The sequence below is a fragment of the Pelobates fuscus genome, chromosome 5, assembly GCF_036172605.1.
Source record: "Pelobates fuscus isolate aPelFus1 chromosome 5, aPelFus1.pri, whole genome shotgun sequence".
Taxonomy (NCBI): domain Eukaryota; kingdom Metazoa; phylum Chordata; class Amphibia; order Anura; family Pelobatidae; genus Pelobates; species Pelobates fuscus.
Genome location: NC_086321.1, coordinates 154,099,409 through 154,221,304, shown reverse-complemented (window position 1 = coordinate 154,221,304; position 121,896 = coordinate 154,099,409). Strand labels below are relative to the sequence as shown.

The following is a 121,896-nucleotide window of genomic DNA, read 5'->3' as shown; positions in this document are numbered from 1 at the left end:
AAAAAAGTCAATTGCAGCAAAAAACAAAAACAAAAAAAAAAAACTCTGCACACCACGGTCGACAAACATTCTACTGGGCATGTGCGGCGCTATGAAATGACGCACAAAGATCTCACGAGATAATGGAGAAGGGACAGGACAGAGAGCGAGTATTTAAGTGAAAAAGCAAGTGGATGTTACGCAAGCTCCATCCTTTTCTCACATTTGTCAAGCGTAGAAAAAATACATATGACAAAACCCTTACTTTGTCTTATAATAGAAATAGATCAGAAATTAAAAAGATCATCTACAAATGAACACACATGAGCAATTGGCATTTATTATAACTTCATAAATTAAAAACAAACAAATTATCTCAAATTAACAGAAAGCGCATGATCCAGAATACACATGGCACACCACTCTTATCACTCTACCACACACAGATCACTTAAGGCTTCACTACGTCAGCGGGAGCAGAGCAAGGAGGAATGTCACTGTACACCAGACAGGAGAAACTTTAGAATGTAGAAGGAGAGAAGCTATCTGCACCTCAGCTGTTTTTTCCCCACCACTGTTAATGCTCCAGTCACCGTATGTACAGTAACACTGGAATCATACAGCAAGGAAGCGAGCAATAAACAAACATTCTATTAGATACACTGCATGAGGAGCTTAATGGGACACTCCAGGCAGCAAAACTGATAGAGTCATGCAAATAATCATGCAGACTTGTTTGCATCATGACAGATTCAGTCAAAGACAAAAACCAACAACCTTCTACCACCCTCAAACAACTATGTAACTCTTCCCTCATAGTTCTCCATTTTTTCCAACAATATACGCTGAGGTTATTGTGAGATTGTTGGAAGAGTGCAGCAGTAATGTTTTAAAATGCACAATTTATTTTTTTCGTAAAACATAAATAGAAACAAAATCTTGCCTGCAGGGAACTGCAACAAGAATATAAGCCCTGTTGGCTGTACTGATCCTGTGCAAACAACTCAGTGCTTCGAAAAGTTTCAATGATGCAATCGGGTTTTTGGGTCCCTTTGTAACCTATGTGGGCTTCAGAATAAGCTGCAGGTGAGCTTTTTAGGGGATTTTAAAATCCGCGTTTGGTTAACATACTAAAAGGTGGTAAAATCCACCCCTGGAGTGTTCCTTTAACTGTACTTAAATCCATAGAGAGAATACAGTACATTTCACCCCTTATAAGATAAACCTTTCAAAAAATGTAATTTAGCTTTTTACTGCAACAAAAATCCATGATCAACCTAGGGTGCCAAAATCCGGAAACCATGGCCTCCTCTGCTCGTACCAAGGCCTACCACGGTATCTCTGAAATGTGAATATGGTGAGAAGCCAGTTATTGGTTAATATTCAACTGGCAGTATTATATGCATAATTTCTCCATGGCATGGAAGTATTAGGGTATTATTAAATAGAGTAGACGTGGCCTGGTGTGATAATACCAACTACTCTCATAACAAAATCATAAAACTCTTAACAGGGCCTGGGACCCACAACTTTGTGTACATTAAGCCAAAGGAGTGAAGGCCTACTTTTATTTGCATACAAAAACTATTATTTACTTGATTACAATAACTAACAGGGTTATGAAAAAAGTGAACTTTACCATTTAAAACTACGTATAGACATATTTAAAGAAGTGCCTTAATGCTCTTCATCAATTCCCAGTGCAGGAGGTTAAAATGTGAAATAGTAGATCATCCAAAAAGTGTGGAACCAGAGCAAAGATGGAAATTGCAGAGAGCTCTACAGTGAAAGTAAAAGTCCAAAAACAATGGTGCTCCAGTTTCATAATGCGATTCTCAATGCCTAGGACATTGTAATTAATGATAAGGACATATTAGAGGACATGTGGTGTCTCCAATGTCCAGAACATTAGGCTAGTAGATTGCTCAAACATGGATATTTTACTTTGAGCATACTTTAATGGCAGAACAAAACTATCCTCGATAACTGCACTTTGGATTCCCATTTAGCTGTATGGGGCAATTCATGATACCCGTAAAACCATAGAAGGCAAGATAATGACCAACAAAGCACTCATCCCTTCACAAACTAAACTTCTCTTCAATAAAACCATATTAAATTGGAGGGTTGGAAAGGTTTTGGTTTATCAATTTCAACTCTGTATCTCAGCAGCCTTTGAGGTTCTTTCTACAGCTTCTTCCTCCAACAGGAAGTTCTCCAGATCCATCAATTTTTTGACTAGTAGTGCATCTAGTTGCTGAACCTCCTCCATTGCAGCTTTCCGCCCACGCTTGAAGCCTGTAACAATTTTCGTTTTACCCCTTGCACGCTTTAGCTTGGGCACTGTGCAATCACGAAATTCCAAGATGCGCTTTCTCTTCTGCTGAGAGATGGAGACTAAAATCCCATTCTTCTCTTTGGGCTCTTCAAATATAGTTTCCAGACTACTGCAAAACAAGACAAAGCGACTCAATAAATCCATGATAAATATAGATAAATGAAACACATACATAAAGATAGAGATTATATACACACACATACATATTGCCACTAGGTAATTCACTATTGTGTTTGGAAAAGCATATATTTCCCATATGTATCTAGAGAATCACATATCCACACACTGGGTAACAACCATTTTCTAAGAGGACTCAACAACTAAAGAGTATTTAATGCTTACAATATCCAACATATTACTTTGCCTGTATTTTGGTTTATAAAAGCCATCCCAATCTATATTGTTCCATATATCAAATTGCACTTACATCATGCATTTTTCTTCTCACTGCAAACAAGTTAACATCTTAATAACATGACAAGAGATGAAATGGCTTTTTGGTAGTGTGTAAAAGTGTAATCTATGCAACCGATCAGAAAAGGGTAGCAGCTCTGTTAAGATGCAGTGCTAAGGCAGAACAAGGCATGTAAAAGCGGCACTGTCATGGCCGAATCACGTTTTTTTTTTTACCCCCCTCCCGACTCCACTACATGTAACTGACCCCTTAGTCACCCCATAATGCCCCTAAGCCCCCCAATAGTACCTATTTTTGTAACTTTATTTTCTGCCCCGATCTATATTCAGGGCACCACCATCTTTGTGTGGGTAGAGGAACTCCATGGGGGACACGTCATCTGCCCACACTAGATAGACTGAGATTCCCGCACATGCCCAGTTAATAAAGATAATGAGGGGACGGACGGACCTACTGTCCTTCCCCCCCCCCCGCACGGTGGGTGGGGCCAAAAAGGACAATGAGGGGGACAGACGGACGGACCGACCTACTGTCCACCCCCCTGGCCCCCACTCCAATGAGGGGGGCTACTGTCCCCCCCTCAGCCCCCACCCCTGGGCGGTGGGTGGAGGCCATAAAGATAATGAGAGGGTCCTACTGTCCTCCCCCCCGGCCTCAACCCCTGCGTGGTGGGTGGGGGCCATAAATCACAATTGGGGGGGGCCTACTGTCCTCCCTCCCGGCCCCCATCCATGGGCGGCGGGTGGGGGCCCTAAGACAAATTCCCCCCCCCCCTTTTAAAAGGTGACTAGGGGTCTCCAAGCCCCTGGTCACCCCCCCCCCCCCACCCAAATAAAAACTATCCCCTACCTACCCCCCTCACCCTAAAAATAGTGAGGGGGGAATAAAATAACTAACCTGTAAATAAAAATAAAAACTTGCCATTTGAGGTCTTCTAAAATCTTGATATTTCAGCCCAAAAAAAAAAAAGAAAAAAAAAAAAAATTATTTCCCGAACTTAAAATAAATTAAAAAACCTGAGCGCAAAAAAAAAAAAAAAAAAAAAAAAAAAAACCCCGACTATAAAGAAAAAAACCTGACGCTAAATAAATTAATCCATCTTCACCCATGGAGGGCTCTGTGCAGACTGAGCTCTGCAGGGCAGGGGAAGGCTTATAAAGCCTTGCCCTACCCTGCAATTAGGCTAAGAACACTCTGATTGGTTGGTTTAAGCCAGAGTGCTCTTTGTCATTTTACACAGCGTGGGAAAGTTCTCTGGAATTTTCCCACGCTGTGTAATTTGACTCATAACACTGATTGGTGGGCTTGGAATCTAGCCAATCACAGTGCTCTGTGTCATTTTACCCAGCGTGGGAAAGCTCTTTGGAACTTTCTCACGCTGTGTAAAATGACAGAGCACTCTGATTGGATGGTTCTTAGCCTAATTGCAGTGCGGGGCAAGGCTTTATAAGCCTTCCCGCACCCTGCAGAGCTCAGTCTGCGCGGAGCCCTCCATGGGTGAAGATTTTTTTTTTTTTCGCTCTGATTTTTTTTTTTTTTTAAAGATTCTTTATTTTTCATTTTCAAGGTACAAGAAAACAGTTGTACAGAAGGAAGAAAAAACAATTGGGTTAGTGGGAGGGTAATAACATGGTGGTAATGTAACAGTTTGGTTAGGTTGGGTTGTGGCATCATGGCGAATGGGGTTGTTTCTTTTGGTAATGCCTTCTGTTTGCGGGCCGTATTTGGTGGAGGTCTTGTGGCTCTGTTAGGTGTTGTGAGCGTGGTAGGTTGGGCCTTCCTCCAGGTGGATGGGTCAGGTTGGGGTGTTGTGCCCCATGTCAGGTATGCGGACGGCTTGGCTAGTTTGTTAGTTTATGGTTGTGGCATAGTTGGCGGGTTTTGTGTGCCAGTGGGGGGGTATGAGGTGGTTTGGTGCTGTTAATTGTTTATAGTGGGTGTGGTGGATTGGGGGGATGAGGTTTTCGGGGGGGTTCTTGCTGTCCTCCCGGGGTCTCCTCCGGGTCCCGGTTGGGTGATTTGGGTGGGTGGTGGGGTTCGTGTTGGTTATCTTAACGGTGTTTGCTGATCAGTGGAGAGAGTGTGAATTGTAATGGTTTTTACCATGGTGGGGCGGTGGGGTTCTCGAGCCATGGGTCCCAGATTTTGTGGAAGGATTTCGGGGTATCATGTATTTGTGCTGTTAGTTTGTCCATGTCTATGTTGTCCGTTTTTATGGAAATTCAAATACATTTTATGGAGTATTTGGTTGTGGGTAGGTATGTGTGGGGTGGACCATGTTTCCGCTATTGCTCTGCGGGTGGCTAAGGCTATTCTAGCTATTAATTTGTTTTCGTTGCGGGTGAAAGCGTCGATGGGTTTAGAGAGCAAGAGCGCCCATGGGTACAGGTCTGCAGAGGAGTTTGGTTAGGAGGTTTGTGATGGATGTCCATAGGGGGATGAGCTTGGGGCAGGTCCACCAGCAGTGGAGGAAGGTGCCTGTATCCCCGCATAGTTTCCAGCAGAGGTTTGAGGGGGATCATTTCATGGCCCTCAGGCGGTGGGGTGTGAGGTACCACCTGAAGAGCATTTTATAAGCCTGTTCCTTGTGGGTGACGCAAATTGAAATGGATTTGGTGGTCGCCCATATGTCAGCCCAATCTGTGGGTTCCTCTGGGGGTCCTAAGTCTTTTTCCCATGCAGAGATGTATGGGAGTGTGACCTGGGTGTGGTGAGTTGTTAGTGTTAGGTATAGTTCGGATATTTGGCTTTTACGAGATGGTGCGCGGAGGCTTGTTTTTTCGAATTGCGTGAGGGTCGATGTGGCTGCCAGTTGATGCAAAGCTGCGGAGCTGTAGGTAGCGAAAGTAGTCGAATGTCGTCAGAGAGTCGGGGTTGGGTATGTTACATAGTTACATAGTTACATACTTAGATAGCTGAAAAGAGACTTGCGTCCATCAAGTTCAGCCTTCCTCACACCTGTTTTTTGCTGTTGATCCAAAAGGCAAAAAAAAACAAAAAACAAAAAAAAAACCCCAGTTTGAAGCACAATTTTGCAACAAGCTAGGACAAAAAATTCCTTCTTGACCCCAGAATGGCAGTCAGATTTATCCTTGAATCAAGCAGTTATTACCCTAGATTATATCCTTGAATATTCTGTCTTTGCAAGTATGCATCTAGTAGCTGTTTGAACATCTGTATGGACTCTGACAAAACCACTTCTCCAGGCAGAGAATTCCACATCCTGATTGTTCTTACAGTAAAAAAAAAACCTTTCCTTTGCCTTAGACGAAATCTTCTTTCTTCCAGTCTAAACGCATGGCCTCGTGTCCTATGTAAAGTCCGGTTTGTGAATAGATTTCCACACAATGGTTTGTATTGGCCCCGAATATATTTGTATAATGTTATCATATCCCCTCTCAGGCGACGTTTTTCTAAACTAAATAGGTTTAAATTTGTTAACCTTTCTTCATAGCTGATATGTTCCATTCCTTTTATTAATTTTGTAGCCCGCCTCTGCACTTTTTCTAGTGCCATGATATCCTTCTTTAGAAGAGGTGCCCAAAATTGCACAGCATATTCAATATGTGGTCTTACCAGTGATTTATAGAGAGGCAAAATGATATTCTCGTCCCGAGAATGAATGCCCTTTTTCATGCATGACAATACCTTACTGGCCTTGGCCACTGCTGATTGACATTGCACATTGTTGCATAGTTTGTTGTCTATAACAATTCCCAAGTCCTTTTCGTGTGTTGTTATCCCTAATTCACTTCCATTAAGGGTATACGTTGCTTGTGTATTCTTTACGCCGAAGTGCATAACTTTGCATTTTTCAACATTAAATTTCATGTCTGTGAATTGTAGGAGTTTGCCGTCTGGGTAGAGGTGTTTTAGTCTGCTGATGGTCCTCTCTTCAAAATGGGCATAGTGTTGTGGTGTTAGGCCAGGTGGGAACATTTTGTTACGTAATATAGGGGTGAGGGGGGATATGCCAGTGGATAGATCGAATTTGTCGCTGAGGTGGTCCCAGAGGTCTAATGAGTGGGTGATTGTTGGGGATGTGGGGGGTGTTATTTGTCTATGTTGTCTCGGTAGCCACATGTATTGGGATGGGTGGTCGTGTCCGAAGATGAGGTGTCCGAGGTCTACCCATCGCTTGTGAATTGGGGGGAGGTGCTAGTGTTGGATTTGCGTTAGATGCGCTGCATGAAGGTAATGTGTGAAGTTGGGGAGACCTAGTCCACCTGATGGTGTAGGGACATATAGGGTGGATCGGCGGATCCGAGGTTTCTTTCCGTTCCATATAAAGTGATCTATTGCAGTTTGTAGTTGTTTGAGGTCTGTCTTTTTACATGGGATGGGTAGTGCTTGGAAGGCGTAGAGAAACTTGGGTAGTAGGTTCATCTTTATAGATGTTATTCTACCTAGCCATGAGATGTTCATGGGTTTCCAGCGTTGGAGGTCCGCGTGTGCTTTGCGGAAGAGTGGATGGTAGTTAGTATCGTACAGGGTGGTGGCGTCGTTGGTGATTTGTATGCCTAGGTAGGTTATCGCCGTTGGGCGGATGCGGAAGGGAAATGTATGTTTTAAAGTGTGGAGAGTGTCTGTTGAGAGGTTGAGTGGAAGGAGTTACGATTTGGCGGCGTTAAGTTGGTATCCAGAGATTGGATTAAGTTTGTAGTGTTGACAGGAGTGCAGTGAGGGACGGGGTGGGGTTGGACAATGTCAGGAGAATGTCATCTGCATATGCTGCTATGGCGAATGTCTCGTCTCTTATGCGTATTCCCTCGATTTGCTGGTGGTTTCTTATGGCTTCTAGGAGGGGTTTAAGGGATAGGGCAAAAAGGAGGGGGGATAGTGGGCAGCCTTGGCGCGTGCCTTTGAAGATGGGGAAGGAGGGGGGGGCTATGTTCGGGATCAGGAGTTTTGTCGTTGGGTTGTGGTACATGGCTTGCAGGAATCGAGCAAGCTCGGGTGGGAATCCGAACTTGCTCAAGACCTTGTATAGATAGGGCCATAAAAGGCGGTCGAAAGCTTTTTCCGCATCCAGTGAGAGTATTGCTGTTGGGATGTGTCTGTGGTTGGCTACCCATATTAGGTCGATGACTCGCCTTGTGTTGTCTTGTGCTTGTCTCTGTGGGATGAAGCCGACCTGGTCTGGGTTGATCAGTTTGTTTAAGAGGGGGTTTATCCTGTTTGTCATTACTTTGGTCAGCAGTTTTAGGTCCTGGTTCAGGAGGGAGATGGGGCGGTAGTGACCTGGTTCCTCATGTGGCTTTCCTGGCTTTGGTATGAGGGTGATATTTGCTTGTGTCATGTCTTGAGGTAAGTGTTCACCTGAAAGCATTGCATTGTAGACTTTGCATAGTCTGGGGGTGAGGATGTCTCCGTAGGTCTTATAGTATAGGGCGGTTAGGCCGTCTGGGCCTGGGCTTTTGTTAGGTTTTAATGTTTTTATTGCTGCCGTGAGTTCCTCGGGTGTGATTTCCGCTGCTATGGAGGTTCTGGCTTCGTTGGTGAGGGATGGGAGGGAGAGTTTTTGAAGAAATGTGTCAGTCTGGGCAAGGATTAAGTCGGTGGGGGGGTCCGGGGAGTGGTTGTATAGGGTTGCGAAGTATTTTTGAAAGGTTTCGCCTATCTTGTGTGGGATGTCGGTGGGTGTTCCGTCTGGGGTGCGTATTTTGGTGATTCGCTTTGTTTCTGTGAGGGTTCTGAGTCTTTTGGCTAGCATAGAGTCGGCCTTGTTTCCCTTCTCATAGAATTTTTGCTTCGTCCAGGCCAGTGCTTTAGTGGTGGCTATTAGGGAGAGGCTTCTGAGTAGGGCTCTGGCTGCTGTAAGTTGCTCAAGGGTGGAGGGGTTCGGGTCTTGTTTGTGTTGCGTTTCTAGGTGGCCGATCTCTGCCAGGGTATCGACTAATTGTCTATTGTGTTGTTTTTTGCGTGCCGTTGCTATAGCTATCAATTTGCCTCTTATGACAGGTTTGTGGGCTGCCCAGAGTGTGATCGGGGATGCAACTGATTGGTCGTTTAGTGTGAAGTATTCTGTTATTTCTTTGGCTAGGGTGGAAGTGACCACTTTGTCGTGGAGAAGTTGTGGGTTTAGTTTCCATGTCCATGGTCTGGTCATGTTGGGGATTGTGAATGTGAGTGAGATGTCTGCATGATCAGACCATGTGATGTTGCCAATGGAGGTTTGTGTGATTCGTGGTGTGAGGCCTGGGGAGGTAAGGAAGTAGTCTATACGGGAGTAGGTGTCATGGGGGTGGGAGTAAAATGTGTAGTCACGGGCCGAGGGGTGTTGGGCTCTCCATATGTCCAGGAGGTTGCTTTTGGTCAGGAAATATGAGAAGAGTGCGTCGTTGGGTGATGGGCGCGTTCCACTGGCGTGTTTGGTAGTCCGGTCTAAGATCGGTGTGTGGGCTGCATTACAGTCTCCTCCTATTATTGTGAAGGTGGCATTGTGCGTTGCTAGGTGTGCTGAGAACGTAGGCCAGAACGTCGGGTCAGGAGATGTGGGGGCATATAGGGATGAGATGGCGTAGGTTGTAGGGCCGATTTTGCCTGTTATCGTTACGTATCTGCCTTGCTTGTCTGGGAAGGCTTGTATGTCAGAGAGGGGGCAGGAGGTTTTGAGAACAATTGCTGTGCCCTTGGATTTTGCATCCGGCAAGTTGGCTGTGAAGGATCGGTTGAAGTGTTTGTTTTTGAGGGGGAAGTTTTTTTGAGGGGTGAAATGGGTTTCTTGGATTAGCAGGATAGCAGGGGTGGGGGCCGGGGGGAGGACAGTAGGGCCCCCACCCGCCGCCCAGGGGTGGGGGCCGGGAGGGGAAGAACAGTATGTCCCCCCCACCTTTATTACCATTATGGACCCCACCCGCCGCCCAGGGGTGGGGGCCGGGGGGGGAGGACAGTAGGTCTCCCTCCCTTATTATCCCCTCATTATCTTTATGGCCCCCACCCACCGCTCAGGGGTGGGGGCTGGGGGGGACAATAGGTCTCCCTCCCTTATTTTACTTTAGGGCCCCCACCCGTCGTTAAGGGGTGGGGGGCAATAGTTTTTTTTTTTTTTTTTTTTTTACAGTGAGCAGCCACAGGCTGCTTACTAGACATGCCCCTACTCGCGGTATAGCGAGTAGGGGCATATTATTTACTAATACCAAGTCATTTTTACTTAGTGTTAGTAAATGTGGCTGAAAGACCAATTTAGGTCTTTCAGCCTTTTAGTAGATAGCTCCCTGATACCGTGGGAATTAGGGAGTTATCTACTAAGCGGCTGCAAGATGCAGCCGCGGCAATGAATAGGATCGGAGTTTCATTCATTAGAATGAAATTCCGATCCAAACAAAGTACCGAATTGCATCCTAACACCAATGGAGAAACTGTTCTCATTCTGTTAGGATGCAATTCGGCAGTTTTGCCGGCGTTCTGTCTAAGTGACAGGACGTTCGGCAATACTGACAGGAAGCATTGTGGGAACTGGGAGGAAAGCTAGGGATCATGGGAAAATTGCTCTGACCAGCGGAAATGAAGCACACTTTGCTCCTCCGCTGGTCAGGCGGAGGAATCCTCCATAAGACAAAGAGTCCCTACTTTGTCTTATGATTTTAAAGAAAACTAAAGAAGACAGGAAGAAAAGAATAACAGATCCCGAGAGAGGGGGAGAAGAGGAAGAGATTGAGGAAAGGTAAGTTTGGCATGACAGTGCCGCTTTAATGTCAGCATATAAGGAGAATTGCAGAACATCGTACTTAACGGCATAATAATGAAAGGCAGGTAAATAATAATAGCTGCATTGGTGTGTACATCAGAAAGGCATATACGTGCGACAAAGATAATGTAGCAAGAGAACATCATAGTAAAACATCGTGCTGAAGGGCATAATAATGAAAAGCAGCTCTACGGTTGCACGATAAGTTGGCTGAGCAAAACATGTTCCTGTTTAAACAGGTCAATATAACTCCGAATCCTGTAGTGTCAAACACCAACAGCCTAATTCGGCCTCGGCAAGCACAGCCTCCAAGTTTAGTGATACAATATTAAAATTAAAATTTTAAAATTAAAGTTATCAATTAAATGAAAAGATAGATGTCCAGACTCTCCATGGAGTCAGGAATAGGGTGAAGGGATTACGTGGAGGCCCTCGTGTGAGCTGCGGAGTATATTTGTCTCCGGGCTCCCTTGGGTCTGGTTTGATGCACGTATCTCCGGGCGTTTTATCACGCCAAAGTAAAAGTGGTGTAGGTTGAACAAGGCTAATGTTTGATCGTTATGTATAGTCGACTTACTCCTTAGTGTGCACGTCAATTGCTGGTAGCTAGGTAAGAGAGCAGGAATCTATATGTACCAATAAGAAGGTAATCTACATTGGACATAAACTTTACTTTACTGTGCAATCAAGCCATGTCTATCTAAGCCTATGATTGTGCCGTCGGTACAGTGAAACTTATATGCATTAGAAAGCCTGCAGGTATAGCGCTTTATCCCCTGTGGGCTGCACCTGAACAATTAAAGTGATGCTATCGGTCTGTGGCGTATGATGTGAATATGCTTGCTACATGCAATATAGGTGAAGGTGTGTATACATTATTAAGCCGTAGCTTACGTTGTGCATTCGTTTGTGAACTGAAAGCTGAATTAATGCGCTTTTATGTTAAATAATAAAATAGGTGAAAGGAAAAAAGCAAAAGTTTTCATAATGCTTGCTGCCGTTCTGAGAAAGGTTATGTGTGCAGTGTAGACTGTAGCTCTAGGTACTGCAGCATAAACAGCGTTTCCACGCCTAGTACAGTATAGTAAGTAGGCATCATAAGGCTAGGTCATGGCCGTTTGTCTCTCAATTGCGTCTAATGAATTATGGCACAAGCCAGCAACAACAATGAATGCATAGGAAATAAAAGTCAGTTACATGGGTTATAACATTATGAGAGCTAAGCTAGAAGTTAGATGCAATGTAAGTGAAGGAATGCATTAACAGGCGATTGCAATTTCAAAGGAGATATTCATGACATAGCGTGCAATCTGATGTAGACAGTGGTTAGTTAAATAATGCAGGTAATTAAGGCAAATAAGGTATTTATAACCCGAACCGAGGGTGCAAACATGTTACAATGCATGTGCTGCTAACTGTGATGAGAGAACGTGAGTCACTTCGTGGGGAGTAGGAACATGCTGCGCTGTGTCGTTGCATAAAATAAGTTGAGGAGAGCAGTGATTGCATTGTAAGAGAGTTGCCTCCATGATCGCTCCCATAAGCCTCCGAGCATGCCTGTCCTCCATCAGTCCTCCCTGGGTCCGACCCATCCCACTGGTTTAGCGTTCTGTGGTGCCGTGGGCACTCAAAGTCCAGATCTGTCCCCCGGACCTCCCCCCCCCCCCCCCCCCCCCACCACCACCACCACCACCAAGAGTCCAGGTTCCGGTCGTCTCCTGCACCTCCCCAGCATCACTTCAGCCTCTGTGAAGCACTTAGGCCCTCATGTCTTACCTGGTGCCGGCCACATACTTAGGACAGGGGCACCTCCCTCACGGCCACCGGTACACCGGAAAGGTCTGTGCATTGCTGTCCCACAGGGCTCACAGCGGCAGGGACAATCTCCCCTGGGTCCCCCTCAAAACCCAAAGGCAGGGACTGGTACTTCTCCAGGAGGCAGGCCGCCAAGGGTGTCCCTCTGCAGGGCAGCAGCTGTTGGGGCCACCGGAGCAATGCGAGGAAGCCGCTCTATGTAGCTGTTCCATTTACAGGGTGGGAGGCACTCCCGACCCCTTCTGAACCCCTTGGGTGTTGTCGAAGCAGGGACTAATGGGCCGGGATAAGGGGGGAGGGAAAAGCCCCACCGGCCCGGGGGGGGGGGAAGCCCCCCTCAACATGTGCACCCGGCAGTGCCGTCTCCAGTGCGTCTGCTTCGCGGTTAGTATTTGCCTGTGTCTCGTCGGACCTCCGTCCTGCGGGCCTCCACAGCTAGGCCCGGGTGCATGTCTCACCGCGGTGTCTGCAACGGGCCGCAATCCGCCAGATACCGGCTGTGCCCGACGTCCGGCGGGTTCCCCCTCGCACCCATCTTGTCTTATCAGGCTCTGTCGGGCACTGGAGGTATGAAAAATGCCTTTAGCGGCACGATGCCGGAGCTAGCGAAGATGGCTTTCGCTCTGCTCAGCGGCCCGGCCCCGCCCCCCGGGAGAAAGTATTTGATCCCCTGCTGATTTTGAACATTTGCCCACTGACAAAGAAATGATCAGTCTATAATTTTAATGGTAAGTGTATTTTAACCCCTTAAAGGGACACTCCAGGCACCCAGACCACTTCTGCCCATTGGAGTGGTCTGGGTGCCAACTCCCACTACTCTTAACCCTGCAAGTGTAATTATTGCAGTTTTTTTTATGACTAAATGGTACAAAATCCCTCCTGAGATGTGTGCAAACCTGGTGGCCAACTACAAGAAACGTCTGACCTCTGTGACTGCCAACAAGGGTTTTGCCACCAAGTAAGTCGAATGGGTCAAATACTTATTTCACTTATTGACATGCAATTTTATTTACAACTTTTTTGCCTTGCGTTTTTCTGGTTTTTTTTTTTTTGTTTTGTTATTCTGTCTCTCACTGTTAAAATACTCCTAGCATTAAAATTATAGACTGATCATTTCTTTGTCAGTGGGCAAACGTTCAAAATCAGCAGGGGATCAAATACTTTTTTCCTTCACTGTATAGCTTATAACATCTGGAGTGTCAAAGGTTGCCCACTCCTGATCTAGGATATATTGTTATTTCTTTTAGAACATAAATGGATAGTCTACAACAACTGACAACAAGTTTGGGATCATATAGTTTAGTAGTTATATTAGGAGCACCAATAAGAGAAAAGCTCAGTCAGATAAAAAGGCTCAGCAGAACAATCATATTAGGCAAATAATAATGGCCTTACATTGATAACCTAGGACAAAAAAAACAAACAAAAAAAAACACTGTAGTGTCAGAAATGCAAACCTGTATTCTTCGCACTAGTGTTTAACTGTTTAATTGACCGGTCCCCCTCTGATCACATGGAAAAGGTGAGTTTACTTACCTTTTTCCTGACCTTTTTCCTGTGCCGGTCTCGTCATGGATGAGTCCGCCTTCATGGCAGGGATCAATCTTGAAGACCTCTGCCAATCCAATGCTAGGAACCTATTGCGCATGCAAATCAACGCATCTCTAAGGGGAACACTAGGTGCCTCCATGCAGAGTGTGGGGACACTGAACGTCAGTGCTGCACACTGTGCAGTACTGACACAGGAAGCACCTCTAATGGCCACCTAAGTGTCCACTAGAGTTCTAACTAGCCAGCAGTGTAAACATTGTCTTTTCTCTGAAAAGGCAGTGTTTACAGTGCTAAAGCTGGAGGGACAGGCTATAGACAAAAGTACAACATTAAGCTGCAGTGGTTCCAAAAAGGGAACAGTTTGAGCATTGTCCACTGGGAAATTAATCCCTTAGAACAGTGATGGCGAACCTGTTGCACGCCAAGCCCTCTTTGTGGGAACGCGGCCATAGGTCGCCGGGAGGGGTGTGCGGGCGCCGGACTGTGTGAGAGTATTCCGCGGACTCTGTGTGTGAATGTGTTTAGCAGTCTGTGTGTATTGTTTTTGTTGGAGATACTAATAAATATAGGCTTAATTTTATCTATTATTTATATCATTTAAAATTTGTATCATTGAACTCTGTTTTTTTTTTTTTTTTTATTCTTTATTTTTCACGTGCATAGAATAACAGATATGCTTGTAACGCCACGACAGCAGTGACAAGTAGCATAACAGTGAACATAGTCATGGCAGGTAAAACGGCACATTTTATATATTTATGAGAGGTAACAGGCTAGTAATACAGGAGTAAACTACAGTAGTGTAGCCGGTCTACATAAGTATGCTTAAGTAGTAGTTGTGTGTTCATAGAGTATACAAGCTATGCAGACTAACAAACGTAAATTTGTGTAACCATGAGAAATCCTACTGTACGAAAGATTATCCTGTCGGAAGGAGATTAAAACTAGTGAGAAATAAAAGTATAACAGACAGGGTTATATCAGGCGCGTAGGGTGAGTGACAGAAAGCAAAGGCTAAGAGGACAAGGGAAATCATGAGTTAAAGTACTTAACAGTTTGCACAATCAGGTAAGGTGGCAGCTATTGGTGTATAGCGGTCTGGTAACTTAGGCACGGAAGGGCATGTTAAGTCCACGTTCAACCGATTCCGGATATTGGGAAGCGCAGAAAATCTGCTTGGCAGTCCCTCAGGGCCTTGAGCACATGTGGAGGCCAGTGAAGTCGAGTGGTCAAAGGGAGTCCAGGTTTGGTCCATTTCGGTACCTTTCTGTGTCAGTTTGCATGTTGCTGCACCTTGCCACCTGCATGAGCGCCCCTGCAGGAGTCTCCCCTCCTTCAACGCTGTACGCTCTATATGGCGGCTTGTAGATGTGGGTAGTGTGCTCCGCTTGCGTGGTCGCTGCCGGCGGGCCGCTCTCTTGGTGACTCTCGGCCCGGGGGGGTGGTTGCCGCTTGAGATGGGTGCTGGACGCCTCCGGGTGCCGTTGTTCGATCTGCGGCCATTTTGTGCATTCCGCCTCTGGTCTTGTGCCTGGGGGGCCCCGTTGGGGCTTGCCACCAGCTTCGCCCAGAAGGCCTCCAGAATAGCATCCAGTTTTGCCCTTAGGCTCTCCTGGGACTCCGGTCTGCTTTGGGTGGTTTGTCGCTTTGCTTGGCTGTGGTAGGTGAGTGGGTCCGCCATCTTGTGCGTTGGGTTACATTCGGTGATTCCGATGCGCTGTCTGTTAGGGGCTATCCACACCTTAGGCAGTGGAGTGTGGACCGGGATTTCCCCTGGCCCAGAGGGGGGGGAACGGGTCTCTATGTGGATCTCTATGAGATCGGCAGTCTCTCCCGCCTGTAGCCCTCGCTAGGCCGCAACCGCTCTCCAAAGCTTTTGGCGGTCGGCATCCCGGTTTGCCGGACCGGGGCACTCCAGCCACCAACTGTGACCGTTATGTCCCATTTTGGGTCGGGTCGCGAGCCGCAAGAGTCTCTATGCATCGTTTGGGCCTTCAGCCTGCTGGGGAGCTCTAGCAAGTCGCGACCGTCCGCCATGCTGGTCAGGCCCCGCCCCCCTGAACTCTCTGTTCTTTTAAAACAAAATATGTTAGTTTGGGCAACTGTACGAGTTTTTTCTAAACGTAAACCTCAGTATTCAGGTTTAATTGCCGTGTTGGCACTTTGAGGGGAAAAAAAAGTTGCCATTACTGCCTTAGAACATGTGCATTCAGACATTTAGTTTTTTAGGTAGTGTGAGAAACTCATTTTTTACATTTGTCAACATATTCAACAGGAAAAAATTAATCCTAGCTGCACTATTCATTTACATTGTGAATGCTGCTGAAGTTAGAGTCTCTTTGAGGAGTTACCTAAAACTGAATGATAAGAAATTCAAAGGAGCCATAATAGGACTTAAATGCATATGCACACCATAATGGATACAGAATATAATTCCACATAGGAATGACTGGATAAGAATAGGAGGCCAGTGTAAATGGTGATTACAAAACATTTGTGCACAAAACACATACACACAAAAGGAAAAAAATGCATACACATACAGTTTAATGATAGTAGGAAATTGCCCAATTTCTTGCCATACTTACCGGGCTGCAGGGGGAGACTTGTAGTTCTTATTTGTGTAAATATCTTCCAAACTGAATTCTTTTTTATTTATTCTAAAACAAAAAAAAAAGCACAGATCATAGAAACCATATGCCTTTAATTTTACTAAAACTTTGCTACAACTTGATTAGAAGAGGACATCTGATATACAACTCCAATATGAACAATGTGATTAGAAATTTTAAAAATCACCCACACCCTTACTGACAAAGTTTTGTAGTGTAAAGTCAAAGGAAAGCATTATAACCAGACTGTGAATGTACCAAGCCAGGTCTGTATTGTAATGTAGACATATCCTGTGCCCAAGTGGCCATTCCATCCTTGAGTGAAACCAAGCCCAGGTCAGGGGATGATGAATGGTGTAAGGGGATACATTACTATAGCTTTACAAAAGCCATCTAGAGCAGTGGTAGACTAGAGCTCTCATAATGCTGACAAAGCAGAAGGGGAAATGTGGTACACAACATCTGGAGTGCCAAAGATTGCCTACTGCTGCTTTAGAGAATTTACAGGATTAATTGACAGTCTTGAATATTACATTTGGATTTTAATTTTGAAGGCCTAGAATAGGAACTAAGATGGGTGCAGGGTTCGGAAAATGTACTCTGTGTGATGATAACTTTACATGAACACATCAGAAAATGAGGGACTGACCACACTGGACAGATATGACACATTAAGGAAATAGGAGTTTGTTTATTATTTTCCAAATTAAGAGCAAACATATTTCTCACCTTTTGGCTTTGGGTAGCCCCATTGGGGTAAGATTTGGGTCTGGTCTGGGCACTGTTTTACGGATTCGTATTTGAGAGACTCGCTGAGGTTTCCTTTCCAATCCATCCTTCTTTTAAACATAGAAAAACAATTCATTATAGAGATAAGAAGGAGAGCTTTAACCATTAAAAAGGATTGGTTTGCAAACCACTGTTTTTATTTAAATCAAGAACAGAATAAAATCATAGACTAAATTGCCAAAATTAGTATTTTATGCATTAAGAAACTCACCACAACTTCCTGGCTAGTGCTTTGGACTCTCACACATGAACTAGGTAAAAGCTCTCTTTGCTCAAATGGACGAACAGGAGAATTTGTTGTAGAAGATAATCCCAGCTGAGGCTCTATGTTATCTTGATGTTCAGAAGTCTTTGGTACCACTGCATGAAGTGACCTCTCCTCTGCTAGACTGTAATTAATATGAGGTTACATTTTTTTTATAAAAAACACACACACACACACACACCAATACTTATTCTCTATTATTATCACTTTACAACTTGGAAGCTCCAAACAATATTTAGGGTGTTACACTTGTACATTGCAAACACTTGAAATTCAAACATCACTCTATCATGATGAGGACTTTAAGTTTAGGAGATATTTTCATTGCTTACCTGTATATGTCCAATTTTGATGGCCCAGTGTTCAAAAGAAGTTTAGGAATGCCAACTGATGGATGTGGATGCCTTCAGAATTATGCCCAGAGTAAAAAAAAAAAAAAAGAAAAAAAAAGAGAAAAGAAAAACAAAAAACAATTCAGACAAAATTGAAAGAGTTCTGAAAGCATTTTTAAGTGTCATTCCATAAATAATAGACACTGTCTATGACACTGTCTGAATAACACTACTGTTTAACAAGGAACCTACGCGCAGATGATTCAGATACGAATTCCACTAAAATGTACCTATAGGAAATATGCATTCAGGAAGGCCACACACAGAATTGGTCTAGAATAGACAAAATGAAGAAGCCGGAAGTTCTCTTTCTTGGCATGAATAGTTTCTAAATATAAAAAGAATAGACTATATGGATGGGAAGACTACACTTGAAATAGGAGCAACATTATATTTCGATTTAAGCAGAACCATGTGTAAGTTAGGCAAGGTCTTCTTTTCATAAAATGTAACATTTAAGTATGCAGTGTACTTGGAATAACGATGTCTACGTAGCAGAATTAAATACCACCACCTGTCTCCATATATAGTTTTATTAAATAAGATTAAGAGACAAATCAAGCAATTCATCATCTTGTTACATAGACCTATTAGAGGCCCAGTGTAGTGACGATTTCATAAGCAAGATGGGAGATGTTCTATAGTCAATGCTATATATAATTGTATCTTAACACAATTATTTAGAATTTAAAAATAAAGTCTAAAAAGGTAATACAGGTGTGGACCCATTTTTTCCACTGCCTGAAGGACTATCAACTTAACCTCAGAGATGAGGACTAGGATTCTACATTAGCATAGAGGGGACCTGCCTTGCATTTTGGTTCTGCAGTGCCCATGTGGGTGTGATCATATACAAAGGGTGCTACTAGTCACTGGGCAAATTAGCACCTATTCTCTGTTTGTCTTCACACCAGCAATAACCAACACAAAAGATAAGTTGGTCTGGAGACTGAAACAAAGGAGTTACTTCAAAATATTTATATCCATGGAATATTACTGTATATATTCCAGAATATTATTATCTTAGACTCTGGTCTGTCTCTATGGATGGATTTACATGAATTTATGAGAACTCAATTATATTACTGACTAATCAGGCAAAAATTGACACATGCTGAGTATTTATGGTGTTATTTATAGATATATTTTAAATTAAAGGTGAAGCATAATGCTTTTTATGCTGCTAATTTTAAAAAATGCAACATTACATATACCTAGAGCACAGCACATGAAAAAAATTACGTTATCAAGTTTGCAAAGGACAGATTCTAACCTAGAGTATTATTTGAGGGATACGACGTCTTAACTTAGTATTAGATCTATACCTAAAACAGGAAGAGGTCTAAATTGTTCATGATGCAATCTTAGAAGAGGATTCACACATCTTGATATTAAAAAGAAATACAGATTTGTTTTTTTTCCAACCTTGCAACAGACGAGACATTGCATAAAGGAATATTTGTAATTCAGTTGTGGTTACCTGATGTTGGAGAGGAGACCTGGATGCCATACACTGCAGTTGAGATGAGGGGTGGTGAAATCAGTGGGAGATGAAGAAGATGATGGGCCATGTTGACTCCATGTAGATAAGACACGGCCAAGAGAATAGGGCAAAGATAAAGGTTTCCTTGTTGGTAAAACTTGTGATTTTAAATCCTGTATACCCTGGGCAAACTGTGACATGGAAAGTCGTTGGATGGTGGGGATTCTGCTTCCCAGATTCCGTCTTCTGGTCCATAACCTATAACACCCGGGAGATGAAAGTGCTAGAATAGTGTGAAGGCCACGAATTGAGCAACCAGAGCCTCTTTTTACGGAAGATATTCTGTGGCAAGAACCTGAGTCATGGGCTTCAAATGGTCTAAAGTGTGGGTTACACTGAGTAAAGAGATGCATATTCTCAGAAGTAACAGGAAAATGTGGTGAAAGAGAGAGAGAAAATGTCCATTCATTTAATGGGGGTGACAAAGTGGTGCTTGTTGGACGTTTAGATGTACAAAATGGAACCCTAACAAAGTCTGGTAAATCATTTGAATTCAACTTAATATGAAAGGAAATTGGAAAGCTTGTATGGTCAATGGGTTTCAGGGCAAAACTGTTACTTATACTATTAATGGTTGGGTGAGGAGGACATGCGGCAAAGAGATCCGGTGGCTGAGAGAGAAGATGGCCTCTGCCTCCTGTAAGAGATAGAGTCTCTGACCACACTTCTCCAGCAGGAGAGCTCAGCTTCATATTAACACATGAAAACACCTCTAGCAATTTCCTAGCTTGAAATTGCACACCACCAAATGGAGCTCCACTTAAACAAGGATATTTCTGCTGGCGGGAACTCTTAAATGGGGTCATTAATTTTGAGGCAATTGAAGACAACTGGTGCAGTAAGGTTTGATCTTTGGTGCATTTTTGAAAGAATGTGTTTCTCATATAGGCACTGACAACCCCTCTCTGTACCCTTTGAAGACTGGATGGCTGTGTGGTACATTGTGAACCGAACAGTTTTGATGTAGTGTCCATAACAAGTTGGATTCTGCAATCATCTTTACTGACAGTTAACGCTGGGGCCTTCATAATTGCAGCACTCTTACAGATCTTTGATGGACGTGGCACTCTCACATATTCTAGCACAGGAGCACTCTTGCACTTCCGGCTTGGCTGTCTTTTCATGGGAAGGATCTTGCTTAAAGGACAGCCGCTATTGAAGGCACTTAATCCTTTGTCACTGCACTCCCTTAGTGGGTGAGGGTAGAGGCTCGTAGTATCTTGGGCTGAGCATGGAGTGTCTTTTAACATGTCATTATTTGCTTGCAGGATCCCTTTGTGCTCAACAAACAATGCATCTTGACTACTGCAAATATGCTGCACTCTAACTTCCTGTGGTGCATTGTTACCAAGGCATTGGATTACAGTTCTGTGCTCAAATGAGCGTTTACATTTATTTTTCATTTGCCTAGTTGTAAATGAAATGTTCTTCTCATCACATGATGTAGACTGGCTAATGCTTGGCTTTGACAATTTGGCTTGTGATATATTTTCTTGCAGAAGATTTTTTTCCAAGTGCTCCGGAACCTTATGGACAGAAACCCTTTCTCGTGTCTTAGCACATATCCATTTCTGCTTAATTTGCTTCTGTACAGTTTCAGCAGGTACTACTTGATTAGTTCTTCCAAATGTCTGTTTATCTACACTAGAGACTAGAGGAAAATTATCACTGGTGACTGATAGGATACTGCTCATTGAAACTTGATCTCCTTCATAAGAAAAGTCTTTGAAAGATTTCTTGCATTCAGACACCAATTCGTTGGTACTGCTAGATTCAGTGTACGGTTTTAAATCAATAGACTGTGTACCTATCTGATTCAGTTGTTTATCTAAAGAAAGTTCAACTACATTAGAAATAGGGGTAAGTAAGTTGACAACCGTACTATTATAATGTTGCTTCTTATTAAAGTTTTTGTTTTGTTTCACAGAGCAGAATGGCATAGAATTGGAAAACGTGCCAGCTGGTAAAACATCTGCACAGTGGTCAACATCCTTATAGCTCTGAAATAAAAGCAAATCATTCTCCGTTTGAACACAGAATTTCTTATCCTGTTCAACAGATAATGCATCAGTGTCTCTCTCATCTACAAGATCTGTTGGTGATAACGCGGGCTGATAAATCACCTCTGCAGATGCAGGAACTTCCATTTGGGAATTTTCTTGTTTTTCTTTCTTCACATTAGTTTGGACATGTGGACAATTAGACTTCTCAGTCAATGAATTAGTAGCATTTCCAACAGGCAAATTGGGATAGTCAGCCATCGGGTATTCAGGGAGACAAGGTTCGTTTTGTTCCCGTTCTTCAATACACTCTACTTCCATACTCTGATCACTCGTTTTTCCAGTTAAAGCCAATGAAGATTGCTCTAAAAAGTACTGCCCTTTGTCAGTTCTGAGTACTATGTCATCCAATATCTCCTGTTCCAAACTTAGAATGTTTGATGTGAAAGAAAGAAGAGGTTCAGAAGTCTCCATTGACTGTACAGTTGGTACTTTCGGCACAACTAATGATCCCAAAATATCTACGTAAGGTACAAGTGCATTCAGTGGAGTAGCTTCAACACAACTGGTCAGAGCAAACTTTTTGCTGCCTGTGCTCTGATAAGGCCCTTCCTTCATGGAATTTGATTTCAAGTGTGCTTCTGTAAGTGTGTCCTGCCTTTGACTAGACAGCATGCAGCAGCTATCCCTAGAAAGTTCATGAATATTTATTTCAGGAGGTCCAATTTGTTGGAGCAGCTCATCAACTTTGCCAGATTCTGTGTTTATTCCTGTTGAAGCTAAACTCTCACTTGAGGCTATGTCTTCGCATTTCAGAGAATGGGCATCCACTGTAAGTAGAGCTGGATTGATTGGGTTACGGAGTTCAAATATAGAAGAGCTCTGTAGCTGTGCTTGGGAACAAGTAACTAGTCTCTCGATTCCCTTACTATTGAATGACGTTTCCTCATTTTCTTGCACGGTGTGGACTACAAAAGTAACTGGAGACGCTTCATTGCTAGTCTTGTGTTTATGTAGATGGGTGTCTTGTACTTGGCACAGTTCTTCTGTCATTTTCAAGTGATTAGGATTCCCATGCAAACTTTCACAAACACCTTGAGCTGCAGTTGCTAGTGTCTTGCAAATCGTTTGGTAACAACCACTTCGACTATCTTCACAATGTTTTGTTGATGGTAATGAAGGACTGTGGTCCATATCCATAGAACAGTCTTTTATATCCTTACATGATGCTAAACATTCGGCGTCTCTGACTAAGCTAGACTGCTTCTTACAATCAATGGAGCCTTCCAAGTTGTTAATACGGCATTCAACAGTGGACAGTGAACAAGGGCATTCTTCTCTGTCTGCTTTGGCACTTAACACATGTTCAAAAGTCAATGCCTGGCTTGGGTTGTTAGATGAAGCCTCTAAAGCATCACCTGCTTCACTAATCTCTTCTACAAGTAATTGATGGCTTGTTACAATATCAGAGGACTTTGAGGAGTCCTGTGGAATAACATGTTCTGTGCATGCATCAGCAGTCTTGGTGTGTATTGGTGAAAAATGACATGCTTCACTGCATTGGTGATTTTGGCTGTTTGTAGAAGATACATTCTCAGTCATCTGATGGTCAGACATCCCTGAGCTCCAGCTGCTGTCTACAAGCACAGCATGTTCCAAAACATTTCCAGAATTAGTTTCTACTTCATTGTCAGGCACACATGCTCTCAAACTCTCTGATAAAAAGGAAGAAGTTTTAGCTTCCTCTGTAATACACATTATTTCAGACTCTACAGGCTTGCTGGAAGGATCAGTAGGTTTAGAGCAAACATTATTTAATGTGTTAAGTGCACTACAGTGAAGTGGCAAGTGTGGATCTTCAAGGCACAAAGCACTGCTTGCTGCGTCTATGTCACTTTTGCTGTCTAATGGGAAGAATTTGTCACTGTACGATGTTGATACAGAGCTTTCCTGGTTAACATGTTCCTCAGAGGAATTGCCTGACAAAGTCTGGGGCTGTGTGGTGATTAAGTTGGACATTTGTGACAAAATGTCTGTGGAATCAGATTCTGGGCATTCATTGCTGTGAGTATCAGCTTGATGAATACAGACTCTCTCACTCTGCTCTGAATGTACAACTGCCCCAGCTCCCATGGCTACCATACCTGCAGCTTTAGCACTCATCTGGAGCACAGAATCATCCAATATTTCCTCATCTGGAGACAAAACAAAACAAGTTTGTTATTATGACTGCTTTATTAATTTTTCCCAAAAGTAACAGTTTCTAATTCCTATTCTGCCATTTCATATATGCAGCCGTGTAAGTGAGGTTAAAGAATCATAGGCAAAGCAAAACTAGTGGCATTTCCTATATGAAGTAAGAGTTTAAACTTAAAAAAAGTCAACTTTTACAACTTTGTAGTTTGCAAACCCACAAAACAATTCTTTAAGGGAATCTTTAGAGGGGCAGAGAGTACTTTGCACCCACTCTCCCTGCCGTAAGGCTTGTAACTGCAGCGACTTATAAAAACCACTGCAGCTGTAAGCCAGTCCCTAGGCACTGACACAGAGAAGTTGGTTTCACACACACACACACACACACACACACTTTCTTGAATTTCATTCATATTATATGTGCAGGTTAGGAAAAAGCCTCTGATCAGGTAGAGGTCTTCAAAAGTTTTCTAAACAAAATTTCCCAGAAAAGAAAAAAGGAAAATTACAGAAAGATCCATTTCCCTGGTGGTCTTAGCTCCCCCCACCATAGCCGCCTGAAGTAAGTCCAAAAGGTAGATTTGATGTGGTGTCTGAATCTACCTTTGGACACACATAAGATGCAAGAAGAATGGCAGAAGAACAAAAAATTTGCAGACATTTCGAATGGCCTTTGATGGATGCCATAGGAAAAAAGTGTTATGCATTATTGTGGTGATACTGGGGAAAGACACTGGGTGAATAATATGGACTCTTTAAAAGGTTTTGGGGACTTCCTATTACTATGGAATACTATCACAGTCAGACAAGGGGACACTATGGATCTGTTGTGGGAGAAAAACCTTAAGCCACTGTCCCATATACTACGACAATATAATTTTAAAGTTTGTGTAGTTTAATTCTTGAAATTGGATTTCTGCTTCTGATTGCACTCTTGTTTTTCTATTGAGTTTCTTGCAAAAATAGTTGTAACAGTACATGTGTCTACCCATCTTGCTTCCTGTTGATATGTTGCACACTGACGCAATGCACCATTCTGCTGTCATGTCAGATGTAAGACTCTGCTCATATGCGTCCTATGATGGAATTCAGAACTTATGTCAATTTTCAGATGAACGCTTGTACAACTATGTACAGGATTGTTTTGGTGTCACAATTATGAGGACAACCAAAGAGGATCCCATGACGCCTATTTAAACGCACACTATAGACAGATCATTAACTTGTTATGGTTTCCTCTTGATAAGCAATAGCGCACTACTGGCGTGCTTTTTGTATTTATCAGACTACTCCTCAATTAATCTGACTTCTATACTCTTGACTTCTCACTTGTGACTTCTATCATCCCTAGAATCCAGTGTGTTCCTCAATATGCCTACCTTGATCACTGGGGTGCTATTTTGTTTCCATGTAGGCAAAGAGTTAATCCCAGCTAATGCCAGCTATTTTAAGGTTAGTATTCACATCTATTTTTCTATAATTTTAGGCAGTATGAATTCCAATGAGAAGACTTTTTTTTTTATTATGAAACCATGCATTTTTAACTGACAAAAAAAAAACCAAAAAACTACCTAAACTATGCTTTCTGTAGAGTCTTAATTTATATATAAAAAAAAAAGTTAAAAGATCAATGGGAAACATGCAAAAAGGCAGCACAGATTTTAAAAATAAAATTGTGGAAAATGCAAGACACAAGAACACAGATAATAGAAAAGTTCACAAATACCTTTTCTAGGCAGCAGATCTGGATGCTCTGAATGGATAGAGATGTCAAGAAAACCTGTAGCAACATGAAGGGCAGAAGGCTCCACCTGAAACAAACAGACCTGGTTACACACTGGAGGAAGCCTATAGTACGCACCATTAGGATTCCCAAATGCACGTTTCCCCTGAACATTTAAAGGGACACTATAGTAACCAGAACAACTTGAGCTTAATGAACCAGTTTTTATGTATAGATCATGCCCTCTAAAGTAAATCACGTTTGATTCTGTTTATGCAGTTTTAGCCACACCTCTCTTGGCTGTGACTGACACAACCTGCATGAAAAAAAACTAATTGTTTCATTTTCAGACGTAACTTAATTTAAAAGTATTTATCTCCTCTCTAAATTAAGCTTTAAATTAAATACAGAAAGCTCCTGCAGGGTCTCGCAAACTATTAACATAGCAGGAGATACATTTTAAATTAAACAACATTTGTAATAAAAGTGCAAACATTAGTGGATTATTTACAGGAAGTGTTTTAGAAGGCTGTGTAAGTCACATGCAGGGAGGTGTCTACTAAATGGCAGAGAATTGAGCAGTGAGACTGCAGGCCCTTGATATATGCACCCAAAATGCTTCATTAAGCTAAAGTGGTTTTAGGGGCTATAGTGTCCTTTTAAATGTCAATTCAACAAAGTTTAAAATTCACTAACTCCCATTGCTTTGTGAAAATGTACAGATATAACGGTTAATGGGATCTCTGCACATGGAATTGTGTCACCTTGTTCGTGTTCCAATTAGAACCTTGCAAGCAAGACGTGTGAGAAAACGAGGGAAATGAATGCATGGATTGCAAATAAACAGCAAGCTTCCATAAAACCTATTCTTTAGTGCCTTACCCTCTCCATATAAGTGCAATCTCATACTATTCCACTTACAGAATTGTTGCTTTATATAAATCAATGTGATTTAAATCATTATTTCAAATCATTCATTTTAATCAATTCCATTATAAGGTAAAGAATGTAAAATGCATACCTCCCATGCATTCCTATTTAGGAGGGACAATCCCTATTTTGCTCAAATCCATCTGTCTCTTTTCAATCCTAATGTCCCTCTTTTCTAGTAGCTCCATATTGTTAGTAGGAGTATATATGGGAGTCCCACAGCAATAATACAGTAAATGTGCCTCTAAACGTTAATACATGTGTTTAGAAATCAGTACGTGTTAATAAAAACACATTGCTCTTGTTCTAAGTTATATTTTAGTTCCAGAATTTATTATTAAAGCGGCAGTGTGATGGCCGAATCCCATTTTTTTTTTAACCCCCTCCCAACTCCATTACATCTAACCGACCCCTTAGTCACCCCTAAATGCCCCTAAGCCCCCCATATTACCTATTTTTAATCTTTATTTTCTGCCCCTATCTATATTCAGGTCGCCGCCATCTTTGTGTGGGTAGATTAATCTGCCCACACTAGATAGCGCTGTGAGATTCCCGCACATGCCCAGTGAAACACTTGGATATGCAAATGGGAATTTCATCCATTCATTCTCAGAAAGACGAATGAATGACTAGGAATTTCAGACGAAGAAACTAACATTGAATATCAGTGTTTGTTCGTTCGTTTAGTTTATTACAAGGAGAGAGCTACCGGCATGCAGCTCCCTCCTTGTGATATGTGAAGATAGAAGCACCACTTCCTAAGCCTCCCCAGGTCCCCCCCTCACTCTATGGGGGTCAATATGAATAGAAGGAGATTAAGAATTTTGGAGCGGGGGGGACACACGACCTACGCGCAGAGGTGGGGGCAGGACAGTAGGGCCACCACCCAATGCGCAGAGGTGGTGGCCGGGGGAGGACAGTAGGTCCCCCCCCCCATTATCCTTTATGGCCCCCACCCACCGCTCAGGGGTGGGGGCCGGGGTGGAGGGGGAGGACAGTATGTTCCCCCCCCTCATTGTCCTTTATGGCCTCCATCCACCGTGCAGGGGTGGGGAGGACAGTCGGTCCCCCCCACCCACCACACAGGGTGGGCGCTGGGGGGGGGGGGGCAGTAGGTCCCCCCCGACGCTCAGGGGTGGGGGCCGAGTACAGTAGGTCCCCCCCTTATTGTTATTTAGGGCCCCCACCCGTCGCTCAGGGGTAGGGAGGACAGTAAGTCCCCCCCTCCACATTCTTATTTAGGGTCCCCACCCGCCACTCAGGGGTGGGGGCCGGGGGGGGGAGGACAGCAAGTCCCCCTCCACATTCTTATTTAGGGTCCCCACCCGCCACTCAGGGGTGGGGGCCGGGGGGGAGGACAGTAAGTCCCCCCATCACATTCTTATTTAGGGTCCCCACCCGCCACTCAGGGGTGGGGGCCGGGGGGGAGGACAGTAAGTCCCCCCTCCACATTCTTATTTAGGGTCCCCACCCGCCACTCAGGGGTGGGGGCAATATGGTTTGTTTTTTTGTTTTTTTACAGTGAGCAGCCACACTGCTTAGTAGACATGCCCCTACTCGCGGTATAGCGAGTAGGAGCTGAATTTACTAATACTAAATAATCTTTACTTGGTATTCGTAAATGTGACTGAAAGACTAATTTAGGTCTTTCAGCCTTTTGGTAGATCGCTCCCTAATACCGTGGGATCTACTGCAAGATGCAGCCGCAGCAATGAACAGGATCGGAGTTTGATTCATTCGAATGAAATTGTGATCCGAACAAACTCCCGAATTGCGTCCTAACACGAATTAACAAACTGTTCTCAATGTGTTAGGATGCAATTCGGCTGTTTTGCTGGCGTTCTGTCTAAGTGACAGGACGTTCGGCAAAACTGACAGGAAGCATCGCGGGAACAGGGAGGAAAGCGAAGGATTGTGGGAACATTGCTCTGACCACCGGAAACGAAGCACACTTTGCTCCTCCGCTGGTCATGGCAATGGAAGCCTCCATAAGAGAAATAGTCCCCACTTTGTCCTTAATTTTTAAAGAAAACTAAAGCAGACAGGAAGAAATGAAGAACAGATCCTGAGAGAGGGAGAGAAGAGGAATCGATTGGGGGAAAGGTAAGTTCGGCATGACAATGCCGCTTTAAGTCACCCAAAATTTATCCGAGAAGCCCTGCCCCTGGTCAACCACCAAATGCACACACCTAAAATTAAACTGGCCCTCTTTATCCATTTGAAGGGAGAGAGGGTTGTGCCCTTAATTCTGGTAGGATATGTTGAGCAAACGTCTCTCGGTATGAATGGTACTACGTTTTTAGATTCAGGTCATTTGTATGATATTGCAGAGCGACAAGCAGGGCCAAATAAAAATAGGAGCACAGCTTGGTAATTGTGAATGCTCATGTCCTCCAGATTTATATTGCTAAACATATGCTTGCAAACGCATTTTCTAGTATAGGGGTGGGATGGCGTTAGCAGTAGTTGAGAGTCTGTAAATGCTGCCACGTGAAGTGTTCAAGACAACACCATAGTGGCATTTTATCTGTATTCAAGATTGCTACCATAGAGCTAGGATAAATGCCATGTAGTAACTCAATGTCTGGGACTCCCAGGCCCCCATGCATAGGCAGTTACAGAAAGTATTCATTGCCATCTGTGGAGGTTGTTTTGTTTCCAGATATGGGAGTTCAGGATGCATTGGAAATGCTGGTGAATAAACTTAGAAAGCTTGACTGGAAGGGTGCAAAACATAGATATCAGTGGGAGAGCACTTAATTGAGTGAATGCGACCATCCCAGGATATTTTGTGTGCTGTCCACTCTAAGTATAGCCTGAACCTTAACCAGCAGACTTTTGCAGTTTCCTGAATAATGAAGTGCGAGTGTAGTGTTAATTTGAAGCCAAGGTAGGATAGATATTTTGTTTAGCAGTCAAAGAGATACAATCAAGTGACTAGAGTAGTCAGGGAGATGTTAAAATGGGAGGACATGGGTTTTAGTTATATTGTCCTTGTAGTAGGATACCTTACCATAGTTGTGTAGAATTGAGAGGACTGTTGGATTGGGGAGTGTTATAAGCATGTTGTCCACAAAAACAGATCTTAGCTGTTTGCCAATACGGGAGTGGTATTTCTGATGCTTGGATCGGTTTTGACTTTTTCCCCCACCAACGGTTCGAAGGCCATAATAAAAATGAATGGTGAGAGAGGCAGCCCTGTCTGGTCCCATTCATTATGTGAAAGGACATAAATCCTGAGTTCAATATTTTCACTATTTGGTTTATATAGAGGGCATTAACTGTATAAAAGAAGCAGGTAAGATGAATTTAAGGAGAACCTTTTTGATATTGCTAATTTAGCCTGTCAAATGCCTTGCCGGCGTCAAGGGCAACGAGAAGACACTTTCTTCTGACGAGATAATGCCAGTATCTTTAATTCTGTTTAATAGAGTTGTCAAATGCGGAGCAAGTAGGTCATAAGACCATCAGCACTTCCTCTATCATTATAAGGGTTATTGCTGGGCTAGGGCTGTAGTGAGAGCAGGGATACTGACATCAAGAATATAAGACTGGGATGGGCTAGTCAATTCCTTATCTTCGACTAGGTTATAAACAGATTTTAGTTAATTAGCAAATTCACTATGGTAGTTGGGTTGGTTGCCTACACCCCAGCAGATGTTAAGATATAGGGGATTTTGCTTTACGGATTTTTTTTTTCAAATTTATGTTTTATTGTTTTAGTCAAAATGGTTCAGGGTACAGAAGAGAAGGTGGGAGGGTTAGTCAGGCATAAGTTACATCCAACGTAACATTAATGGTTATGCAACAGCATAATATAAATACATGTTGAGCATTTGTTCCATCTTGACATGAATGGTTACGACACCGCATAGTACAAGTATGCGTTGAACATATGTATCAACGTTACCCTTAACAGTAAATTGCCAATAGCTAGATAGAGCTTTAGGTGTCACCTTGCTCCTCCCTTCTTCTCAAAAGTCTGGATGGTATGAACCTGTTTTGGGGGTCAAGAATCTGGGAGGGGGGCCGAAATAGGAAAGGAGGGAATTGTGGGCAGGGGGTGGGAGGGATGGGAGGAGGTGCGTGAGTAATACCTATGGACATTTGGTTGGTATCTTAATCCAGGGTCAATGTTATGGTGGGGGGGGCAGGGGTAATTCAGGATTTGCTCCTAGTTATCGCTTCTGGCGGGGTTTGCCCTTGGCTGTGCCCCTTCTTTTATCCCTCCAAACTCTTTCACCCATTTTCCCCAGGTTGCATCGAATTGTTGTATTTTTACCGAGGATGTAATTGCCATTCTCTCATATGTGTGGAATTGCTCCACTTTATCCTTCAACTGGTGTAAAGAAGGGCAGTCTTGGGATTTCCAATTAAGTGCTAGGAGATTTCTTGATGCTAGTAAGACCAGCGCCATGATTTGTTTTTGACCGGGGTTTAGTCCCCTCGGGAGCAGTAGCAATAGGCAGATTGATGCCGTCAGTTCAAATTTTGGGATATCTAGTGTGTCCAAGATTGACCTTGCTGTGGTCCAGAGAGGTTGAATGCCCCTACAGTACCACCACAGGTGAAGTAATGTGCCCGGATCTGAATTACATCTCCAGCACATCGAGTTTGTCGTGGGGTATAGCTGGTGAAGTCTGTGTGGGGTCATGTACCACCGGTACAAGAGTTTCCTGTGGGCCTCTATGTGTGAGAAGCACTTTGTCCATTTGGACAGTTTAATGCCTGGAGCCACTCTGCGTCTGACAGGGTCATGCCACAGTCCTTTTCCCATTGGACTTTGTGTAAATGTGGTTTTGATGGCATGAGTTCTTGCCAGGTTTTATAGCACAATGAGAGTGCTTTAGGTTTAGTAGGTGAGGACCAACATATGTCAATGAGTAGATGTGGGGTAACCTGTGGTGGGTCTGTTGGGTTGTGTGGAGTTATCGCGTGTGCTTGTAGAACACTTTTCACCTGCAGGTGAAAAAGGTGGCTCGGCTAGGGAGTTGCCACTGTGATTGTAATTTTGGGAAGGGTGTTACTTTCCCCTCAGTCATCAGTTGGGATATGTTTTTGATCCCTGCGTTGTGCCAGTCTTGTAGTGGTATGTCTGGTACTATTGCCCTAAGGGTCAAGATGGGCGATTTAGGGTGGAAGGAGGTGTTGTAGCCCATTGCTCCCATAAATTCGTCCCACATTGCTATAGTAAGTTGGGTGGTGGGGAGGAGATCATTTCGTTTCAATCTTAACTGTTTGGGCGTCCATAGATATTCAATGAGGGATTGATTACAGAATTGTGCCCTTGCCATGTCTACCCATTGGATTGTGTTAGGTGGTGCATGCAATAGAACACCTGATGCCAGAATTGTTGCCCTGTAATATTGTCCAATGTTTGGTAGGCCTACACCTCCAGAACGGGTGGCTGTCTGTAGGAGTGCCATAGACACTCTAGGTTTCTTGCCCCCCCAGATAAACGCACTACATAATTGTTGCAGTGTTTTGCAGTATTGGTTGGGAACTTTGAGGGGAAGCATCCTAAAGACATAGAGGATGCGGGGCAGGATCATCATCTTGTAGGCATTAATTTTCCCTAACCAGGAAATCATGGTATGTTTTCATTTGTTCATTTCTGTTTTGCAGAGCGTCAGCAGTGGTGTATAATTTAATGCTATTGTGGCTGAGGTGGAGGGTGCGACTTTTGTCCCTAGATATGTAATGGAGGTAGTTCTCCAGTCAAATTTGTATGTGGTGCGGAGGGAGTCTGTTTGGGTTTTTGTTAGGTTGATGTGTAGGGTCTGGGTTTTGTCTTGATTTAGTTTATAGTATGAAACTTTTCCAAACTGTTGTATGAGATTCAGCATGTGGGGTAATAAATGGGTGGGGTCCGTCAGTGCTACGAAGATGTCATCGGCAAATAGGGCTAGGCTGTACATCCTGCCTTGTATGGGAATGTATGTCGGGGTGTAGTCTGATTTTACATGCTAGGGGTTCTAGAGCCAGTATGTACAGAAGGGGGGAGAGGGGGCAACCTTGCCGGGTGCCATTCGTGATGGAGAAGGGGTTGGACAGGAAGCCTCTATGGGAAATTCTGGCTGCTGGATTGTGGTACAATGCCATAAAACTTTTAATGGTAGGCTCAGGGAAGTTATATTTGCGTAGAGTCTTGGTCATGTACGCCCAGTTTAAGTGGTCGAAGGCCTTCTCCGCATCCAGTGCGAGGAAGAGACCCTTCGAACCACCTGTGTCAAGTGTTGCCAACATGTTCAGAATTTTCCTGGTGTTGTCAGAGCCTTAACGGCCTTTTATAAACCCTGACTGGTCATTGTGTACTAGTTTGTGGAGGAGAGGGGCCAGTCGGTTGCTGATAAGTTTAGCATAAATTTTGGCGTCTCCATTAAGTAGGTAGATAGGCCTGAAATTTTTGCACAGGTTGGGGGGTTTGCCAGGCTTGGGGAGGGTGGATATATGGGCCAACAGCATCTCATCTGGCAGTGCACCCGTAGTAGCACAGTGGTTTAGAAGACTTAGAAGGTGTGGCATGAGGATAGTGGAGAATTTCTGGTAATAGGTATTCGTGAAGCCATCGGGACCTGGGGATTTGTGAGCTGTGAGCTTGTCTAGGGAGAATGGTTGTTGTAGCAGGTCTAGGTCTCCGTATTTTAGTTTCGGTAAGTCGAGGCCTGTCAAGAAGTTGTCAATGTCACCATGAGTTGGTAAAAACATGTTGGGGTCATTTTTGAGATTATACAATTCACTGTAATATTGTGCAAACAGATCTACAACACTTTGCTGGTTCAATGTCTTCTTTCCCTTATCTATTAGGAAGGGAATCCTGGAGGCGACACTTCTCTCCTTTAATTGGGAGGCCAGTTTGGCACCTGCTCTATTTCCATTGGCAAAAAAGTTGTGTTTAGCTTTGCGTAAGAGATACGTTGTTTTGGCTAATTCTATGTTTTTCAATTGGCTTTGAAGGGCTAGTAGTATTTTGTAGGTGGTCTTGCTTGGTTCTCGTTTGTTGGAGTGTGTCAGTGTAGCGATTTCCGTTACCAGCGCGTTATAGTTTGCCAACCTTAGTTTTTTGGCTCGACTGGCGTGTTTTAGGAGACTACCCCGTATGACCGCCTTATGTGCTAGTCAGATCTGTTCAACAGAGGAGTTATGTGTCGTATTTTCAGTAAAATAGTTCTGGAGGTCTGTAGTGATCTGTGCAACTATGGAGGGATCTGCTAGAAGTGACTCGTTTAGTCTCCACGTGCCTGTCGATTTATTGGGGAATGTTTCCTTAATGCTAAGGGTAATAGTCGCATGGTCAGACCATGACATTGTTCCGATAGTAGCTTCTGCTATATTTGGCATCAAGGTGGCGGAAATAAGAAAGCGGTCTATTCGGGAGTAGCTATTATGTGCCGTTCTATGGCATGTATAGTCCACTTCTGTGGGGTGGAGGATGCGCCATGGATCCACCAAGTGGTGGGAGGCTAGCGTTGTGCAGACTCTGGCTGCTATAGCCGTTCTTTGTCGCATGGTACCTCGTGAAAGCCCTGTAGCAGTGGACGAGTCGGACTTGCCATCTAGTAAGAAATTAGTGTCGCCTCCAATAACTACCTCCCCATATTTATACATGTCAAGCAATGCCAAAGTTGAGGTTAAAAATTCATGTTGGTTCTCATTAGGACCGTAGATATTGACTAATGTGTATGGAGTATTATTAAGGAGACATTGTAATATTAAGTATCGCCCATTTTTATCAGTTATCTTGTGGACCAAAGAAAATACTGCATCTTTGCTTATTAAAATGGAAACACCCCGTTTTTTGGCTGTATAACATGCTTTACAGATTTTTAACTTTCAGTGTGGCTGCTAAACGTTTACACACCAGATTGCCTTGAGAGTAATAAGTTTGATTCAAACGACACAAGTTGAAACAAACTTATAGTTGCAAGGCTTGAAGTTGTGATCTTGCTTGTGGGATATAAGAAGCTTCTTGTTCGCTTGCAGTTTCGAGTTCTGAAAGTGTAGCCAAGAGCTGTTCTTTCTACGCTAAGAATTTTCTTTTTAATAGACTCCTGTTGTATATAGTGAACCCTAGTATTGGCTTTGTGGGCTAACCATGATGTGTCGATTTCTTTAGGGACTGCTGAATTAGAACTAAAAAAAAAAAATGTAGATATGGTATCTGCGATGCAGGCTTTTATAGCTTACTCTGTAAGTAAAGCTTCACACAGTATCCAAGAACCCCTACCTGTTACTGAAAATGCAGCAGAGAATGACAACCATGAGTTTATACGTGCATGGTCCAACTAGATTACCATTATTTTTTAATGGAAGCTCTGGTAAGGGATTGTAGGTATACGTGTTAACTAGGCATAAGTCAATACGCAAGTATCTGTGGTGGGCTGCTGGATAGTACAAGTAGACCCTATCTCTAGGCAAATGCTCGCTCCATGCATCATTTAGTTGATATTTGTTCCAAAGGGCCTGTAGTTTAGTGCTTAGTTGCAATGCTCTTTTGGTCAGTGGTCTGCCTTTGACTTAGTAGTGAAGATATACCACTACGTCTCTGGGAACATCACCTGCGATGTTCTACGGCTTGGGGAGGCTGTGAGCTCTGCCCATTAGACAATCACCGTCAGAAAGCACTAGAAGGATGGCCTTGAACAATTAATGCTGTAACTTGGCGAGGAGACTGACTCTGGGATGCCTTTGACATTACTACACTGGGATCGGTCTTCGCCAGTTTGGACAGCTCTCATTTGTGCTCGGATACCAGGTAAATGAGCTTTTCGACGACTTCATTGTAGGCTATGCAGAGTCCATCTAGCATGTATTCCACACAATCCATTTTCTCTCCCAGAAACTGGATGTCCTAATGGATATCAGCCATTATTGCATGGAAGTTTGCTTGTAAATCCTATCCTAAAGCATGGCATTCATGTTGCTCTTAGAGGCCGACAAGGTCTTAGACAGTTGAATCATGATTTCTGACAGAGGCTCCATATCTAACCCCCGGCCCCCTGTCACTCCTGAGGCCCTCTGAACCTCTGATAGTTTTTGTTGCTTGAAGGGTTACATCCAGATTATGGTAGTTGAGGAAGAAGGTAGGTTAGGACAACGTAATCTGAATAAATGTAGATGTGGCCTAGTAGATATCGGGAGCACTTCTATCACAAGTCTGCTCGTTTAGTTTTTTTTTTTTTTTTCCCCCAACGACAGCGAGCAAAGAAAAATAAAAAGTATTGAAAATACAGTATTTGTTGTCTCAGTTGTGAGCAATATTTCCAACATGACTTCTGTTTTGTGGGTGTTCATTTCACAAGCAAATGAAACTTATGACTTCTATCATCAGTTGAAAAAGCTCCCAGTGGGAGGAGCGAAACGTTATGCCGAGCAGCTGATGTGAAACTGATATAAAGTAAAGACAGTGAGGAGACACCATGGATTACTCTATTTTTATGTTTTTACCTGACTGGTATTTAAAATTTTCACCTTTTGAACAATAAAATCTGCTAAAAGATTTACAGTCCATATCTTTGATCTGGTACATATCCCAGAAGATCCACCGATCACAAGGAGCTTGATCCCTCCAGGGCAGTCAATGTCAGAGTGACATATAATCCACTCTGATATAGTGAGTATAATACCAATATTTTTTTTTATGGATGCTCTGCACTTTATACGTGTATTTTTTATATATAAAAATGTGCAGCATAAGAAACTATATTTACTAAGTATTTTAAGAAAAATAATTTTTGGCGTACCAATTGTTTCAAATTAAATTTGTTGGAGAAAACAAACATCTGATTAAAGTGTTGCGGTCACTTCAAACTTGCTTTTCTCCTATAGTTTCCTTGTTCAGAGTCGGTACTTGTTTTCTTCATTTCTGTTCTCTTTATCACATAAGACAAAGTAGACCTTATGCCCTGCCCCTTGTCAATATTGTCAAATATACATGAAATACATAAGATAAAGTGGTCCCTCTGTTATCTTATATTTTAAAGATTACTAGATAAGAAATTAAGAAAAGATTCTGAAAGAGGAAGAGAAAAGAAAACAATAGGAGAAAGGTAAGTTTGCATGACAGAGCCACTTTAATTAAAACATATTATAGATGTGTGTGCAAATACGTATGCCCAGCTCTCCAGCATCCCAATCTTCTCAGCACCTTGGTGCAAAACTGCAGCCACAAGTATGAAAGTTCCTAGATGAGCGCACTCATAAGATTTACAATTCAAATTGATGCAAATTCATGAAAACAGCAATAGTCAACATTTCAGTCCTGCCTGGATTTTTTTGAAAAAAGTCCGGGCAGGACTAAAATGTAGACTATTATTTTCATTAATTTGCATCAATAAAAGCATCAATTTGAATTGTAAATCCTATGAGATAGATAGAGAATATATATATAGTTTAATTGTATTTCCCCCCCCCCAACCTTATAGACTTGTTCATTCATTCATAGGGTGGGACACAAAATTGTAGGCACACAGATACATTACATACCCATCACCAAGGATCCTTGTTAACTGGTGGCCGAAAATTGAGTGTGGATAAAGCGGTTTTTGGTGTAGGGTGCATATACTTGGCTACAATTATGACAAAGGTAGGCAGACAATGAAATGCTAGCAGAATGCTTGGTTGTATAGGGAGAGAGGTATTAGCAGTAGAAAGAGGAAAGTGCTGGAGACGGTATCTCCAGAAGGATATTGATACTTTGGAGAGAGAGTTTAGAGAAGGGCTACTAAACTGGTTCATGGATTACAGGAGGAAAGCATTAAAAGAAGAAAAAGTACCACAACAAGAGGACAGGTTTTTAAAATAACACCAGAAAGTATTACATTACTTGGAGGGTAGTGGTTGCATGGAATAGCCTTTCAGCTGAAGTGGTAGAGATTAACACAGTGAGGTAGTTTAACCATGCATGAGGTGAGCATAAGGCTATCCTAGCTATAAGATAAGGCCAGGAAATAATGAAAGTATTAGAAAATTGGGTAGACTAGATGGGCGAAATGGTTCTTATCGGCCATCACTTTCTATGTTTCAATTAAAGCAGGAAAAATGTAAACTTGGTGGACGAACCCAGAGTTGTGTGGGAAACCATTACCAAGATATATATAAAGTTAGTGCCTTCATTGGACTAACATTATTTAATGGGACACTGTAGGCACCCAGACCACTTCAGCTCATTGCAATTATTAATTCTGAGGGTTAACTCATCTAGTGGCTGTCTACCAGACAGCCACTAGAGGGACGTCCGGAATCGAAACACAACTTTGGTCCGTTATCCGACGCTGGATATCCTCACGCTCCGCATTAAATAATGCTTTCCCATGGGTAAATCCAAATGCAAGCGCAACCATTGACGCGCATTCGCATTAGGTCTCCTCCACCAATTTTGAGCGTGGGCGGAGCCTAACCCAGCGCCGAGGAACATCGGCGCTGGGTTCAGGTAAGTTACTGAAGAGGTTTCAACCCCTTCAGCACTGCAGGAGCCTATAGTGCCGGGAAAACGGGTTTGTTTTCCTGGCACTATAGAATCCCTTTAAGTTGCTGAAATCTTTGGAGAGAGGTTTAGCAAATAATTAACATCCAGGCACATGCTGGTGTGTAAAAATGTTTGCAACCCTCAAACTGCAAGTCTGTGTCTCTGTGCTACGCAGATGTAAAGTCAATGCTATAACTACCAAATCAAACCACTATTTTTGCCATTACTCAATCACTAGTCTGGGAAACAAACTTATTAACACTGTACACAGAGTTCCACCAGCAGTATTTTTTTTTTACTACTTACCGATTCCTGGAGTAGCAACCTCTGAGTAGCTGGAGAGATCTCCAGAGAGCCTCCTCTCTCCACAGTACCCAACATTACATCCACAGAAATGATGTCCCAGTCCTTGGACCCTTGGTCCCCAGTCTCACCAATTCCCTCAGGAGCTGGAATATGCTCACTGTCTTTATCGTCACTACTAATTGCCCTGTTTCTCTCATGCACATCAGACACCAGAGGTTTCTGCCCCAGGTTTGTTCTCAGGTCCTGACTGTTGATTAATTGAACATGTAATACGGGGTAGATTTCTGCTATTGTTCTGTGCACAGGGGACTCCAGATTAAGCAGCTGGCTTCTTTCTAGAGCTCCAAGCCCCAGCATTATGTCATGTGATATCCAGGGGCCCTCTGCAGACCTATACACAGGATTCTGCAATAAAAATATATGCATAGGGTTAATCACAGGTTAATGAATATTTAGAAGAAGAAAAAACAAAAACCTTTTCAAACTTTTAGTCTTAATGGCAAAAAATTTCAAGTGACCCATTTTACAGCAAGCCTAAAAAGAGGCTTATATATTACAGAGGCTATATATTACATTTGAATAACACAGATATGGAAGCTAATCCGTGTTTATTTATTTTAAAAAAATTATTGCTTTACACGGATTTGTGCTACATAAGCATCTAAAAGGAAAACTCTAAACTCCAAACCCACTTTGTCTTAATAAAGTGGTTTTGGTACTTGGACCACCCTCTACCTTCCCACACCCCCCCCCCCCTTTTTTGGACAGTATAAACACTGCTAGTATTCGAGAAACAGCAATGTTTAATGTGTTCAAACGCCCACCTTAAGCGGCTTTCACACTTACATCCAATAAGACACTCCCTCATTGAAGAGCTTCTATTTTCAAAAGGTTTTCACATTTGGCGTTACCCAATACAGCATGATAGACCTTGGACGTTGCTAATGCTTCTCATAGAGAATGACCGAGTATGGCAATTTCTGAGTGCTCAATTGTACCAAGATCATGAGAACTTATTTCAGAGAAGGTGAAATGGGTTTATTGCTTGTTTTAAACTAAAGAGGGAAATAAAACCCAATGTGTTAAACTTTATACTCTTTCTTTAACTTTTAAAAGAGAACAATACCACTTATATACTCAATGGATTACGAAAAAGGAAGAACATTTTCTAATACAAGAAAATAAAGGTAATTTCCTTAGGTTTTATAAAGGCATATAGAATATGCAAATTTGTATTTTTCTAAAAGGTTCAACTAAATGTGAATGCTACTGAAATGCAATAATTGGGGATAAGGTATATGGGGGCTTACAGTATAATGGCTCATGTGCCTACACACACCCCGAATGCATTACTGCTACACTACTGTTAGTGATAAACAGAACGGGTAAAAACAAAACACGTATGGGTTGAGTCTAATTCTGTGTAGTCTCAAATATATTTAAACTTTATAATTAAAGGTAGAGAGGAAATTTTGATTTATTGTCACTAGTTTAAGTACTAAAATGGATATCCTCAAATTCCCCACACTGAATTGATGGGAGGCAGCAGGTGTACTTAAACTTCCCATATTTAATCTTTCAATTCCCTACATAAGCACAAGAGTGATTCTTGTTTTCAGTTGCAAGTCAAGGCAGCAGTACACATATTCCAAGCTTTCCTGAAAAACTCTGCAGTCAGTAATTGTCTATACTCTATCAACTGTGCTGGAAGGCTGATCAAGCATTGTGCTAATTCCTAGCTAAGCAAGTTAAATATCTCAGAGCTTAATATTCAATGGAACAGGGACCACAATGTGCAAAAATGCATCACCAAGAAAGAGGAAGGTGGAAAGGAGGGGGTGTATCAAAGTGGAGCCAACACTTGTCTAATTTTCAAGTGATTTTTTCCCCACAATGTTTTAAATCTGATTTTATTACGTTGTCCCTTTTTTGGCACCCTAACCATTATATTTGAATATGCACAATTTATTCCGCCAGTGCAAAAGATATATATATATTATATATTTCCGCTGCTTTTTTCAAGATAAATTGAGACTTTTCCGCTAGTGTTAAACTTGGTGCTCTTCTTTAAACTGTAAGCTTGTTTGGGCAGGGTCCATTTCAGCTACTGTCATATAGGTTTTGTTAGTATTAAAGGTTTGCCTTGTTTCCTATTGTACAGCTCTGCAGAATAGGTTGGCGCTATATTAATTATTGCAATTCTGAAATGGAAATTTCCATGACAACTGGTGGAATTATGAAGAAAAGTTATTTAGTAATTTAAGGTCTACTATTCAGAACATTTTCATAATAAACCCCAAGTATGTTTTTTCCTTTAAAACTTTTGTTTCAGAGACCATTGAAAGGTGTTATTTCACTCAAACACCAGAACACATTGAACCCAGGTTCAACTACATGAAAGACAGGAATGGACAGGGCAAACTAGCCATCTCGCAGGTCATCAAGCAGGTTTTTTCAGGTTGAAAGTCCATAGATCAGACCTGAGAGACCAAATATACAGACGTGTAGGGTAGTGGCATAAAGATCCGATCTCTAAGGAAGGGGAAATGGAGCCGGACAAGGCAGAAATTGGAACATGTACACACGTAAGGAGGCAGGGCATAATGTGGACTTGCCTAAAGTTTAACAGATCCACAATGTGTTACTGGTCCTTAGTAAGGTGTGCATGCTAATGGACAGCAAATCAAAAATGATGCCCTAAAACAGGGGTAGCCAACCTTTGGCTGTCCAATTGTTGTAGACTAAACCTCCCATAATGCTGGCAGAGCATCAGGACAGATGTAGTTCACATTTGGAGTGCCCAAGGTTGACCTACCCCGGTCACGCTATAATGATTATAATTCATATCCACCTGCAGAAAACTTTCTAAATGTATGAAGGATGTCATTCAAAGCTGGATTAATGCGCCTGCTGCAGGATATGAATCCTACATACTGCAGAGCATCAGTAAGGGATGTCCCTCCCCATGAAGGGGTAATAATTATTATTATCAGCATAACTGATATGAGGGAAGCACATTCTAGCAGCCACACAGTAATCATATATACAGCGAGTGATGATCAGATAACTCCCCGCTGCCGGGCACCGGGTGACAGAGTGCAGGGATGGCGGCCTGGCAGCTCACACGGTACGGCAGGGCTGGGAGGAAGGATCCCCGGAGGGTGACCCGGTGCCCACCATTACCGGACTCACACGGAGAGCCTCCCCCGCACAGGGTGCAGCCCCATGCCGGGTATCCCGCGGGGGTAGATTATCACACTGTGCGTTACCCATCGCCCCCGCCGGCCCCCGCTCTCCCCCTGCCTCTCACTTTTTCGGACGCTCCATGTCTCCGTCACAGTCTCCTCCCGAACGATCGCTTACCTCACTTCCTGCGGCTCTCTGTCGTCACTTCTGGCAGCGCGTCACGTGTGGCAGCTTTAAAGTGGTGCCAGGATACTAATGGTCCGATCCGAGGCCCCGGGCGGGTGAATGAGGGGCCAGTAAGGACAGAGACTGCTGTGTGTGCAGCATAGGCGCATATTATATTATATTATTATGTTAATGTTAGGCTGGTGCTGATATACTATTACCTGCTCTATACTCTACCTGCTGTCACCCCCCTACAGCCCCTAACACCCACTGCAACTCTTACACCTCCTCCCCCTCGCAGCCCCACTGGGGGCTAGTGGAGAGTAGGGGCTGATGTGTGGGGATAGGAGAACCCCCATCCCCCAATGTAACTCTTACCCCCCTGAAGACCCTAACCCCACACCATAGCCCTATTCACCCCAATAGGGGGTAGTGGGAGTTTAGGGGCTAAAATAGGGGGTAAGGGTGTAGTTTGGGTTGCTCCCCCACATTAGCCCCTACTCTCCACTAGCCCCCAGTAGGGCTGCGAGGGAAAGAAGGTGTAAGAGTTGCAGTGAGGGTTAGGGGCTATTTTGGGAGGGAACCCCCTGGCACATCTCACAGAGCACCACATCACTAAGTCTTTTATTTCTTCCACCTAATCTATTCCTCCCCTCCTATGACACCCATCTGGCCACTAATGCCTTTGCTTTCCACTATCGCCCATCTCCCCTCTCTCTTCATATTACTCCTCCCATCTCTCTCACTCCATACTCATATCAGCCCAAATCCATCCTTTCCTACCTGGGCCCCTTCCCATCACTCCCACGCATCCCTTACTCTCCCCCCCACACTCCTATCCCTGCCACTCAGCCATATCTCCCTTTTCTCCTATCACTCCCACCCATATCTTCCTCTCTCCTTATCCTATTATCACCTGCTTTCATCCCTTCTTCTGTATTTCATCCTCCTATTACCCGCACTCTTCTCTTCCCTTCCTTTCACCCCATCCTTTCCTCCACTATCCTTCTCAATCCATCATCTACCTACTACAAACCTATGTATTTTTCTCTTTTAATCCTACTACACCCATCCACCTCTCCCTCTTACAATCTATCCCAGCTATCTCTTCCTTACTCCTATCATTTAGGATACATCTCTATCTTCTGATCACTACCACCCTCCTCAACTTGATATGACTCCAACACATTCCTCCTGCGCAACCTCCTATCAACCCCCAACCATTCCTTCCATCCCCACTCTTATCACTCCCACACGTAACTTTATTTCCCCATTTTAATCACTCCGATCCCAGCTTCCCCACCCACTTACAGCACACTCATCTGCCCACACACAGAAATACTATTCACTCACAGCTACCCACACACAGCACTCATATCTACCAACACGTAATATACTGCCATTCATATCCCTAAAACCTACCCAAACATATCCCTCTATAATACTCGCACACAGCCACGTATATGACACACAGCCACCCCACACCCAGGAAAGAAGAGTACCCATAACACACAGGCTTCTAAAATATATTTCTTGGTGTACACCCTAATGAAATGTGCTGCGCATGCCTATGGTGTGCATGCTGTGTTTGCTCTCTGTGAATGTCTGAATGCTGTCATGTTTACTGTCTCTCCCCTTGTAAACAAAACCTTTATGAAGTCTTTCTGTCTCCTCTCAGACTGGAGCCAGATCCCAAGGGTCCTTGTACGGTACAACATGAGAACCAACAAAGTGTACAAGCTTGTCATCCACAAGAAAGGCTTCGGGGGCAGCGGTAAAGGCACACTGCTCATTCTCTGTGTATAGCTTAACTTGCAACCCCAGGGGTTGGAAACTGCAATTTCCATGTCAAACAATTTTAAAATGGTGGAAAATAAGAAATCTAGGAATAATAAGAATGGAAACAAATATGTTACTAAAAAGAGAAAACTGGAAGCATAAATTGACATTTCATCTGGCTTTCAAGTATGCGTAGGAAAAGTTCTTGCCCTTAATGAAATAAATTCTATCAATCGTGAGAACTGAGCCTTTGAGAATGACCAGTTTCTAAGGTTGGGACATTAACCCATACAGCTGACTCACTGGCTGTAACTGACCATCTATCACAGTATTCCCTATAGCCACATATTTCTGAACTGTAGGTAGGAGTCATTTTAAAAATCCCTTAGATATACCAGTAAGTCACACTATAAGGCTCACTGAGCATCATGGAGAATTCTGAGAAAGGGTCAGAAATGTCAGCAGTCCTAGGGCTAGCCATTGCTACATTAAAGTATATCCAATGCTTTACACTATAATATATATATATATAAAACAAACCAACCCAACCCCCAAGAGATGGGAATTACACTTCTAAGTTCTAAACATGTGTAGTGTGCTGATGTGAAGGTATTTGCATGTGTTTGTTTCCAGTAAGTTCAGTGTTCCTCCATAGAGATGCACTGAAGGCCCTACTGCTCAAGTGTTGCATTAGCTACACTGAGCCAATATGAATTTCCTGATAGAGGATGCTTCTCTGTAGGGTGACTTAAATGATTACTCTAACCAAAACAGTGGCATAGTTCCCCTCTAAAAAATAAATAGAGACAGAAAGAAAGGAAAAACTTACCTGCGATTCCTTGCTGAGGCTAAGCTCTCCCTTTTGCTCCATCCTCTGGTGATGTCATTCCCACTCACTGGAGGGGGAGGACATCCTATAGGACAGACTGAGGGGAAGACTTGGGTGGCATTGCATGCTGTCTACAGAGATACGTAACATTAACCAGCCTGGAGTTCTTGTTCCAAGTTACGCCACCTGCCGCAAAGTGCTTTAACTCTGTATATGAGATGCAGCACATACAAACTCCAAGGACCACAACCACTTGAAATTACTGAAGTGATCATGATGCTTGAAATAACTATTTAACTAAGTTCATAAGGTAACAGTGTTCTCGTAGAGGAGAACACCGGAAGGGAGGGTATGTAGGTGCCAAAATAGACCCAGGTTAGGTGGCGGACGGTACTAATGTGGATTAGCAAATTACACTGGGACTTGAGGGCTGTAGTGTTTGCGGTGCTTTGAGTTTTACATTAAGTGTAGTATTTACATCTAACCTTACCTGTAACCATAAATGTTAAAAATCTCACAATTCTAACTTGGTGCATTAAGCTCCTGGAGCTAAACATCCTTCTTCAGCTATTATAAGACTATGTTCTCCAGAGGTCAAGTTACTGGATTAATCCGCTTGACCATGACACTGCAATGAACACTTACAGTGCTATTTACTAAGTGAGAATTGTAAGGAATTCAAAGTGACCTTGACATTTAAGGCAAAATGGAAGCTTAGGTGACTTGGAGATTTTTTTTCAGTAAGGCTACTTTTTGACTTCCTGGCAATTCTCACTTCAGCAAATAACCCTGACTGGGTCTTTTTCAACTAACAATGAATTGTAATGAATTGAAAACTAAATTTCAAAATATTGGTCACAATTCTCCAACTTTGCCACAGTTTAAAGTTTGTAGTTCGCTTTTCAGTTTGGTGTGAATTGCAGAACTTGCGGAGTAGATAAATGGATTTGTTCAATATACAATGGGGTATGGTGAGAAGCGTGAGAAATAGTCCTATAGAGCAAATGGGGGGACACCAAAAATTCACCAGGCTTGAATCATTTTTTTCATCTTTGGTGTTAAAGTGTAATGTTTGTAAGTAAGTTGTCAACTCTGCACAACTTACTTTTTTAGTGCCCATAGTTCCTTCTTACAACTAAGAATAGGGCATCTTGGAACGTGCATTACTATGTTAAATGATATAAATACCAATAAAAGGATACAATCCTAGTGTGTGCCAAGCTTCTTTTTCTTTCTTTATAACCAAACTTTATTTTTTTTTATTTTTTTCCCCTCATATATGTCCCATTCTCTTTCCAGAAGATGAACTGGTTATCAATTCAAAGGTTTTCCCTTCAATTAAGCTTGGGGACATAGTAGAGATTGCTCATCCCAATGATGAGTACAGGTAAGACAAAATATTCTTCAAATTGGGACTAGCATTTTACTGATCTTGCACAAAGTTCTTCATACTATATTACTGCAGGCCTGTATCTTTCAACATTCTATATTTAGAGGGACATTGTAGGCACCTAGAACTCCTAACACTTCAGCTCATTGAAGTGGTCTGGGTGCTGTGTCCCTTTTGCACCTAGTGCTGCAATGTTAAACATTGCAGTTCCAGAGAAACTGCAATGTTTACATTGCAGCTCTAAGTCTGCCTTCAGTGGCTGTCTACCAGACAGCTACTAGAGGGCCTCCTGAATTGAAACCGTCCTTTGGTCCCATATCTGACGCTGGCCGTTCTCACGCTATGCACGAGGACCTCCAGCGTCAGGTTTTTTTCCCCATAGGAAAGCATTGATTCATTGCTTTCCTATGGGAAGGTGTAATAAGCGCACAGCGTCGCGCATGTGCATTAGAGCCCGCCTGGTGCGGGACACCGGAGGGGACAGAGTGTCAGCCTGCACAGAGGGACATTAACGCTGGGAAAAGGTAAGTAAATAAAGGGTATTTAACCCTTTATTTACCGGGGAGGCAGGGGGAGCGATAGTGCCTGGAATACAGATTTGTATTCCTGGCACTATGGTATCCCTTTAACAGCTCAGGATGATTGATCTATGTGATGAGGTATAAAAATCTAAATAAGCCGTCTTCAACTGTGTGTTTTATACCACATTCATTTGCATAATGTTGTCAATTTAAATAACGTTTTAGTTTTAAACAAGTCCAAGGTGGAATTCATTTATCACTGTTGTTCTGACTTACCATCATTGATCTTGTTGTGATTTTATTGGTGTAATAATATGTTCTTATCTATTTTAAATCCAGGCTGAAGTCTAGCTTACACATCTTAGTACATCAGGCATTTTACGTACCCTTCAATGTGGTTTTATTGTTGGTCTACCAAGAGAGAATTAGCATTTCTAATATGAGCAATTCACAGTCCCCCATGTTTTACTTCTTTGTCAATATTTTGTAAACATAATTGTTGTTCTGGAAGTTGACATTTCTTGTCTATGACTTTAACATGCACATTGCATGTTTCCCTGAAGAAGATGAGAATTTAGCATTATCTTAATAGTACAGGTTTTCTTTAACATCCGTTGTGATAACTAAATTACATAAACTGTATGAAAACACAAATTCTGAAATCAGAGCAACAACCTTGACATTTAATCATCACACATTTTGTATAGTAATGAAAACTCGTTGACGCAGTAGTAGTGGAAGCTGTGTGCGATACTTTGCGGACCCCTGGTTAGAAGTCAAATTGTTATAAAGCGGTTTGAATTCTTACAGTGGAGGGGTGCCAGGGCACTCTTGGAACCATAAGCACAACAGCACTCTGTAGTAGTTCCTATGAGTGTTCTTTTTAAAAGTAAATTTGTAACTCCACATTAAAAATATATTGTGTTTTGAAAAATTACAGATGTCTGCTTTCAGCCCAAGAACTCCAAATTAGTATTTAATACTGTTGGGTGAGGGCAGACTTGATTTTTTTTTTTTTGTGGCTTGTGTTAGTTGTATATGAATTAATCCTATTTTATCTCCTTGCAGTCCTCTTCTTTTGCAGGTGAAATCTTTGAAAGAAGATTTACAGAAAGGTACAGTCCGTTTCCATGTAGCTTTCTTGCAAACATATCATTTCCCTTCATTCGTTCATGTTCTCTGAAGTGGGTAATGTTTGTGCTTTCTGTCTACAGAGACTGTCAGCATTGACCAGACTGTTGCTCAGGTTTTTCGACTTCGTCCATATCAGGATGTATACGTCAACGTTGTTGACCCAAAAGTGAGTCTATCATCCTTTCACACATAATTCTCTCATCAGAGAACCTTGATTGCACATTAGCCCACAATATAAATGTAACTCATGTCCTGTGTGAAATCTCAGAGGAAAGAGATCTTTAGGACATCTACACAAGGGATCTCAAACTCTGGCCTCACAGATGTTGATGATCTGCAACTCCCAAAATGATTTGGATTTATATGTGTTTGTATATATGTATACACAGTGCTTGTTAATCACAAGCCTTTATTCATTTAAATTTGTACATAACTTTTCATTTTGACACTGTATTCCAGGATGTGACACTTGACCTTGTAGAACTGACCTTTAAGGACCAGTATATAGGGCGTGGGGATATGTGGAGACTGAAGAAAAGTTTGGTGAGTTCAATCAGGAAATATTTGGTACACATTTGCCCCTCTGCCTACCCCCCTCCCCTCCCCAAGTATCAAATCTCACATCCACTGGAACGAAACAGAAATCCTATTTTATAGTAGTAGCCCACACTGTATACACGCAACACATGCATCGTGTACTCACTTTCTAGGAATTGAGGGATAATTCAAGTGTTATTTGAGAATGGGGTCACTGTGAATCCCACTCCTTAAATTCCAGGATGTCATATTGTAAGAGGAGAAGTGATCTTTAGGTATGTATACATTTTAATTAATACATGCATTGGTAATGTCACCAGTGCACTCAGGATTATTCACTAAAGTCTGAATGCCCCAGTCTAGATTAGCAAAAAAAAAATTGGTACCATTTAGGGCTTAAGGATGCCAAAATCCCCCAAAATAGATGGGAAAATGGAGGAGACTTTGGGATCTATAAACAGTGAAGTATTTGTATTCTGTTTTCATGTGCAATCATCTAAGAAAATTCCTCTCCCTGCAATTTACAGGTCAGTTCCTGTGCTTATATAACTCAGAAAGTGGAGTATGCTGGAATTCGGTAAGCACTTGCTAAACAGGTTAGCCTGTCCCCCTGTATGTTCTTTACTAGATCAAGATGGATATCCATCAACCGGCGTAGATTAGATCTGAAGTTTATTAATTAATTTATTTTGTCGACCATTGATAAGAGAGACTTGCCTTCATTATTGCAGAGCGCAAGCAGGAGAACTATGGGTGAAGAGCGAGAAAGTGACCTGTGGGTACATCAGTGAGGACACACGAGTATGTGGACATTATTTTCCTTTCATGTCATGTCTTTGATTACTCCTTCAGTTCATGTCTGTGTTACCATTTTCATTAGATTATACGGATATATTTCTTATATTGTTTTGTTTCTTCTTGCAGGTAGTGTTTCGATCTACCTCTGCCATGGTGTATATATTCATACAGATGAGTTGTGAGATGTGGGATTTCGATATTTATGGTAAGATGTTGCATGGGCAAATATTGTAGAGTTGACCATGGCCTATTTTCAAAAGTCAGCAGTCATTAAAGGTCCTAATCTAGAGTTTTATTTACAACTTTGACATACTATTTAGGTGACCTGTACTTTGAAAAGGCTGTGAATGGATTCCTAGCTGATCTCTTCAACAAGTGGAAGGTAAATTCAATGTCACTCATTGCTTCGTGTCATTTCAACGCTGGATACTTGTTTACACAATGTTTTCCTCACTCAGGAGAAGAACTGCAGCCATGAGATTACAGTCGTACTCTTCTCCAGAACATATTATGATGCTAAATCTCTAGGTATGTGTGTTACTATACTATATGTCAGATTGTGCTTCTTCTTACGTGAAATTGTGTGCATGCTGCTGCACACCTGAGTAAACTGTAATTGTGCGATAAATCATACTTTAATTTCTCATGTTAGTTGCTTGCCCAATTACAATTCGGAACAGAATAATCCACACCAGAATGGAATTTATCCCTTTCTATGTTATTTTAGAAATTGTCAACTGTGAAAAAAATACAAAAAGATCTTCAATGCACAGCTAGATTTACACTCATCTATGGAGAGATATACAGGCCCTGTCTTTGCAGAAACAAAAAAAAGCTGAATTGCCAGGTCTTCTTTTGTATTTCAAGTTCTTACACTTTAAAGGTACTAGCTTTATGCCAATATCTTTGCTGGTCTACCATCCGATTTTAAATGGGTTAATGTACAGTTTGGCTTTAATTGAATCTGACTGCTTCTGTTATACTAGAGAAAATTGATGACAAACTTACCGTAATTTTCTTTTCCTGGCTATTTCTCATGGCAGCATCACTTATGGGTAGCTCCTCCCTTAGCAGTCACAGGACAGGAATTAATTAGATTAATTCATTAATTAGACCTATGGTATAAAGAGTCCCTCCTCCCCTTACACCACAGTCCAATTATAAAGCTGAAAATAAAAGAATGGGCGGGAACCCTGATGCTGCCATGAGAAATAGCCAGGAAAAGAAAATTACCGTAAGTTTGTCATCAATTTTCTCTATTCCTGGCTAATCATGGCAGCATCACTTATGGGTAATACCCAAGCTCACAGAACATAGGGTGGGAATAAAATTTCGATAAAATACACTGAACAGATTCTTATGCTGCAACTGAATTTAATATCAACGGGACAAAGAAACCGTAGACAAGACACTCTTCCCAAATGAGGTGGAAGGAGAATCCACATCTAGCTTGTAGTGTTTCATGAACGTCATCGGGGAAGACCAGGTGGCTGCCTTGCAAATATCATCGTATGGAACCTCTGCCCAATTAGCCCATGAAGTCGACAATGCTCTGGTAGGATGAGCTTTTATCTTCAGTGGAGGAGAACGATCTTTAGCGATATATGCCTTCCTGATCACTAGTGCAATCCAACGTTTCAACGTAGATAGAGAGGCTGCCTCACCTCTCCTGGCCCCCAAAGGCAAAATGAAAATCTGGTCAGTTTTCCTGTAAGAATAAGAACGTTTAAGTTAAGTAAGAATAAGAACGTTTAAATATCGCTGCGTCCGGTCCGCGCATGCGCAGAGCACTGGAACGCACGCCATGCGTTCCAAGCCTCGCGGTCGACGCGAGGCACTTCCGGGTTCGCCAATTCCGCGGCTGGAACGCACACTGCGGACAACAGCAACGCTGGACCCCCAGAACCGCCGGGAAAGGCCAAAATACAGCCCCCACAGGGACAGCTACTCCCAGCAAGCCCCCAGGAGGCAATACAGGGCATGCAGACAGGAAACCAACTCCCAACTGAGCACACAGAACCATCCATCAGGATGACTGCAGCATGGATTCAAAAGCACTGCCAACCAGTGGCGGATCCAGAGCCTGATCTCGGGAGGGGCACTTGTAGATTATTTAAATAAATAATCCAGACACAATAACCACTACAGCTCAGTGTAGTGGTTATAGTGCCAATAATGCCAAGACCCCCTCCCAGAGTAAGTAGTCAAACTGTTTAAGAACTGTTTGACAACTTACCTGAGGTCCTCTGGGAAATGGGGCTGTAGTAGGGCAGAGGAGCAGTGGTATGTGTGAGTGGTGCAATGTGTGAGGGGTGCAGTGTGTGTGTGTGTGTGAGGGGGACAGTGTATTAGCAGTGTGTGTGTGTGAAGGTGTGTGGATCAGTATGTGTGTGTGACAGTTACAGTGTGTGTGTGTGTGTGTGTGTATTGCAGTGTATGTGTGGGGCAATGTATGTGTGTGGGGGCAGTGTGTGTATGTAGGGGCAATGTGTGTGTATGGGGGCAGTGTATGTGTATATGGGGGCAATGTGTGTGTGTATATGGGGGGCAGGGGCAATGTGTGTGTGTGTATATGGGGGGCAGGGGCAATGTGTGTGTGTGTGTGTGTGTGTATGGGGGGCAGGGGCAATGTGTGTGTGTGTGTATGGGGGGCAGGGGCAATGTGTGTGTGTGTGTATGGGGGGCAGGGGCAATGTGTGTGGATGGGGGAAGTGTATGTGTATATGGGGGCAATGTGTGTGTGTATATGGGGGGCAGGGGCAATGTGTGTGTGTGTGTGTGTGTGTGTATATGGGGGGCAGGGGCAATGTGTGTGTGTGTGTGTGTGTATGGGGGGCAGGGGCAATGTGTGTGTGTGTGTGTGTGTGTATGGGGGCAGGGGCAATGTGTGTGTGTGTATGGGGGCAGGGGCAATGTGTGTGTGTATGGGGGGCAGGGGCAATGTGTGTGTGTATGGGGGGCAGGGGCAATGTGTGTGTGTATGGGGGGCAGGGGCAATGTGTGTGTATATGGGGGCAGGGGCAATGTGTGTGTGTGTATGGGGGGCAGGGGCAATGTGTGTGTGTATGGGGGGCAGGGGCAATGTGTGTGTATGGGGGGCAGGGGTAATGTGTGTGTGTATGGGGGGCAGGGGCAATGTGTGTGTATGGGGGGCAGGGGCAATGTGTGTGTATATGGGGTCAGGGGCAATGTGTGTGTATGGGGGGCAGGGGCAATGTGTGTGTGTATGGGGGGCAGGGGCAATGTGTGTGTATGGGGGGCAGGGGCAATGTGTGTGTATATGGGGGCAGGGGCAATGTGTGTGTGTATGGGAGCAGGGGCAATGTGTGTGTATATGGGGGCAGGGGCAATGTGTGTGTGTATGGGGGGCAGGGGCAATGTGTGTGTGTGTGTGTGTGTGTGTATGGGGGGCAGGGGCAATGTGTGTGTGTATGGGGGGCAGGGGCAATGTGTGTGTGTGTGTGTATGGGGGGCAGGGGCAATGTGTGTGTATGGGGGGCAGGGGCAATGTGTGTATATATGGGGGGCAGGGGCAATGTGTGTGTGTATGGGGGGCAGGGGCAATGTGTGTGTGTGTGTGATAAGAAGGATTTTTCTTTTAATGTGTGTGTGTTTTTTTTTTTTTTTTTAATTAAATAAATGTTATGTCCCCCCTCCCTTCTTACCTTTACTGGGAGGAGGGGGGACATCTTTCGTTCCCTGGTGGTCCCAGTGGGGTTCATTGGTGGTCCCAGTGGTAGGACTGAACTCTAGCCCGCGCTCCAGGGCTAGAGTTCACTCTCGCGAGATTTGGAGCGTTGCCGTGGTAACCGCGGCAACGCTCCAAATCTCGCGAGAGGAGGACCCGGAGGAGCTGCTGGTAACAGCTCCCGGGTCCTCTCTCCCTCCCCTGCCGGTCGGCTGTCAGCAATGTGCCTGCGGACCGGGGAGGGAGATCACTGATCTCCCTCCCTGGTCTGCAGGCACAATGCAGGGCTGGCACTTGGGCAATGTCAGCCCTGCATTAGCCGGCAGGGGAGAATCTCGGGGGGGGCAATTGCCCCGTTGCCCCCCCCCTGGATCCGCCACTGCTGCCAACAAGGTAAGGGGGGGATTTCGACCCCAATTACTAGGGGCACTTCCAATAACTGGGGTGAATTTTTAAGGATAACCAACCCCATGAAGCTTAGAACAGTGTCTCCCTCAGAACACTAGACATACATCCCACGCAGCAGTTCAGTACTTACTCTGAACCTGACCCAGTTAGTCCTGCTCATGCAGGCTGTTTACTGGGTCCTTCAAATGAAGAGAGGCTGAACTTCATTTGGAACGAACCCACGACAAACGCAGGAAGGTGGCCATAAAATAAAATGTAAAAAGTCCTGTAGAACTTGCTAAGGACAGGAAAAAAGACTGTGGTGTAAGGAGAGGAGGGACTCTTTATACCTATCAGTCTAATTAATTAATTAATCTAATTAATTCCTGTCCTGTGACTGCTAAAGGAGGAGCTACCCATAAGTGATGCTGCCATGATTAGCCAGGAAAATGCCCTTACCTGACCATTAAGGGAAATTGTGTGAATGCAATCTGTTACCCATCCCAATAACAATGTTTTGTATTTTAATTGTCTGCACCTTAATTTTCTATTAGTTATTAGTTGTTTTCTTTGAATAACCAGTCTCAAGTCCTAGTAGGCATGAACCGCATCAATAATGGTCTTTTTGCTTCCCTTATATGTTCTAGCTGCATGTTCTTTTCATTAGAATAGAGGTAAATTATGATCTTTGGAGGAGCCGTCTTCCTCTTTCTGTATGGAGAATATCCAGCAATTCTGATTTTTTTGAGTATTTCCGAAATTAGTCTAGAAATATACACACAGTTTTGTTTAGTAAATTTAAAACTTTTCAGAATTAATTCCGAAGGGGAAATAAAATCTAAGCTAAATAAAGTATATTTTTGCTTTAGTTTTGCCGTTCTGGTTCATTACCAAAGATTCAGAGTGAATAAACCGTGCAGAGTTTTTGTATGGTAAATAAAGGAAATCCTGCAACAATGTGTGTATTTGTGTACAATCTTTTGAAATAAAATTAGTGCTCACTAGAGATCTTAAATGTTCCCCAATCCTTTGGCCTATATAATCAAGATGGAGTTTTTGTTAAAAAAACAAAACAAAAAAACACCTCTAATTTATTTCTTTAACCCCTTAAGGACCAAACTTCTGGAATAAAAGGGGATCATGACGTGTCACACATGTCATGTGTCCTTAAGGGGTTAAAGGCATTTATTTTATGCATGTGGGATAGAGGTAAATTAGGTATAATGAGTAATAGTTGGAATATCAATGTATGGTCCTGAAGTGAAAAGGATTTTCTAATTTTTATTACTAATGCTTTTTTTGCTGTTTACTGTATGCTCACTCTCTGCACTTTTGCTTCCTACTATCTCTTGTTCCATTGCTTTCTGTGTTCTAGACGATTTCCCAGAAGCTCAGCGCAGTAACTCCATCACAGAGGATCACAAGGGCCAATTCTATGAAGATTTCTACAAGTACGTATGCCAAGAGTGGACATATCCATTCTGCTTGACTAGACAGTTTTTTTTACTTGTTTTCAATTTCTATGTTTAGTTGATCTTATCTAACAAGATACAAAAGTAAAAGATCCAGGCACAGTGTAGTAAAATCATTCTAAAGTGGCTACACCAAACAACTCAAAGTACTACATTTGTAGTTCTTGTTAAAATATGACTTTAAAAAGTAAAACTCTAATCACAGGGTTAATATTATGATTAGCACTGAAAGTGTTAATAAAATCACTTTTTTTTTTAAAAAAAAAATTCTCAAACTTTTCACACAGCGACTCTCTGTGTGAGACCAAAGATATCTCTCTCGCCTTCAGAACAAAGTGTATGTGGGGATACTGTTCTATTTGTGAAAATCCTGCAAAACAACAGTAAATGGGGTTACTGTTATATTCAGGGGACAATTTTAAATAAAAATACTGATGTTTTATTGCACTTACTAATCTCAAGATTATGAAATTTCCCGTGAAAATGGAACATGTGTGTAAAAAAACACAAATAAAAGTATAAATCGCTACATGGGCACTGCATGTCTGTTAAAGTGGCTAGACCAAACAACTCAAACTATGCCATTTGGAATACCCTGGGCTGACTGCTTTTAAAAATACTATGCCATCATGGGTGTTATTTTCTGTCCTGGGCTGCCATACTTTGTCAAAGGTGACACATTTTCAAACTTACAAGCTGAAAAGGGTATCTAATATATTTGGCCCTGTGAGTTACCGAAACAAATTAAAATAATGGTACGTGGGGGTACTGTTATATTCATGAAACAATGTGTAATCAAAATACCGAGGCTCTATTGCACTAACCCATATCAGGAATATGAAATATCCTGTGGAAATTGAGTTAATGTGTTTGAAAAAAGCACAAATAAAGCTATAACCGCTATATAGGCCCTGCATTTCTGATAAACTGGTTAGGCCAAACATATCAATACACACCATTTAGAATTCTCTGTGTTGCCTACTTTTGAAAATGGTATGCCATAATAGTGGAAATGTTATTACCCAGGCTGCCATACGCTCTCAAAGGTGACATAGGCCCAGAAAATCACTTTGCCAAATTTCCAACTTTGAAAGGACATCTAATATATTTGCCCCTGTGACTTCCCCCCGAAAAACTGGTACATGGGGGTACTGTTATATTCAGGAGACAATGTTGAAACAAAATACTAAGGCTTTATTGCACTAACCCATATCAGGAATATGAAATATCCTGTGGAAATTGAGTTAATGTGTTTGAAAAAGCACAAAAATAACTATAACCGCTAAATGGGCCCTGCATTTTTGATAAACTGGTTAGACCAAACATATCAATACAAACCATTTAAAATACTCTGGGTTGCCTACTTTTGAAAATGGTATGCCATAATAGTGGAAATGTTTTTACCCAGGCTGCCATACGCTCTTAAAGGCGACATAGACCCAGAAAATCACTTTGCCAAATTTCAGTGTGTGAAAACATAAATCGATAAGGCGTATATTAGACCCTATAATTTTCCAAAATCACATAAAACGTATACATAGGGAGTACCATTGCACAAGTGAGACATAACTGACCAGAAATGTGAGTGTTTCAGAGCAGTGTAAAGTATAAGAACCATATTATCATCATTAAAGGACAGTTTTTATGTGAAAAATGCAAAAAAAAATCTGAACACCAACTTTGGCTACTGTTTGTGACTAAGTGGCTATTACAAAATACTGGACATAACCCATTTTGAATACCATGGGATGTCTACTTTTCCAAATGGTATGCCATGATGGGGATAATTTTCATTTCTGGGCTGCCATACGGTCTCAAAGGCAACATGGGCCCAGCAAACCAATCTACCAAATTTGTACGTGTAAAAACATAAATGGACAAGCCCTATATTTGACCCTGTAACTTTCCAAAACACCATAAAACATCTACATGGGGGGTACCGTTGTACTCATGATACATCACTGACCAGAAATGTTAGTGTTTCAGAGCAGTGAAATGTATAAAAACGTTAAAATCAAAACTGAAAGTACAGTTTTATGTGAAAAACGCAAAAAAAAATCTGAACAACAACTTTGGCTAGTGTTTGTGACTAAGTGGCTACTACAAAAGACTGGATATAGAAAATTTTGAATACCCTGCGAAGTCTACTTTTTCAAATGGTATGCCATGATGGGGATAATTTTCATTTCTGAGCTGCCATATGGTCTCAAAGGTAACATAGGCCCAGCAAAATAATCTACCAAATTTCTACATGTAAAAACATAAATGATCTGCTGCATATTGTATTGTAACATTTCCAACAAGATTTTTCAAACAAAAATAAAGTTTAAAAAAAAAAAAAAACATAAATGGACAAGCCCTATATTGGATCCTGTAACTTTCCAAAACACCATAAAATATATACATGGGGGGTAATGTTTTACTCGTGAGACATTGCTGAATACAAACTTGTGTGTTTTATTGTAGTAAAATTTAACAGTATTATGACATTCACAGTAAAAATGCCACACAGGACTTGAAAAATAACTAAATGTCAAAAGTTTTTTTGTTTTCCACAAAAAAGTTAGTTCCATATATAAAAAAATGATATGAAATGAAAGATCTTATTCTCCTGAACAATATGATATATAATAAGTAGGGGTGTACGTACTATGAAAGAGGTAAATTATTGTTGAACAGACATATAGTCAAAATTCTGTGGTTTGTTTACATTTTTTGGGGATCACAACTTGTACATTTGGCTCCGTCCTTAAGTGGTTAAAGACTGCAGTGATAATACCAGCATGCTGTACTCTATTCACAGCCAATGTTTTTGAATCCATTGCTGAATTCAGTGAATGTTGGCGTAATCCAATATACCAGCCCTAACTCATCTGTCAAAAATCATTTTCTCTCAAATTTCCCGCAGTAGTACTTGCACATTTCTTATCCTTTTTTCTTGCTTTCTGCAGGGTGGTTGTGCAGAATGAAAGGCGTGAGGAATGGACATCCCTGCTTGTTACTATTAAGAAGCTTTTTATTCAATACCCAACTCTGGTTCGCCTGAAGCATGCAGGTACTCAGATGCTCTGTATGTAAATGCAGGCTATGAATTGTATCCGTTATTGCCAATATCAAGCTCTATACAGTATACGGTGTTTATTTTTCAAGGAACCTATTTAAAGCTATCAGATAAAAAGGTAGATCTTTTGATGTGTGTGTTTATTTTTATCAGCTATTTTGCCCCATTGTCAGTGATCTGATTGATGTCATTTATACATGTTAAAGGAACACTCTTTACACATGCAGCAGTTTTGCAAGCTGAAATGCTTTATGTTTCTGGAGCCTGTCAATAGAAATCTGCACTCTTTTACATTAGGCAAGAACACCTCCATGACTGTCAAGCATACATCCAGGGAGGTTTTCTTACTCTTTTGTTAGCTCCGTGGAGCTAATGGAAGCGGCAAGCATCATATGCTGTATTATTTATTTATTTCCCCAGTGACATTTTCCGCTACCTTATTGTCATGTAAGATGAGCCAGTTATTCCTCAAATTCCATTGTGTTTTCTGTAGTATAGCACTGAGAACAGAATAGGTAGTTTAAATTTTTTAGGCCAAAATAGCTGAATTTGAAAAAAAAAAAAATTAAGTCACTTATGTTATCAGTTTGAATATTTGTTCTAAATTTGAAATTAACTTTAAATTTCCAAGAACGTATTGAATAACCTGGTGTGTATCGCTATTTTCTCTAGTGAGTTTCGTGGTATCCCTTGCACAAATCTCACTATTTTTCTCTGTGAGTGAAATAAATCCCTTCCAATTATTTTAGTTGTCCATAACATGGAATGCAATTTCCTTTTTTTTGTGTGTGTATTCATTAAAAATACATTAAAGACTGGTTCTTCATATTATTGAGCCTCTGATGTAATGGTTTGGGTGCTTGCAGAAGGCTTTCCCCGAGGACAGAACTCTACCTCCGATCAAGGGAATTATCTAGAAGCCATCAACCTGTCCTTTAATGGTGAGTGAATGTATAGTGCTGTGTTAAGAAGTAATCTATAGAACAAGATTGTGCATAAATGGACATTTCATTCTTAAAGGGACAGAATAGCTGTGAATTTACCCCACTCATCTAATGCTTTATGTACATAGTGCTTTAAAAAAAAAAAAAGACAAATCTATTTACAATTAAATCTTAAAACGCACCCCATTTATTTTTTAAATTGGGACCCGGTAGGGAAGATTTATTGAACAATCAGCGATTTGGAGTTTTTAATATGCTGATTTCTTTCTTTATCTATAGGCCATAAAAGGGTCTTGTAATCCCTATCTCCCAAAGTTAGATTCTGTTCTCTTTTATACCAATTTTCTTTCATAGAATCTTCCTTATTTGCAATTAAAATATGCGCTAATAGGTTAGTTTGTGCAGTATCTTGAATGATTGGAATACTCATACCTCCTTCATCTTTTTTCCTAGACATAATATCTTTTTTTATTCTGGGTTTTTTACCTGACCAGATAAATTTAGTAAATGATGATTGAATTAATTCTAACCAACTATCAGGAATCTTTATAGGGTTCATTCTCATAATGTAAGAAAATTTCGGTATAATATATGCTTTTAATGTGTTTAGCGTTTTCCATTTTTAAAAATGAATATTAGTTTCTTTAATTAACGGTAAAATGTTAATTTCCATCCATTTCTTTGGATTTTTTGAAATTTTTATACCCAAATAATTAAATTAACTTTTAACTTGTTTAAGTCCATATTTATTTTCTTTATTATCAATATTATTTTGAGGTGTATTTAGATATAATGCCATAGATTTTTCAGTATTTATTTTGTAATTTACTATAATTTTGAATAATTTCTCAACATGGTCAATAGATTCCTCAGGTTTCTGAATAGTTATCAATACATCGTCGGCATATAACTTATTTTTTTTGAGTATTGTTTTCTCCAAATCTCATTATATCCTGATTGGATCTTATGTCTACTGCTAGGGATTCAATCGATAAAATAAATAATAACGGTGATAGTGGGCAGCCCTGGCATGTGCCGTTTGTAATCCCAAACCATTTGGATTTAATAAACAATTGGTTTAAAAATGAAAATAATTCCTGGTATACATTTAAATATACTATAAAATTTAATGATAGATATAAATCTGGAATTATGGACCCATAAGGTATGGAAACGATTTCCAACTTCCTGAGAGGAAATACATTAAAATCTTTTGAACAACTTCAAACTGAATATAGTATACCTTCTACCGAATGGTTTAACTATATAAGGGTAATATATTTTTTTAGAACATACTTGAGATTTAATTCTCTTGAACCACCAGTTAAATTCCTTTCAGAAATATTTGAACAAACAGATTATACTCATTTAGTCAACAAATGTCAAAAACTAATTTATAAGGCTCAGATTAAATAAATTCCTCTGGCAATTGCTAAAGGAATTATAATTTTAAAATAGATATAACTATAAAAGAATGGAATAACTCTCTTAAGACATTATATAAAACCTGCCACTGTTAAAATATACATAAAATTCATTACAAGATACTAAATAGATGCTATAGAACTCTTCAAAAAATAGCAAAAATTTATCCTACAGCCTCCTCCAACTGTTAGAGATGCACTGAGCCAATTGCAGATTTGAAACACATTTGGTGGGATTGCCCGATAATTAGACCTCTTTGGGAAATGGCAAACCATTATTTATCAACTTTACTGGAAATAAAGTTCAAACTGACTCCAAATATGGCTTTACTACATATGGATATGGGGATAATCAATAGAGAGTCTAGACCAGTTATCTTACACATTTTTATGGCTGTTAAAACGTCAATAGCCAGAAACTGGAAGTCTTCTACGGTGGATAGCTGGCCTAAGATTCACTCTCAAAGTATTATACAATGTAAAATGGAACGTGCTATTACTAACTGTGCCCCAATGAAAGGCCATCATTATAGTTTTTGGAATAGATGGATAAAAAAATAGACCCTGGACAGTGAACTTTTGCATTCACTCGTAGACGATCAATTCCTTTCAAATTAGGACATTATGTGGATACCCCCCGCCTGGAATCCCCCATCTGTTTTTTTTTGTTTTTTTTGTTTGTCTTTTTTTTTTTATTAGCTATGGTTCCGGAGCACTGCGATCAAAACAAATGTTTGTCTAGGTTAGTCTGATATTTGTATTTGATTGTTAAATAAAAATGAAGAAATATTGGATAATTAAAACTGAGAGAAAGGAGAAGTATGTATGTGTATATATATATATATATATATATATATATATATATATATATATATATATATGAAGAAAGGGAAAGGAAAAGAAGAGAAAGTAAAGGGGGAAAAAAGAGAAACAAAACAAATGATGATTTGGTATTTGATATTGTTAACTCTGATGTTTACAAAACATGAAACAACAAATACCATATTCTGATGTATAAAAGTAAAAAAAGCAACAACAAAAAAACGCACCCCATTCTTATTGAGAATTAGCTGTACTGTTGTGTTGATACATTGTTGTACAATCTATAATTATTATTATATATTTTTTTAAATTGAGACACTGACTCATGTATGTACTGCAGCAGGCAAATCATCTTTGACCTCTTCACCAGTTAGGAAACCCTCATTCTGGTCTATGTATTGTTGTTGTTTTGTTCTTTATTATTATTATCCCATAAACATCTGTCCAGCAGGTATTTATAGGATGCAGTTATACCAGAGCCATAGTTCACCTTCCCATATGGGATGAGTGGATGGCCGAATAAGCTCATCTGATATCAGCCTATTTACAGCCTGTCGTCCAGTTCTGTGGACTGGCTATGTGCAGCAGTCTTTCAAGTTAGCAGCCATGGTTGGAGCGCTCTCCAGAGTATGGAAAACATATCTATTTAGATTGCGGTGTAGCAGAGAGATAGGGGGCTGTCTTATACAAGGAGTAATTCTTACACAATGAGTGCACTCTTTAGCCTTTCTAGACAGGGAGCGTGGTTGTAGGATACTATATGCACCATAACCTTTCTAGTGAGGCGCTTAGAGAAACCCTTTAACATTCTACCATGTCTTTTTATGTTTTATTCATATTCATCTAATTTCACAGTGTTTGACAAGCATTACATAAACCGCAACTTTGATCGCACTGGGCAGATGTCTGTAGTGATTACTCCAGGAGTTGGCGTATTCCAAGTTGACCGTTCTCTGATGATCCTCACAAAGCAGCGCATGATTGACAATGGTAATTTGGTAAAGGAGATTGGTGCCACAATTTTAGGAAGAGTTGTATGTGATTCTGTGTGTTAGAGTGAAAAACCGGATGGAGTCAAAGCGCTTAAGAATATCTGCAGTGCTGCTGCACTACCCCCAAGTGACACACAGTGACACAAATTAGCAATAGATACAGAAAGTTGGAGTGCGCTAGCAACTGCACTGGAGTCAGGATCTTCTCTGAGTACTCTGAAAAAATACACACAGTATATAGTGCAGACTATCTGTATAAACAGAGTATACAAAATTAAAAGTATATCTGGGGATCAACTCACGTGGACCAGAGCCTTATCACCCCTGGCTCTGGGTTTGATTTGCTCCAATGGAGAGGGATAAACCCTCAATATAGCAAGACAGGATACTCTTCTGATGTAATATCCAGGCACTACAAACAAATAGAGAGCCCAAATTGAATAGTATCAAACACAGTATTTATTTATGACAAAAGGTTAAAAACTCTTACTTGAAGTAGTGGGATTGCCAGCAATATTGCTGGCAAACCCACTACTTCAAGTAAGTGTTTGTTTGTACTGCCTAGATATTACATAAGAAGAGTATCCTGTCTTGCTATATTGTGGGTTTATCCCTCTACAATGGAGCAATTCAAACCGAGATCCAGGGGTGATTAGGCTCTGGTCCATGTGAGTTGATCCCCAGATATACTTTTAATTTTGTACACTCTGTATATACAGATAGTCTGCACTAAATACTGTTGTGTGTACTTTTTCCAGAGTACTCAGAGAAGATCCTGACTCCAGTGCAGTTGCTAGCGCACTCCAACTTTCTGGTATCGATTCTGTGTGTTAGCATTTTTTTTTTTTTTTAAATCGTGGACAGACAAGTAAACGCATTTTCATCCATTAGGCTCTTGTGTTTCCATAGCCAGTTAGAAAGCTGCATGCCATCTACAGAAGGAAATATGGAGGTGGAAAAAAAAAAGCAAGCCCCCAGACAGACACCAAGCACTCCTCTGCCATGTAGTACCTACTTCTGATTTGCCACACGTGGTGTTTTGATTCTCAGGGGTTTATTTGTTTAATACTGGACTATAGTGAATTGAAATCTGAATTGCAAACCGTAGGCAAATATAGCAGATTTGCAAGAAATCTCCAACTTCACTATGGTCACAGTTTAGCTATTTCAGACTAAATGTTGCTGTTTTCAGTTTACTGCAGTTTGTTGTTTGGTGAATAAACCGTACAGTGATTGAATGTTTCCTTCTTCCAGGTATTGGTGTGGATCTGGTGTGCATGGGGGAGCAGCCTCTACATGCGGTGCCACTATTTAAGGTGAGTATTTAGCACTTTCTCACTCTTTCTCTTATGGGTGTAGGAGTGCTGTCTTACCTTCAGTGGTTCAGCTGTTTCCTAACACCCAGCACTGCTGCCCTCTCTCACTGCCACCCCAGGGTGAGAAAATTTTACTGGGTGGCCCATCTGATGGGTTATGTTTGAAACCTGTTTAAGCACTGAAGGTAAGATGGCTCCCAGACACTACTGCCCCGTAACAACTTCAATGAGCTGTAGTAGTTATGAGGTGGGAGTGTTCCTTTAAAAATGGTAATGTTGATTTCTAGCATTTGTCTTGGTTCTTGGTAGCTTTAGAAGTCTTGGGTGTCAGGTTATATGGTTTAGCGGCAGTAAGTAATTTAGAAGTCTTGGGTGTCGGGTTATATGGTTTAGAGGCAGTAAGTCATTTAGAAGTCCTGGGTGTCGGGTTATATGGTTTAGTGGCAGTAAGTAATTTAGAAGTCTTGGGTGTCGGGTTATATGGTTTAGAGGCAGTAAGTAATTTAGAAGTCTTGGGTGTCGGGTTATATGGTTTAGAGGCAGTAAGTAATTTAGAAGTCTTGGGTGTCGGGTTATATGGTTTAGAGGCAGTAAGTCATTTAGAAGTCTTGGGTGTCGGGGTATGTGGTTTAGTGGCAGTAAGTCATTTAGAAGTCTTGGGTGTCGGGTTATATGGTTTAGTGGCAGTAAGTAATTTAGAAGTCTTGGGTGTCAGGTTATATGGTTTAGAGGCAGTAAGTAATTTAGAAGTCTTGGGTGTCGGGGTATGTGGTTTAGTGGCAGTAAGTAATTTAGAAGTTTTGGGTGTCGGGTTATATGGTTTAGAGGCAGTAAGTAATTTAGAAGTCTTGGGTGTCGGGTTATATGGTTTAGAGGCAGTAAGTCATTTAGAAGTCTTGGGTGTCGGGGTATGTGGTTTAGTGGCAGTAAGTCATTTAGAAGTCTTGGGTGTCGGGTTATATGGTTTAGTGGCAGTAAGTAATTTAGAAGTCTTGGGTGTCAGGTTATATGGTTTAGAGGCAGTAAGTCATTTAGAAGTCTTGGGTGTCGGGTTATATGGTTTAGTGGCAGTAAGTAATTTAGAAGTCTTGGGTGTCGGGTTATATGGTTTAGAGGCAGTAAGTAAACCATATAACCCGACACCCAAGACTTCTAAATTACTTACTGCCTCTAAACCATATAACCTGACACCCAAGACTTCTAAATAACTTACTGCCTCTAATTTAGAAGTCTTGGGTGTCGGGTTATATGGTTTAGAGGCAGTAAGTAATTTAGAAGTCTTGGGTGTCGGGTTATATGGTTTAGAGGCAGTAAGTAATTTAGAAGTCTTGGGTGTCGGGTTATATGGTTTAGAGGCAGTAAGTAATTTAGAAGTCTTGGGTGTCGGGTTATATGGTTTAGAGGCAGTAAGTAATTTAGAAGTCTTGGGTGTCGGGTTATATGGTTTAGTGGCAGTAAGTAATTTAGAAGTCTTGGGTGTCAGGTTATATGGTTTAGAGGCAGTAAGTCATTTAGAAGTCTTGGGTGTCGGGGTATGTGGTTTAGTGGCAGTAAGTAATTTAGAAGTTTTGGGTGTCGAGTTATATGGTTTAAAGGCAGTAAGTATGTTTCCATCTGTTTTACAGCTGCATAATCGCTCCAATTCTGCCGATTCACGCCTCGGAGATGATTATAACATCCCTCACTGGATCAATCACAGGTGAATTTATGTGCTAATTGGAAATATTTTATTCAAAATCCAAGTGCGTTCTCCGTATTATACACCCGTACACCCGTGTATGTTATAACATGGCGTTTTTATATAATCTCTTTGAGCCTTTGTGTTTATGTTTTTGTAACAAATGGTACTTTTTGTATCTCCCACTGCTTTTTGTCTCTTTATTAAACTTCAATAAACATTTATTGGTTATTTCTTTCCAGTTTCTATACATCCCAGAGCCAGCCACTGAAGAATACCTTTACTCCACGTATCAAACTCGCTGCTCGAAAGGTATTTTTGTAAGCTTACAGGGAAAAAAATATTCACCAAAAATGTTTTTTGGGGTTTTTTTTGGACCAGATTCAAACATGGTTGCAGACATACCAGACATACCAGTTTTTCTGAATAATCTTTAGTGTTAATTTGATTGTGCTAAAAAATCCAAACATATTCACAGCATTATGCACTCAATGGCAGAATTTTGAAACCCTGCTGCAGATTAATCTGAAATGAAGTGTTTAGCAATATCTGTCTGTGGATATAGACAGAAATTGCTAAACATAATATATGTCTGTATGTGGATGTTTTTTTTTCTTCTTTCTGTGTTCTATTTCGTATCTTTTGCATTTTAGGTGGTCACTGAGAAAGGCAGACTTGGAAAAGATAATTGTAAGTGTACACCCAGATTTACATCTTCTAACTGCTCTCTACTTCTATGTGTCCTGCAGAGGTATTATCCAAATTCTCGTACAGGAGAGGTTTCTTTTTAGATCTGATTTGTGTAATACTGTAGTCTAAAATACCAGTCTTGAAGGCCTTTATGTATTCTTATGCACATTTTTCCAGATTCCAACAATTCTTAAATTTGTTACATGTGAAGAAAAAGGCGTAAACATCTCATATTTTGTGCAGCCCTAGGAAGCCCAAAAGAAGCTGAGAATGCCCTCCCCATACAAGTTGACTACGATGCTTATGATGCACAAGTTTTCCGCCTTCCTGGTCCTTCTAGAACGCAACGCAGCACAAACTTTAGGTGACCATTATACAGAAATGTGAACTTTTTTGGTTCACTCGATCTCTTTCTCTGCTCGTTTAGACTATATCTTTTCATTCCTTTGTTCTATAAAGTTTTTCTTCCTTTGTTTCTGCCTCATCCTTCCTTTATCTCTTGTGTTTGTACCTTTTTGTTTTATATCTTGTTTATGCCTGTATGCTGATTCCTTCACATCAATTATTATCTGGGATGGTAATGTTAGTGGTTCTTACTAGTATTTTTATTGAACTTCTGAGATGAAATCAGTTATATTGTGTTTAGTTGTGTGGAGCAATGGTGTGCTTGTGGATCTTTCAAACTGCGATATAATGAACCCAAAAGATTATATTTTGTTTATATTTCTTACTGTACCCATTTACATCCACTGATTAATCAGTAGTTATTAAAGGAACACTATAGTCACCCAGTTCACTTTATCTCAATTAAGTGGTCTGGACATAGTGATCTTGTCAGGTTGTAGGTTTTTCGAAACTGTGATGTTTACATTGCAGGGTTAATAGTGGCTCTCACCCACCTCCTGCATGCTTTTACCTATTCTTACAACTACTCAAGGCCCTTAAAGTTACTCGCTGCTACCTGCAGTCAGTGTTTTAATATAGTCCCCAGTATAAGCTACAGACACGTAGAAACATAGAATGTGACAACAGATAAGAACCATTCTTCCCATCTTCCCAATTTTTTTAAATACTTTCATTAGTCCCTGGCCTTATCGTATATCTAGGATAGCCTTATGCCTATCCCACGCATGTTTAAACTCCTTCACTGTGTTAAACTCTACCACTTCAGCTGGAAGGCTATTTCATGCATCCACTACTCTCTCAGTAAAGTAACACTTCCTTATATTTTTAAACCTTTGCCCCTCTTGTTGGGGTTTTTTTTCCTTTTAAATATACTCTCTTTCCTTTACTGTGTTGATTTAGTTTAAATATTTAAATTTTCTATCATATCTCCCGCCTCTTCCATACCCAGTGTGCTGGGTAGTTACACCACTTTGGAGTTTTATTAGGGATGATGTATGTTGTATATTTAATTTTGTTTACATTTTTTAACTTTCTCAGGCCAGTGCGTGAGACTCAGACTCGGAAGAGTTCATGCTCATATGATGCTTCCTGCAGCCCATCTACACAGGGCCGACCATTCCCACCAGAGGAAGGACGAAGCCAAACATCAGATGAAAGCTCCTTGGGAAAAATTTCCAACATCCTTCTGATACCAAGGCAGCATCTCCATCATTACGAAGCTAGCAGCTCTTTGGGTTATACTAGTACTAGAGGTAATTGGTCATTGTATACAATCCTAGGAACGTGTACCCATGGGTCATTTTACTAACCCTGAGAATTCACATAAGGTTACATACAATGGACGTGTCTCCCCCCATTAAATCCTTGCTTGCTCTAATGTGCAGATTTTTTGGAACGAATGATTGAATCCCAGCAGAGAGACTCCAGCGCCCCTGGCAGGTTCCATGTGGGCAGTGCAGAGTCAATGTTGCATATCCGTCCAGGTGGATACCATCCTCAGAGAGCCCTCATCAATCCTTTTGCACCCTCACGCATGCCAATGAAGCTCACATCAAACCGGCGGAGATGGATGCACACGTTCCCTGTGGGTATGTGATTGTACACTTTTGGTTTTGACTAGTTTACTTGTCTACTAAAACTAGTGTTATTTACCCCATTTTGATTTTGTTGGTCTCTGGCAGGCCCATCTGGTGAAGCTATACAGATACACCATCAGACGCGGCAGAATATGGCTGAGCTGCAGGGGAGCAAGCTCCAAGAGACAGCTCGTTCTTCGGCAGAACTTCTAGAGCTAGCTTATCATGAAGCCACAGGAAGGTGAAAGTCCCAGGGTTAATAATTAATTATTTTGTATACCTTGTTGACTGCTGATGTCACAAGGTTGTTTTTTGTTTTTTTTGTGTGCTTATGTATATGATCAATGAAAAAGCTAACATAAAATAGGTGTTGCTGTGCCTTTTAATTTTCACTTTAGATTTTTTTAACACAATATTTCTCGGTGAAAAAGAGTGTTTTCACTATTTACCTGTCTTAAATATTGTTTAAGCTTAGATTACTTTAAAAAAATAACTTTGCTAAAAAAAAACAATTGCCTATGCTTGTCAACAGCAGGCAAAACTGTGCCTATTATGCAGTTTAGTAGCCCTTCTCTGAATCAATATCCTTCTGGAGATACAGTCTTCAGTACTGCGTACAATGCTCCAAGTGAAGTCTCACGAGTATTCTGTGCAATGGCATGAGCACTTCCCTCTTTCTACTGGTAATACCTCTCCCTATACAGCCAAGCATTCTGTTAGCATTTTCTGCTGCTCTATTACATTGTCTGCCTACCTTTAAGTCATCTGAAATAATAACCCCTAAATCCCTTTCCTTAGATGTTGAGGTTAGGACTTATCCCTCCTGGAACATCAACCCTGTTACATATCTTAGTATCATCAGCAAAAAGACATACCTTACCATCAAGACCTTCTGAAATATCACTAATAAAAATATTAAAGAGAATGGGTCCAAGTACAGATACCTGAGGTACCTCACTGGTAACTAGACCATGCTTCGAATATACTCCATTGACTACAACCCTCTGTTGCGTGTCACTCAGCGACTGCCTTACCCATTCAACAATATTGGAATCCAAACTTAAAGATTGCAGTTTATTGATAAGCCTTCTATGTGCAACAGTGTGAAAAGCCTTACTGAAATCTAGGTAAGCAATGTCTACTGCACCACCCTGATCAATTATTTTAGTTACCCAATCAAAAAAAATTAATAAGAATAGTTTGGCATGATCTCCCTGAAGTAAACCCATGTTGTCTCTGATCACGAAATCCATGTGATTTTAGATGTTCAACAAAACCAAATCTTGAAACTAATATAAGTCCCGTCTGGCTTCCTGCCCTATGGCTGGAAAGAGCATGGCCCCACTCATTGGTGCAGCCCTACACATTTGGTTCCGTATACGATTCCAGTAAGCATTTACCACTTCGCCCAACCTACTTTCCAATTTTGCACAACTTAGCCTTTTTGCGTAATCCCCAGGTGCCTCAATCACTTCTCATCTCAATGCTTTTTGCCGTCAGTGAAGGCTTAAGAATGTATCCCATTTAGTTTACGTCATGACATTGACGTAATTTCATTACCTCTAGTTACAACATTTTGATTGATTCCTACACCGAGAATCCTGAGGATCTTTACAGATCTGTGACATCCTTTGAGCAACTCTGTTCTCTGGGTGAACTCTGTAGAGGTGTCCCCAAACTATAGAAGCTGCTCTTACTGAGTGACCTTCTAAATCTGCCCAGGTACATATTGGGGTGGGTTTTCCGCCAAGAACAATGGACAAAAGATTTAATCTTAAATCTTCAGAGCAACCTCTGCTTACAGATACAGTAAGCTAACTTCAAACTTCTTTCAGGATCGTACAGGACTGCAAAACTACTGCACACAATATGCTGCAGCCCGCCTAGATCTTGTTGGTGTTGTTGCACCGGAGAGGGAACGTTTCGGCATATATGGTGGCAGTTCTCTGAGTTAATGCTATTCTGGAGGTACATTCACTGGATTTTGTGCCATCTACTTGAGAACCCTCTCCAGCCCAGCAGAGTACTTACTTAATTGAAACAAATAGCCAATTTCATGTTATAAAAAAATAAATTTCTCTTGTTATTTAGCTGTTGAGCACTGCTAAAACCTTGATCTTGGCCTTTTGATGTTCTATAAATGGCAAAAGTTGAGTAAATTAAAGGAGCAAATAAATGACTAATTTAGTCGACCAGAAACAAAAGAAGTATTTCTTTACCTGGATCCCGTGGCTCACATACTATATTGAGGGATACCTGGTGTGATGAGCGATGAGCCACAGACGATGAGGTTTCTTCCTCTTTGTTCCCCTTCCTTTCAACCCATCTCTTCTTCTTCCTTTTCCCGTCCTTCTCACTTTCTCCCCTGTTCTTCCTCAACTAGACATCTGGTTTAGCTCCAGCTTTTTCTTATCCCTTTCATATCTGAAGTATTTACATCATGAAACATTACCTAATGGAATTAGCCTAACTTTTTTTGACACTTTAGAAATAATTTTGCCATGATACGGATATCTCTTTGACATGGTTCACATGCCAATGTATACTTTTTTTTTTTCCCTGATCGTGAGCTTGTCACTTCCTGAATATTCACTGAGCCTCTGTACCTTTATTTTGTTTCTATGTCATCCCCTGCTTTTAAAGCCTTTTATTCTCATTATAAAATGTTTTCAAAATACATACTGTATTGTTTATTGGGTCAGGAGCAGAAAAAGATTGGGCTGATGCAGAACTTTGCCATGGCCCTTTAAACTGTGGTAAGTTTTAGCTTTAGGGAGGGGGTGTGGGGAATGGTCAGAAAGGGTTACTCCAACCAAAAACCGCCATTTCATTAAGACACTGTGTTTTGGTTAGAGTAACCTTTTAAGTAGCCCTTAAGTCCTTTAAGTGAGTTTACAGTCTGGCATGGTAACAGTTTTTTGTTTTTATGGAAAGCACATGTTAGAGCATGCAAAGGTAATGAGTAACATAAATGTTCATGTACAATCAGTAAAATTCTATAATTTATATAGTAAACATGTAAGTATCAGTATTCAGTGTACATTATTGTAAATTGGGGTAAAAAAAAAGTATTGTAGAAGAGCATAAAAATGGGGGCAGGGGAGAATGAGTACTAAATGGATAGGCACAGTAAACGATGGGGACATGATTATTTACAAAGATGGATGTTAAGGCCATGCTCAAGTGTATTAATGAGTTCCACTCACCAGGGCAGTTACACGGTGACTATCATACAAAGTCTTTAGAAACAGTATGTCTTTATGTCCAAATAATCATATAATCTTATGATGATGTCCATGTATTTCCTGCAGACATGGTCCTCGCACACCTGGTGATAGTGGCTCTTCTGGAAGCGCAGAAGAATTTTCTATCGGCTCATCTTTCAACAATCAGAAAGGCCACAGTGCAGGTGACGATATGGGTGAAAGGGTCCATAAGACAAGGAAAAAAGATAATTGTTTTGTAGGTTGGTTATTGGATTTTCTTCCTAATCGTTCCCTCTTTTTGTCACAGCATCTTACCATGGAGAGAAAGGATCTTCAGATGACAACCTACCATGCTGCCCAGAACCCAGTGAGTGGGATGTAGCATCCTTGTTATGTACTACATAGGTTTTACATTTGTCTTCAGGACCCTAAAGTCCTGAAGCACACGTTGAAAAGTCTGAGATTTTCTTATAAAGAAGGTCACATCTGTGCTAACCACACCTACACCTGTTCTTCTCTCAGTTGATCTTAAACATGGAGGATTAAATGAACACCCCACCACCACCACAGGAAATGGAAGGAAAAAAATAAATGTAAACAGCATTTTAACCTTAATTAAATACTATTTGCTAAAAAGCTACAAAGTGCCATCATAAAACTAAAAATAGTAAATAACAAAATTAACTGTAACAAATGAAAAGGATAAACATTAGATCTGTCGACCAGTCTAAAACATTTTTTTACACAGAGTTTATGTAGCTTCCTTATACATTAATACACAGACTATTTAGTGTATCAATGGTACAATGTAGCTCTTAATTGTTACCAGTAGAGTGTGCTGTTAGTGAAGTAAATTGTGATTCGATGGTCACTAGTGTGATCGATAAATATTGAAATTTGCTAACCTAGTTGCTCTTTGAGCGCAGTGGAATTACTGCAGAACACAATTATTTATACAGCACCAACATGTTCCGCAGCGCTGTACAATATGTAAACAAAATAAATATTTCATTCTAACAACATATGTTTGGCATGCAGGAACAGTAGGCAAAGAGGACTCTGCCCAAATGAACTCACAATCTACCTTGTAACATAAAGTTACCTTCTAACTTTTAGTAGGCAGTCACACAGAGATGTGCTTTTTCCAAGCTCTTCAAGAGTGATCTCCAGAAATATGCATTAGAGTGCTGAATGTTGATTTTGTGTGGCAGCCACCTTTATGGTTATTTAGACCTTAATGCCAGCTTAGTGCCTTGCCCAGTAGTTAGTCTCCTTATCCTGTAAAGGAGTCTATACTCTTTCTGCATTATGTTATTTTGTAAGTGCATGTATTACTGAACCATTGCAAATATAGGGTTGCATTGTATACATAATAAATGCAGAGAGGGGCCTTTTCAGTTGTTTTCTCCTACTCATTTAAACTGTATTTTCTGCAAAGGGATTTGGCTCGAATTACAAGCTAACTTCTTTATAAAGTGAAATTATGAAGCAAAAATGTGGTTCTTTATTGAGCTCATTTGCATACACCTACCCAGAATCCCTTGCAGTAGTGAGAGCACTGTTAAAGTGAGATTTCTGTAGGAAAAGCAAGTCTTATGGCTTGACTGGTGTGTGTATTTGTGTTTAGCTATGTATTAACTATACACTTACTTCAGGTGGAAAGGGTTTTCATCCACACTTTTTTCCCCACCTCAAGTCCATTGGTATGTTCTTTATTTAAAGCTGCACTGTCATGCTGAACTTACCTTTCCCTAATTGCTTCCTCTTCTCTTCCAATCTCAGGATCTGTTCATTTCTTCCTGTCTGCTCTAGTTTTCTTTAAAACATAAAACAATGTAAGTGTAAAAATATAAAAATACCCCCACCTAGGTGACTAGGGGTCCCCAGGACCCTAGTCACCCCCCACCCAAATACAATTAAATAAAGCCCTACCTACCCTCTTCACCCTAAAATAGTGAGGGGGAGACAATAAAACTAAATACCTGTTAATAAAAAAATACTTACCATTTGATGTCTTCTTTTTTCTAAAACCTTCTTTTTTCAGCCCCAAAAAGGCCAGAAGAAAAAAACCATAATACCCATCAAACTTCTGAAATAAACCAAAAACAATGGATTTTACCGTTCCCCCCTCCCCCCCCAACTCCATTTTCATTTAGGGGCCCCACCTGCTGCTCATGGGTGGAGACCGGGGGGAGGACAATCGGCAATAGGTCCCCCCCCCCATTGTCATTTAGGGCCCCCACCCATTAGCGATGGGTTGAGGCTGTGGGGAGGACAATAGGTCCCACCTCCCTCCATTTTCATTTAGGGCCCCCACCCGCCGCTCATGGGGCTGGTGGAGGACAATGGGTGTTCCCCCATTGGTGTTTCTCCTCCACCCCCCTGCTCGGGTGTTCCCCCATTGGTATTTCTCCTCCACCCCCTTGCTCATGGGTGGGGGCCTGGGGGAGGACAATAGGTCCCCCCCACCCCCCCATTTTCATTTAGGACCACACCTGCTGCTCATGGGTGGGGGCCAAGGGGAGGACCATAGGTCCCCCCATTGTCATCTAGGGCCCCCACCCATCACTAATGGGTGGAGGCTGTGGGGAGGACAATAGGTCCCCCCCCCATTGTCATTTAGGGCCCCCATCCATTAGCGATGGGTTGAGGCTGTGGGGAGGACAATAGGTCCCACCTCCCTCCATTTTCATTTAGGGCCCCCACCCGCCGCTCATGGGGCTGGTGGAGGACAATGGGTGTTCCCCCATTGGTGTTTCTCCTCCACCCCCCTGCTCGGGTGTTCCCCCATTGGTGTTTCTCCTCCACCCCCCTGCTCATGGGTGGGGGCCTGGGGGAGGACAATAGGTCCCCCCCACCCCCCATTTTCATTTAGGACCACACCTGCTGCTCATGGGTGGGGGCCAAGGGGAGGACCATAGGTCCCCCCATTGTCATCTAGGGCCCCCACCCATCACTAATGGCTGGAGGCTGTGGGGAGGACAATAGGTCCCCCCTCCCTTCATTTTCATTTAGGGCCCCCACCCGCCGCTCATGGGGCCGGTGGAGGACAATGGGTGTTGTCCCTTTGGTGTTTCTCCCCCACCCCCCCATTTTCATTTAGGGCCCCCACCCGCTGCTTATGGGGGGTAGGGCAATAGTGTAGTGGAGTCAGGAGGGGGGTTAAAAAAAAAAGCGGATGCGGCCATGACAGTGCCGCTTTAACAAAGAGTAATCTTGGCTTGTCATGGTCAGGTCACAACCTGCTAACTAATAGATATAAATAAATAGTGGAAGTGCACTCAACCCTTCGTCAAGGAATCCAGGGTGCTCCAATGGACAAGTCCCAGTACCAAGATGGACCAAATGTAAAATTGTTAAATGTAGAAAATAATCCAGGCACTCCAACAAATTCCAAAATGTAGGCAATTTTATTTAGAACCAGGAGCTACACAGCAACATGTCGACCCCTTAGGGCCTTTGTCAAGTTCTAAATAAAATTGCCTACATTTTGGAATTCGTGGGAGTGCCTGGATTATTTTCTACATTTAACCTGCTAACTAATAGCACACTCTACTGGCAACACTTAAGAGCTACATTATACCAATGATATATGTAATTAAAGGACAAATGTCACCTCAAAACTATTTGAATGTAATCTTTTCATCAAATTCATCAAGAAAATATATTTTTTTTTAAATGAAGTATATGTAGTATATGTAAAGAAACGAGAAAAACAGGACCCTTTAGCCGTATAGATGCACCTTGGATCAGGCAGCGTTTGATAACTGACAGTCTCTATGGTTTTCCCTGCTTCACTCCCTGCATAGAAGCAGGGAAGACCATAGAGATTAACTGTTGTGATATTGTTTTACATGTATTCATTAAAAAAGTAGGACCCTCAGCATCGCCACAATTTCTTTTTGGGAGGTTTATTCGTTTAGTTAGTTTCTCAGTATGTTCTAGTGAGCTCTATCTCCGTGTTAGGACCTTAAACACATATACTGTTGGGGAGGGCTGACAGCTTGCTATGGAGTATAATTTTCATTGAGTGCTGTTAGTACATAATTTAAAGGAGCTCTACTAGTTCTGCTAGGAAATATGTGTTACATGATCCTTATTCTTAGAATTAAAATAATAGCCAAAATGTTAGAGACTACCCTCAGAGAAAAAAATGGAGATGTTGCAAGTGGTGCCTAGTATTTGATGTTTTCCAATCACAGGTCATAGAACATAGAAACATAGAATGTGACGGCAGATAAGAACCATTCGGCCCATCTAATCTGCCCAATTTTCTAAATACTTTCATTAGTCCCTGGCATAATCTTATAGTTAGGATAGCCTTATGCCTATCCCACGCATGCTTAAACTCCTTTACAGTGTTAACCTCTACCACTTCAGCTGGAAGGCTATTCCATGCATCCACTACCCTCTCAGTAAAGTAGTTTTTCTTCTTTTAAATATAGTCTCCTCCTTTACTGTGTTGATTCCCTTTATGTATTTAAATGTTTTTATCATATCCTCCCTGTCTCGTCTTTCCTCCAAGCTATACATGTTAAGTTCCTTTAACCTTTCCTGGTAAGTTTTATCCTGCAAACCATGAACCAGTTTAGTAGCCCTTCTCTGAAGGTCAACAGTATTTAGAAACAGACATTAGGTTTAACATTACAAGGAAAAATAGATCTATGTGTTTGTCAAAAATGAACATCTGGTAAACGCGATGCCCAGTATAAAATGGGATCAGGAACAGTGGAAAAACCATTTAGTTGACTTCTTAATTACTTCACATCTGGAACCATTCCTGCTTACAATATCCAATTTGTGTTCTACAGAAATCCGAGAAATCTAGATATTTTCCTAAATGTGTGTTTCTTGGAATGTGGGTGCATTTGCTTTTCCAGTTAATATATTGGTGTTTCTGGTGGAGGTCACTTTCACTGGACAATTCAGGAGGTGGCGGGTTGGGATCCATATGGTTCTAATTCTATGACTGCACTATAAAATTTAAGTAATAACATTTTTGTTGTTGGGTTTGAAATATGTTGCAGTATGAGTATGTGAAACTTTATATTAACAGTATTTATCTCTCATCATAACAGTTCTTTTTACCCTCAGACCTCCTATAGCGTCTGTTCTCTAGCCTCCCTGTTCCTCACACTACATTTCTTTGCCTGTGTATTTCAAATTAATCTACTTTTCTATTAAATCTATTCTCCTTACCTCGAAAATGTTTCAAATAGCGATTTAATAAGCATCCAGTTTGATGAACGCATGTGTCAGCTGACATTTAATTGATCATGTTGATCACAACCGGTGTAATTTCCCAATGCATGGTGGATCACAATGTGTCTTAAGCATGGCAATTAACCTGCTCTCTCTTTCTCTTTTTTTTTTTCCTCTTTTTCACTCAATATTTTTCCCTCACAACTTCATATATCATTTTCTTTCATGCACCTGACACCCAATAACCTTTCTCTGTTATTCAAAACTTTATTTCAAAACTCTGTTATCTCCACTAATCGACACTTTCCAACTGTCCTATGACTCCGCTTTTTTACACCTTCATTTTCTTTGTGACTTGTCTATGCTACATAACGTAATGACATAATCCAATTATTTTCTTGTACCATTACTCTCTTGTTCCTAAATTTTCTGTCCTCTCACTGTCATTTTTCCAATATATTTACTCATTCATTCCCACCTGTTTCTCTTTTCCTTTATTCCTTACACTCTTTATTCCCATTTTGTCATCATCATTATCATATACTTTCACACACTTTCTGCCCAACACAAAAAACACTTGCTTTCACCTTGTTGTGGACCTATTCACGTGCAACCTACAATCCCCTACTCCGCGTGGCCTCTGGGCAGGTTTGATGCTGTCTGCTCCCCCCGTAGTGCCTGGCTTCTGCTGCACGGTTGGGGTGGACTGGAAGTCTCTCACCACCCCAGCCTGCCTACCACTCACAACAGACTACTTCCCGGATAGGCAGAGCCTGCAGAATGATTACACCGAGGGCTGCTACGATCTGCTGCCAGAGGCTGACTTAGACAGGTGAGAGAATTAAGGGGAAGGAGTGAGGAATTATTGTGCCTGGAGTGCAAAGTCCCAACCTTGTAAAGTCTTATTTATCATCCCTAAGGCGTTTGTGGACTGTCATAACTCTGTAAGCTCTTTTAGTTTTTGTAAGTCATATATACTAATACAGTGTTTTGGATCCTATATCACAAGATCATGTCAAATGGAGCCTTGAGACTATTTCAGACTTTAGTACTCATACAATGGATGTTGTCTTTATTTAAGTAAAATGTGATTTGGGCTTTTTTTGCCTAGGCGTGATGATGAGGGAACACTTCACCCAATGACAGCTCAGCAGGTTTTTGAAGAGTTTATTTGCCAGCGTCTCATGCAGGGATATCAAGTTATTGTTCAGTCGAAACACACAAAGACAAGCTCTACTTCACAACCTCCCTTAAGCAGCAGCCCCCTCTACAGGAGAGGTATGGTTTACTCAATCCAGAAATGTTTTTTTTTTTTTTTTTTATTTAGAGGATCTGCTGGTATTATTGGGCATATGTCAATTTGAGCTCTGTCCCTATCAGGCTTGGTGTACCGAAATCGCCATGAAGAGGAAAACCAGTATTGGCTGAGCATGGGACGAACTTTCCACAAAGTAACCTGCAAGGACAAGATTATTACAGTCACTAGATACCTACCAAAGTAAAGAAACCATAAAATGACTATTAAGAAATATAAAAACATTGTAGGGGATAATACTTAGTAGTAGTAGAGAGTAATGAGTAGTAGAGAGGTCTTCATGGGTTGCAGTTTACTGGAAGGAGAATATAATGTCTGCATGTGAACTGTGGTGCTTGCCTAGAAAAACTGGAACAGTGGCTGTCTGCAAAGGACCACTGTGCATTGAGAATTAGTGTACATTGATTGTCTTCCCGGAGTGTCATTGTGTTTTTCACAGTTAGAAGATACAGCTAATATTATATATGCATATCATATTTGTTTTGCTTCTTCTTACAAGGTACCCGTATGAATCTGCCCAGATAAGTTACAATTACAACTTGTGCCCGTCACACTCTTCCTGTGACTTTGTGTGCAGCTGGGTGGAATTTTCCCATGAACGGCTGGAAGATTACAAGTGGAACTATCTAGATCAATACATTTGTTCTGCTGGCTCAGAAGATTTTAGGTATGGGAATTTATTTGTACGTCATCCGTTTTAGCTCTACGTAATAGAAAACACAGAAGTCATACACTTTAGAAAAAAAAAAGAAAACACGTACATTTACTCCTTTTAACCTCTGAATCTGCAGTCTGATTGAATCCCTGAAGTTCTGGCGCACACGTTTCCTTCTACTGCCATCCTGTGTAGGGCCCACTAAACGAATTACTGAAGGAGAGCAAAGATGTGATCTTTATGGAGTTTGTCCACGGTCTGAACAAGAAGAGGGGCAGCTTCTGGATGGGTTCCTTCGATTTGTGGAGGGGTTAAATCGTATCCGCCGGCGTCACCGATCTGACCGTATGATCAGGGTACTGGCATTCCTGTGCCCACAACAGTGGTAATAAACTTCTCATATTAATGACTTTCTAATATTGAAATTTTGTGTTTCGTTTATAGAAAGGAGCTGGTATGAAGGGGTTACAGCTGCCCCCCCCTCATCCAACGGAACTACCTGCACCTCCTATTGGAAAGAAAGGAACCTCGGCCCTTTCAGCTCTGCTAGAGATGGAAGCTAATCAGAAGTAAGAGGTTCTTAGCTTTATAACACAAATTGTCACCTTTCTGCTGGAAGTATACAATGCAGATTTGGTAACTGAGTGAGCCATTAATTTATTTCCAGGGGTCTAGGAGAACAACCAACTCTGGCTCATTCGGGCAAGGTGTGCTCTCAGGCAGTGGACTCGGTTGTTACTCCCACCTATGTCGATAGCCCTCGTAAGGTAAGGAATTTTTGCAGGTAGCATTGTTTATACGTGTGATGTGAGCGTCTGACTTTTCCTCTCTTCATACTCCATTCTGCACTGTCACTTTCTCTCAGGATTCTGCCTTCTTTGTGGAGTCTGTTCGTAGCCCTCGCACAGTGCCCTCCCATAATCCACAGGTCAGTGTTTTTAGGAGTTGCATTGTGGCAAATGTTGAATGAGGGGAGGATAATATATATATATATATATATATATATATATATATATATATAAAACTTGTGAAGAGAATAAAATCAATGTCAGGAATTTTAGATTTTTACATTTCTGTTATGTCTACTTCATTTCGGGCAGGACACCCGATCCGAGCTTAGTAGTTTGTGCTTGGCAGTATTATCAAGCTGTCTGCAGCTCAGGATCAGAGGTAACAGGATTTTAAACAGAATCGCTTGATTTTTGTCTCAAGTCGCCAGGAGCCATTAAAAAGCACATCCGGCCATCTTGGAAGTCAGGCTTTGCCCCCAAGCAAGCACTTTTAAACAAATATACAAACCAAAGTAAAGCAAGAAAGACTTTGAAAAGTATGTAATAAATATTTATTAACTTACTATAAACTTAGTCAGATTGCATTATTGGACACGCCTCTCAGCTAGGGGAGTTTATTTAACACCTTACCCTCCCATCTCCGTTTCCGGCCAGTCCAATAATGACAGAAACAGTTCAGCATAATCATTGTGCAAACCGTAAGCTCACCAATCTCCCTGCAGGGACTAACACAGCAGGGAGAGATAAACCCAACACATGAGCCTGCTCTGCATGAACCTGAAATTTTATATAACCCCAGTGAATGCATGCATGCATTTTTCATACATGTATTAATTGGGGATATATCTTAAAAGAGCTTGCCGAAGCTGCAGTTCTTACCAACTGCAGCCTTTGCAAGCCTTCCCCTTTTCCCTGAAAGATACTTTCAATCTCTTCAACTGGAAATATCCTATCAGAGTATTTGAGCAGCCTCTGAATCTGTGCGCCAGGTCAGCTTGTACATGGACCTGCATCTGGTCTGAGGTCTGTGGAGGAGATAAAGACGCTGGCCTGCAGTCTATGGTAAAGGAGGCAGGCTTGCTCAATGAGAAATCAACACTTTTATATTGAAATTATGGAACAGTCCTTGTGTTAGGTTCCCTGAGCTAACGGAATGAGCGTTCTATAATTTAATAGTAAAATACCTTTATAAACTGGGGTTAATATAGGATACTCATCATCCATAAAGCACTTAAGCAAGCTGAAGTGCATTTTGGGAGTGGAGGGGATCCTTAAGAGGCATAAGGCTAAATCTTGAGTGCAAAAAAAAAAAAAATGGCCATGGGTGGTGTGATATGCATGTATTTTTTTTTTATCCTGATGGAAAAGCTTTTTCTATGGCGATTGCTGATGGGATTTACTGTTATATTTGTCTTTTTTACAGCCTATTTGTTTGTAAAGGTCCACCTGTTTTATCTGTCTTGCTCTTAAAGTTTCTTTCTGCTCTTTCTTCACCCCGTCTGTATGTTTTAACTCAGGCACTTTAGCTCTACAAAATCTAAAAAAATATATATATTTATATAATAATTTCTTGCCATGGAAGCTCCTCCTTTTCTGCATCCTCTCTCTGTTATTGTCTTAGACATATTCCCTTAGCAGTTCATCTATAGGAGCCATCTTCATAATGTACTTGCGGGTGTTTTGTGTTTCATCCGGGACTGTGGCCTTCACACTCATCAAGCCCCAACTTCCTTTCTTATGGCTGGTGTACAGTGCTGGATTTCATGTGGAAACCTCTATTCATAGTGATTAGTTTCCAGGTCTTGATATCCAGGGTGTCCAGCTCTACTCTTGGCCAGGTTATTATTCCCGCTGAGTACATGATAACTTAAAGGCATATGTATTGATGCACTGAATCTCATTCATTGAGCTGAGACTTTAGGGCCTGACTGACTCTGTGGAGGTACTTGAATGTTGCTGTCCTCCTTGCCTCTTCCTGTGGTTACCGTGTGTTTGTGGTATCCCAAGGTACTTGTAGCTGTTTTCTACATCTCCTATTTGGCCTTCTGGCATTGACTCGTTCAGTCCTGATTATATTCCCTTTCATTGCTATCATTGACCAACTATCACCTAGCCCGAATGACATTCCTATGTCCTTGTAGTGTATCTTAGTACAATTACATACATACATTTCTGAAAAAAATTAAGAGACCTCTCCAATTATTTCTTAAATCAGTGTTTCTACATGTATGGCAGTTATTCTAGCATCTATTCAATTCCAACACAGACAAGCGTCATTCTACTTAATGAGGTATTGATTAGTGATCACCTGAACCAAATCTTATTTAGTGAAAAAAAAAGATTAAAGGGCCACTATAGGCATCCAGAGCACTTCAGCTCAATGAAGTGGTCTGGGTGCCAGGTCCCCCTAGTTTTAACCGTGCAGCTGTGTTTACACTGCAGGGTTAATCCAGCCTCTAGTGGCTGTCTCCCTGATAGCCACTAGAGGCCACTCTAGCGATTCACACTAAGTAAGTTGCACGTATTTGACGCTGGACGTCCTCACGCAGTAATGCTTTCCTATGGGCGGGTTTGAATGCGCGCGCTGGGAGCTGACTCGGGAGCTGACGTCAGCGGGGGAGGAGAAGTCAGAAGGAGCCAGGCGCTGGATTAAGGTAAGTGGCTGAAGGGGTCTTAACCCCTTCAGCGCCGAGGGAGGGAGCCCCTCTAAGAGCCTATAGTGCCAGGAAAACAGGTTTGTTTTCCTGGCACTATAGGATCCATTTAAAAAAAAAAAAAAAAAACACTGCAGTGGTCAGCACTATCCTTTTTCAATAGGACCGGTCTGTGTATATATACATACATACATACACACAATTAGTCATTTCAGCAACACTCTATTAACATGCTTATTTGTGTACATAAAACCAATTTGTGATGCATACACATACACTGTCCCTTCTATATACTCTCTTACCCTTTATCCTGCTATTGTAGATATCTATTGACCAAGGAGTTTCCCCTTTCGCTGATGGAAACAACACTTTGCCAAACAATGGCCTACCTGAAAGAGCACAGAGCCAACTAGGGAATACTGGAGAGCAGAACTCGGTATTAGCTGAGCCCAGGTGTGGACACACAAAATAATGCATGTGTTTGGTTAGTGGAATGATAGGATTCTAATTTGTATTCATTAACTCCCTTTCTCTGTCTTAGCGTGCAGCAAGTATCTGGTGGACCAAGCACTCTGACCTCCAGTGCCAGCCTGAGTGAGATTCTGGAAGCGATGAAACACCCAACGTATGTATTGTGGGTGCTAAATGCATTCATTTAGGGCAGATCTTCTGTGATTAAACACTATCGATAAATGCTGATTAAGAGCACTGTACTAGAATAGCTCACTGGTATTAACTACAGTGATAAATCCAATTTAATGGTTGACAATCAATGATTGGCTGGAGTAAAGAATGGATTAATGCATGACTCACAGGGTCAGGGAAGTCTAAGTAGAAAATTTAAGGACTATGACTGTAGACATAGCGCTGCACAATAATATTGTAAATAGATTGATTGGCATTTTGTGTTTGCACTTGAAGTGATATAACTAATGTATGAAATGGTAGATAGTGAGGTCCATTTTGTAAGATTATTGGATATCTATATGATGAATAGCCAAAGTGCAAACAAACAGAAGTTGTATGAGTTGTGTTATTTTGTTTCATTTGTAAGCAGCACAGGTATTCCCTTCCTGTCTGAGCAGAAGGGGCTGCCTTCTAGCTGCTTTATAAGTGCAGAGGTGGTTCATTGGCTGATGAACAATATTCCCTGGGTGCAGAGTCAGCCGATTGCCATGGACATCATGCAGGTAAGAGTTCCTATCGTAATTTAGCCTTCAATATTATGTCAGAGTTGTATGTTTGTTAACCTCAGCTTCCTTCTGTGATTTCCAGAAAATGCTGGATGACCAGTACATCACACATGCTTCAGGTGAAGCCCTTAGGACATTCATCTATGGATTTTATTTATATAGAATACCACCTGAAAGGGACCCTGAACGTGGTGAGTCTCCTGTATTCTGTTGAGTGGACTTAAAGCAGCACTGTCACACCATCTTGAAAATTTAGTTTTTCATAAAGATAGAATCTATGAAATACTCATTATGACTGTTTTGGAATTTCGCTGAAATTCCAACCCAGTCAAGTGATAAAGAGAGACAAAGTAGGGACTACTTTGTCTCTGTATTTCTCCTTCGCTTGACTTTTCTTGACACAAGGCGGAGCCTAAGTGTCAATCCCTGCAGGGAATTTGCTGTGTCTATGGAGGATACCGCAGTCTTGTGGGTTCCCCCATAGACCTCAATGCTGTACTCTTGCGCATGCACAAAAATACAGCAGTGATGTCAGTGCCAAAGAGGACTCTGCTAGGGAAAGGTTTAGGTACGTAAACCCACCTTTATTTGCCAACTTCGCCATCGGACCCCCAACGGCAATGTTACTGTCAGGGTACTTTGAAAATTCGTCAAATCCCCCAAACGGTGATAGTGACGCTTTATTCTGAAGACATCATTGTCAGTACGTAGTTTTATACTATTGCCTCTGTTTTGGTTGCGTGATTTGCTCTTTATAATGACTTATCGCCATTTTAGACAAGTGCACATACCACTTCCAGGAAATCACTTTCTGTCCTCTGTATGCATGTAATCCATGTCTTTGTTTTTAGCAGCAACAAGCCTGGCACAACCAAGCCCCTGGCACTCCATTGCCATGGAGGATTTTACAGCATTCCAGCGGAAGTGGCTTGAAGTAGCGCTAGTGGAAGAGGAGCTCCTACATTCAGAGATACCGCCATTCCTTCTGCCATGGTTGCCCAGTCGCCCAGCCTCTTATGCAAGTAGGCACAGCTCCTTTAGCCGCAGCTTCGGAGGAAGGAGCCAGGCTGCTGCGCTGCTAGGTAGCTCCCTGCCAGAGAGCAGGAGAGCTGATGGAGAGCCCACTCCAAGAGAATGATCTCCCGTGGACCACACATTGCTTTTTTGCCATGTGGCACAGCCTTTTTTTCTACCATGTTTCCATTAGTTGCTAAAAAGAAAGGCATTCTAAAAAATACAATATTCATAGTATTGGTTGTTGGCCTATATAAACTACTTAGTGAGACACTCTCCAAATTAAAATAGTTGAATGTTATCAAATTGACCAAACATGAAAATAATAGTGCAAAAGTAGTATTATCTCAGTGTCCTGTTGACCCTTGCATTAGAGGGGTTGCAAATGGACATAACGAATGATGGGCGAGTGCATTCACTGCTGTATGTCCAGTACTTGTTAAATTGAATAACGCTTTAAAGGCAGCTCATGTTCTTATATCCACTCCCCAGGAAACATAATTATTGATGGCTTATGCCTCATAAAGGTGATTCTTCACATGGCACCTTTTCCTAACCCTCCATACATTTGACAGACTAAGATCTGTAACATCATTATGTCCATGTGACCTCATTAGTTCCTCTCTTGGCTCTGTCTGGCTGCAATACATCTCCAACAGCTCTTCTCCTGCTGGATATATGTAACATGCATGCGAAACACTAAACTAGAGCCTGGAACATGCTCTATTACATCTCCATACCATCCCACTCCTTCCACGAGTGTCTCTGGATCTTTTTGATTTGCATGGAGTACTTTTGTATCACTATCTCATTAAATTCCTCATCAGACTGATTAGCATATGTGGTGTCTCTGCATTAGATCAATCTACTAATGATTTCATATCTCTGATTCGTATTTTTGCATGCATTTCACAAATAGTGACTCTTCCCTTAGTTTATAAATTCCTTTTTGGTGTTACTTCTGATCATGGCTTCTTGGTTAAATATGGTAATGGTTTCATGACGTATTGTGTCTTATATGTCTGTTATCTCTCTCATTTGTCTGTACTCTTGGTAGCTGCCACTGTCCCAGAACAAAGAACAGTCACCCTAGATGTGGATTTTAATAACCGTACTGACCGCTTGGAGTGGTGCAGCTGCTACTACCATGGCAACTTCTCTCTGACCTCTGCCTTCGAGGTTAAACTACACTGGATGGCAGCTACTGCTGCTGTATTATTTGAAATGGTGGGGAACTTCTTGTAATATCTGTCTCCTAAGCCTTGCCAACTCCTTGCAAACGTTTGTTGATGCTTTTTGTCTGTCCTTACTGATTGCCAGCCTACTCTGTCTTTGTTTTCAGGTTCAAGGCTGGCACAGGAAGGCCACGTCTTGTGGTTTTCTGCTTGTGCCTGTATTGGAAGGTCCCTTCGCTCTCCCAAGCTATCTGTATGGAGACCCTTTACGTGCACAACTTTTCATCCCCCTCAACATAAGTTGTATGATAAAGCCTGACAGCGACCATCTTTTTGAAGGTATACCTGCTCCATTCAGTAGAATCAGATGCAAGAGTTTGTTGGACTTTAACTACATAATACAAATTGATGGCTCAGACTATGAGAAGGCAGCCTTTTATTATAAATGCAGAGGATTGTTTGTGATTTATTTTAGCTTCTTGTTTCAGGATTTGAACCCGAGACTTATTGGGAACGAATGCACTTGTTACAGGAAGCCATTGCCTACCGGTAATTATTTTCACCCTCCGAGTTCAGTTTGTCTTGCTCCAAACTAAATGTACACTTAAAAAAAAAAAAAAAAAAATGTATTCCCTTTTCTGAATGGAAATGTTGATCCATTTTCTTTTACACTAAGGTTTGGCTTCATTCAGGATAAATATTCTGCATCTGCCTTCAACTTCTCATCAGAGAATAAACCCCAGTATATCCATGTGACAGGTGAATATAATTGCAGTGCCATCTTAACAATATGTTTTATGTTGCTTCTAATCTCCATTTTCCCGCCCTATAGGTACCGTCTTTTTACAGCTCCCTTATTCGAAGCGTAAATATACCTCAGGACAACAGAGGCGCAGAAGAAATTCCACCAGTTCATCTACTCAAAGCTTGTTTGGGGATGACCGTATTGGTTATAACTGGGCCTACAATACTATGCTGACCAAAACATGGCGCTCTAGCAGTACAGGTGATGAGCGATTTGCTGATCGTCTGCTCAAAGACTTAACTGACTTCTGTGCCAACCGCGATAACAGGCTGAGCGCTTTCTGGGCCAGCTGTGTAGATAAGATGAACATGAGTGAACCATAGGTATGACAATAACTTTATGATGCTGAACGTTCTTTTTGTGGATCATCTGTGGTGTGTGCTCTAATATTAAGTGTTCATGGTGTACACCCGCTGAGGATTTACAAATGTGCCTTTTATTGTGGACACTTGCTGCTATCCCGCACCCTATATGTATCACTGAATGTGTTCCGTTTACCTGACCCTGGAAGTGGACAATTTGCACTGACTAGACATGCATTTGTTACCAAGCTCTTAATACCCTGCTGGGTTGATACTGTGAAGAGTTGACTGATGGAAAGCAATAAAAAAGATATTAAAGATTATAATTACAAGTTTATGTTTATGTTTATGTGCCCTTGTGTGGGTGTTTTACACTGGATGTAATACTGATATACAGTTGTATTTTTACCTCTTCATGCACATCCCTCTATTGATGATTTATAAAGTGGCAACCTAGTCTGCACACTTTACAATAGGTAGACTAACAGACTACTAGTTGCAACAAAACAAGTTGGACATACAGGAACTCAAGGTGCTAAGGATGCTGAGGGCCTTGTTCAAACCAGCTTTCATTCAGGGCTTCAGGATGTCCTTCTAAAGAAAATCAATTTCCTTCCCATTAGTCCCTGCTCAATAAACACAATCTCTCTCTTTCCTGGATTAGAGAGGTCCATATGACTGTTTTACTTATAATTAAATCAGCTTGTGCAATTTGCTACTGAAAGAATTCTCTTAGTGGTGAGGTGAGCAGGTTGACGAAATTCTGTTTGATTTTAGGTTGGGTCCACAGACTTTTCCAACAGTGCAGCTTTTCAAGATAGGATTACCTGAACATGTAAAACTATAACTATTTAGGTCCCTGACCTTCCTTAGATTACATGGGAACAGTGATTTTATCCATCTTTTCTCACATGCTGCTCCAGTCTTACTACGGCTGGTTCCACCTTTGTGGCTAAGATCATAAGTCTTCATGATCTCAGCCAATTCACTGCTGTCCCATAGAAAAGCATTGGGAGACTATAGTGCATGCATGGCAAAATGCCACGCTGTGCCAATCAGAATCTACTCAGAGAGATCAGTACATCTATATGGGGAATATTCAGTGTCTCCATGCAGAGTGTGGAGACACGGAACACCAGAGCTGCACACTGTACACCACTGGAGTAGGAAGCTCCTCTAGTGGCCTTCTAATTTACTGTAATAGAGGTGTTCCTAGAAGCAATGTAAACACTGCCTTTTCTCTGAAAAGGCAGCGTTTACAGTGCTCAGCCTGCTTGGAAAGGCTACAGGCACCACAATGACATTAAAGCAACGCTGTCACAACCCCTTGAAAATGAGAAAAATATGAAATACTGATATTGACTGTTGGAATTTCATTGAAATTTCAACCCAGTTGAGATATACTGAGACAAAGTATGGAATACTTTGTCTTTGTATATTTCCTACACCTGACTCTTCTAGAAATTAGGTGGGTTTACGTTTACCGCTGTCTAGAAGTGTCAATCCCCCTCAGCTGTCACCAGTGACAGCTGAAGGGAATAGGCTTTATTTATGGAGGATCCCGTTGGATCCTCCATAGATTAATGCAGTAGGCTCCTGGCGCTTCAGTATCAGTAGCTGAAAGGAACCCGCCAGAGAAAATTGGGGGCACCCATAAGAGCCAGGTTCAGGAAAGTATGAACTCGCCTTTATCTGCACCACCTGTACTAGACCCCCAGCAGCAATGTCACCGTCGGTGGTCTTTGTAAATTCAGCAAAATCCCCTCATGTTGACAGTGCTGCTTTAAGCTGTAGTGGTTCTGGTGACTGTAGTGTCCCTTTAAAATGAATAAAGTCACACTCTCTGTGCTATACACCAGACCCTCTCAGAGACTGCCAATGGGCCCCAAGTATATGAGTCTTTATGGACTATGTTCACAATGCAATATAAAGTGTTTTGTGTTTGTATGTTACAATGTTTCAGTCCTGTACTATTTTGGGGGATCTCCCCTCCTGCACCCTGCTCCCCATCCATTAGCAGCTCCTCCTTGGTTTTCTCCCCCCCCTCCCTGTTGCTGCTATCTTTTTCATGCACCCCCCACCTTTGCTGTGCATTGCAGCACTCACACTGCGCATGCGCCGCCGTGGCTGCTATAAATAGTTCATGACGTCACCTAGAAATATTCGCGAAGTCTACGCCCCCAGCCCCGCCCCTTCACAGTGTGTCCCGGGCTGCAGAGCAGCGAGGAGTAAAGCGCCGAGGCTGACCGGGATCCGCATCACCAGCCGGTGACTGCACGAGGAGCTGCCCGCCTGCCTGCCCGAGCCAGCCAGACACAGCCCGCACCGCGACCTGACTGACCCCGCCCGGCGACGGCATGGCGGACCGGGAACAGCTGCTGCAGAGAGCCCGCTTGGCGGAGCAGGCGGAGAGATACGAGGACATGGCAGCGGCTATGAGATCGGTGAGTCTGCACTGGGTGGGCACTGCCAGGGGGGCTGATACCATCACTATAGGGGCTACCAGGCTGCTCAGACTACTGACCGCTATATACAGTGTGTCAAAAATCATACATAGCGGGCATCTGGGCGTGTGGAGATATATTATTAATAATATTTATAAAGCGCTGACATATTCCGCAGCGCTGTACAATTTCAACACTAATAGACACGTATTTTTAGAACATGAGGTGTTGAGGGCCCTGATCACAGTAGCTTACATTCTAGAGTTTAAATGACTGCATAAGATTAGGAATGTCTGAATATATTAAATATTTTGTGGTTAAAATAAAACTAAATTTTTCTTAAAATGTATTTTTATTTTTTAATACACATAAGCAGTTCAGTGTAATCTTTGTGTTTTTCTGTAGGTAAGTGATGTGCGGGGTTTCTGTGATACATGATGCTAAGATGGAATGTGGTGAATCCTTTTTATATAGATGTATATGTGAAATTTAAGTTATCTGCGTTCATGTGTATATGGTGTTAGGTGTTGTATACCCAAGGCATTTGTGGACAGTGTGTAGACACAGGGTGGATGATTGTGTACAGGGTTTGTGTGGTCTTGCAGATTTTCATGATAAATCTTGGGTGCTGGATGCAGGGTTGGGTTAGACACACCTAAGGTTTGTTTTCTTACCTGCTGTTTTCTGTAATTCAATCCCTGGCTATCTTTAAGGGCAAACACCACAGTTGGGTCACTGAATAAGAACCAAACCTATAAACCTGCATTACTGTACATGTATGTGTGATTTGGCATTTGCTTGTGTTTAAATGGAAGGAGTGGTTAGACATGTACGTGACCGCATGGAAAATGGTAGAAAACATATTTTATAAATTGCTTGTGAAATCTCATACCAAGCCAAAACCTGACTGTAATTCATCACACCTATGTGATTTGTTCTGTAAACCTTACTGTGGTGAAAACCTCTAGAATTCTAATGTTCATTGTCTTCTGCGTATTGACAAAATAAAATTGCTTAGGAGCACATACTGAATATGGTGCTCAGTTCCATATAATTCTGCACAGTGTAATTTTAGATAATTGCACTCAAGGCACTTGGCCTTTTGCAGAACAGTTTAGTTTTATGAAGGTGTTTAACCCATTGCCAACCCATTTATGTTTATTTTTATAGCACCAGTTTGCCTGATATTGCAACATGCCAATACCATAATGGAAACCGTAAGTGCAGTAGTAATACAGGCACCACATGCGTTATATGTGCACATTTCGTTGGTGGAAAAGGGAAGCATGTAGCTAAACCTTAACGGTGGATGTGCAGTTTCACCAATCTGTCATGGTGTGCGTTATTGAGGCTTTTATATTGACAAATGGTAAGGAGTTTAAAATGCACGGGTGGCAAGGGGGAATTGTGTATTAGTCTCCATACAGATTGATTGTGACTCAAAATGTGAGCTGTGTGTATAGGTCATTGAAGAATGACAAAGCAGTGTAGATTAGGGCATTGTGTATGTATGTTTTTGTAAGGGGTGCGGTCAGCTAATGGCAAAGGTGGTTAAAAGCTTAGTGAAGAGTGCCTTTATTTTGTGTGAAAGTGTTTATAAGCTCTTTTTCAAAATTCTTTTTTACGCAGGTAACAGAACTTAATGAACCTCTGTCTAATGAAGATCGGAACTTGCTGTCTGTAGCATACAAGAACGTAGTGGGCGCTCGACGATCTTCCTGGCGAGTCATCAGCAGCATCGAGCAGAAGACTTTAGCAGATGGCAATGAAAAGAAGCTTGAAAAAGTGAAGGCCTACAGGGAGAAAATTGAGGCTGAGCTTGAAGGAGTATGCAGTGAAGTGCTGTCTCTTCTAGACAAGTACCTCATCAAAAACTGCAATGATTTTCAGTACGAGAGCAAAGTTTTCTATTTGAAGATGAAGGGCGACTACTACCGCTACTTGTCAGAGGTAGGTAATGGAGAGAGGAAGAAAACTGTGACAGATTCATCAGAGGCTGCATATAAGGAAGCCTTTGAAATAAGCAAGGAGCACATGCAGCCCACACATCCCATTCGCCTCGGCTTGGCCCTCAACTTCTCTGTTTTCTACTACGAGATACAGGGTACTCCAGAGCAGGCCTGTCTCCTTGCCAAGCAGGCCTTCGATGATGCAATTGCAGAGCTGGACACACTAAATGAAGACTCCTACAAGGACTCCACCCTCATTATGCAGCTGCTGCGTGACAACCTGACCTTGTGGACAAGTGACCAACAGGATGAGGAGACCGGAGAAGGCAACAATTAAGAGAGGGTCCTGCGTCTTGCTGCTACCCAGTTACCTATCCACTCCCCATCAACACCTGCCACCCCCCACAGCTCCTCCTGACATGTCCCTGTGCTTATCATATCCATATCATTGGCACAACTGCTCATACTGCTGCCTACCCGCGAAGGCGGGTTTTTGCGGCGTCCTCATGGGCATTGCTGGATTGCGTTGGCACATCAGCAGTTTCTCTGGTCACTCTCTCCGTATAGAGGGGAAAGAAAGCTGCAGTTTGAGAGAGGCGCCCGCACTCTCCTTATTGATAGGGCATGTACGGGCTGGAATGATGCGAAGTGGTCCCGTTTTATTCTGTTAAAGTTTTTAATTTCTATTTGTGCAGCATTTCCTGTGCATGTAAAATTACTCCCCACTATTTATCCCCCTTCGTTTCATGAAGGAGGCGTCTCCACAGTTCATGCTGTGACTGATGGCGGCTCCATTAGGAGGCGGGGTGCATCTGTTTTTTTTCTTCTTCTTGGGCTTACAATAGACTTTTTTTTTTTTTTTTTTTTTTTTTTTTTTAAATGTGAGCTTTGTGAGTTTTTATATTTTGCCCTTAACTTATGGTGTTCTTAAACCTGATACCAAATGGTTTGATTCCCTAATTTCTTTTTTTAATTTAATTTTTTTTTTTTTTTCTGTCCGCTACATTTCAGAAGGCTATATTATTTGATTATAAGCAATGTGTTGGTTAGGTCTTGTCTGATCTGATTGCACCTGCCACAGTGTGTATTTGCCTGTCACGATGGATTCTGATATAATGCTAGACACCCAATTTAAATGTTTGGAATTATGTGGATTCAATAAATGCTGCTTTGAAGATATGATCTCTGCACCAGCCTCTTGTCTCTTTCATAGAATGGAGTTGGCATGCACTTTCAAACCCTCCCATTCATGATCTAGATGCATGTCAAGATACTATGACTATACTGGCCTATTTACCGTATAAAAAAATTATCCTTTAGTTCTCACTAGGTGCCATGCATTCTAATGATACTGGTAAGTTGTTTAACCATTGGCCACTTAAATGGAGAATACAACAACTTTGAATTAATGTTAAAGGGAAACTCTAAGCCTGTGCTTTGAGTTATGGTGCAAGAAGTACCCTAGTACAGATCCACTAATAGGCATTAAACTGTTTTTGAATGCTTTGACACTCAAACTGTATCTCTCGTGTGCTTCCATCCTTCCAATTTTATATGATATTGATAAAGGTGAAGTACTTATTTCATTTTAGCAAAATCTGTTTTGTCCTGCTTTGGACATCATTCATTGGCTGAGAGTGCTGACATTCACAAACAATGAATGATGTCCAAAACTGAATTTGCTAAAAATGAAATGGGCTCTTCCACTTTAGAGAGCTCACAGATTATCATAAGGACTATTGGAGCCCAAAGGACATGGGTAAGTGTGAAAGCATTTAAAAATGGTTTCACTTGTTTCTGTGGACGGCATCAGGGATTTCCTGGTACAATACAATGAGTCACAATGAGCCACATTTGAGGGGGGAAAAAAGCTTGGCTATTATCTGTATTGCAACCTGGAGCTAGCCTTCCACATAGAAGACTCCTACTTGGCGCCATGTGGATTAAATATAATTAAACTATCTTAAACTGATCTAGCTTTTGGAGTCTTACAAAACAAAGTCTTTTGTTGTAGTAGTATTAAGGCCCATTTTGCTCCCTTTTTGTAGACCTGCTTTAGTGCAGTCTTGCTGATCCATTCATATCCCTTATTTTTAGTGGTGCGGCAGGGTGAAATTCACTTTTATTTTATGCATTAAAAAAATTTGTTAATGGAAGGTTTGGAAACGCATAGCTGGAGACTTTAAGCATTAAGTCAGTATGTAAAATAAGTAAAGTAACTGGTTGTGTAAACACGCCACTGGTACAGCAGGGAAATGGTGATGGGAGTTGAAGTGTTCTGGTATTAGCTTTCCACAGCTATTGTGACTTATCTACTCCCCAAAAGGGAGAGTGCATCCCAAAACTGTAATTTCTATTCTGCACTAAAGTTGAATAATATACTAACTCATTGAGTGTTATTAGCATTCATATAACATATTTTGCAGCATTTCACAAATGGGTAAAGTATTACAAATGTCATCTGGGGAAAAGGCCCTGCTCAAACAAGGTGTATTCATACTGACAAAGTAACATATCTAGTATTTTGTCTTGTAGACTGTATAAAATAGTATCTGCTCTTTTAAAGCACAACTTGCATATATTAAATGCATATTTGGGTGTGGAATGGCTTACACATTGAGCCAAAAGGTAGTAGTTATTCAGTTTCCAAAGCAACATGATTGAAGCTTTTGTTTCCATAGTAATGGTAAAGGGGAGTACCAATGTACATTAAAATACCACTTCAATAAATGGATAGGTCAGGAGTCGCTGTGTATTTATCACATTCTGCATTGCCATGGGGATGCAAAGTTACAGCAGCCAGGTTTGTTGTCTTGGAGATTGTATGATGTCACTGAACAGCTACTGAGATGATAGCTGTGAAAACTGCTACCAGGATTGCAATAGGTCTATTACAGGATACTGCTTGTATTTTATTTAAGGCATGGTAAAGTTAAACACAGTGCTAATAACTATTACTCTCATGCGATTTGGACATCACAACGGGACATACGCTAGTCCACCAAAAAAGACATACATAAAAACGGTTTGATGTCCATGCCAAAATATATAACTGCAGATCTTTCCAAAGTAATGCTATTAGGTAGCAAAAAAGACCACTCAACACAGGTGTAGTATCTACTCTCCATGGTTATAACTGGGATTTTTTTGTCTTTTTTTTTTTTTGCATGGCATGTATTTGCCTCTCTGCCTTAAAATATACTCTGCAGCGCAATAGCAAGCTATTACTAAATACTCACACACATTTACTAGTGGGTAGGCTATTCTTTTGCATGATAATGGAAAATATTTATTTTAAGCAAAACAAGTTTTCTAGGGCTGCACTGTTCTAATAGAATTTGTCATTCCATAATGGTGATTAGTTTAAATATGATTATAAAAATGACTCTGGCACACATTGTCTTAGTCTCCCACCCCAAATGTTTTTTTTTTTTTTTATTTTATAAATGGTGAGATAATGGCCTTTTGTTCCCTTTCCTATGGTGCCAGGACACAACCTACCTCTAGACATTACAACATCCCTGCTTTTTCTAATGCCTGTAAATGTTTAATTGTAAAGCCGGGGTGACCAAACTTAGCTCCCCAGATGCTGTAAAACTGTCTTTCACATTGCAGTCAGTCCACATGGTACAATTACAACGGTACTCCCAGTCCCTAAGTATATGTGGACATAGCATTTCACTTGTGCAATAAAGGACAATCAATATGCAGGTATCCAGGTGTGTTTTTATACTACAGTACCTATGATGCGAGCTTTATAGCTGGTTTAAACATCCAAGGTAGGTTTTACTGTTGGAGCTAGGTGTCAGAAATTTAAATACTTTTTGCTCTCTTAAAAGAACATCGTCGACCAATATCCTGAACCAAAATGGCGCTTGAAAAAGGCCTTTAAAATAAATGATCCACCGCAAATAAAATACAGATTGTCTGCTTTCAGAATGATCTTACAGCACTTCGTCTGTGATATATCTTCAGAATTCTCCTGAGAATGGTATTCTCAAAACTTGACAAGGCAAATGTGTAGTAAATAAAACCTGTGTAGGTGGTGAGTACAACAGCAACGTAAGGAGAGGTGGATGAATAGGGATTATCCAGACAGGGAGTTGATAAAAGCTTCTTGAGAAATGTTAGCCTGGCTGTCAGCTGTAGATAATGCAGAATGTGAGATAATGCCTAGAAGGAAGAGCCACACTTATCCCTACCACAAATACATGAAAGTAGATACTTCCAAAACATGTACAGGACAGCACTAATGGCAAACCTGGTGACTAGGGATCGACCGATATTGGTTTTTTTAACCCCTTAAGGACCAAACATGTCATGTGTCCTTAAGGGGTTAAAGCAGATACCGATAATTGGTGAACTTTTAGGCTGATAGCCGATAACTTGCTGATATTCTGTACATTTACCATTTTGAAAAAATAAACTATTTCTAAAGGTAAATGCACAAAATATACATGCTACATGTAGTGGATGCGGTGTGTTTAGACAGGGGAGCTGTGTGTGTAGTGGATGCAGTGTGTGTTTGTGTAGTGTGTATAGTTAATGCATTGAGTGTGTATAGTGGATGCAGTGTGTTTGTTTGGGTAGTCTGTGTATATAATGAATGCAGTATGTGTTTGTATAGTATGTGTGTGTTTGTGAAGGGATGTAATTTGTGTAAAATGGGCAGGAGGGGAGGCATTTTTTTATTTAATTGTATTTTTAATATATATATATTTTTTCTGCAGTGTTTTTTTTATTTTAATATTTATGGGTTTATTTTTATTCCCCCCCCCCCCCTCCCTGCTTGTTACCTGGCCAGGAAGAGCGGATATAACCGTCCCTGGTGGTCCAGTGGCATGTACTGAGCAGTGGGGGGGGGCCAGCAGCAAGCTGTGACTTACCTCCCAGCAGCTCCCCAGTCTAACTCTCCCGGTCTGCGTGCCGTGGTAACCCATGGCAACGCTCTGCGACCGCGGGTCTTGCGAGATTTGACATGGGAGCTGAAGGAGCTGCTGGGAAGGTAAGTAACAGCTTCCTGACGGTCCCTCCAGACTGCCGGGCTTGTAATAAGCCCGGCGGTCCTGGTATGTATTATCAGCAATATCGGTGTCTTTATTGGCCGATACCGATATTGCCGAAAATACTGAATATCGGCAGATAATATCGGTAAAACCGATAATCGGTCGATCCCTACTGGTGACAATTAAGGATTAAAACATTACCAGTTTTAAAGAATAACTGTCATAAACACTTTTATTATTATAACAATAGAATCAGTGTTTTATATAATTTATTTTTAAATATTTATATTTACAATAATGAGAAAGCCTTTGCCTACCTGTAGGTCACCCACTTTCAAGTTCCATCTTGCTACCCCATGGGTCAGATTCAACAGTTTTATTATAATTGGATTCTGCCCTGTTGAGGCACAGGGTGATGTCATTTGTTATCGCCATGTGTTTTCTTACGCTTATGGCCATAAGTTTGGTCAGTGTGGCTAAGTGTTGGGAAGAAATAGAAATTGCAGTCCTACTATAAAACACTGATCATTCACTTTTGTTTACACCTATTTCACAATACAATGTGATAACCGCAATAACGCCAAAATGAGAAAACTATTAAATCATTCCATGTTGTATGTAAAATGGCTCGGTCACCTTTTAGGATCTTTACATATTATTGCAAAGACCCTAGATGGTGACATCACCACTTAATGTGTCATTGCCCTATGCATGCAGGGGAAGGTAGGTTTAACGGCTGTTGCTATGTCCAACCGGGGCATCCTCGTCCGCCCCTGGCACTCTGTTAGGAGCTCATATCACTGCACTGCTCTTGTGCATGCACTATGGAGCCTCTATATACAATCCTTTTTTTTTTTTTTTTTCCCACAGCCGTCACTGAGGGAAAAAAATGTGACAATGGTAGCTTTGCCTTATCTCATGTAGAGGAAAAATACATAAGACTCTAGTCCCTATTTTGTCTTATGATATCTGTTGACTGCCTTGATATTTAAGTGACAACACAGTCAGTGTGAGTATTTCATGAACATTTTATCTTAAAAAAACAGAAAATCGTATTTCATAAAGTTTTTTTGAAGGGGCTACCGTAAGTGGCACATTTGCTTGGTTGGTCCGTTCTCTATGATACAAAATACACCTACCTCTTGAACACTTGTAAGAGGATATATTCAAGATATTCTCGCTCTCCCCTTCACTAGTGCACATGTATGCCATAGGTCACAGTGACCTGCAATATATATAAGGCTATGCTTTGACAAACTTGGCTACGATGTTAGTTTAAAAAAAACAAAAAAACATTTTTATGTAAAAAAGACTGGAGCTGGCAAACTATAGTTAAATGATAAAGAGTTCAGATATCGGTTAAGAGGTTCAAAAGCCGTTACTGAACCGTACTAATGTACAGGATTATTCACTAAATTTCAAATTCAAGGTGAATTTTAAACGTAAGGTCAAAATAGCCTAATTGGAACAATTTTCTAAGTCAGCTTTGTTTTCAATACAGCTACTCTGGTCTTAAATTTGACATTTACATTAAATTCTCACTTTATTAAATTTAGTCACTCCCTTTAGTTAATTTAGAAAATGAAAATTTTCCAAAGGACAAATGTCAACACCTCAGGTTGCAATAAACCTTAAAATTTATTAGAAAAACAATTGTTCAATCAATGTGAAATTTCGATTATTACTTCCCAGACAAAAGTATGGGGTGTCAGCAAAACCAAGTTATTAAATCAAAGCTGCCATTTGAGTGTTCAGGAGAAAAGAAAATCAAGGTGTGAGTGGCATTCTTATAGATCACCCAAAACTTGACATGGGATGGCGTTATCAGATTAGGAAGGGAGTATACCAAACAATTGTCTAGATTTCTAGCTAGCAGTAATATATTAAAATCCCTGATCGGTAGATCACAAAGCAATGGACGCTACTATAAAGGTACTCAACAACCTAGTATAAAACAAGGATGGGGGAAAAAAACAAAACACTTTCAATATTTTTTTAGGAAAGGATAACCTGAAAGATTGGGATCAAAATAACATATTGGGCAGTTGCCTGGCATTGAGAAATATGATGAGCTTGATCCTACCAATGGACCCAACAAAAAATAATCAAATTTATTGATTATCATTTCTTTGTCCTCTAAATGGACATATTATATATGAGATCATTTAGTAAGTATGATCTCCACTCCAAAGTGGGCATACTGGAAAAGATTAACTTCCAAGTCACTGATAATTACTCTGATCCAGACACTTTGAAGATAAAAATTGCTATGTAGAATAATAGAATATAAAAAATATTTGCACTAGTATATGAGGGTATGAAATCTTCTGTAGTTATCCTACCTTAACCCCTCCCAACATTAGGGCATGCCATGTCATCCTACAAAAGCAGTGCTTTAAATCCGTTAGGGTGGCATAGCACACCCTAACATTCGAGCCCCTCCATGCAGCCCAAATATGATATTTGGTAAGATTGACAGATTGGCTGCAGGGGTACTGCCTGGGATATCAGACAGAACCCTAAAATATTAATAATATATAATTTAATAATTTAATAATCACAATTTATAATATATAATAATAATAACAATATATCATGTCATAAAAAACAGAACAATGTGTGGAAACAACATATATGATTTATATGAGAAACAAAATATCACAGCTCCACTAGTACATTTAGAAATACTGTAATATTAGTACAGCAATGGAGTACTTAATAGTCCAAATGTACTATCCATATAGATAATCTCTACTACTGAGAAGGAACATAAAATGTATAACAATAAATAAATACAACAAAAATATATTTCAAGGAAAAACTAAAACGTCCCTTGCGCCCCCTTAGTCATGTAAGGGTTTAAAACCCTGAACCTGATTCTCAGCTACTTGCACTGCACTGTCCTGTGGGGGGCTCCTATTCTGCCGTTTAAAGTCTATAGCCCTAACTTCTGCCTAGTGTCTGCTGGCTCCAGCACTGTGGGTTCATTGTATTCACTCTGAGGAGCATGATCTGTGCTTGGCTCTGCCCCCTCAGACTAATCTAAAGGAGGGAGGAGAGAGAACTCTGATCAGAGCACACACACAGATCAACTACTCACACTGCACACACTCACACAGCTCAACTACCCACACTGCACACACTCACACAGCTCAACTACCCACACTCACACAGCTCAACTACACACACTGCACACACATTTACACAGCTCAACTACCCACACTGCACACACTCACACAGCTCAACTACCCACACTCACACAGCTCAACTACACACACTCACACAGCTCAACTACACACACTGCACACACATTTACACAGCTCAACTACCCACACTCACACAGCTCAACTACACACACTGCACACACATTTACACCGCTCAACTACCCACACTGCACACACTCACACAGCTCAACTACTCACACTGCACACACTCACACAGCTCAACTACCCACACTCACACAGCTCAACTACACACACTCACACAGCTCAAATAACCACACTGCACACACTCATACGTACTGCTACCCACACTGAACACACACAGAGCTAACCATACTTCATACCGAGCTGAACTAACCACACTGTACTCACACACACATTGCTATCTATATTGGTCCCACTATACATACATATCTCTGCTACCCACACTGCACACACTTACTCGCACTGATACCCATGCTGGTACCCACACTTCACCCACTGCAGCTGTGTGTGAGTACAGTGTGGGTAGTTGAGCTGTGTGAGTGTGTGCAGTGTGGTTAGTTGAGTTATGTGAGTGTGTTCAGTGTGGGTAGTTGAGCTGTGTGAGTGTGTTTAGTGTGGTTAGTTGAGCTGTGTGTGTGTGCAGTGTGGGTTGTTGAGCTGTGTGAGTGTGTGCAGTGTGGTTAGTTGAGCTATGTGAATGTGTGCAGTGTTGGTAGTTGAGCTGTGTGAGTGTGTGCAGTGTGGTTAGTTGAGCTGTGTGAGTGTGTGCAGTGTGGTTAGTTGAGCTGTGTGTGTGTGTGCAGTGTGGTTAGTTGAGTGGTGTGTGCTCAGTGTGGGTTGCAGTGCGTATTAGTGTGTGCAGTGTGGTTAGTTGAGCTATGTGAGTGTGTGCAGTGTTGGTAGTTGAGCTGTGTGAGTGTGTGCAGTGTGGGTAGTTGAGCTGTGTGAGTGTGGGTAGTTGAGCTGTGTGAGTATGTGCAGTGTGGTTAGTTGAGTTGTGTGAGTGTGTGCAGTGTGGGTAGTTGAGCTGTGTGAGTGTGTGCAATGTGGGTAGTTGAGCTGTGTGAGTGTGTGCAGTGTGGGTAGTTGAGCTGTGTGTGTGCATGCAGTGTGGGTAGTTGAGCTGTGTGAGTGCGTGCAGTGTTGGTAGTTGAGCTGTGTGTGTGTGCTCCAGTTAAGAGTTCTCTCCCCTCCAGGGCCGCCATCAGGGGGTGACAACCATAATGGTTGTCACGGGCCCGGCGGCCCTGGGGGGCCTGGCCGCCCGGGCCCCACGTGTAGCGGCGGAACTGCCGCCGGTACAGTTGCACCGGCGCCCGCACGCTGATGGGGCCCATCGGGTGGCCCATGCACTTAGGGCCACCCGATGGGCCCCATATCTTCAGGGCCCGGTCAGCGCTGTGGCCGTGGTATAGCGCGACTGGGCCCCTTTAAAAAACAAATGCCGCAACAGCGCAACTGCTGCTGGGAGGAAGTGGTCACTTCCTCCCAGCTCACTCCGCGCGGGAGGAGCGCCCGCCCGACAATGAAGAGGGAGAGCCAGCCGACTGCCAGTCCCATCAGCCCCAGCCAGCCACCCTCCTGCAAAGACAAGGTAAGAAACAGGAGGGTGGCTGGAAAATTAGCTATGTGTGTATGTCTGTGTGTATGTCTGTGTGTATGTCTGTGTGTATGTATGTCTGTCTGTGTGTATGTCTGTCTGTGTGTATGTCTGTCTGTGTGTATGTCTGTCTGTATGTCTGTCTGTGTGTATGTCTGTCTGTCTTTGTGTATGTATGTCTGTGTGTGTATGTATGTCTGTGTGTGTGTGTGTGTGTATGTATGTCTGTGTGTGTGTGCATGAATGTCTGTTTGTGTATGTATGTCTGTCTGTGTGTATGTCTGTCTGTCTTTGTGTATGTATGTCTGTGTGTGTATGTATGTCTGTGTGTGTGTGTGTGTATGTATGTCTGTGTGTGTGTGCATGAATGTCTGTTTGTGTATGTATGTCTGTCTGTGTGTATGTCTGTGTGTATGTATGTCTGTCTGTGTATGTCTGTCTGTGTGTATGTCTGTCTGTAGGTGTGTGTCTGTCTGTGTGTATGTCTGTCTGTATGTCTGTTTGCGTGTATGTATGTGTGTATGTCTGTCTGTCTGTATGTCTGTCTGTCTGTCTGTCTATCTATGTCTGTATGTCTGTCTGTATGTCTGTGTCTATGTATGTCTGTATGTCTGTCTGTGTGTATGTCTGTCTGTATGTCTGTCTGTGTGTATGTCTGTCTGTGTGTATGTCTGTCTGTGTGTATGTCTGTGTGTATGTCTGTCTGTGTGTATGTTTGTATGTCTGTCTTTGTGTATGTATGTCTGTATGTGTATGCATGTGTGTGTGTGTGTATGTATGTGTGTGTGTGTATAAATGTCTGTTTGTGTATGTATGTCTGTGTGTGTGTGTATGAATGTCTGTTTGTGTATGTATGTCTGTCTGTGTGTATGTCTGTGTGTATGTATGTCTGTCTGTGTATGTCTGTCTGTAGGTGTGTATGTCTGTCTGTGTGTATGTCTGTCTGTGTGTATGTATGTCTGTATGTCTGTTTGCGTGTATGTATGTGTGTATGTCTGTCTGTCTGTATGTCTGTCTGTCTGTGTCTATCTATGTCTGTATGTCTGTCTGTATGTCTGTATGTCTGTCTGTGTGTATGTCTGTCTTTGTGTATGTATGTCTGTGTGTGTGTATGTATGTCTGTGTGTGTGTGTGTGTGTATGTATGTCTGTGTGTGTATGAATGTCTGTTTGTGTATGTATGTCTGTGTGTGTGTGTGTATGAATGTCTGTTTGTGTATGTATGTCTGTCTGTGTGTATGTCTGTGTGTATGTATGTCTGTCTGTAGGTGTGTATGTCTGTCTGTGTGTATGTCTGTCTGTAGGTGTGTATGTCTGTCTGTGTGTATGTATGTCTGTATGTCTGTTTGCGTGTATGTGTGTGTGTATGTCTGTCTGTCTGTATGTATGTCTGTCTGTCTGTGTCTATCTATGTCTGTATGTCTGTCTGTCTGTGTCTATCTATGTCTGTATGTCTGTCTGTCTGTCTGTGTCTATGTATGTCTGTATGTCTGTCTGTGTGTATGTCTGTATGTCTATCTGTATGCATGTCATTATGTGTGTATGAATGTCAGTGTATGTATGTATGCATGTCATTATGAATGTGTGTATGTATGTCTGTATGCATGTATGTCTATCTGTATGCATGTCATTATGTGTGTATGAATGTCAGTGTATGTATGTTTGTATGTCATTATGAATGTGTGTATGTATGAATGTCAGTGTATGTATGTCTGTATGTCATTATGAATGTATGTGTGTATGTATGAATGTCAGTGTATGTATGTCTGTATGTCATCATGAATGTGTGTATGTATGAATGTCAGTGTATGTATGTCTGCATGTCATTATGAATGTGTGTATGTCTGTCTGTGTGTATGTCTGTCTGTGTGTATGTCTGTGTGTATGTCTGTCTGTGTGTATGTTTGTATGTCTGTCTTTGTGTATGTATGTCTGTATGTGTATGCATGTGTGTGTGTGTGTATGTATGTGTGTGTGTGTATAAATGTCTGTTTGTGTATGTATGTCTGTGTGTGTGTGTATGAATGTCTGTTTGTGTATGTATGTCTGTCTGTGTGTATGTCTGTGTGTATGTATGTCTGTCTGTGTATGTCTGTCTGTAGGTGTGTATGTCTGTCTGTGTGTATGTCTGTCTGTGTGTATGTATGTCTGTATGTCTGTTTGCGTGTATGTATGTGTGTATGTCTGTCTGTCTGTATGTCTGTCTGTCTGTGTCTATCTATGTCTGTATGTCTGTCTGTATGTCTGTATGTCTGTCTGTGTGTATGTCTGTCTTTGTGTATGTATGTCTGTGTGTGTGTATGTATGTCTGTGTGTGTGTGTGTGTGTATGTATGTCTGTGTGTGTATGAATGTCTGTTTGTGTATGTATGTCTGTGTGTGTGTGTGTATGAATGTCTGTTTGTGTATGTATGTCTGTCTGTGTGTATGTCTGTGTGTATGTATGTCTGTCTGTAGGTGTGTATGTCTGTCTGTGTGTATGTCTGTCTGTAGGTGTGTATGTCTGTCTGTGTGTATGTATGTCTGTATGTCTGTTTGCGTGTATGTGTGTGTGTATGTCTGTCTGTCTGTATGTATGTATGTCTGTCTGTGTCTATCTATGTCTGTATGTCTGTCTGTCTGTGTCTATCTATGTCTGTATGTCTGTCTGTCTGTCTGTGTCTATGTATGTCTGTATGTCTGTCTGTGTGTATGTCTGTATGTCTATCTGTATGCATGTCATTATGTGTGTATGAATGTCAGTGTATGTATGTATGCATGTCATTATGAATGTGTGTATGTATGTCTGTATGCATGTATGTCTATCTGTATGCATGTCATTATGTGTGTATGAATGTCAGTGTATGTATGTTTGTATGTCATTATGAATGTGTGTATGTATGAATGTCAGTGTATGTATGTCTGTATGTCATTATGAATGTATGTGTGTATGTATGAATGTCAGTGTATGTATGTCTGTATGTCATCATGAATGTGTGTATGTATGAATGTCAGTGTATGTATGTCTGCATGTCATTATGAATGTGTGTATGTATGTCTGTCTATCTGTCTGTATGAATGTATGTATGCCAGTATGAATGTATGTCTGTATGTCATTATGAATGTGTGTATGTATGGATGTCAGTGTCTGTATGAATGTATGTATGCCAGTATGAATGTATGCCAGTATGAATGTATGTCTGTATGCATGTATGTCTGTATGCATGTATGTCTGTCTGTATGCATGTCATTATGTGTGTATGAATGTCAGTGTATGTATGTCTGCATGTCAATATGAATGTGTGTATGTCATTATGAATGTCTGTCTGTATGTCATTATGAATGTGTCTGTGTCTGTATGTCCTTATGCATGTGTGTCTGTATGTATGTTAGTATTTGTCTGTCACTATGTACGCCTGTATGTCTCAGTATGTGTGTGTCAGTATGTATGCCTATATGCGTATCAGTATGTGTGTCTGTTAGTATGTATCATTGTCTGTGTGTGTGTGTGTATCTGTGTCCTTTTGTATCAGTGAATGTGTTTGTGTCTGTGTGTATTCCTGTGGGCGGGATTTGGAGGCGGTCTCTGTGGGCGGTTTTGGAGGTGGGCCCCCAGGTGCCCAGACCCTAAGCTCAGTTAGGGGCCCCAAAATTTCTGGTGGCAGCCCTGCTCCCCTCCCTCCTGCAGATCAGTCAGAGAGGGCAGGGCCAACCAGAGGATTGCTCCTCAGACTGAATACAGTGATCCCACAGTGCTGGAGCCAGCAGACACTAGGCAAGAGGTAGGGATAGAGATTTTATAAGGCAGATTAGGAGACCCCTAAATGAGAAGCGCATGTAGGCAGCAGTGTTAATTTTGTCGACTAATGATTTTAGTCAACTAATATTTTTTAGATTTTGTGACTAAAACTAGACTAGAACTAAAACAATTCAGATTACTAAAATACAACTCTAAGTAAAATGGCTTTTTAGTCAAAAGACAATGACTAAAGCTAAATAGAAATTTGCCGCCAAAATTAACACTGCAGAGGGTCTGTGGAAGAGGCAAAAGAGGCAGACCAGGGCTTGAAAGAGAGATACCTAGAGAGACTGGGAGGACACAAATAGACACAGAGGGGCTGGGAAAGGGGCAAAAGAGACAGACCAGGGCTTGAAAGAGAGACACCTAGAGAGACTGGGAGGACACAAATAGACACAGAGGGGCTGGGAAAGGGGCAAAAGAGACAGACCAGGGCTTGGGAGAGACACCTAGAGGGACTGGGAGGACACAAAGAGACACAGAGGGGCTGGGAAAGAGGCAAAAGAGACAGAAAGGGGCTTTAACTAAACCCATAAGATTTTAATCGTGTTGACTAAAATCAACTGGAGATTTAGTCAACTAAAACAATTCACATAAATAAAGTACGACTAAAACCAAAATGGCTTTTTAGTCAAAAGACTAAAACTAAATTTACATTTGCCGCCAAAATTACCACTAATAGGCAGGTGCCTACTCTGCCTAATGGGAAAATCAAGCCCTGCAACTGACTCTGGAAAACAGCTGATAAAAGTACCAGCAGGCCTGTGCTAACGTCCTCTGGGCAGTGATGACTGTGACAAGCTTGTCTAGCTGCGGATATTTTGAGAATTTTGCTTGATGACAGCAGAGTCATGAGGAGAAGCATCTCCTAGCAGCTGCTACACTCTGCCTCACTCATTTATATATGGCATCCAGCATTCCTTCCAACATTTCAATGTACAACGAGGGACACTTTTATGAGTGGGAGTGTGGTCATAAGTGGGGCTGAGAGATTTCGGGTGACATTGATTACAGTATACTAAGATGTCATTTAGAAGACAAGCTTTTTACACAGACTGATTTCTAAACGTATCTATTGTCTTTGAAGAAACATTACTTGGAGTATTATTGCTGTGGAACTTTAGTATAAATTTAAACACGAAAAAAATGAGCACCTACAAAGGAGAAAAATAAGGTTAGAAAAGAAGGACTGTCCCTCCTATATAGGGACACTTGGGAGGTATGCATCCAGTGAGAGCATTATAAATATCAAGGGAAATGTGGAATTGAGTGACCACCTCTGGAAGGAGTACCAGGTGCAAAATATCTTTGTCATGCAGGAACCTAGTACAGTATAGGGTTTTTCACAAGATGGAGCCAGATTCTTTTTCATTACAGTGATCAAGAATCAGAAAACTTTCAAATAGTTCAATCATTCTTGAGCTAGTTGATATTAGCCATAACATTGGACATTAAACCTGCATGGGGAAATCCTGAAAACGTAACCAAGCCAATTTGGCATAATAAGTGGATATCCCACTAAAGGAAAAAGTGCTATCTGACGTGTGCCAAATGATACAAAAATATAGAAAAACAGTGTGTTGGTGCTTCAGATAAATGTGCAATGAGCACTTTGTTGTAATAACACAGTGTTTCGCCAACACCTATAGTAAACATGGAAAAGGAATGATTTAAAACCACAATAAAATACACCAAAAATGTAAAAGTTCACACTGCATTACTTATGGATCAGGAACTGGGTGGTCTCTATTAGTAATAATTAGTAATAATTAGAAAATATACCTACAAAGATAGAAACATAAAACATAGTGCAATCTGTATATACAATAAAATGTAATAGGTAGATTAACACTCACAAATTACAGAGCCACACCAGGCTCTATATAGTGTGCCCAAAGGTGCCTCGCCAGGCTCCAAGAATCCAGAATAAGAAGATCCAGTAGATAAAAGATTTATTAAGTAAAGCAATAATAAAATACAAAAATCAATTGATAGAAATAGGCAGTAGCAAATTTTGTGCAATTGCACTGTTCAGTCTATTAAACATATAAAAGCAAATGCGTTTTAACTTGGGAAAGAGTTCATTTTTGGGTAAGCTGTATTTATATGTCTTGCTGAAATCCTGACTGAGGGACACGTACGCATGCATCCTCCGTCACTTATGGCCCGGCATTGGACTCATCTATTGTCATTTCTGGTCTTGTGGTATAAAACATTATTTCCATTTTGATGTTCTTCTTTGTGACGAGTCGGCATATGAGCGATGCTACATCTTGCCGCTGGGCTCATCTGTTGTTCGTAGCAGAGCCATGATGACTGTGGGCACCTTGCTCATATGTTTTATATCATCGGACCGGAAATGACGATAGATGCATCCAATGCACAACCAGAAGTGACTTGTTGTCTGATTGACAGGAGGCATTGGGGGGTTAACAAGGTAAATTCAGAAGAGTGCTAATTTCTATTGAACTTTGCAATTTTTGTAAAATTAAAAAGACACAAAGCACTTTAGCAAGCAAGTGATTTAGGGTTCTGGAGAATCCCTTTAATTGGATATCCCTCTTTCTGAAAAAGTTAAATCTGGCCTGAGCCAAATAATATTGATCGCAAAAATTTGGCATCCTAATACTCACTTGAAAGAGAAATCCTGAATAAGGAACCATTTTTATTTGCGGTTAATTGGATATCCCTCTTTCTGAAAAAGTTAAATCTGTCCCAAGTCAAATTATATTGATTGCAAACTATGGCACCAAACTTTGCACACTAACATCCATGCATTTTGATGGAAAATTCTGAATAAGTAACCAAGCTTTTACTCTATAAAAAAAACAAAAACATCTTGGCTCACTCAAATTTGGTTTGTTTTACTAATCAGGCATTCCATTATAGGAAAAAGCTCACTGTAGCCTGAACAAAATTATATTGATCATCAAATACACCAAACTTGTCATACTAAAATTCATCTACATCAGTGAGTAATTTTAAAAAATAAAGTGATTAAGCTTTTCCCATATGAAAACCATCTTGGCTTACCCAGATTTGGCTTGGTTTTTACTAATTGGGCCGCCCCTCTGTAGGAAAAAGTTCAATTTATATTGATGGCACTAAACCTATCACCATAACATCTTTGCATATCAATGGGAAATTCTGTATAAGAAACCAAGGTTTTCCCTTTTGAAAACTATCTTGATTTACTCCAATTTGGCTTATTCTATACCAGTTGGGCATCTCACTATAGGGAAAAGTTCAATATGTCTTGAGCATATTTAACCCCTTCAGCACAGAGTCAATAGTACACGTTCTGATTAAAACAAAATGTAAACATGGGGGCGTGGCCGGACGTCATGCGCAATGGCAGCACACTGAAAGAGTTCCGCTGTCTATTGCTCTTATACACAGCTAAAACAATCTATTTGGCACCGTTCCCAGCACCAAACTATGGGCCATGATGTCCCAACACCGCACAAAGAAAGGCAAAAGACAAAGCAACCTTTTTCACGGCCAGAACTCCGCAACTCAGACAAACTGAGCACCAGGCCCAAGATGGCACCGACACAGACTCGGACGCAGAACAGGCGGGAACAACGGGGAAACACACTGATACCCCGCTCACACAGCAACTGCTTCAAACCATGCTGGATGCAGGAATCGCCAAAATGCAGACCACGGTCACAGCAGCTATAGCAGACATGAAAAGAAACCTCACTGACCTGGGCAACCGTACCTCACAATTAGAGAACAATGTGAAGGGCCTCAACACTGCCCAAAACGTAATTGGGGAATGCATAGACCGGCTGGAGGAAAAGCTGTCTGCCCACGAATCCAAAATCATGAACATGGAAGACAGTTCCCTCCGCAACAATATTCGCCTGAGAGGAGTACCGGAAGAGGTAGGATTGCAGGACCTGACAGTCTAGACTATAGAGCTGTTCCGGGCACTACTACCATATATCCCAGCTGACCTGCTCCTCCTAGACCGCATACATAGAGTGCCCAGACCGCAGCATCTGCCACCCTCCACACCGAAAGATGTACTCAAGAGGCTACACTACTACCACATAAAAAAACTGATTCTGCAAGCCCATAGGACCAGGAAGGACTTACCCGAAAAATGTAAAGGCATCTTCATGTTCATGGACCTCTCTGCAGAAATGCTACGACGCAGGCAGTCATACAAGGAAACGCTCAGACACCACAACATACCCAGCCAAGCTCCTCATGGCAAAGGGAGGAAAGCTATTAACAGCCGCTTCGTCTGCAGAAGGAGCAGAACTGCTACGCAAGTGGGGCATACCCCAGAACCAACAGACCAGGAATACAAGCACAAACAGGAAGCCAACCGAAGAATGGGGGCCGCCTAGACCGAGAAGTACATCCCCGAAGGAGGACTCACGCTGACCTCCCACGAGAAAACAAGTTATAAACCTGATATGCCTAATGTTAATATGTTGTAACACTATGCGCTAGTTCAGCTTACTGGGGCACAGCTAGAATGTAATCCAAAGTAAGCCCAATAGATCACCTCCATAATGGAGAACCATGGCGCCGTAAATGGACCCATGGACAAGACACCCACAGCCAAGCCCCCAGATGACAAAAGCCAGGTTTAGCATATCTGCGGACTCCCGCCATCCCAGCGGTTACAACTGCATACAGGGTAGTAACCCTAATAGCGCCTGATAAAAAAATCTGACCTACAGGCGATAGAGCCATGGCTGCATCACTCATAAAGGTGCATTTACCACCATGGGACGGCTAAGATATGTCGAGCCCAAAGCTGCTGTCAGAAAGGCCCGACCCGACCACATTACCCCCACTTAAGAAGTGCCACCTTAGGGCACTTACCCTTGAAAGCCACCACTGTATTAATTGTTTAATTGTTTTATTATTGCATATTGTATACTATACCCAGTTGGTAACACCCCCCTAAGTACCGGGACACGCTACGATCCCTGCCCCCACCAAACAGACACAAGGGGCCTAGTGAGACATATTGGAAATAGAGCTATTGTCAAGTCGACACTGACAGGTCTACAGTAAAGCAATAACTGATCTGCAGACGGCCACCTGCTTGACATACGAACACGACACCTGCCACAAGACAACCTAACCTAAGAACTACAAACATAAGCCACTCTTGTTCACACACCACTAGCACAAGCTTTCAGTTCCACTCACTGCCCATGCACCATGAAAATCTACACCCACAATGTCAGAGGGTTGAACACACCCCACAAAAGATATAACCTCCTTAAGGAGCTGCAATGCTCCCAAGCCGATGTTATTTGCCTACAGAAGACCTATTTCAAACACAACTCCAAGCCAATACTGGGCCTCAAAAGTTTCCCTCACCAATACCACGCTGTATCCCCGACCAAAAGCAGGGGAGTCTCCATCCTGCTGAGCCATAGACTAGCCTTCAAATAGCAGTACACCTAGACCCACAGGGTAGATTCATTATACTGACATGTACATTGAATAATACCACTTATACAATAGTGAACTCCTATTTCCCAAATGAGAACCAGAAAAGCTACATGCTCACCCTTCTGGTCCGACAGGCACAACGCTTATCTGCGGGGATTTCAACCATGTGTTGGACCCCAATGCAGACTCCACAGCTCAACACTCATCCAAACAGAAAATGTCCCTGCACAAACACTGAAACTGCCTAAACAAAACGTTGACATCGCATGGCCTCTATGACATCTGGAAACCTACACCCCAACGCTAGAGAATACACCCATTACTCCCAGGTTCACAATACATACTCCAAATAGACGGATTCCTAATGCACAGCACACACATACACTAAGTCAGAACCTGCAAAATTGGCACGTCTGCGGAATCGGATCACAACCCGGAGTTGCTCGCAGATCAATATAACTACAGGAACCGTAGCCCCTGGAGGCTGAACGAACAGCTGCACAATGACCCCGCTTTCACGGATACGGTTCGCCAGAAACTGAACCAGTACTTCACAACCAATGATTCAGGAGACATAAACCCTGCCACACTATGGTTAGCGCACAAGCCAGTTATCCGAGGGATTCTGATAAGAAGGGCGTCATATCTCAAAAAGATCACCCACACCTCCTTAATCAACCTCCTCAAAAAAAATAAAATTTCTGTGTTAAAGAAATTCAAAGCAACATCCTATACCAGTGATGGCGAACCTATGGCACGCGTGCCACAGGTGGCACGCCGGGCCCTCTCTGTGGGCACGCGGCCATAGCTTTGCCATCACTGCAGAGTAGGCGCCTGCCTGCCCGAAACGGCAGGCGCCTACTCTGCTTCCGTGTCGGGAGGATCGGAAGCAGGGGGGAGGGATCGAGGAAGCAGCTCTTCTGTCCTCCCGCGAGCTGTGTGGAGCGTTGCCGCGCGTTACCATGGCAACGCTCCACACAGCATCGCGCGGGAGGACAGGAGAGCTGCAGGACCTGTCCTCCTGTCCTGCATACCACCACCGGACCACCAGGGATGGCTGTGTTCCCCCCCCTCCCCTTCACCAAAGGTAACAAGAAGGGAAGGGGGGGGGGATACTGATTTAATAACCTACCCCCCTTACCCACAGCACCCCTACTCCCCCTACCCACAGCACCCCTACCCCAGCACCCTTACCCCCAGCACCCCTACTCCCAGCACCCCTACTCCTTCTACTCCCACTACCCCCAGCACCCCTACTCCCACTACCCCCACTACCCCCAGCACCCCTACTCCCACTACCCCAGCACCCCTACTCCCACTACCCACAGCACCCCTACTCCCACTACCCACAGCACCCCACCCCCACACACAACATTACACACAGACACATACACTGCACCCCTCAATGCAGTATATGTGTGTGTGTTCAGCAGTCTTTATGTATTCAGCAGTGTGTGTGTGTGTGTGTGTATTCAGCAGACTGCGTGCGTGTATTCAGCAGACTGCATACTCAGCAGTGTGCATGTATTTAGCGGACTGTGAGTGTATTTAGCAGTCTGTCTGTGTCTCGGTGTGTGTATGTATTAAGCAGTTGGTGTGTGAATGTGTTCAGCAGTCTGTGTGTATGTATTGCATTTGTTGGAGATACTAATATAAGCTTAATTTATATCATTATTTAAATTTTTTATAATTTAACTCTCTGTTGTGTTCTTCTTCTAAAACAAAAGTTAACTGTACGAGTAGTTTTTTCTAAACGTAAACCTCAGTATTCAGGTTTAATTGCCATGTTGGCACTTTGAGGGAAAAAAAGTTGGCATGTATTGCGGTTTGGGCACTCAGGCTCAAAAAGGTTCGCCATCACTGTCCTATACCATGTGGAACAAAGCCACAAAAGTGATGGCCCAGAGACTACGAGACAAACAGGCACAGACGAGAATCCCATTCCTACACACACAGTCCGGACAAAAAGTAATACATGCACAGATATGCAATGAATTTGCACGCTACTATGGCACCTTATATAATCTGAAAGAACACCGCAACACACCTCAACCTACTCCCACCTCGATACGCTCGTACCTAAATAAACTTGCCCTTCCCACTATACAAGAACACCACTCAGTGCAGCTCACCGCATCCATTACCACAGACGAGGAACTACACCACATAGACAAGATGCCTAAAGGGAAAGCACCGGGTCCTGATGGGCTAACCAACATGTACTATGTCACATTCAAACACACACTGGCCACATCTATCACCCAATTATTTAACGAGGCAACCCGGATGGGAACCTTCCCGACCGAATTCTTATCAGCTCATGTTATCACTATCCCTAAACCAGAGAAAACCCCAACCACATGCCAAAATTTCAGACCAATCTCTCTGCTTAACGCAGATGCCAAGCTCTATGCAAAAATCTATGCAGAAAGGCTCAAAACCATACTACCGACCTTAGTACACACAGACCAAGTAGGATTCATAGCAGGCAGACAAGGCCCAGACAATACCAGGAAAGTACTAGACATATACAAACTCCTAAAGAAAACCAAACAGGAGAGTATTATGCTCTCCCTAGACGCCGAAAAGGCATTTGATCGCCTGAACTGGCACTTCCTCCACGAAACAACTTACGGCTTCCCACCCCTTCTTCTATCGGTAATTAAAGCCCTCTATAGAAACCCCATGGCAACGGTGATGAGCTCGGGATTCTATTCACAGTTTTTCCTGATCAAACAACGGAACTCGACAGGGATGTCCCCTATCCCCCCTCCACTATGTTTTGGCCCTGGAGCCCCTGGCCATAGCCATACGCAATAATAGCAACATACACGGAGTGACAGTGGGCCAAACTGAGTACAAACTTAATCTCTTTGCAGATGACATCCTACTTTCAATCAACCAATCAGAGAGTTATGAGTCAAATTACACAGCGTGGGAAAATGCCAAAGAACTTTCCCACGTTGTGTAAAATGACACAGAGCACTCTGATTGGCTGGATTTCAAGCTAACCAATCAGAGTGCTGTGACAGGTAAATGTAGAGACTTACCTGTCAGTCCCTTCATTTACCTGTCAGAGCACTCTGATTGGATTGCTTAAACCAATCAACCAGAGCGCTCTGAGTCTAATTGCAGGGCGGGGCAAGGCTTTACAAGCCTTCCGCCACCCTGCAGAGCTCAGCCTGCGCGGTGCCCTCCATGGGTGAAGATGGATTACTTTATTTGCGCTCAGGTTTTTTTTTGTTTTGTTTTTTTAAAGTGCAACGGTTATTATGGATTTTTATTTGGCCTTTTTGGAGCTGAAAAAAGAAGATTTTAGAAAAAAGTTTTATTTATTTTCTTAGAGGTACCTAGTTATTGGTCCCCCCTCAATATTTTTAGGGTGAGGGGGGTAGGTAGGGGTTCATTATTTTTTGGGGAAGGGGGGTGACTAGGGGTTTGGGGACCCCTAGTCACCTGGGGGGGTTACATTTTTATTTAGGGCCCTCTCCTGCTGCTTAGGGGTAGGGGTCAGGGGGGGGACAATAGGTGTCCCTCCCTTATTCTAATTTAGGGCCCCCACCCACCGCTCTGGGGTGGGGGCCAGGGGGGAGGACAATAGGTCCCCCCTCTTATTGGTATTTAGGGCCCCCACCCACCGCTCAGGGATGGGGGCCGGGGGGAGGACAATAGGTCACCCTCCTTTATTCTAAATTAGGGCCCCCACCCGCCGCTCAGGAGTTCACAAGCATGGAGTTCAGGATGAGACGCCACTTTCCTTGGGGTTTTGGAGCCAAGAACACTGTGGAGTAAACCCTTTGGAACCTTTCCTCTTTTGGAACTTCTTCTATAACCTTTTGTTCCAGAAGAGTATAAATGCAGTTCCTCATGGCCCTTCGTTTAATGCGGCATGGGTGGGGGCTCGGGAGTGGGAACACTTTTTCTTTTACAGTGAGCAGCCACCGCAAGCTGCTCACTGTTTACTAGACATGCCCCTACTCACGGTATAGCGAGTAGCGGCAGAATTTACTAATACTAAGTAATCTTTAGTACTTTCAGCCTTTTAGTAGATAACTCCCTAATACCGTGGGAATTAGGGAGTTATCTACTTACTCATTCCCATCCATTGACTGGCTAAGTAACTTACATTGTATATGAATGTGTTACTTGATTGTTGTAAGTGTTGCAAATGCTTACAACTGAATCCTGGCTATGTTTGTATAATTTTTTTTAAAAAACTGGTATACATTGCAACATTCTTCATTCCTCCAATGGGTATATTAGTACTTCGGCAATTCTGTGCTTCGGATCTTCGGCACTTCGGCAATTCAGCTATTCGGACATTCGGAAGTATCCGAATGTCCGATTGCCCGAAATTCGTCCGAATTCACATTTGGAACGAAACGAATTGCACATGTCTAGTGGAGACAATCGGTCTCACTCCGCAGCAGCATGTGCAGTACAGGGAGCGGAGTGTGTCGTCCTTCCTCCCCAGCAGCCGAGTGTGTTACAGGGAGTGGAGACTGTCACGAACGCACCCTACTTCAAGAGTGTGCGTGACGTAGTTGTGGTGGTGAAAGGGTTAAAGTACACTATTTGTCTTCACTAGACCAGAAATAATGATAAAATCCCCCTTTTTAACACCACCCCCACTTAAACATAATAATATAACTATTACTATCCCACCAAATATTACTTAGTACAATATTTAAGGAATTACAAAAGTACTAACTAGTCTCTTCAGGTAACGTGATTCTTAACCAGACAAAGGCAGAACTTAATAAATTAATGTTTATTATGAACAAAGAATAGTCACAGTGCATATAACAATATATGATAAACAAGTTATTTACACCAACAACAGATAAAAACAAAAAGGAGAAAAGACAGAAGTCCTAATTACTCACTGTAGCGGAGTAGCAGTATAATCACGGTATCTCCGCTGGTAGTCAGGATAAAGCAGGTAAAACACAGGCAGCGTAAATAATAAAATCCCCCTTCCCCAAGGACTAGACGACACCAAGTCTGGGAGCCAACTGTCATCTGTCAACTGTCAGCTGACCTCTGTGGGGGTCCCAGCTTCAAAAGATGTAACCCCTGTTGACCTCAGCAATAGCATCTCTGTAATTTGTGCCATTTACTACACAAATTACATTAAAGGATAATATTTCATAGTGTAATAATAAATTATGCACCCTTGCCGTGACAGAGACGGTCTGTCCCACTCCCCAACAGCTGGGGCTGTCGTCCAGAGAACAAGACCTCTAGCATGGATGATGCGGATGGGTCTGAGGTCTCTGCACCAGCCCTACAGGGATGCTGGGTAGCCTACCCAGATCCGCAACTGCCCATTCCAAACCATGGTCCAGGTGCAGGAGAGAGGACTACGGCTTCTACTGACCTCCTTCCAGCAGAAGAGCTGACATCCGGGCAGAGCGCAGCTGGGCTCTGCCCTACCTACCCTTTGCTCTGGGGCCTGACGATCCACCAACCAACCCAGCTGAACCGCTGGCTACAGGGCAGAGTGCTGCTGGATTCTGCCTACCAGGCACGGATGAGGGAAACTGCACCCTCCATCCCCAGTAAGTGCATCCAAGTTCTCCGCAGGACACTGGATATACAAATGGGCACTTGTGGCAGGAGGCCGTCTGGACAACCACACCTTTTGGGAATGACCACCAGACTATAAGAGACCCAGACCGATTGGAGGTCTGAGGTTTGGATAGTCTCCCTGGGAAGGGGAATATGTGTGACAAACTCCCCTTTTTACAGGAGTTTGCCACAAGCTCCTGAAGGAGCCTGCTTGCCAGCCTCCTGCCCACAGACTATGGACCCGGTGGAAAATAATGTATAAGTCTCTGTTCTTGCCTTTTTGGAGTTATATGGCCACAATTCGAACTTTCAAAGCGGCACTTCGAATTACCGAACAACCGCACGAACCAGAGACCACCCTGGAGCTTGTTAACACCTATTAACTACTTGGAACGTTTCTCACCTATTAACCACTTGGAACAACCACAAGGTGGAGGCCATCTTGTTCGCATGAGCGCATGCAGCGGTGTTTGGGCATGAATCTCCTGAAACTAAAAATCGGATACAGAAACTCCCGAACACCGCTGGACTTCCATTATCGCCTGTTCTATTCAACTTAGAAGGGCACTGTTCGGTCAGATCATTCGTCTGGATGAAGGGAACAAGCTCCAGGGTAAGACTATTGTGTGTCCTCCATCCTCCCCTGACCTCAATCCTATTGAGAACCTTTGGAGCATCCTCAAGCAAAAGATCTATGAGGGTGGGAGGCAGTTTACATCCAAACAGCAGCTCTGTGAGGCTATTCTGACATCTTGCAAACAAATTCAAGCAGAAACTGTAAACAAACTCACAAGTTCAATGGATGCAAGACTTGTGAAGCTGCTATCAAAAAGGGGTCCTATGTTCAAATGTAATGTGACCTGTTAAAATGTTTAAAAAGTTAAAATGTTGTTATAAGTTTGATTGAAATAGCTTTTGATTTCAGTAAATATGCTGCAAACACAACAAATGAAAATTTTCAGTTCTTTACAACCCATAAAGTGTTTTGAAACTTACTGTGCGTAATAATTTGGAACAGTGCATTGTAAGCTTTTTATGTTTACAAAAATACTGTTATCATTAGGAGGTTTGTTCAATAAAATTTGAATTGTACTCTTAGTAGTTGATAACATGAGAATTATGCTGACTGTTATTTACATAATTATTTAGGTAAATGAGAAAAATATAATTTGCATAATAATTTGGAACAGGGTGTAATCCAATTATTGTATGCCATGTGTGGGAGGGATTGTATGCCATGTGTGGGAGTGCCTTACATTGGAAATTTGTTATTATTGGTTTGTAAGTTTGTGTCCATGTCCCCAACAAGGTCCATGTGGGCGTATGCCTTGCATAGGGACTGTCATATAAGGCCAAGTGTGGCACCATTAAAATCTATTCCAGCTTACACTCCAAAACTGTGTGTCGTCCTGTTATTGGAGGGAAAGAAGATTTACTCCTGTGTCTGCTGTTCCAGCTTGTGGGAGATTAAACAGGGAAAGTCCTTGTAAGGACTAGCGCTCTCAGGACTGAGTGTCGTCCAGTGCCTGGGGGTGTCTAGAGCGAATTCCCCATTTGGCTCCAAGAGGGAGCGGTTACAGTCAATCCACGGCCACAGAGTGCAAGAGGGCTGAAGTTTGTCCCCTGTTCCAGCTAGGAAGCGGTCCTTTGGCGGAGGTACCCAGTAGGGGTACAGAGAACTCCGTTACAACACTGTCTTGTATTTTTGTGAGAATCACGGATTGTGTGGGTATTTTGATAGTCGACCGCACCTCTCCAATTGCCCGATGAGTCGCAAGGGCTACTCTCACAATACATTTGTTCTCCACCCTTGTAAAAGGAGTTTGGAGATCAATAGTGCCCATGGATCTAAGGGACAGGGTTTGTCCAGGAGTGTTGTGATTACTTTTGCGATTGCCCGCCACAGTGGGGTCAGTTTGGGGCACGTCCACCAGCAGTGGTAGAAGGTGCCTTTCTCCCCGCATTGCTTCCAACATAGGTTGGTCGGGGTTTGGTGCATGATTGCTAAGCGTTGTGGTGTGCGGTACCAGCGGAACAGCATTTTAAATGCTTGCTCCTTGTTATTCACACAAATTGTGAGGGATTATATTGCTGTCCATATCTCAGACCAGTCTGATGTTTCGTCAGGTGGGCCTAAGTCCGCTTCCCATGCTGCAATGTATGGCAGAGAGACCTGTGTGGTGTGTGTAGCAAGTAGTGTGTGGCGAGCGGCGGGATCAGCTGCGAAGCTCCGCAATTGTATATAACTAAAGTGGTCGAATGAAGACAGAGAGGAGCTGCGTGTGATTTCTGAGAATTGTATGATGTTGTCGTTGAGGTATAAGTGTCCCAGCCAGGCAATGTCTCATTGTTCAAATTGTTCAAAGTGTTTTATCTGGAATCCTGGGAAGAACATTTTGTTCCAAAGTATAGAGGCCATAGGCGATAGATAGAAGGAGAGGTTGAATTTTGTTTTCAGTTTATCCCATAGGTCCAGGGAATGGGTGACAGTGGATGAGTTGGAGGGGGGGGGGGGGAGGGTGTTGCTGTCTAGGAAGCCACATATACAGTGAGGGGTGATCCCAGCCAAAAATCAAGTGTTCAATGTCAATACTTTGTTTTGGGGATTGAGGTGCCATTGCTGTATTTGAGCTAAGTGTGTGGCATTTGCGTAGTGCGAGAGGCTAGGGAGGCCAAAGTCTCCATAATATCTGGGGACATATAGTGTATCCCTTCTCATTCTGGGTTTGGAGCCATTCCATACACAGTTATTCACTGCTGCTTTTTGTGCATTGCAGTCCGATTTATGAAATGGTATCGGGATGGTTTGAAAGATGTAGAGGAAGCGAGGAAGGAGGTTCATCTTTATGGAGGCGACCCGGCCCATGAGATCCCGAATTTCTCACATGCTTTGAGTTCTAGGTAGGCCAGCCTTAGGACGGGGGGGGGGAGGGGTATAGTTTGCTTGATATAGGCTGTGCACATCATTGGGTAGATGTATACCCAAGTACGTGATTGAGGTTGCGCATATGAGTAGTGGGAATTTCGTGTGAAGGATCTGCAAATCGCTGTGTGCAATGTGGATGGGCAGGAGTTCTGTTTTGGTTATGTTTAGTTTGTATCCCGACATCTCGGAGTATGCATGTGTTAGTTTTAAGACGGCATCTATCGAGGTTGTTGGGTTTGTGAGTGTCATAAGGACATAAGGACATCATCTGCATAAGCGGAGACTTTGTATGGTTGACCCCTGATGATGATCCCTTCTATTTCTTGGGTGGTCCGGATCGCCTCTATCAGTGGTTCTAAGGATAAGGCAAACAATACCCGGACAGCGGGCATCCCTCCCGTCTTCCGTTTTCAATAGTGAAGCGGGGTGCTGAATTGTTTGGTAAAAGTAAGGCTCCTTGGGATGAGTGATTTCCGTGGCCTGCAGAAATGCTAGGAATTCAGAGGGGAAACCAAAGTGGGTGGGGTATGATTTAGGAATGGATAGACATAAAGTTACAAGATGCCCTATAAACGGCATCTATAGTGTGTCCGTATAACCTTATATAGGGGATAACCCTTGGATATATAATGAATATTTGAACTGGAGGTGATCCCTAGCTTAAATAAGCCAGGGGGCACCAAGAGAAGGTTCTCTAGGTCTTGCCCATAGCAGATAATAAAAACACCTTTATTATAGGGTATAAGATCCCCCCAAAAAAGAAAAGGAAACTTATATAGAATCTAACACTTCTAATAAAACACGCAGGGGAGACCTTGGTCTTCTATCTGAATAGGAGTCTGCAGATATAGAAATATACTTAGAGATAGTTAAATGGTGTGCTTGATGCACATACTTATCCACATTGGCATTGGCTATGCTTGGAGTCCTAGTAATAATGAAAAATATTAGGTTGTGATACCCAGTCAATAATCAATTAATCAGGAACTCAAAGAGTAAGTGGTTTTGGAACACTCTACACACTTGTATAGTTTAGCTTAAACCTAATTGGATACATAAGTAAGTGGATACACTCAACAAAATCTCCCTAACCAGAGTATCCACAAAGTATCTAGGAGTGAATAGCTCTGGATGGTTAGAATGTATCCTCCAGTAAAACCGGACGGTAAGCTGACTATACTAGTAGGCGTCAAGAAAGGCTATCTACTAAGATATCTGCTTGAATACTGCTATAATCTAATATAGTCTAAACCTCCATAACTTCTATCTATCTCCCCTCTCCCAGTGAGCACACAAACAGTGCTGTGATTATAACCTGAAGGTTATATGGCTTTTTTATTTTAGTATAGTCAGCTTACCGTCTGGTTTTCCTGGAGGATACATTCTAACCATCCAGAGCTATTCACTCCTAGATACTTTGTGGATACTCTGGTTAGGGAGATTTTGTTGAGTGTATCCACAAGTGTGTAGAGTGTTCCAAAACCACTTACTCTTTGAGTTCCTGATTAATTGATTATTGAGTGGGTATCACAACCTAATATTTTTCATTATTACTAGGACTCCAAGCATAGCCAATGCCAATGTGGATAAGTATGTGCATCAAGCACACCATTTAACTATCTCTAAGTATATTTCTATATCTGCAGACTGCAGACTCCTATTCAGATATAAGACCAAGGTCTCCCCTGCGTGTTTTATTAGAAGTGTTAGATTCTATATAAGTTTCCTTTTCTTTTTTGGGGGGAATCTTATACCCTATAATAAAGGTGTTTTTATTATCTTCTATGGGCAAGACCCAGAGAACCTTCTCTTGGTGCCCCCTGGCTTATTTAAGCTAAGGATCACCTCCAGTTCAAATATTCATGATTTAGGAATGGCCAGAGAAGACGGTCAAATGCCTTTTCGGCGTCCAGGGAAATGATTGCTGTCGGAATATGTCTATGCTGTGCGATCTAGAGAAGATCTGGCTCTACGGGTGTTATCTGCTGCCTGCCGATTGGGTATGAATCCCACCTGGTCAGGGTGAATGAGTGTTTCTAGGTGGGGGTTTAGCCTGTTGCATATAATCTTGGTGATAATTTTGAGGTCTAAGTTAAGCAGGGAGATCGGCCGGTATTGACTCGGGTCCTCATGAGATTTTACCGGCTTAGGCAACAAGTATATGTTAGCAGTTACCATGTCTGTTGAGAGTGTTTTGCCCCTCAATATCGTGTTAAAAACGTTGCATATGTGTTTCAATAGGTAGGGGCTAAATTCCTTATAGTAGAGGGCAATATAGCCGACTGGTCAAGGGCTTTTTTATTAGGCTTGATAGAGCCGAGAGCACGGGTCATCTCTTCGACTGTAACCTCAGCTGCCAGTGATTCTTTTGTTGTGTTTGAAAGGGAGGGAAGCTGTAGGGAGTTGAGGAATTCTCCTGTGGAGTTGGATGGGAGTGGTTGTACAGTTGTGCAAAGAATTGTTGGAATATGCCTCCAATGTGGTCGGGGGAATCCTGTAGCTTCCCGTCCAGAGCACAGATAGTAGATATCCGTTTAGATTCTATGCGGCTTTTTAAGCTTCTTGTCAACATGGAGCCCGCCTTGTTACTTTTTTCATAATATTTTTGTTTTAACCACATTAGTGCTTTCGCAGTGTCTTGGAGCGTGAGTCTCTTAAGGAGATCTCTGGCCATGGTCAGTTGAGTCAGGAGTGAGGGCTGTGGGTCATTTTTGAGGGGTTTCCAGGCAGTGTAGTTCCGCCAGGGTGTCCGAAATTTGTTGATTTTTGGCTTTCTTTTTAGCTGTGGCTAAGCTAATGAGTTTACCTCGGATCACCGTCTTATGTGCTGCCCATAGCATAATTGGAGAGTCCACGGACGGTTTATTCAGCTCGAAATAGTCTGTAAGTTCCTTGGCTATTACCTGCTTGACCTCCAAGTCGTGTAGCAGTATGGGATCTAGTTTTCCAAGTCCATGGTCTCGTGAATGGTAAGCGTCATCGAGATGTCTGCATGGTCCGACCATAACAGAGGAATTTCCACCTATGAGAATGGGCCCAAAAATGGGACCGTCTCGTTGGTGGGAATATTCACCTTGATGGACACTCCAGAAATGTCCTGGGGCTTAACCCCTAAATATAGAAAGAACCAATGAAATATACAACAAGCTGGAGGGAACCAGACTAGTTGAATATGTTGCTGGAAATCATTGTACATATATTATAATAGCTGTGCAAACTGAAAAAATGGTAATAGTAGCAAATAGATAGATTGAATAGAATCACATCTAATTCAAAGTGCAGTCTTGCCTTAATGGCTCACCTCTGAATATGTCTCTCCAATGGATACCCCTATCCTACTAAATCCGGCACAAGCCACTGTCTGGTGACTTTATTAAGGCTAAATGCAGGGTCAAGACTAGTGGCTTATGGATCTGTTATGTAGGTCATACGTCATGCAACTGACGTGGGTATTCAAGATTAAGTCACAGTCGGTCCTTTGGGGAATAACCCGGGCTACTGCTAGTTTTTGCGTATTAAATAGCTTTTAAATTAGCAGACTGTATCAAACTGAGTTCACCCTAACAACTACGTGGGGAACAGCATATGAATGATAGCTGGGGCAGAGATATATCTTGGCCGCTGTGGAGGATTGTCATATACCTCTCAGAGCTAAAGCCAGACAGTTATAACTCTAGTGAATAGAGATTACACCCACTAATCTAAAGCTAATAGATATGCATACAGACTGTATAATACTGGATTCCCCCTAACTAATAAGTGGGGGACAGTATATGAATAATATCCAAAGTGAGATTGTATTAGCCGCTATAGAGGGCTGTAAAATACCTCTCAAAGTATACAGCTATATAATTCTAACTCTAATACATAGAGAATAAAACCGCAAATCAACAGCTAGTAGACATATATATAGTTATTCAAAATAGACATACATAATGTGACCGTCAGGAGAGAAATAGAGGTGAAAAATAAAGATTAGGGTGCCTCTATGTGCAGAACCATACTTAGAATGTTGGTTGCCTGCACATAGTGATAGATAACCTAGTGAGGAAAGCACACAGTGAAGAAAAATGAGCCCAAAAAGAGCCCGACGCGCGTTTCGGTGCTGTGTGTCAGCGAGTAGAAGGTGGCGATGGTGGGTCTCTTGTTGAACATAAACTTGTATTCCTCAACGCTAATTAGGTTGGTTTGAAGTGCCTGATCCAGAATCTTTTTCAGCTCAAGTAGGAATCTATTTGTGGGGTCTGAAGGGAGTGCTGCATAGGTGTCCTTATCTTCAAGTGTTATGTGCACCATTTGAACATACTTGTCCCTATCTAGTATTACTAGGTTCCCCCCTTTATCTGAGGGCTTTATGATGATTGTCTCATTAGCCCTTAGTTTAGCCAGTGCTCTATTTTCTTGTACATTCAGATTGTTTGGATGGAGTCCAGACTGTGAGTTGGTTTCCATTGCTTCGATTTCCTTACAGGATAGCTCGACAAATAGGTCAATATATTTATATTCAGGTATGTGTGGGGTAAATTTACTTTTAGGTTTCAATTTGGTGAATGGAGCTACTTGAGTGTTGGATGGATCGTTACTATTGAGTAGTTCCACCAAATTGTCAAGTAAATTCATGTCCCTGGCTTCTAGACCCAATCTAAGTGCTTGCTTAGTTTTCTGAATGCAATGGTACTTATGAAGAGCCAGCTTCCTAGCAAATAAGTGAATGTCCTTTGTCCACCCAAACCTATCAAATTTGGGTGTGGGGACAAAGGACAGTCCTTTCTTAAGAAGCTGTGTTTCTGATGTGGTAAGTTGATAGGAGGAAAGATTAATGATTTGACTCTCTGTGGTCAATATGCTTTCCTCCGTTGAAAACCTCTTGTAGATT

The 121,896-nt window shown here is 41.9% G+C and overlaps 3 protein-coding genes across 10 annotated transcripts; 2 read left to right on the top strand and 1 right to left on the bottom strand.

Moving 5' to 3' along the window:
- Nucleotides 1-303: 303 nt before the first annotated feature.
- On the bottom strand, nucleotides 304-41,378 carry PRR14L (proline rich 14 like). 2 transcript variants are annotated; one of them, XM_063454544.1, is made up of 10 exons: nucleotides 41,319-41,378; nucleotides 38,009-38,413; nucleotides 25,309-25,393; nucleotides 23,534-23,584; nucleotides 19,327-23,026; nucleotides 17,787-17,858; nucleotides 17,401-17,578; nucleotides 17,130-17,239; nucleotides 16,377-16,448; nucleotides 304-2,426 (listed from the first exon to the last, which is right to left on the bottom strand). In XM_063454544.1, the coding sequence occupies exons 2-10, from the start codon at nucleotides 38,363-38,365 to the stop codon at nucleotides 2,132-2,134; spliced, it is 4,920 nt and encodes a 1,639-aa protein (XP_063310614.1). In that variant the 5' UTR covers nucleotides 38,366-38,413; nucleotides 41,319-41,378; the 3' UTR covers nucleotides 304-2,131. The 2 variants fall into 2 exon arrangements, with proteins under 2 accessions (XP_063310614.1, XP_063310613.1); XM_063454543.1 differs by having other exon boundaries at nucleotides 19,327-23,584.
- A 21-nt stretch (nucleotides 41,379-41,399) lies between these two features.
- DEPDC5 (DEP domain containing 5, GATOR1 subcomplex subunit) lies at nucleotides 41,400-85,441 on the top strand. 7 transcript variants are annotated; one of them, XM_063454537.1, is made up of 43 exons: nucleotides 41,400-41,490; nucleotides 43,038-43,133; nucleotides 45,270-45,354; nucleotides 46,947-46,993; nucleotides 47,093-47,178; nucleotides 47,472-47,555; nucleotides 48,077-48,126; nucleotides 48,281-48,350; nucleotides 48,474-48,552; nucleotides 48,668-48,729; nucleotides 48,806-48,875; nucleotides 53,798-53,873; nucleotides 56,846-56,949; nucleotides 57,822-57,896; nucleotides 61,001-61,135; nucleotides 62,392-62,453; nucleotides 64,079-64,152; nucleotides 64,374-64,443; nucleotides 64,785-64,821; nucleotides 65,065-65,185; nucleotides 66,265-66,479; nucleotides 66,612-66,815; nucleotides 66,909-67,044; nucleotides 70,115-70,212; nucleotides 70,317-70,376; nucleotides 75,860-76,043; nucleotides 76,323-76,489; nucleotides 76,592-76,709; nucleotides 77,026-77,193; nucleotides 77,318-77,537; nucleotides 77,626-77,750; nucleotides 77,849-77,948; nucleotides 78,047-78,109; nucleotides 80,949-81,079; nucleotides 81,168-81,251; nucleotides 81,684-81,816; nucleotides 81,902-82,010; nucleotides 82,671-82,901; nucleotides 83,891-84,060; nucleotides 84,176-84,347; nucleotides 84,497-84,557; nucleotides 84,685-84,767; nucleotides 84,841-85,441. In XM_063454537.1, the coding sequence occupies exons 2-43, from the start codon at nucleotides 43,076-43,078 to the stop codon at nucleotides 85,134-85,136; spliced, it is 4,773 nt and encodes a 1,590-aa protein (XP_063310607.1). In that variant the 5' UTR covers nucleotides 41,400-41,490; nucleotides 43,038-43,075; the 3' UTR covers nucleotides 85,137-85,441. The 7 variants fall into 7 exon arrangements, with proteins under 7 accessions (XP_063310607.1, XP_063310608.1, XP_063310606.1 ...); XM_063454538.1 differs by having other exon boundaries at nucleotides 45,267-45,354; nucleotides 75,887-76,043; XM_063454536.1 differs by having other exon boundaries at nucleotides 45,267-45,354; nucleotides 82,674-82,901.
- A 1,850-nt stretch (nucleotides 85,442-87,291) lies between these two features.
- YWHAH (tyrosine 3-monooxygenase/tryptophan 5-monooxygenase activation protein eta) lies at nucleotides 87,292-90,483 on the top strand. The gene is made up of 2 exons (XM_063454534.1): nucleotides 87,292-87,559; nucleotides 89,189-90,483. The coding sequence occupies exons 1-2, from the start codon at nucleotides 87,473-87,475 to the stop codon at nucleotides 89,843-89,845; spliced, it is 744 nt and encodes a 247-aa protein (XP_063310604.1). The 5' UTR covers nucleotides 87,292-87,472; the 3' UTR covers nucleotides 89,846-90,483.
- Nucleotides 90,484-121,896: the final 31,413 nt, after the last annotated feature.

Bases quoted from the DNA above. Each gene is read 5' to 3' on its own strand.
- PRR14L (XM_063454543.1), bottom strand. From the start codon at position 38,365: ATGCTGGGGCTTGGAGCTCTAGAAAGAAGCCAGCTGCTTAATCTGGAG. The intron at 25,394-38,008 runs GTAAGTAGTAAA...TGTTTGTTTCAG, and splicing joins GGTTGCTACTCCAGGAATCG to GTGGAGCCTTCTGCCCTTCA. The intron at 17,240-17,400 runs GTGAGTTTCTTA...TATGTTTAAAAG, and splicing joins GCACTAGCCAGGAAGTTGTG to AAGGATGGATTGGAAAGGAA.
- DEPDC5 (XM_063454535.1), top strand. From the start codon at position 43,076: ATGAGAACCAACAAAGTGTACAAGCTTGTCATCCACAAGAAAGGCTTC. The intron at 56,950-57,821 runs GTACTCAGATGC...GGGTGCTTGCAG, and splicing joins GGTTCGCCTGAAGCATGCAG to AAGGCTTTCCCCGAGGACAG. The intron at 81,252-81,683 runs GTATGTATTGTG...ATTTGTAAGCAG, and splicing joins GAAGCGATGAAACACCCAAC to CACAGGTATTCCCTTCCTGT.
- YWHAH (XM_063454534.1), top strand. From the start codon at position 87,473: ATGGCGGACCGGGAACAGCTGCTGCAGAGAGCCCGCTTGGCGGAGCAG. The intron at 87,560-89,188 runs GTGAGTCTGCAC...TTTTTTACGCAG, and splicing joins TGGCAGCGGCTATGAGATCG to GTAACAGAACTTAATGAACC.